At 40.3% G+C, this 134716-nt stretch overlaps 1 protein-coding gene across 2 annotated transcripts; it reads left to right on the top strand.

The window, feature by feature from the left end:
• Positions 1-46934: 46934 nt before the first annotated feature.
• Positions 46935-119996, top strand: SLC1A1 (solute carrier family 1 member 1). Of its 2 annotated transcripts, XM_008538280.2 has the most exons (12): positions 46935-48021; positions 80730-80870; positions 97815-97907; positions 99620-99734; positions 100957-100999; positions 102424-102522; positions 105201-105385; positions 106559-106666; positions 108573-108695; positions 109083-109277; positions 115394-115528; positions 117803-119996. In XM_008538280.2, exons 1-12 carry the CDS (start codon positions 47931-47933, stop codon positions 118047-118049), a joined length of 1575 nt encoding a protein of 524 aa, XP_008536502.1. In that variant the 5' UTR covers positions 46935-47930; the 3' UTR covers positions 118050-119996. The 2 variants fall into 2 exon arrangements, with proteins under 2 accessions (XP_008536502.1, XP_008536503.1); XM_008538281.2 differs by lacking the exon at positions 106559-106666 and having other exon boundaries at positions 47378-48021.
• Positions 119997-134716: the final 14720 nt, after the last annotated feature.

Here is a 134716-nt window from a genome sequence, read left to right on the forward strand (position 1 = left end):
TATAGGGCTATATAAATGTTGCTCTGATTATCATTGTCTTAATCTAAAATAAGCTTTCCTAGGGAAAGTTGCGCAGTTAACATGGACAGAGATTTATAGCCAACTCTTGAAATTCCTGGAAGGATATGCCATGATAAAATACAGATTCACTTTTTTGCCAGTTCATTTGGATACTAAGAAATGATTTGCATGAAGGTGGAACTATGAAGTTAGAAGTATATTTAGCTGGGCCTTCATTTCTAGACCCTGAAAAAGAACTTACCCCTAATTGATGTAAACTCATTGGGCTTTTTTGTCAAAACCCATCTATGTTGAAAGCATTGACTTTAGCCTCCTTCTGTGCAAGAATCCCTGCTTCCTCCTGCTCTTGGAGAAGTCTGTTCTGATATGCAAGTAAATTGCAACTGAGTGGAAAGCCTCAAAATTGAGAGGACCCAAGGCCAGTGCTTCATTCTGACATTTAATGTTAATAATCATTTATTTCATCTGTTCCACAAATATTTATGAATATCTGCTATGTGCCAGATACTGCACTGGTGCTAGAAATAGTAGAGATAGTCCGTGAGCGTCACACCTGAAACAAGTGTTTACACTACAATTATAATTTATTTTATATGGTTATGTCCAGGTCAATGTGGTACATAGGAAAAGAAGCATCTAAAACTGTCTATGAAGTCAGAAAAAGTTTTTTGAAGAGATAATATCTGAGCTAAGATGTTAAAGATAAATAGAAGCCTCAGAGAGAATGGGAGGACAGCATCTCAGGTAGAGAAATCAGCAAATATCAAAAAGCATTTGATTAAAGAGCATTGTGCATATTCAGTGAATATTTGCTAAGGAGATGGATAGATGGATGTATGGATGAATGGATGGATGGATACATGGATGTGAAGAAGACTTCCTACCCAGAGGTAAGACAGTCCTTCTTTACAGACCTCCAGAGTGGCTTGAAATTTTATTCCAACTCCACCTCTGGCTCCCCAGTAGACATTCTAGCTTTTCTCATTCTCTTAGGTTAAAAATTAGAAATCTTCACAATGAGGGGTTTTCATCCTAATACACAGTTTACACAAATGTGATGCTGAATGCAACAGTGTACCAACTGTGCTGAGTTGTATGTTGGGGTGAGATGCCCAAGGAGATGTGATCCAGGCCACCAATAAATTATAATCTCACTGGAGAATCAAGATTTATATTCAAGAAATAAATCAGAACAAAACCAGCAAGTACCAAATTGTATGATTTGAATTCAAAGTTATACAAGAATTTGGGTTATTCACAATTAATACGGCTGAAGTTCAGAGTTTTGTCTCCCACAGACAATTCTCTGAAACACTTTGTGGAGATAAGCTTCTTTGAGCTGGCTGAGAGGGTTCGAATGTGGCCAACCTGAAGAATTTCGCATTTCCTCCTTTCCGTGATGGTATGCCTGGCCTGGCAGACACTTTCCTTGTTTGCTTATTTCCTTCTTCCTCTTTTCCTGCCCCCTTGATTTTCCCTTCTTTCCACTATCTGTTTCATAGTGGAATTACAACTGACAGTGTAAATTGAATGAGATTATGAAACTCAGTGGCAGGAGACAGACGGAAGGGAGGCTGGATGAAATTCCAGAATGACAAATCAAAAGGTACAAGTTTTCAGGAGCTGACCAGATTCTCATTTCTTCACTTGGGAGTGAAGAAATACCTCAGACTGCCAGACAAATGTCCCTTTGCTTCTCTGGGTCTCCTGACCCTTGACAAGACCCTCAAAAGTCATCTCTTTCAAAAGTCCTTTGAAATTAATTTTATATGATCCTGGATCTGCCTAGTATTTAAAGATAGATTTACCGTGCCACTGAAAAGGTTCTTATATTTAAATCTCTGCAAAGAAAGCTGAGACAATATCCTGTAACAAAAATCCCCCCCCAAAACTTACTGTGGAGTGTTGTTATCTTAAGAATATTCGATGTAAAAGTGAATACTTGAAAAAAGTTCATTTGTGACTCACAACACTGGTGCTGAATTTTTTTTTACTATAAAAAAAGCCTTAGAGGGGCTGGCCCCGTGGCAGAGTGGTTAAGTTCGCACGCTCTGCTTCAGGTGGCCCAGTGTTTCGTTGGTTCGAATCCTGGGCGCGGACATGGCACTGCTCATCAAACCACGCTGAGGCAGCGTCCCACATGCCACAACTAAAAGGACCTACAACAAAGAATATACAACTATGTACTAGGGGGCTTTGGGGAGAAAAAGGAAAAAAATAAAATCTTTAAAAAAAAAAAAAAGCCTTAGATATTTTGTATATCCTTGACCCAACAATGCATCTTCTAAGAATTTAGGTATAAACATAGGTATAGCTATGAGGAGGCTCATCAAAGCTTTGTCAATAGTAATAAAAACTTGGAAACGACCACTGAAAAATGTTTAATCTATATAATGGTATACTATGCCAGGAAAATGGTGTTATAGAAAAATATTAAAGGCAGGGGAAATATTTATAATATATTAAGTTAAAAAGTTGGTTTCAAGTTAATATAAACAGTATGATCTAGTGTTAATAGGAAAATGATAAAAATTGTAACATCCTAATATTCACATTCTCCCTTCCTTTACCTCCGAAGCAAATTTAGTCTTCCTCCCAGGTTCCCAGTGCTGCTGCTGCCATGATCCCCAAACTACCTTTACCATCCCCATTAAGGACATTTTACCTTAAGAAGAGTTCTGTTTTTCTCAGACAAATTCTTTGAGTTTTGTGATGCGTAATCAGAATAATGGAGAGAGAAATGGAACTAAAGAGGAAGAAACAAAGAGAAAGACTTCCATCTAAAAGGCAGCTAAATCTACATAATAGTTTACTGCAATAGAGAAAAGGTGTCTTGAGCTAAGGAAGAGGTGGAGTTTTCTAGGGGATGTGGAATAGCATCAGGGTGGGAACAGCATCAAGGTATGAGGACATGGGATAGAAGAGGAAAGAGAGTAGAGAAAACTTACTGTAGAAATGTATTTGAACCCCTTTGTGGTTTTATAGAAGTGGCAATAAAAAACTTGAGTTCTTTAAATATTAATTTTGCTGGCTGGACCCAAAATTGCATGAGAGGGGCTTGGATTTATTAGGGTTATATTTATATCCATATTCACAAGGAAAAAAAGACTGCAGGTATAGCCACCAAGATATTAATATGATTTGGATGAGACTGTTTTATTCTTTTTAAATATCCCTATTTTCCAAATTTTCTAGCTCTCTGTGTGTGTATATATAATTTTTTTCATTTAATCCTAAACATATCCATGAAGTAGTCACCATGATGACACCTAGATTACAGATGAGGAAACTGAGGCATGGAGAGAGAGGTTTGGAAACTTGCCCAAAGTCACACAGCCAGTAGTGGAGGAGTTAGGAAATGACCCGAAGGAATCTGACCCCAGAACCAGTGCCCCAAACACTGACGCTACCCATGGCTTCTTATACTTTTTTATTTTATAAATTTATTTTCAAATGAAATATTTCCATTCTACAACAAAGTGTAATAATGAGACTGAAATGACAAATGCTCAGATACCCATCATGCTACCCTAATAAATCTGAACATTTTGCCATATTTTCTTTAGATACATAATGTTTAAAGAAAAAAAATTATAGATGCAGCTAAAATGTTTGTTTTAGTAATGAGGACTATATTAATTAAAAGCAATGAAAAGCTAGATAACACTCAGTATTTGTCCATGTCCCAGTGAAGTCCTCCCTCCCCATAATCAACAACAGGAAGCTCTGAGGGTATAGAGACCAACACTCATATTCCTAAGGAAGATGGAATGAGCCAAAGACATTGTGAGATGGTGGCAGTGTGAAGTATTTTTTTCTTTTAAAGATTTTATTTTACCTTTTTCTCCCAAAGCCCCTGGTACATAGTTGTATAGTTTTAGTTGCGGGTCCCTCCAGCCGTGGCATGTGGGACACTGCCCCAGCATGGCCTCATGAGCAGTGCCATGTCCGCGCCCAGGACTCGAACCCGGCAAAACCCTGGGCCCATGAAGCAGAGTACGCAAACTTAACCACTCAGCCATGGGGCCAGCCCAAGTATTTTTGACCCTGATCCCTGTCCTACTTGAGAAGCAACAGCTTATCTGGAATTCGGTGTTTATCATTCCCCTGCATGTTTTATATAATCCTAATACATATGTAGATTTTCATTAAATATAGCATTGTCTGGCCTGCTTTTAAGAATTATATACATGGGGTCATAATATGCAGTCAAAATGTATGCAGTGGTCAGTGTCAGTCCCTCTCAACCTCAATCTGTTATCTCTTCAACATGCTTTAGTTTTTTTATCCTTTTGTTTCTCTGTGTGGCATTCTGAGTGAATTCTTCAGTACCACCTTCCAATTAATTAATTCTCCCTGTAAGTATGAAATTTTGTATTTCAAAGACTATAATTTTTTATATTTCCCAAGATTTCTAATTCATCCTTTTTCATTTTAGATTTCATTTCTGTTAGTTTTGTTCTACAGTTTCTTATTTTCGAAGAATTTTATGCTGTCTTTTTTCTCCTTGAATACTGTAAAATATATAGTTTAAAGTCTTTGTCAGATAAATTAGTAAAACTAAATTAATTAATAAATTATTCTCATCTATAATGAATTTGGGTCTTTCTTACCATTAGATTCCTTTATATGTTTATAGTTATTAATTTGGAGGTTTATTTTAAGTTGAATGGATCTTGTTTTCATTTTATCTTTCTTTTTGTTTCTCTTTTTTTTTTGCTGAGGAAGATTCACCCTGAGCTAACATCTGTTGCCAATCTTCCTCTTTTTGTATGTGGGCCACTGCCACAGCATGGCCACTGACAGACAAGTGGTGTAGGTATGCACCCAGGAACCAAACCCAGGCCACCAAAGCTGAGCACCCCAAACTTAACCACTAGGCCACCAGGGCTGGCCCTCATTTTCTTTCTTCCTCTTTGCTGTCCTCATTCCAGGAGTTTTGAGGCTGCCTCCATCTGGTGCCCCAGACCCCAATCCAGAACACAACTTCATAAGGACAGTTTAGAGATGCCCTGGGGTGATAATTGGGATAATGCCAATCAAGTCAACAGGCAGTTTGGTTCAGTTGCTGGGCAAACTGTTGAGCTTGTGTCCACCTTCCTCCCAAATCATGCATTTACTAGAATGCAGAGGCTGCAAATACTCGTTGATAGCAGTTCCCCCCGCCCCCATCTTCTTTTATGAGACATTGAGTCCCATTCAAGTACCTGGCTTCAAGTAGCAATCTTGTGTCCAGTCCCTCAATTCCCATGCAACATTTTCAAGTCCCTGTTACCCAAAAGAGCCAAGCTCCTGACTATGACTGCCTACTTCCAGATCCAGAGCCCAGCAAGCCTGTAACTCAAAACCCTCTCACCACTTACATTGTTTGTTCATTCCTGATATACAGGATGTTTATCTTATGTTTTTAGTCCATTTATATTTTAAGGTGAACCATATAAAATTTCTAAAATTTGACAATTTTAACCTATGAGAACTGCAATCACAGAAGGTTCTATTTAATGTCTTTTTGTTTTCTTTTTTCATATTTTATCCATCATATCTGAATTTTGGAGCAGGGAGGGTATAACAAAATATGAATTCACTTTTCCAATTTGGCTTTTTTTTTTTTTTTTTGGAAGATTAGCCCTGAGCTAACATCCACCACCAATCCTCCTCTTTTTGCTGAGGAAGATTGGCCCTGACCTAACATCTGTGCCCATCTTTCTCTATTTTATATGTGGGACGCCTGCCACAGCAGGATTGATAAGCAGTGCATAGGTCTGCTCCCAGGATCCAAACCTGCAAACCCCAGGCCACCAAAGCAGAGCACGCAAACTTAACTCCTATGCCACCAGGCCAGCCCCTACTTTTCTAATTTGACCAGAAGCCTCTTCTCTCCCATGAAAGGAAATTTTTATTTATAGTGAGTTGGAAGTGAGTTAGCAGAAAAACAATGAAGATACAGCGTTCTTAAGGTCAGAGATAAGGATCAAAGGAAAGAAGTGTCATCCAATTAAAGAGACTGAAATGGGAGGGAGCAATTATAGAGAAGGAAATAACCAGTGCCAAAAAGGGGGTAGATTGGGATTAAAGGAATCACTTTAATGTGATTCCTAAGTGTTTCCAGAACATAACCTCATAAGGACTGACAAATAAAAATGGCAAGTAATAGGCTATATTGGAGTATATGAGGAAGCCATTTTGTGTAAACCTAATTTGGCCTGACCTTGTCTTTCCAAAAGGGCCTGACGGAGGCCCTGTTGAGCATGCATTGTATATCTGCTTTAGATATTCCCTATGGCAAGAGCAAAGGCCCTTGAGATAAAGGTGCAACTTCCCTCCCCCTCCCAACGTTGGCATTCCCTTAAGGATTAAGCATCTTTCCTTAGGCTAGGAACTGATTGCTGGGCTCACCTGTGACCACCCAGCTTGAGACAATAGGCTTGCCTCCTGCTATGCCCTCTGAGATAGCAGACCCACTACCTGCTGTATCCATCAAGCGCTGTGCCGCTGTGCCAACAGGGCAATCTTGTGACTATTGTGGGAGGGACATTTCAATCATATGTGAAACGTCCTGTATGGGGGTATATAACCACTCTGTATACCTCACTTCTGGGGTGCCCTTTCTTCCTTCGGGAAGAAAGGCCCCGGGCCATGGTCCTCAGATTTCAGCTCAGAATAAACTCTCCCAAATTTTCATTTATAGATTGGTTACGGATTATTTTCGTCGACAGGACACTTGTGAAATAAACTTGTGTTTAGAGAAAACACTTGTGAAATATGTTTCTAGAGGCCAGTTCAAGAAGTGAGTGTGAAGTCCAGGAAAAGGAATACAAAGCTTATATGTCAAGTGATTGCAAAGAAAGCAGTTTTGACCTAAACTCTATAGATTGCCCGGGGAACTCATCAGAAAGGTCCTTGTTTTTCCCAAGTGCAACAGGAAATAGCTTAGGGCCTAGGTTCAAAGAAACCCAAACTATGTTCATCTGTCTCAGGTTGACACTCTATAATTCTGCTATGTGTGTCCCTGTCGTCTGTTGGTAGAGAGGTTTTATCCCAAGCTTCTCTACAATAGAATCAAGGACTCTTGACTCTCTAAAGCTGTGTGAGGTGCTGGTGATTAACCACAGAGGAGGAGCTCTAGAAAGGATTAAGGGGTGGGACCATGGTCAAAAGAAGAGAAATCTCTTGTTCAGTGGTTGATCATTGGAATGATGACCAGGAGAATGTGATGGGAGCTGATTGAAATGTGATCCTGGGTGTTTTCATTCAGTCCAGGATGCCCTTCTACCAATCAGCATCTCAAACATACAAAGGCTGTTTTGCAAAATAATATATACCACTTATGTTAATCTACAAGAGCATCATAATAATTACTCTGCTTCATATAGATAACAATAAAGATAGCTAAGCAACGCCCTTTTCTTCCCCCATCAGGGGTGGTATGTAATCACATGCTAAGCTTTCCTTTAGCCTTATTATTATCTTAATTATCTTCCAGTTCACACACTTTTCTTGAATGAAAAGGAATGATGAGCTCTTGGCTCTGGTCTGTGTGTCATATGTGAATCATTAAGTCAGACTCCTGTAATTCCATTGTATATCAGTCTCTTCTTTCCAGCAACCTCAAATTCACCTGTATGAAGCAAAACATCTGGTTGCTGGACATGACCTTACAAGTCTGGCATTCTCATTACCTTGTTGGTTATCATGAAGAAAGCAAGCCATTCCATCATTGGAAGTCTGGCTTCCTCTCCCTTCAGATGAACACATAAGAAGAGCCAAAGCCCCTGCTGTATATGGAACCGGTGACGTTTGCATTCCCTGCAGACATACTCTCTCACTCTAATCCAGGCTTTACTGCATGGATTGAAAAATTGTTTTCAGACTTCATTACAAAATTGCTTCAAAGATGTTATGCTTGGATAAGTTGTCTGAAAAGAACTGAGTGAAAATTTTATGGGTTCAGTTTTAGCTCCTTCTTCTCCAAGATGCCAAAACATCTTATAAGAATGAGGGTTAAAGTATATATGTAAGCCTGTTTTTTGTGTATCATATAGAATCTGTCCCATTACCTTGGAGTTTCATCTCATGCATTTTATCTCATACATGCTAGTTGGTAGCATTTTGTTATTTTAATCATTATTTACCAACCCTGGGAAATACTGGAAAGAGGGAAATTCAAGCACAGCATTACAGTTTAGTGTGGTGTGGGAGAAAGGGCACAAGATTTGTTTCTTAGCCTCTCTGGACCTTACTTTACTCCTGTGTTCAATCAGGAATGTAGTATTTATTTCAAAGGAGCCGTGACAAAAGTAAATAAAATCTTTGAGCTGTAAAGTACCAGAGCATTTTTCATCACTGTTTTAATTATAATAGAAACATAGAGTGATGGATCAGGAAGGGACCTTGGAAATAAACTAGTCAGGATTTAAAAGATAAGGAAACTGAGGACCAGAGGGACTAAATGACCTCTATGGATATACAGCATGTTGCGAGCAACTCAAACTGAATGCAGGTATCTGAATCCTTCTCAGGCACTCTCCCTACTACAAGGGCCGTGCAGATAAAAAGACAGAGAGAGGCTGGCTGCCACTTGAGGAATCAGTGGAGAGTACGGGGGACTGTGGGGAACTGGAAAATGCATGTGCCCCATCCACAGAGGACAGCTAATATTTGTTTCTAGTTAACTTTTATCATATCAACATGTAGGCCAAGGATTGCCAGATCTTCTAATTTTTTCTAGAAAGAACAGAAATCTAGATTTTTTGATATGTGAAACCTCCTAATTTTTAAATGTTGTTTCAATTTTTAAAATCATGTTGTATAGGCCAAACAAAATATCTGAAGGTCAAAAATTAGTCCATGGTTTACCAATTTGTAATCTCTGATCTGCAGGGAAATGGCCACATTCTTTCTCATGGTATCAAAGGCCTTTCATGATCTGGTCCCTGCTTCCTTCTCCAGCTCACTTCCTTCCTGTCCTTGCCTTGTGCTTAGGCTCCAGTTGCACTGAATAGCTTGTGATTTGACAAACACACCCACTGATTCTCGCAAACATGCCCGCTGATGTCACTCTCCTGGCCTTGCTCCTTGCTCATGTTGTACCTTATGCCTGCAATGAACCTCTCTCCCATAACTCCTATATTTCTTTTAAGATGGCTCATATCTTCTTTCCATGAGGAAATTGTCCCTCAACAGTCTGCTCCACCACCACCACACCACCCAATGTGTTCACTATTATATTCTTACAATATCTTGCACACATTATTGCATTTTACTGCATAGTACTGCAAGTACTTGTTTAATATCTGTTATTCCAACCAGAATCTCAGCTAATATTGAACTGATATTAAACTCTTCATTCGTATTCAAATGTCATCATTGGTCTCCCTTCCTGAACCTCACTCTGCTTCTAGACTGGTCTTCGACTTTAAGTGCTGCTGATCTACTGGAAGAGATGCTGAAATTTTCTCTCCAATGGATGACTTCATGGAGGACACTCTCCTCAGGGACCCAGGTGACTTTACCTCTTCTTTTGATGGGAAGTTGTGGAAAGTAGTCAACCTTCTGAGCACAGCCCTCTGTTCAGCACCTGAGACCAGTCTATTCCGTATTCAGGTCCTCCTTTTCCTGGCTCCCTTTTATATTACTTTTCACTGTTTGTTTCTGTCCTATTTGTTCTCCAAAGGAACTAAGCTTTCCCTAACTGGTACTGGTCACTAAAGCCAACTCCTTAGAGCTCTCATCTGATTCAGTCCAGTTTGGGATCTTGTACAGATATATGATCCCTCACTGTGACAATGAGGGGTAAATGGAGGCGGGATGTGGAGGGCAAATCAACTGTACCTGAATCATATAGATTAATGGGGGATGACTGATTGACCAAAGGAAAATCATGGTGCTGTTAACTGAAGAAGGATAAATGAATACCAGACAGAAGCACAGGTGAGCATTGCATGATATCTCTTAATTCCCAGTCCAAAATTTCTTCCACAACTCCCTATCACCCCAATCAGAGAGGCTGCCTGAGTCCCTGCCTTCAGAATCTTGATGTTTAACCAGAATAAACTCTAATTTAGAGTTATTTAACATAATAAAGCCTTTGAAGTACAGCTATAAAAATTTCACTGTAAATTGGCAGAACCATGGACAGCGCCCAAGTGTGTGTCATAAATTCTCTTTTGAAGCAGGAAGAAGTCTCTTGGAGCATATTAAAGTCCTCTAATTTTACAGATGAGAAAACTAAGCCCCAAAAAGTTTATACATGATTTGTCCAAGATTATAGAGAGCTGATGGTCAAATCTAAGTCTTAAAATTCAATTCCTTGGGGCCAGCCCCATGGCCTAATAGTTAAGTTTAGTGTGCTTCACTTTGGCAGCCTGAGTTTGGTTCCTGGGCATGTACCTACACCACTTGTCAGTGGCCATGCTGTGCCAGCAACCCACATACAAAATAGAGGAAGATTGACACAGATGTTAGCTCAGGGTGAATCTTCCTCAGCAAAATAATAAAAAAATAAATTAAATTCCAGGTCCCCTTGCCCTATATACTCTGCTGTTTCCCAGCACATTATGATAACATGGGGGAAAAGGCAAAGGGACAAGTTTAGGGGACAGTAGTGGACACTTGTTATTTCTCCCTTTGGTGTACTACATCTCTTATTTTGGTAAATATATCTCCATTTCTATTTTGGTGAACTACTCTTCCCCTATTGTGGGAAATATACCTTGCTCTCCTGTGGTCAGTGGGTATGATGTGTCCTAGACTGGGCCAATTAGGTTCTTGCTTCCATGATTTCAATGTGAGTGGGGTTGCACAAGAAAAAACATATAGTTGGAGGTGATACATTCTACATTCCTTTGCTGGCGTCCTGAAGTGGATCTTCCAAATTTGAAGAAACTTTGATTCCACACAACCTATAATTGTGCATGTGTGAAGATTTGTATCTTTTATTACCCTCAATATTTGTTATAGCTCTTCCTTATTCTTACACCATTCACCTCTCCAAAACTATCAAGAATTAAGAAGTGTTTAGTGTTTTTCCACTTTACTAAGTAATTTGTACCTTTTTCCAGAGTCCTGAATAGTTAGTGCAAAGTAGAATTTAGCTGCAAGATAATAATAAATTTCTCATTCTAAAATAGACATATAAAAAAGTCTGCTCATAATGAGCCTTAAACTTGCCTTTCTGACATATTCTAAAGTTGTTATTCGTTCACCTGGATGAACCCATAAATTGCTGAGTTTGGATTGATTTATATTTCATTCACAGCTTGTGTGAGACTGCCTTCCATCTTACAGTCTTCAGTTACCCTGAGTTCATTTAAAATGTGTCACCACACTCTTTGTAGACAACTAAATAGCATTATCCACAATGTATTGATGGAGAGATTATTAATAGAGTTTACATAGCTGTATGTAATCTTAGAGAACAGAATGGGAGTGAAAGGACAAGGAAGAAAGGAAGAATGAGGCATCTTATGCAGTAAAAAGAGCATGAGTTGAGGGTCAAACAGACTTGGGATACTAGGATTCTAGTTCTAGCTCTGTCACTAACCAGGTTATCTTGGGTTGATCATATCATTTTCCCCGGTGAATGAAGTTGCCTCTAACATTTCTTCCAACTTAACATTGTAGGATTTCTCCAGTCATGTATGCAATTAATTTTATTTAAAAGTCTATAGTTAATATCATCATAAAGTGATCAATAATGGGGCACTCAAAGGTGATGTGTTGCTTGTTCCTTTCCAGATCCTGAAAATATATATTTAGAAGGAAATTGATTGTACCCTTTGGTCGGAGGAAAGCAGATATTTAGCAAGTTTAACAGGACATAATTCACCTTTGACACCCTTGGTGGCCTTGTTTCAAGTAGATTTGGGCACATACATCTTTGAGTCCTATAATCACATAAGGGCTTTGAACTACAGAAACAACTGGTATGATTTTGGATTAAAAATCCAAGACCTGGGTTCTGGCCCTGACTATAGCTCCTTCTGTACATATGACTTTGGTGTACCTGATAGACGCAGAAACCCAACTCAAGGCCACTTAAACACAAAGGTCCATGGACTCCATGGAAGGATCAAACCACCAAGCTGCAGGAGATCAGAAATGCACCTGAGCACTAGGAACAATCAAGCGCTCAAGCTCAACCAGGACTCATTTTTTACCTGGTGTCTGCTCCTCCCAGCTTGCCGGTTTGTTCTCTTTTATTTCAGACTGCCTTTCTCTACTTGCTAGGAAGCACGGCCTCCCACAGCTCTAGACTATATATTTATTTATTCACTCAACCAGCTGTTGCTTTTGAGCCTGACTACATGGCAGGCATTTTTCTAGGCACTAGGGACATAACAGTGACAAGGAAAATGTCTGCCCTCAGGGAGCTCATGTTCTCATGGAATGGAGAGTGTCACACGATAAGCAAATGTACAAATAATATACCAGGTAGTGGTAACTGCTGTGGAGAAAAATAACCAGCATAAGGGGTTGAGTGCTGAGTGGTGGTAGCAGTGGTGTTGGTGTTTGTTATTCTATAAAAGTGGCCAGGGAAAGTCTTCTAATATTTGGTGATATTTGAACAAAGAAGTTAGGGAGAAAGTAATAAGAATATTTGGTGAAACAGCAAATACAAAGATTCCTAAGTGGGAACATACTCTTGACATGTTCAAAGACAAGCAAGGGACCAGTGTGCTAGAGTAGAATTTGGGGAGGGGAAGAATGCTAAGACACAAGATCAGAAAGCTAGCAATGACAGACCATATAGATCCAAGATAATTGTAATAATGTGGACATTTACTCTGGGAAGGAAAGTCATTGAAAATATTGAGCTGAGAAATGACAGGATCTGATTTATGTTTTAGTAGAACCACTCTGGCTGTTCCATGGAGATTAAACTGTAGGAGGGCAAAGTGGAGACAGGGAGACTATTTAGGAGGCTATTCCAGTAATCTAGGTGAGAGATTATGTGGTAAAGTGAGAAGTGGTCATATACTGAATATATTTTGAAGATAGTCAACATAATATGCTGAAGTATTGGATATGAAGATAAAAGAGAAGGAGAGAACCAAAAATAGCCCAAAGTAGAGAACAGAAGAAGTCTGAAGACTGAGCACTAGAGCTTTCCAGCCTTTAGAGATTAGGAGCTGGGAACAAAGAAGGCTGAGAAAGAATAGCCAGCAAGGTAGGAGGAGAAGGAAAGGAGAGTGGTACCCCAGAAGCCATCTGGAGAAAATGGAGGAGGAAGAAGTGATTAACCATGCTAAATGCTGCTGAGTGGTGGAGAGAGATGAAGCTTGAGAACTGACTGCTGGATATGACCACAGGGAGGTCATAAGTGATCTTGACAAGAGCTGTTTTCAGTGGAATGATGGAGATAAACACTCTAAAAGCTTGTGCCACTGAAGAGATATTGAAGTCTCAGTTCCAGTTTTTAAAATCCTAAAGATAGACCCCAATTAACCTGGTTCAGATCAAGTACTCTTCTTTAGACGAATAAACTATGACCACAAGGAAAGGTAATTTGATGGATCAATGGTGGACTGATCAACAGCGGGGTACCGTGACATATACGTGTGGATGGAGAAAGGAGGCAGGAAAGAGGAGGAGGCAGAAAAGAGAAAGACTTTGAGGAGAAGGTCACCATGGATCTCCCCACCATTGGGTCTGTAACTTAAGTCTTCAATTATAAAATGAGGTTGAAAGTCCCAGTTTCATAGAACTGCTGTCAAAATCAGATCAAATAAGAGAATGTGGTAAATGAACTCTGCATATACTGTAACTTCTATACAAGTATGATGGGTTACCATCATGTTGCCAAAATGGACGTGCACACCCAGGTGGTGCTTCTTCAGCCATCACTGCTTAGCCACACTGTGCCCCATGAAGAAGCTGTAGGCATATATATTTAAAACCAGTGTAGCTGGATATTCTGGGTAGAACAACACAATTCTTTTTCCCAAGTTTAAACATTGGGAGCCCTTGGGAAAACGTACTTTTTTTTTTTTTGTAAGGAAGTTTGGCCCTGAGCTAACATCTGTTGTCAATCTTTCTTTCCTTTTTTTTTTTTGTCCCTCCCCAGATTCTCAGTACATAGTTGTATATCCTACTTGTAAGTCATTCGGGTTCTTCCATGTGGGATGCCATCCCAGCATGGCTTGATGAGTGGTGTGTTTGTCCCCGCTCAGGATCCAAACCTGGTGAACCCTGGGCTGCTGAAGCTGAGCACACGAACTTAACCATTTGACCATGGGGCCGGCCCAGAAAATGTGCTCTTACTACCTCTGAAAACAGGAAGTAGAAAAAGCCATCTCAAGACATGCTTAAAGGAGCAGAATAAGGCTCAAGAGAAAAATAAATCATTGGCAAGGAGGGAAAGGAAAGAGGCAGATAAAGAAGTTTCCTTTTTTTGTTCCTCTACATATCTGCATGCAGTGGGGATTTGTCCTTGGTCGTTCTTTCTAGTTCTCACAAGGCTTTTCAAGTATGAAGTGTTTTAAAAATAAAAGAGATCCTGAAGAGCCCTAACCCCAAATGAGCCCACTTACTCCTCTGCTATATGTTAGGTGCTTAAGGAGCCTTATTAGTTCTTTGATATGAAATGAGCCCTATCTGAAGAAAGGTTTGAGGAAATTGTTCCTATCCTCAGAGAATTAAGAATTTTTAAGAACTGCTAAGATCAAGATAAAAGACATTGGAGTTTTGAAACTTCAGACATGAGTTAGTATCAGATTGGGCTTTATTCCTTTCTGTGTTTACTTTATAATCATGCTTATTGATATGTCTTTCTTACATACTTCAGAGAGATGGATAAATTCCCATGATGTTTCTCTTTTTAGTATAAGTCATCTATAATTCTTCATAGGGGATACATTTCCATTTATGACACTTAAAGAACTAATCTCACAGAGCCCTTAAGACAGAATAAAATGAAGAATTAATATTGTTAAACTATCCATGCTATCCAAAGCCATCTGTAGATTTAATGCAATCTCTATCAAAATTCCAGTGGCAATTTTTACAGAAATATAAAAAAAAATCCTAAAATTCATATGGAACCACAAAAGACCCTGAATAGTCAAAGCAATCCTGAGGAAGAACATAGCTGGAGGCATCACACTTCCCAATTTCAAAATATATTACAAAACTATAGTAATCAAAACAGTATTAACATAAAACAGGCACATAGATCAATGGATCAGAATCGAGAGCCCAGAAATAAACCCAGACACATATATATGTTTGACAAGGGAGTCAAGAAAACTCAATGGAGAAAAGAGTCTCTTCAATAAATGTGTTGGGAAAACTGGATATTCACATGCAAAGAATCAAAGTGGACCCCTATCTTATACTACTCACAAAAATTAATTCTAAATGGATTAAAGATTTAAATATAAGACCTGAAACCATAAAACTTCTAGAAGAAAACATAGGAGAAAAGCTCCTTAACATTGGTCTTGGCAATGATTTTTTGGATATGACATCAAAGCAACAAAAGCAAAAATAAGCAAGTGGGACTACATCAAACTAAAAATCTTCTGCACAGCAAAAGAAACAATCAACAAAATGAAAAGGCAGCCTACAGAATGGGAGAAAATATTTGTAAACCACATATCTGATAAGGGGTTAATATCTAAAATAAGGAACTCATACAACTCAATAGCAAAAAAAAATCTGATTTAAAATGGGCAAAGGCCCTGAATAGACATTTTTCCAAAGATATTTAAATGTCCGAACAGGTACATGAAAAGGTACTCAACATTTCCTGACGATTATCAACATAATCGTCAGGAAAACGCAAATCAAAACCACAATGACATATCACTTCACACTTGCTAGAATATCTATTATCCAAAAGACAATAGATAACAAATGCTGGTGAGGACGTGAGAAAAGGGAACACTTGTGCACTATTGGTGGGAATGTAAATTGGTGCAGCCACTATGGAAAACAGTATGGAGGTTCCTCAAAAAATTAAAAATAGAACTACCATATGATCCAGCGGTCCCACTTTTGGCTATATATCTGAAGGAAATGAAATCACTATCTGGAAGAGATATGTGTGCCCCCAGGTTTGTTGCAGCATTATTTACAACAGCCAAAACATGGAAACAATCTAAATGTCCACTGATGGATGAATAGATAAAGAAAATGTTTTGTGGGCCGGCCCCGTAGCCGAGTGGTTAAGTTTGCACGCTCTGCTTCAGCAGCCCAGGGTTTTGCTGGTTCGGATCCTGGGCATGGACATGGCACTCACTGCTCATCAGGCCATGCTGAAGTAGCGTCCCACATAGCACAACCAGAGGCACTCACAACTAGAATATATGACTAGGTACTGGGGGGCTTTGCGGGAGAGAAGGAAAAAAAAAAAAAGATTGGTAACAGTTGTTAGCTCAGGTGCCAATCTTAAAAAAAAAAGAAAATGTGTAATATATATATTACACACACACACACACAATGGGATATTATTCAGCCATAAGAAAGAAGGAAATCCTGCCATTTGTGACAACGTGGATGAACCTTGAGGGCATTATGCTAAGGGAAATAAGTCAGAGCAAGACATGTACTGTATGATCTCACTTATATGTGAAATCTAAAAAACCCTGAATTCATAGAAACAGAGAGTAGATTGGTGGTTGCCAGGGGTGTTGGGGTTGGGGGGAAAACAGCGAAGGTGGTCAAACTTCCAGTTTTAAGATGAATAAGTTCCAGGGATGTAATGTACAGCATGGTGACTATAGTTAACAATACTATACTGTATATTTGAAAGTTGCATAGAGAACATATCTTAAAAGTTCTCACCACACATACAAAAAATTATAACTATGTGAGGCAATGGATGTGTTAACTAATCTTATTGTAGTAGTCATTTTGCAGTATATACATATATCAAATCATTACATTGTACACCTTAAACTTACACAATGTTATATGTCAATTATATCTCAATAAAGCCGGAAAAAAATGACAAAGTAAAATGTTCTCAAATTGGTATTGAAATTAGTAAAAGTAATTTTATCTTTCTTAGCTATGGAATAGATTCCTCACACTTTGAAATGCCTCTCTACTCTTTCCCCAACTCTCACTCAGATTTTAACAGTGAGTGTCATAGGTGTTATTAGTATTTGAATTCTTTGCTGCCCCTCCTTCCAGACCCCTTCCTCTGGGAGGTTATACATCCCTGACTCATTGACTTCAGACTTGGTCATGTGACTTGCTATGGCCATTGAAATATGGGAGAAAGTAACGTGTACACTTTTGGGTAGAGCTTTAAGAGCCATCACATGGCCTCCATCTTCTCTTTTCCCTGACCACAAGACCAGCAGTGTCCCAACTAGAACTCCTCTCTCAGCATGGGTCTTAAAATGAAGATAAAGGTGGTGAGCTGAAACAGACCCATGATGGACATAAAACTTGAACAATAGATAAATATTTCTCATATAAAGCTCTGAGATTTCACGGATCATTTGTTACTTCAGCATAACTTAACCTGACAAAGTGCTTTCTAAATTATTTTACATATTATTTTTATATAATATAAATATTATAATAATTGGTTAAAAAATTATAATAAGATCTCCAGATTTTCTGGGGTCTCAATTTTCTGGTAGAGTTCAAAAGAATGAGAATAACAGCAAGAATATGCCAAGTGAGTTGGAAAATTCATGTTACAAACCAATAATTCTCAGGTTATTTTTGTCCCTAAACCACCCTGTTAGATTACACTTATTTTAAGTCAATAAAAGGACTCCCCAGGGCTGGAGGGATCTTGTCATTTTATAAGAGGAACTCTCAGAGCACACCAACTAGACCAGTCTACTCAAAGTGTGGTCTGTGAACTACGTTTTACCAGTCTGCAATGAGATAAGCCCAGAAATTAGGATTATGTGTTTAGAAGCTCTTAACAGCGATTTGACATTGCCAGAACATCTAAGCTCAAGACTGATTGAATTGTCTTGTTGAGTAAGATAACTGAACAGTGTGTGTTTTTAGCCTAGCATGGTGAGTCACATGTGGCACAATCTACATACTAGGATTGGTCTGCCACAGACCAGAGGAAAAAAAAAATCTGGGTCTTCTCTACAGATAGTTTGAAAAACACTGACCTAAAACCTGCTTGGAAGTCATCAGAAGAACCATTATACTTAGTGTGATGGGAAACCTAATACGGGACCTAAAACACACAGGAACACTATCTGTAAAATTGAACTGCTCTCGGAAAACTCCATGTCCATACTAACAATCTTCCTGACACTTTCTGTCCCACTGGAGATTTACAAAGGCAGATGGAAGTAATAACATTTCTTAATTACCCGTTCTGTGTGGAGTACGGTACAGTTTTCAGGTTACGAAATACTGTGTCACAGAACACAGAATACATTTTCTCTTAGAAGCCATTTTACTATTGAGAGAATCGTAGGCTATAAAAGTTGACTTAATCTAAGAAGTAGCTGAACTGTATAATTCTCTATACTAAACTGACTTTTGGGTCTCTAAAGCAAAAATTAAGGTGATAGAGTGAGGAAGGGAGAGAGAGAAAATGTTAAACTATGCTAAACTTTTCTTTGAGACTCTGTTACTTTCGTTTATTTCTGTCCTACCTCTCCATGCCTTCTCAGCGAACCCTCTTGCCTGTTATGCTCCTCTAGTCTCCCAAAATACACCACACATCAAAATTATTTCATTCCCTTTCCTTCAATGTAGGTAATCTCAGGTATTAAGGAAATAAACTGGATTAATTTATTCTAAGGTATAGATGTAATGATCTCTTAATACTCCTAGGGACATTTGTCTTTTTTGCAGAATATGCTTATGTTAACTCAAATAAACCTCAAAGGGGAAGTGCAAGGAAGTTAAAAGAAAATGTTTGGGAAAATGGATGAAATTGTTCTAGATCAAGGAGGTGGGATGACTTTTGTCTGATTACGTTCTCCCAATCACTCCCTGCTTTTCAGTTTCTCCCCTCTTTCTATTTCTTACATAAAATTCCCAATTTTTTTCATAGTGACTCTCAGCACTAAAAGTGGAGGTGGTTATTGGTTAAAAGGAATCATTCAGACATGAGGTATAAGTCAGGGATGGTTTGCATGAGTGAGAACTGAGGGAGGAAATACACAAATACTTGGAAGAGAAAATATCTGAAACACCATAGATGTTGAAAGCTGAAAGAGACTTTGGAGATGATCTAACCCAGTGTATCCCACAGTATAGTACCTGAAATGCCTTTAGGTAGTATACTGGCAAATCATTAAATAAAATGGAATCACATAGTGAAGAAATCACTCCTCCTTCAATTCTTTTTGAGGTTTTTTTTTTTTTTTTTTTTTTTATTATATCAAGGATAACAACTCAGCTTATGTAGGCTTTAACATCTCTCTAACGGTTGTTTATTTTAATAAAGAGAGGAGGCCTGGGGCTCAGAGCCTCCAATAGGCAATAGTTTTTTTGTAGTATTTAATAAACTTTGGTTTGTTCACTATTTTTTATTTTTGCCATGATCTTGGAAAGTGATACTAATTTTCAATTTGTGATAGTGATATTAAGATTCTTTTAAAGTACATTCATTTAGGAAAAAGAAAACGAGCTCAAAGAAAATCTTAGGTAAATAAATAAGTGATACATAAATAACTGGTAAAGAATTATGAAGGTGGTATGCAGAATATTGAAGCTGGGGAAACACTGATCTAGCCTGAATGAATTTCACCCTTGAATTGAAAACTGATGAGAGAGAGATGCATGCACGTGGGGGAAAAAAAACCAGAAATGGTGTTAAGGTAAAACACAAATCTGTTACCTGTAGGTAGTGTGGTTAGTTCCTCTAAACAGACCCATTTGCACAAACTGTAAAGGGATGTGGCCACAAGGTTAGGCCACAAGCTTCAGTCACACACCTCTTAGGAACCTTTGTTTATATTTGCATATTCAACCTACAGCATTACCAGAATCAGGGCATTTTTCTACCTTTTTCTCCTATGAGACAATCTTTAGAGATTTCCCACCATTGGAGATTTCCCACCATGATCTTTCAGCACATTTTTCTGTTTGTGACCAGAAAGAGGATATTCCTATAAGAATAGTACAGGAAATTTACATATAGTATTGTATACATTTTTAGTCTAATTAATAATAATAACATGATCTGGATTAATTCAGATGTTATCAATAACTATGGGCATACAGTATGCCTTTACTCTGAGTGACTATGTGAAAACTTTAACCATTAATGTAAAATAGCTTTGGTTGAGCTCAACAAATATTTATTAAACATCAAAATATGTTCCAGGAATTGTGCTAGGAGTTGAGGAATCATGATCAAAAAGACTCAGTCCCTGCCTTCAAGGCATCCACAGCTGTACAAATTAAATATGGGCCATGCTATTTATGAAATTTGTTAGAGTTCATAAAACAGTTTCATGTTTAATTACTTAATACTTACAGAAACACTGTGATATAAGACACTGTTGTTTTCCCCATTTTACAGACAAAGGAACTAAAACTTAGTCAAGTTGACTTGCCCAAGTTATTATTAAATAGCAGTAGTGTTAGTAAGCAACAGGGAAAAGTCTTGAATCCAGGAATCCTGCCTCCAAATAGGTGCTCTTCCTGCAATGCCAGCCACCCAAAGTTGTTCCTTACAGATTTCTGCATCTGGCTGTAATGAACTAACTGTGCTCCTGATGAGAACAACTTGAAAAACCAGAAAAAATACAAAAATGAAATCTATTTGAAGGCATTAAATCTATTTGATCTCATTAGAAACTTGCCTTAGCAGCCTAGGATTTTATAGTACAAGATCACAGAGATGAGGGAAGCTAAAAAATGTGGCCTACCAAACAGAAAAACAATGCAAAAAATCAATGAACCCAAAAGCTTGTTCTATGGGGGAAAAAACATTTGATAAAATACACAAGCTCCTACCCAGATTAATCAAGACAAATGTGAAGAGAAGACACAAATTACCAATATCAGGAGTGAAAAGAGGACATCACTACAGATCTAAAAGACATTAAGGATATAAGGGTATATTATGAACAATTTTATGCTAATAAATTTGACAACTTAGATGAAATGGACACATTCATTGAAAGACACAAGTTACCAAAAATTGACCCAAGAAGAAACAGACATCTTGAACAGCACAATATCAATTAAAGAAATTGAATTTATAGTTAACAACTTCCACAAAGAAACTCCAGGCCCAGGTGACTTCACTGGTGATTTCTATCCAATGTTTAAGGAAGAAATAATACCAATTCTACCCACACTTTTTCAGAAAATAGAGAAAGAGGAAACACCAAATCATTTGATGAGGCCAGTATTACCCTGATTCCAAAACCAGACAAAGACACTAAAAGAAAATAGAAATACAGAACATTATCCCTCACAACATAGATGTAAAACTTAAAATATTAGCAAATTTAATCCAATAATATACATCTAATATATTGGATAATACATATCCAATAAGGATAATGAATCATGGCCAATGGGGTATATCCTGGGGATGCAGTTTGGCATATCATTCAGGGCAAAATAGAAATCACACAGTAATTTAAACAGGGAAAGTTTGAAATAAAGAATTCCTAATTCCAACAGGGAGTAACTATAAAGATATAAAGAAAATGCTGAAGAATACAGTAGCCCTGAGGAAAGTACCCAAGGATGCACAAACTTAGAAGAGGGCCCTCTCCCCAAGGCTGGGATACAGACCTAATTGGAGAAGATGTGGTTATAACCCACTGGATGATGAAAAAGTTATCTGGGTTGCCCAGGCAAGAACTGGTCCACAGTTACCAGGCAAACAAGGAACACCCTCCCAAGGGTCAGGTGGGCCAAAGCTGATGTGTGGGCATGAAAAGGGAGTCAGGCATCAGAAGCCCAGGCACTAGTAGGGCAGCATAAGGCCTGCATACCTGAAGTGTCTACTCTGGGCCAGAGCAGGGGTTAAGACAAGAACAAACTCATTCTTTGAAAGTGAAAGTGAAATAAAGACATTTCCAGACAAAGACAAAGATAATTCATTGCCATGAGACCAACACTATAAGAACCAGGAAAGGGAACTCTTCAGAAAGAAAGAAAAAAAAAATCCCAGGCAGAAATACAGAATGTAGGAATGAATTAAGAACACCAGAAAAGGTAAATATATGAGTACACCTAAATGAATATTGACTATATGAGAAAATCACTAATATTACTACTACTAATTTTTTCTTGTAGGGTTTTATATTTATGTAAAATTAAAATGTATGACAACATAAACATCAAAGGTAAATAGAGTTCATATCCTATCATTATGTGGAAGGTACTAATTTATAATAGACACTGATTACTCAAGAATGAATGTAGTAATCTCCAGTTGAAATGTCCATACTTCCTAAAGCAATCTACAGATTCAATGCAATTTCTATCAAAGTCCTCATAACATTTTTCACAGAAATAGGACAAATAGTCCTAAAATTTATATGGAATAACAAAGACCCCAAATAGCCAAAGCAATTCTGAGAAAAAAGAACAAACTGGAGGTTTCAACACTCCCTGACTTCAAAATATACTACAAAGGTATAGTAATCAAAACAGCATGGTACTGGCACCAAAACAGATACATAGATCAATGGAACACAAGCAAGAACCCAGAAATAAACCCACACATCTATGGACAGCTGATTTTTGACAAGGGAGCCAAGAACATACAATGGAGAATGGTGTTGGGAAAACTGGACAGCCACGTGCAAAAGAATGAAAGTAGACCATTATCTTACACCATACACAAAAAGCAACTCAAAATGGATTGAATTTAAGACTGAAACCGTAAAACTCCTAGAAGAAAACAGGCAGTATGCTCTTTGATCTTTGATATTGGTCTTAGCAGTATCTTTTTGAAGACCATGTCTCCTCAGGCAAAGGTAACAAAACAAAAAATAAAGTCTGACTACGTCAAACTAAAAAGCTTCTGCATGGCAAAGGAAACCAACAAAACGAAAAGACAGTGTACCAAATGGGAGAAGGTATTTGCAAATCATATATCCAATAAGGGGTTAATATCCAAAATATGTAAAGAACTCATACAGTTTGACAACAAAAAAACAAAGAACCCAATTAAAAAATGGGCAGAGGATCTGAACAGATGCTTTCCCAGCGAAAATATACAGATGGCCAACAAGCACATGAAAAGGTGTTCAAAATCACTAATTATTAGGGAAATGCTAATCAAAACCACAGTGAGGGACCAGCCCCACGGTGTAGGGATTAAGTTCATGCGCTCTGCTTTGGTGGCCCAAGGTTTTGCCAGTTTGGATCCTGGGTGAGGACCTAGCACCGCTCATCAAGCCATGCTAAGGTGGCATCCCCCATAGCAGAACTAGAAGGACTTAGAACTATAATATACAGCTATGTACTGGGGGGCTTTGGGGAGAAGAAAAAAAAAAGATTGGCAACAGATGTTAGCTCAGGGTCAATCTTTAAAAATAAATAAATAAAAAGCCACAATGAGATATTACCTCACACCTGCCAGAATGGCTATTATTAAAAAGACAAGAAATAGCAAGTGTTGGAGAAGACATAGAGAAAGGGGAACCTTCATACACTGCTGGTAGGAATGTAAATTAGTGCAGCCACTATGGAAAAGAGTGTGGAGATTTCTCAAAAAATTAAAAATAAAACTACCATATGATCCAGCTATTCCACTTCTATTTAAGCAAAGGAAGGAAAACACTTAATTCTAAAAGAAGTATGCACCAAAAGATATATATATATATACATATATATATATGTTTATTGCAGTGTTATTCACAATAGCCAAGACTTGGAAACAACTTAAATGCCCATCAACAGATAAATAGATGAAGAAGATGTGGTATGTATCTATATATATATATATATATGTATGTATACAATGTAATACTATATATATATATATATATATATACAATGTAATACTCAGCCATAAAAAAAGATTAAATCTTGCCATTTGTGACAACATAGATGGATCTTGAAGGTATTATGCCAAGCAAAATAAGTCAGATGGAAAAGGCCACATACTGTATGATTTCACTTATATGTGGAAGATAAAATAACAACAACAAACAAACACATAGATACAGAGAATAGACTGGTGGTTACCAGAGGGGAAGGGGAGATGGGGATGGGCGGAAAGGGTAAAAGGGCACATTTATATGGTAACGGATGGCAACTAGACTTTTGGTGGCGAACATGATGTAGTCTATACAGAAGTCGAAATATAATGGTGTACACCTGAAATTTATATAATGTTATAAACCGATGTTACCACAATAAAAAATTAATTAAAAATAAATAATATAGAGATCTTGTCAAGATGGCGGTGTGAGCAGACGTTGAACTCATCTCCTCCCACGAACATAACCAGGTTACAAAAATTTTTGGAAGAATTACCCTGGATTGAAAACTGAAAACTGGATAAGAAGAACCCCCATGACAAAGGACAGTCCTGATGAAGGCAGAAGAGGCAGTAATTCCTGCTGGAGAGGAAAAAAGCCACCTTTGGGAGCAGCGGAGCTTCTCAGCTGGCCAGGTGGGAGCCACCCTAAGGTATGCAGCCATCCCTGGAGGAGTGAGGTCCGGAGCAGGGGCAATACTGCTATAAGCATCCTTTGGACTCAGCCTAGCTGAGATGGGGGTCTTACTGTCTGGCTTTGCTGGCTATTGACTGCAGTGGGGACAACCCCAGAAAAGCTATTGGTCGAAAGCCGAAAAGACGTGGGTCTTAAAGGGCCCATGCACAGACTCACTCATTGCAGCAACCTAAAATCACCAGAGAGAAGGCTGACAGTCCTTTGGTGAAATGAGACTCACCTGGTGGGCTCTGGGGGCATCTTGGTGAGAGGAGGGAGCTCTCTGGAGACTGAGACATTGGTGGGGGCCATTGTTCTGCGCTGGTCCAGGCATGCTGACACCGGTGGGGGCCGCTGAGGTTCATCCCTTGGGCTGTTAGCCCAGGGTCCTGCCACGTCCACTAAAGCACAGATTTAATCCAGTTCAGCCGGGGCAGGCAACCCACCCTAGGGAGTGGCCCCACCCAACAGCAAGCCCTCAGGCTACTTTTCAGCCTGCATTGACTGGGTGCCTTGATCCTCTACAGGCAGACAAGGGTGTCTGCCTCTGTGAGGCAGGGCCTGTGTGAGGACCAGGTGAACTGTGGGGGGCATTGGTGGAGAGGTGGGGGCCTCTGCAGTGTGGTGTCGGGGTATGCTTCAGGGGGTTGAGAAGGGTGCATGGACCAGAACTGTGTTGACAGTGTATGTGGTCCTGTGGTGGGGTGAGGCTTATCAGCAGCAGAAGACTTGTGTTTCACAAATAGCCATAAAAAGGATCATCCCCACCTTCCAAAGCCTGAAACAACTGAGTGCACCCATGCCAAGGGCTAGTCCCACTCAGCTGCACTCCTAAGAGAACTGACAACAGCCTTGTTGGCCTGAGGCCTATCACAACTGTATGCCCCTGAGCCTAGCAACCAGCTACACTGGGTACCAACCCAATTAAGAGGAAAACTGCAATAAGAGAGTGCTGATAGACTTTGTAGCCAACAGTGCTGAGGCTCCCCAAACCAGACTTACAAACAGCTGGCCAGGGAAGGAAAGATTAGACTTCCTGTGTACCTGCAGTGGGAGCAACCCTGCCACAGCAGAAGGACACAAGTAGCCCACAAAATGGTCACTCCTGGTTCTTATGGACTGGTGACGAGAGGAAAGCACACTGCTGGGCCTCATAAGGCATCACCTACATAAGGCCACTTCTCCAGATCAGTACATTTAGTCAATTCACCTACTACAAAGAAAATAGCACAGAGAAAGAGGCATAATGAGGAGGCAAAAGAAAACTTTCCAAGCAAGGGAACAGTACAAAACCCCAGAAAAGGACTAAGTGAAACAGAAACTAGCAACCTACTCGACAAAGAGTTCAAACAAAATATCATGAGGATGCTCACAGATAGGTGGAGAAGAATGGATGAACACAGTGAGCACATCAGCAAAGAACTGGAAGATGTAAAAAAAAAAAAATCAGAAATGAAGAATACAGTACTTGAAATGAGAAATTCACTAGAGGGACTCAATAGCAGAGTAGAGGAAGCAGAAGAACGGATCAGCAAGCTAGGTAAAAGACTAGAGGAAATCACCCAAGCAGAACAGAAAAGAGAAAAAAGAATTAGACAGAATGAGAACAGTCTAAGGGAACTCTGGGACAATATCAAGCATGCTAACATTTGGATTATAGGGGTCCCAGAAGGGGAAGAGAGAGACAAAGGGACAGAAAATTTATTTGTCGAAATAATAGAGGAAAATTTTCCTAACCTGAGGAAGGAAACAGACATCCAAGTTCAGGAAGCACAGAGAGCTCCAAACAAGATAAGCCCAAAGAGGCCCACACCAAGACATATTATAATCAAAATGTCCAAAATTAAAGACAAAGAGAGAATCCTAAAAGCAGCAAGAGAAAGGCCACAAGTGACATATACAGGGAAGCCCATCGGGCTATCAGCAGACTTCTCAGCCGAGACCCTACAGGTGAGAAGAGAATGGCACGACATATTTAAAGTGCTAAAAGGAAAAAACCTATAGCCAAGAATACTCTATCCATCAAGGTTGTCATTCAGAATGGAAGGAGAGATAAAGAGCTTCTCAGACAAGCAAAAATTAAAGGAGTTTATCACCAAGAAACTAGTTCTGCAAGAAATGCTGAAGGGACTTATTTAAGTTGGAAAGCAATAACCACAAATAGAGATTAAAAAACATTATCAAAAAAACCCAAAACAACAACAAAAAAAACAGGCAATAGAATCACTTGTAAGGTAAAAATATAGTAAAGGCAGCAGATCAACTACCTGTGAAGATAATATGAAGGTTAAAAGACAAATGTACTAAAATCACCTATTTCAATGATAAGAGGGTAATGAGTAGACACACACTAAACAAGAGACTATATATGATGTGAAAAACACATAATGTGGGAGGAGGGGAGTGAAAAAGTAGAGCTTTTAGAAATAGGTCAAGCTAAAGAGTCTATCTACTCAATATAGACTGTTATAGGCATAGTATATTAAAAAGGATCCTCATGGTGATCACAAATCAGAAACCTATAACAAGCAGGAAAAAAAGTAAGACACAAGAAATCAGACATATTACTAAAGATAGCCATCAAACCACAAGGGAAGAAAGAAAAAGAAAAGAACAGAGAAGAACTAGTAAAACACCCAGAAAAAAAAAGTGACAAAATGGCAATAGATACATATTTATCAATAGCTACTTTAAATGTCAATGGACTAAATGCTCCAATCAAATGCCATAGGGTGGCCAATTGGATAAAAAAAACAAGACCCATGTATATGCTGCATACAAGAGACACACTTCAGACCTACAGACATTTATAACTGAAAGTGAAAGGATAGAAAAAGATATTCCATGCAAATGGCAACGAAAAGAAAGCAGGGGTAGCAATACTTATATCAGACAAAATAGACCTTAAAACAAAAATTGTAATAAGAGACAAAGATGGGCACTACATAATATAAAGGGAACAATCCAACAAGAAAATATAACACTTGTAAATATCTATGCACCCAACATAGGAGCACCTAAATATATAAAGCAATTATTGACAGACATAAGAGGACAAATAGACAGTAACACAATAAGAGTAGGGGACTTTAACACTCCACTTACACCAATAGATAGATCATCCAAACAGAAGATCAATAAGGAAACACTGGCCTTAAAGGACACATTAGACCAGATGGACTTAGTAGATATATACAGAACATTCCATCCAAAAACCACAGACTATACATTCTTTTCAAATGCCCCTGGAACATTCTCCAGGATTGATCACATATTGGGCCACAAAACAAGTCTCAATAAATTTAAGAAGACTGAAATAATACCATGCATCTTTTCTGACCACAAAGGTATGAAACTGGAAATCAACTACAAAAGAAAACCAGAAAAGCCACAAAAATGTGGAGATTGAACAAAATGCTACTGAACAACAATTGGGTCAATGAAGAAATCAAAGAAGAAATAAAAAAATTCCTGGAGACAAATGAAAATGAAAACACGACATGCCAAAATCTGTGGGATACAGCAAAAGTGGTTCTAGGAGGGAAGTGTATAGCAATTCAGGCCTACCTCAACAAAGAAGAAAAATCCCAAATAGACAATCTAAAAGTTCACCTAAAGATACTGGAAAAAGAACAACAAACAAAGCCAAAATCAGCAGAAGGAAGGAAATAATAAAAATCGGAGCAGAAATAAATGAAATAGAGACTAAAAAAAAATAGAAAAAATTAATGAAACCAAGAGCTGGTTCTTCCAAAAGATAAACAACATTGATAAACGCTTAGCTAGACTCATCAAGAAAAAAAGAGAGAAGGCTCAAATAAATAAAATCAGAAATGAAAGAGGAGAGATTACAACAGACACCTCAGAAATACAAAAAATAAGAGAATACTATGAAAAGCTATACGCCAACAAATTGGATAATCTAGAAGAAATGGATAAATTTCTTAGAAACATACAACCTTCCAAAACTGGACCAAGAAGATGTAGAAAATTTGAATAGACTGATCACCAGTAAGGAGACTGAAACAGCAATCAAAAACCTCCCAAAAAATAAAAGTCCAGGACCAGATGCCTTCCCTGGTGAATTCTACCAAACATTCAAAGAAGACAATAACTATCCTTCTCAAACTCTTCCAAAAAATTGAAGAGGAGGGGAGGCTTCCTAATTCCTTCTATGAAGCCAGCATCATCCTGATACCAAAACAAGATAAGGACAACACAAAAAAAGAAAATTACAGGCCAATATCACTGATGAACATTGATGGAAAAATCCTCAACAAAATACTAGCAAATCGAATACAACAATACATTAAAAAAATCATACATCATGATCAAGTGAGTTTCCTTCCAGGGATGCAGGGATGGTTCAACATCCACAAATCTATCAACGTGATACACCATATTAACAAAATGAAGAATAAAAATCACATGATCATCTCAATAGATGCAGAGAAAGCATTTGACAAAATACAGCATCCATTTATGATAAAAACTCCAAATAAAATGGGTAGAGAAGGAAAATACCTCAACATAATAAAGGCCATATATGACAAACCCACAGCAAATATCATTCTCAATGGAGAAAAACTGAAAGCTATCCCTCTAAGAACAGGAACCAGACAAGGATGCCCACTGTCATCACTCTTATTTAACATAGCATTGGAAGTCCTAGCGAGAGCAATCAGGCAAGAAAAAGAAATAAAAGGGATCCACATTGGAAAAGAAGAAGTGAAACTGTCACTCTTTGCAGACAACATGATTTTATATCTAGAAAACCCTAAAGATTCCACTAGAAAACTTTTAGAAATAATAAAGGAATACAGTCAAGTCGCAGAATACAAAATCAATGTACAAAAATCAGTTGCGTTTCTATACGCTAACAACGAAGTAGCAGAAAGAGAAATTAAGAATACAATCCCATTTACAATTGCAACAAAAAGAATAAAATACCTAGGAATAAACTTAACCAAAGAGGTGAAAGATCTGTACACCGAAAACTATAAAACATTGTTGAAAGAAATGAAAGAAGGCACAAAGAAATGGAAAGATATTCCATGCTCTTGGATTGGAAGAATTAACATTGTTAAAATGTCCATACTTCCTAAAGCAATCTATAGATTCAACGCAATCCCTATCAAAGTTCCAACAACATTTTTTACAGAAATAGACCAACGAATCCTAAAATTTATATGGAACAACAAAAGACCCCGAGTAGCCAAAGGATTCCTGAGAAAAAAGAGCAAAGCTGGAGGTATCACACTCCCTGATTTCAAATTATACTACAAAGCCATAGTAACCAAAACAGCATGGTACTGGCACAAAAACAGACACACAGATCAATGAAACAGAATTGAAAGCCCAGAAGTAAACCCACACGTTTATGGACAGCTAATATTCGACAAGGAAGCCAAGAGCATACAATGGAGAAAGGAGAGTCTCCTCAATAAATGGTGTTGGGAAAACTGGACAGCCACATGCAAAAGAATGAAAGTAGACCATTCCTTTATACCATGCACAAAAATAAACTGAAAATAGATTAAAGACTTGAATGTAAGACCCAAAACCATGAGACTTCTAGAAGAAAACATAGGCAGTACGCTCTGCTGGGTATCTATCCAAAGAACTTGAAAACACAAAGGCATAAAGATACTTGCACCCCTATGTTCATTGCAGTATTATACACAATAGCCAAGACATAGAAGCAACCTAGGTGCCCATCAAGGGATGAATGGATAAAGAAGATTTGGTATTTATTTATTTATTTATTTTTGTTGTTGTTGTTGTTGTTAAAGATTTTATTTTTTTCCTTTTTCTCCCCAAAGCCCCCTGGTACATAGTTGCATATTCTTCGTTGTGGGTCCTTCTAGTTGTGGCATGTGGGACGCTGCCTCAGCGTGGTTTGATGAGCAGTGCCATGTCCGCGCCCAGGATTCGAACCAACGAAACACTGGGCCGACTACAGTGGAGCGCGTGAACTTAACCATTCGGCCACGGGGGCCAGCCCCGAAGATGTGGTATTTATATATGATGGACTACTACTCAGCCATAAGAAATGACAAAATCCGGCCATTTGTGACAACATGGATGGACCTTGAGGGTATCATGCTGAGTGAAATGTCAGAGGGAGAAAGTCAGACACCATATGATCTCAATCATAAGTAGAAGATAAAAACAATGACCAAAAAAACCACATAGCATTGGAGATTGGATTGGTGGTTACCACAGGGGAAGGGGGTAGGGGGGAGGACAAAAGGTTTGATTAGGCTCACATGTGAGGGGATGGACTATAATTAGTTTTCGGGTGGTGAACATGATGTAATGTACACAGAATTCAAAATATGATGTACCTCTAAAAATAATAAAAAATAAATAAATAAAAATAAAAGACCTGAACTGCAAGAAAAGCTAAAAAAAAAAAACCAGAGGTCTTAAGGCAAAAGGAAAATATTATAAGATGAAAACTTGTATCCACAAAAAAGGAGTAAAAAGTATTATAAATGGTAAAAATAAATAAATAATATAAATTTTAAAAAACAAGTGGAGTAACCACTACATTCCACTGTAACCACTAAAGGAATAAAGAATAGATACCCAAGAAGTCAGGTGGAATGATAAAAAGTACTTGATTAAGCCAAAAGGAAGAAGTAATAAGAGAAAAAAAGGAGCATATAACAGGTAGGACAAATACTAGTTTGATAAAACCCAAATATATTAGTAATTGCATTAAGCATAAATGAATTAAATACTCAACGTAAATACTAAGATTTTCAGGCTGAAAATAAAATCAAAGCCAACTGTTTCCTGCTTTCAAGAGACACACTTTAAATAATAAGGACACAGAAATTTTTAAAAGTATGAAAAATTACATATCATGAAAACAGTAATTAAAATAAAGATAGTATAACTGTACTAATATTAGAAAATAAAACCTTTAGATAGGAAGCATTACTAAGGATTAAGAGTGATGTTTCATAAAAATAAAAGTATCCTCTTTACCTCTCTGTAAGAGTACATAAGGCTGAGTGTATTTAATAACTCTTTCTCTAGTCTGGCATTCTCTAAAGATGTCTCAATCTCTGCATACTCCTTTTTAACAGTGCTTAACCTCTCAACTAATTATTCCTAAATCTGTGCAGCCAGTTTTTCTGTAAGCTGCTTTGCATGTCTTACATAGAGGCACCTTCTAACAGATTGAACAAGTCCAAATGTAAATAAAAAACTCACCAGTAATCAGATGACAGGTGGACACACCACTGTCTTCCACTGGAGGCTGTGGAAATTGAGTTGTGGATTCAGGTCATTGGGCAGCAGCTCCACCACCACGTCACCCAGCGTCCCAAGGATCAGCACAAAGCCAAGCTCCACAGAGGACCATTGCCCCTCCATGGTACTAATCTACCACAGAGCTCTGCCTAGTAACCATGGATCTACCAGAACCCCAGGGAACACCTCAACATTCTGCCTGGAACCCAACCAGCAATAGGCAGTCTGAATTGGTCAGTTATATTGTTTGGGGGCGGGGGTGTGATTTGTAAATAAAACGTGCTTTTCTCCAAAAAAAAAGTATAGAAAATCATATATCATGAAAACTGTAATTAAAATAAAGGACGTATAGCTATACTCGTATTAGAAAAGAAGACTTTTAGATAGGAAGCATTACTAAAGAATAAGTGTAGGGGCCAGCTTTTTGGCTGAGTGGTTAAGTTCACGTGCTCCACTTCGGGTTTCACCAGTTCAGTTCCTGGGTGCGGACATGGCACCACTCATTAGGCCACGCTGAGGCGGCATCCCACATGCCACAACTAGAAGGAGCCACAGCTAAACTATACAACTATGTACTGGGAGGATTTGGGGATAAAAAGCAGAAAAAAAAAAAAAGAGTAGCAACAGTTGTTAGCTCAGGTGCCAGTCTTTCAAAAAGAAAAAAAAAGAATAAGTGTAATATTTCATAAAAATAAAAGTGTCAATATATCACAAAATTATCTATTCTAAAGTTGTATACACCTAACACTACACCTTTCAAATTCATATAGCAAAAATTAACAGCACTAAAAGAAGAAACAGACAAATGCATAGTTAACAAAAGGAGATTTTAACTGATATCTCTTAGTAAATTAAAGAAAGAACAAGGAAAAAGATCAGTAAATATATAGATCTGGATAACCTGATTAACAAACTTGATATAATTAACATATATAAAACACAGAATTAAACAATCGCAGAATACTATTTTCAAGGAATAAGGAACATTTACCAAAATTGACTATGTGGTAGGCCATAAAACAAGTATCAACAAATTTCAAATACTACAATCATTCAGAATATATTTTATGAATCCAGCAGAACTTAACTAGAAAATAACAAAATAGATATTCCAAACATTTAAGGGGGGAAAAAAAGAACAACAAATTCTTCCAGAGAGAAAAAAAGAATACATACTTCTTAGCCAAGTCCTGAAGCCTACAAAACCTTTATACCAAAATCTGACAAGGCATTACAAGAGAGAAAAGAATATGCTAGTATGGCCCGTGAACATATAGAAACAGAATTTATTTCTAAAATTAGAAAATTTAATCCAGAAAAACACATAAAAATGGTAATACACCATGACCAAGTTGGGCTTATACCAGGAATGCAAGAGTTTACATTCAGAATCCAATTACCATAATTTAGCGCATTGACAGAAAAAGAGAAAAATCATATAATTATCTCTATAGATGCAAAAACAAAAAACATTTGATATAATTCAACACCTATTAAGAAAACTCTTAGCTAACTAGAAGGAACTCTCATAAGCTGATTAAAGAATAGCTCCACATCTTATTTAAGGTGAAATATTGAAATTTTCCTCCTAATATTGGAAGAAGACATAGATGTCTGTTATCAACGTATCTATTCAATATTCTACCCAGGACAAGAAAGGGAGGAGAAGGAATGGGAAGGAAAGGACTAAAATTGTCATTATTTACAGATAATATGTTTGTATATATAGAAAATAAAAAATAATATACAATTATTAGAATTAATGAATTTAGCAAGACTTCTGAAAAGACTAATATAACAAAAATCCATTGTATTTTTAGATATAAATATAGATATATTTATATAATAGATATATTTATATATAATATATAAATCATAGGGGCCGGCCCGGTGGCACAGCAGTTAAGTTCAAACGTTCCACTTATCAGCGGCCCGGGGTTTGCTGGTTTGGATCCCGGGTGCGGACATGGCACTGGTGGGCATGCCATGCTGTGGTAGGTGTCCCACATATAAAATAGAGGAAGATGGGCATGAATGTTAGCTCATGGCCATGCTTCCTCAGCAAAAAAGAGGAGGACTGGCAGTAGTTAGCTCAGGCCTAATCTTCCTCAAAAAAAAAAAAAAAAATATATATATATATATATATATATAAATAATAAAAATTTTTTAAAGATGTCATTTACAATAGTATAAAACTAGTGAAAGATGCACAAGACCTCTACACAGAAACCTATAAAATATTATTTAGAAAACTAAGGAAGATCTAAATAAATGAAGGAATATACCAGGTTCATGTATTAAAAGATTCAAAATCCATGAACCTGATATGTTGTAAAGATGCCACTTCTCCCCACAATTGATCTATAGACAAACAAAATCCCAGAAAATGTTTCTCTTTACTCTCACAAACTGTCTAAACTTTATATGGAAATCCCAAGGATCATTAATAGGCAAAACAGCCTTAAAGAAGAAAGTTAAGGGACTTAGAATATCAAACATCCGAGCTCATTATAAAGCTACAATAATTAAAACAGAGTGGAGATTGGTGGAAAGATAGACAAACAGATCAATGGAACAAAATAGAGAGTCCAGAAGCAGATCCACACATATACATACACAAAAGTGACACTGCAGTGCAGTGGAGAAAGGATGATGTTTTCAATAAATGCTGTTGGATTAATTGGATATCCACATACAGGAAAATGGATCTTGACATCTACCCTACACCATTCAAAGTAATGATTTCCAGTTGGATTTTAGATCAAATGAGAGAAGTAAAACAATAAAGCTTCAAGAATAAACTATATCTTCATGCCCTTGGGGTATGCAAGTATTTCTTAAACAAAACCCTAAATGCACCAAACTTAACAGAAAATTTTGATAAAATTAGACTATGTTAAAATCCTAAAATTCAGGAAATCAGAAGAAATCATCAAGAGAGTAAAAAGGCAAGCCATAGTGAGAAAAGATACTTGAAATGCATCTATCCAGCAAAGGGCTCATATCGAGAAAAGAATAAGATGGAAAACATAGAAAAGTGAGCAAAGACTTGAACGACACTTCACAAAAGAGGAGATATCCACATACTCATTAAATGTATGAAAAGGTGCTCATTCTCGTTAGTCATTTGGGAAACAGAAATTAAAGCCATATTGAAATACTGTTACACGCCCACCAGATTGGCCAAAACTAATTTTTTAAAAATCTGACAGTACTATCATAGGTCAGGTTCCCGCTGAAATATACTATGGTACTTTCAAATTTGCATGCAGGAGGTTTGCTAGGGCATGTTCTTGAAAACATCTGTGAAGTGTGAGGGAAGCAGGATTGGGTAGAGGGGAAAATCCTGCAATAAGGCCCTCAGTTATTCTTGCAAGGAACTTTCAAACTGGGATGGCCCTTGGAAATTGCCTCTACCTCACCGTTACCTCCATTACTAACTGCACCATCAGCACCACACAGATAAGTCACTGTATTTGGCTAGTCCCAGGGGAAGACACGTGACCTTGGATGTGAAATCACTCTTTGCCTGAGGGAAATTCCCAGAGAGGGCTTCAGTAAAGAGCTGTCATCTACCAACACTACCAGCAGCTAAGTGAGTGAGCACTTTGGTCCCAAAGAAGGGTCTAGGTAAAGCATCACAGAATACCCTACAAATATCAATTATTGGTAAGGATGGAGAACAACTGAACTCTCATACACTGCTAATGGGAGTGTAGTTTGGTACAGCCACCTTGGAAAACTATCTGGAAGTATCTAATAAAGCTGAACATATGCATACCGTATGACTCAGCATTTCCATACCTTGATATACACCCAACACATATATATGTGTACCAAAAGACAGGTACAAGAACATTCATAGCAGGACTATTGTCATGAATCGCTTAACAATGGGATATGATCTGAGAAATGCATTGTTATGCAATTCTCTTGTTGTGCGAACATCATAGTGTACTCACACTAACCTAGATGATATAGCTTACTATACACTTAGACTATATGGTACTTATTGTATGGGACCACCATCATATACACTGTTCATCATTGACCAAAACATCATTATGCAGCATATGACTATATTTATAACAGTCAAAAACTAGAAACAGCCCAAATGTCTGTCCACAGTATAATGGATAAATAATTGTGGCATAGTCACACAACGAAAACTATTGCTGTACAAAACAGCATGGATGAATTTCTAAATGTAATGCAGAGTGAAAGAAGCCAGACCCAATAAAGTTTGGTGTCTGATTTTATATTTACAAAGTTCAAAGACAGGGCAAATTAATATATGCTAACAATAGGTAGGATAATAAGTGTGTATTTAAAGAATCACTCTTGTGATATGCCCAGAAGAAATCTGACCCAATATAGGTCAACATCTCCAACTCAAGCTCCTGAAAACTACCAGTAATTTATACATGGCATTCCCCCAGCTAAGATAAAATATGTACATACCGTCTTCCCTAGGTTCCCCTTTACATTCAACTGGAGGAAGGAAGAAATGGAAGGGAGGGACATGCATATAACGCTCTGGTTTTTGTTTGTTTGTTTTTTGCTGAGGAAGATTTGCCCTGACCTAACATCTGTGCCAGTCTTCCTCTATTTTGTACGTGGGTCGTCACCACAGCATAGCCAATGAGTGGTGTAGGGCCACACCCCAAATCTGAACCCGCAAACCTGGGCCACTGAAGCGGAGCACAATAAACTTAACCACTAGGCCATGGGGCTGGCCCCAACACTCTGTATCTTTTAATCTTTCATATGTACTGTTTCTTTGCTTCTTCCAATAAAACTATAGATATTACTAACTTCATTTTACACCTTAAAAATCTTTATTAAGCTGTAAGAGAAACAAAAAAAAAATGTAAAATACAGACTTTGCCCATATGAACTTATAATTGTATATGAGTGTAAGTGGATTAGTAAGTGGGACCCTGACATACACATAAAACACCAAAATAATGGTATAAGAAAGCATGTGATATTGTACCCAAAATGATCACTGGAGCATAAAGTGTGGAGTTTAGAGAAGAGACAGAGAGAGGATGTAGTTAGAGGCCGCTTTTTGGAGAGGATGAGCTTGAAAGATTTAGTTAGACAGAGAGGGTACAGACTGCTAGTTGCCTACCTTATATTCACTTTCCATTTCTTACTTAGTAAGTTTAAATAAAAACAACCTGATTTTTTTTGAGGCAGCCATCTGCATGGTTGTCTCCATTTTCCAGCTTCTTTTACAGCTAGGTGTGACCAGGTAGCTAAGTGATGTATGGCAAATCGTAAGCAGAAGTGCTATATGGGACCTCCAGGAGATATCCTAAAAGTTAACTGGCTCAACTGAGCAGTGACCATTCTGTCTTTCTACACTTCCTGATTCCTGCTCACTGGTGTATAAACATGATACCTGGCACTCCATCAGCCCCCTTGGACCGTGAGGCTGTTCACTAAGATAGCAGAGTAGAGAGGAAGGAGCCTGGGACGCTGATGACCATAGAGCTTCCACACAAACACCAGGCTGCCTACCGTTGAACTGTCTTCCTGAGAGAAAAATAGATCCCATGCCTATCATAATATGTAGGTGATCCTAGTGCTAGCTAGCTTATGCAGATAGAACTTTCTACTCGTGTATTAAAAACAAGGTGTAGATTCAATGGTGTGCTGGCTGGTACTGGCTCAGAAGAGCTGATTGTTTAATTTTCAGAAATATCTGTGAGCTGGTTATTAAACACTTCCATTTAAAAAAAATAAAATTATATAAATGTAAAACTAAATAAATAACATCAAAAACAAAGGTAATAAATACCCCAAAATTCACTATTTCCTAATTATTTTTATAGTCTTTTACTGTTATCTATGCCCTTGAGGTTATTTACATCTGTTCTATCTGTATGGTAGACATACTTCATGATAGTGTGTTACTATACATCTCTTTCTAATTCCACATTCCGTGATTTCACGTTGGTAGTGTGAAATTGGCCATGGAATTCAGCAAATATTAAAAGTCAGGGCTTTCTTTTCTTCTGGAGAGCTTATTGGTAAACATTTATCAGCATGCTGTTGATTGAGGTTAATGCTGTCTCTTGTGGTGTTATTTGTAACAGCAAAATATTGTTTTTTGTTTTTTAATTTTTCTTTTCTTTTTTTTTTTGAGGAAGATTAGCCCTGAGCTAACTACTGCCAGTCCTCCTCTTTTTTGCTGAGGAAGCCTGGCCCTGAGCTAACATCCGTGCCCATCTTCCTCTACTTTATACGTGGGACGCCTACCACAGCATGGTGTGCCCAGCCGTGCCATGTCTGCACCCGAGATCCGAGCCAGTGAACCCCGGGCTGCCGAGAGGCAGAACGTGCGAACTTAACCGCTGCACCACCGGGCCAGCCCCTATAACAGGAAAATATTGTTAACAAACCAAATGTCCGTCAGGAGGGAGCTTGTTAAATAGACTATGGGCATATCCACACAGTGTAGTATTCTGTAGCACTTCAAAGGAATGAAGAAGATTTCTTTATAATTATAGCTACACAAGGAGTATTGAACAGAGAAAGGAATGAGGAAGATCTCTGTATCATGATACTGCGTGAGCACCAGGATAAAGGAAAGAAGTGAGGCACAGAAGAGGGCTTATAAAATGTTACCTTTGTGTAATAATGGGGGGGAAATATGAATACGAATATTTGTTTATATTTTCTTTAAAAAAAAGCAGCTGAAGGATAAAACAAACACTAATAGATATCTACTAATTGTTATGTATCGTGAGAGGAAGGGGAGTAAAGGAAGAGGAGATGGAAACTAAAATGAGAATCCTCTGATTGTTCTGTTTTATAGTTTTGACTGAACTATGTAAATGCTTACATACTTTAAAAATTATTAAATTTTTAAAAACCAGTTTCTAAAATTTGAAAACCTATGACCCTAACTGTATATATCAAATTGATGGAATAACCACACAGGGAAAAGGATTATTTCAAGTGACTTTTAAACACAGTAATTTGACTCTATATCCCTCATGGGATGTATTCTGGGGACAAAAGAACCACAAAGAAATCTTAAGCTGCATTTAGTGGTCTTCTTATTAGAAGTAATATTGGTATTGGTTTTTTTAAACTATTATATATACATTATAGGATTAGGAAATAAATACTTGAATTAATTTTTTTTTTTTTTTTTTTTTTGGAAAATTAGCCCTGAGCTAACATCTGCTGACAATCCTCCTCTTTTTGCTGAGGAAGACTGGCCCTGAGCTGACATCCGTGCCCATCTTCCTCTACTTTATATGTGGGATGCCTACCACAGCATGGCTTGCCAACCAGTGCCATGTCCACACCAGCGAACTCCAGGTGGATGAAGCGGAACACGTGCACTTAACCACTGCGCCACCGGGCCGGCCCCAAAGTAATACCTTTAAGAACCAAGATTTTCAAAGTAAAGAGAAAAGCAAAATAAGAATAAAATCAAACTAGTTTAAGGAAAACTCTGTCATCTTAAATTGGAATTGGGGAGCTGGCCCGGTGGCCGAGGGGTTAAGTTCGCGCGCTCCGCTTTGGCGGCCCAGGGTTTTGCTGGTTTGAATCCTGGGTATGGACCGGCACTGCTCATCAAGCCATGCTGGGGCACCATCCCACATGCCACAACTAGAAGGACCCACAACTAAAAATACACAACTATGTTCCCCGGGGGCTTTGGGGAGAAAAAGGAAAAATAACATCTTTAAAAAAAAAATTGGAATTGGTTCACACCCATTAGGATGGCTACTATTAAAACAAAGAGAAAATAACAAGTGTTGGTGAGGATGTGGAAAAATTGGAACCCTTGTGCATTGCTGGTGAGAATGTAAAATGGTGCAGCCGATGTGGAAAATGATATGGCAGTTCCTCAAAATCTCAAACATAGAATTACCATATGATCCAGCAATTCCTCTTCTGGGTATATAAACTAAAGAATTGAAAACAGGGACTTGAACAGATATTTATACACTCATTTTCATACCAACATTATTCCAAATAGCCAAAAGTTGGAAACAATCCAAGTGTTCATCAATGCATGAATGGATAAACAAAATGTAGTATATACATACAATGGAATATTATTCAGCTTTAAAAAGGAAGGAATTCTGACACATGCCACAACATGGATGACCTTTGAGGACATTATGCTAAGCAAAATAAACCACAGTCACAAAAGGACAGATATTTATAAATATGGACAGTAGAATGGTGGTTGCCAGGAGCTGGAGGAAAAAGGGAGTGGGGAGTTATTGTTTAATGGGTACAGAGTTTCAGGTTAGGAAGATGAAAAAGTCCTGGAAATGGATGGTGGTGATGATGGTTGCACAAGAGTGTGAATGTACTTAATGCCACAAAACTGTACACAGAAAAATTATTAAAATGGTAAATTTTATTATATTTTAGCATAACAAAAAATTTTGAATAGGGAGCATCAGTATGAACTCATTATTTATTTGTCTCTTACTGTGAAATATATATTCCTGAGTGCTGTCCACTAAAAAGGCCTAGAAACATTGACAACTTAGTCACAACAAGCCCTCCTATGATCAAGATTGTAGTTTCTAAATACTATTCTCCACAGACCCTTTGGAGAAATGGCTGGTTCCAATTCCAGGGCAAGAAATATACGAGATGGTCTGGGGACATCTTGCTGAGCCAGAAAATAAGGACAACAGTGAAGACAACTGGTCCTGTCAAAAGGACAGAGGAGACAAATGAAGGGCCTCCCATTGGCCAGAGATAGGACAATTTGAGCAAGGAAAAGAATTATGATTGTAACTGATTGAAACACATAAATCCATCCAAAACATATATAAATCCACGTGTTCATAATAATACTAGTAAAAAACAAGAAAACAAAGCCTCATCAGTCACCATTGGAGTTGCTAGTCCACCAATTCATTATTGAGAAAACCAGTAAAGGGGAAAAATTAAGCATGGATCCTGCCTTTTCTATACAAACTCTATTTCACGGTAACCAAAAAGTTAATGAGGTAAGAATTCTTTTTATAGAAGAATTCCAGCAAATGTGTTCAGAAGGAATGATAGAATTAGAATGAATTAAGTAAAATGGTCTTAAGCACCTATCACTAACAGATGCCAAAACCATATTCAAAAGGTTTATGGTGTATTTGTTATGGATGACTCAGGCTGACAACATCAGAATCCACTGTTAAATCTTAGCATTGCTAAATATCAAACCTCTAGCTCTCACCACCAGCTTAGAGAAAACAGTGAGGGTAGAGAAAGAAATTAATTGCCACCATGAAGAAGCAATCAACCAAATCCAGAATGTAGGGAATTTTGTAGGACAAATGATGTAGTGCCTTCAACAAACAAATGAGATGAGGGGGATCTGTTGTAGAATAAAAGAGACTTTTGAAAATTAACAACCCACTGTAATGTGTGGACTCATTTGGATCCTGATGTCCAGATCCAAATCCTCTTTGTGTCCTGATCTGTGTCCACACAGATCCTCTATGTCCCTTCTTGCAACTTGCCCTGTGAGCCTTTATGGTTGAAATCTGCAGCTGTGAAGATGTATTTTGTCCTTTCTTTCGGCTTCATCAGAGACAAGAGGCATTTATCCACAGCCTCAGTCTCACCTCAGCTACTGCTAGTAACAAATAAGTGAGTGCATCGGGCCAGTTCACATGGGTTCCCCCCAGACTCTAAGGAGGGTCACTTCATCCTGCCATGACCATCCCATGGCTCTCAGCTCAGCATCCCTGCCACCAGGAACCGAGGGTGGTTGGGAAGTGAAATCTCAGAGCCTCTCTCTGCCTGACAACACTGCCCTGCCTGCCACATTTGTGTTGATGTGGTAAGGGGCAACCTGGGAGGCAGCTTCCTAATGGGGAGTAGGGCACAGAGCTGCCACCTTCTTTTCTCTAACATACTCGCCCTTCCTGGATGAAGCCTGGAGAGAGAAAACAGGACCAACTTCTTTCCTCCTCTCCCTTTCTTCTTCCCACCATTCCCTTGACCAGAAAGTGGTGAGTTTTTCTTCTAATTCCTCTATGTCTTAACCTCCTGCTGCAACAGAGTGATAGCTGCTGTAATAGAGGGGTGTCTTTCCTAGACTGCAGAAGAATTCTGTGAGATGAGTCTTCCATGCTGGGATTTTGATATTCTAACGGAGACATGAAGGAATATGGAACATTCTTTCTCACAGTAATAGTCTTTCCTGCTACATAATCCTATATATCATGCAGAAGTAGAAATGTTAGTATATTTTTTTTCTTTAAATTCCTTCTGTAACAAATCCTAATCTCCCAAGCACGTGAACACCTTGGCCTAGTAGGGCAAAGAACATGTGCTCAGAAAGACAAAGGAAAAAAGCACATTAATAACTTGCGTATTACTACCCTTATACACATGCACACACACAGACTTAACTGGAATTATAATATGCATATTTTAAGTTTTACATTTTTAGGTATACAAATAATAAATGACTATGTCCTCATTGTATAAAACAACCCATTCACTGTCTTATAACTTAATTTTGCCATTTCAGAACACAGTTGTGTGTATGTTTACCATTTTCCCATCTAATTCAAGATTCTGCTAAAATAGAATAGCTTTTCAATCCCTGAACAGTGTTCCATTGTCCAGTGCATTTTTATACAACCAATGTTTAGCCAATCCACTTTACTAGACAATTAAGTTGTTTCCAACTGAGCTTGGATGAACCAGCCCTTTGGTGTTTTTTTGGTATAAATTTCTAGAGGCATATTGGTTGAGTTAAAGAATACAAACACTTTTGAAGGAAGATATTACAAATTGCCTAATTATCCTCAGAAAGTCATAGCATTTTCTAGGTCCACCAGCAGTGTGTGACACTGCTCATTTCTCCATACCTTCTCTAAGTTTACAATTTATAATGTTAAAATTATAAATTTTAAAATTGTAAATTTTAAAATATTTTGTTTAAATATCTTTGTTCAACTGGTAAACAAATATTGATTTAAAATTTAATTTCCTGGAGTACTAGTGAGATTGACTCAAAAATTTTTCATGTTTCAAATATGTATTGACCATTTTTATTTATTACTTGAAATGGTATCATCAAAAAAGGAAACTGAGGTTCAGAGAAGTTAAATGACTTGTTCAAGGACACACAGCTTCTATGAGGCAGACAACTTTTTTTTTTCATAAGAAAATGGAAATGAAATGGAATTGTTCTTCAGTTTGTCAGAGTGAGCAAGAAAGCCCATGGGTCAAAGTTCTGTTGAAACCAAGAGTTCAAGGACATCTAAACTAATTGATAAGTCTCTTCAGGCCAAATCATCCTTATAAAATATTACTTGGAGAATTATTGTGAAGATTTAATGAAATACGGTTCTTTTACTCTTTAATTTATAATTCTGAGATAAATTAAATCCAGATCAAGATTGGAAAATGAAGAGACTGCTAAAAAGGGTGTCTGAATATGCTGACAGCATCCTTCTTACCCTCCATCAGTCATGAATGGCTGCACAGCTATAGAAGCTGGAGGAGACCCTGGTACCCTGTGACGTTCTTCTCCCCATTACCACAGCATAAGGACAAAGCAACCAACTACATATGTTTTCAGATGGTAAAATGCAACCAGCATACTATTTCTAGAGATGCTCAGAAGCTGATGCCTTACTTTTTGTTTCTGAATGCCTTTTTTCATTTCTATCCCAATTAATGTATAAGGCTAGGCTGTTACCTGCTGGTTTAACCTGTGTGTCAAAGTCAAAGTGTCTTTTCTTTAATAACTAACAAGAGAGTCCATGAGTCAACAATTAAAAAAAAAGAAACAATAACAATAAAGGAAACACCAGTGTGACTGAAATGTTAAACACACACGCACACACACACACACACACTGGCAAAATATAATCTAGCAAGAATTGGCCAAAGGTTTATTTCAGCAGAATGAAGGCATTTGACAGGGCTCCTGAGAAAAGGGAAATGTTAACATCTATTGGAGGGGAAAAAATCCTAGCAACTCCTTCTACTGCCTTTAAGGTCTTATCCCAGGAGAGCAAAGTTTTTGTTCCAGAAACTGAGTGGTCAAGTTCCTGTCAGGTAGAGCTTACAAGGGAAATGCCTCTTAACTCTTGTCCAATTTGAGATCATTTGTGTCCACCACTCTAACAGGCCAAGAAGGCAAAAAAGAATAGAACTGAAGCACTAGTGGTCTCCAGTCTCCCCTCTCCCCAAAGTGAAGCTTCCTATACCATTTCTTGTCTTATGCAGTGAAATCACATAGAATAGGTGCCAGTAGCAGCAATGGGGAGAGAATTTGAGAGTTCCATCACTGCCCCATAAAACGTATACAGTTTCCACTTGAGCACAGCACTTTAGGACATAAGAGTTTCCTGGGTGTGGATGGATGGATTCTTGAAGATCTGGCATGAAGTAAAATTCACATAACTCAAGAGTAATTTCCCCATAACAATTCTGTATTTGTTCCCCATATATGAGGTGGTGGTTTGTGAATTTAGCTTGAGCACTAGGTTCAGTCCTTGAACCTCCTCTTACTAACTGAGGGAACTTAAGCCAGTTACTTAACCTCTTTTTGCCTCAGATTCCTCAGCCGTAAAAGGAAGATGATAACAACACACAATAACACTGACAAATAGAAATGGCAAGCAATAGGATATATTGGAGTATATGAGGAAGCCACTTGTGTAAACCTAATTCTGCCTGACCTTGTTTTTCCAAAAGGGCCTGACTGTGGCCGTTGAGCATGCATTGTATATCTGCTTTAGACATTCCCTATGGCAAGAACAAAGGCCCTTGAGATAAAGGTGCAACTTCCCTCCCCCTCCCAATGTTGGCATGCATTTCCTTAAAGATTAAGCATCTTTCCTTAGGCTAGGAACTGATTGCTACGCTCACCTGTGACCACCCAGCTTGAGACAAGAGACTTGCTTCCTGCTGCGCCTGCCGAGATAGCAGACCTATCTGCTGTTTCCGTCAATCATTGTACCCAATCATTGTGCCGACAGAGCAGTCTCAGCAGTCTCTCGACCATTGTAAAAGGGACATTTCAGTCCTTTGTAAAACATCCTGTTTGAGGGTATATAACCACTCTGTACACCTCACTTCTTTGGTGCCCTTTCTTCCTTCAGGAAGAAAGGCCCTGGGCCATCATCCTCACATTTTAGGTCAGAATAAACTCACCCAGATTTTCATTTATAGATTGATTATGCATTATTTTCGTCGACAACGCATTTGATTCTTCCAACCGCCCCATGAGGTAACAGTAGTCCCTGCCTCATTAAGTTGTTGTGAGGACCAAAGGAGTTAATCTGTGTAAAGCGGTTAGAAAGGTTCGTCACACATGCACTTATTTTTTACTACCAGCTAAAGTGGAACTGCCATGTAGTAATAGCATAAACACAGTTTATAATTTACTTGGCCCACCTACTTTGAGCTTTTGAGATTCCTGACTTTTATTTTTAATTTAGGAGATTTTCCTATTTCAAAATGAGTGTATATATTTGGACTTTATTCATCTTTTTATATATTGCACTATTTAGAACTTGTGTAATTAAGCATAAAATGAGTATGCACTATATGGGCTTTAGGTGAGAAAGTGCAATAGATTTAGGGTCCATTGCAATTCTAAAGGGCAGTTACTATTGATCAATATGCAAGGGCTCTTGTGGGTCTGAAGTGGTTTAGGGTGTGTTCATAACAGGCAGGCAACAAGCAAGAGGGCGTTAGAAGATGCCTGCCCAGGCTGACTTCAAGTAAAACTAGTGATGACACTTGCTGTGTGCCAGGCACTGTTCTAAGTCTTTAGACTCTGTATTCAATTCTTACAATACCTCCATGAGATAAATACTGTTAATGCCCCCATTTTACAGATGTAGAAACTGAGACACAAAAAATTTAAGCAACTTGCCCAAGGTCACCCAGGTGTTAAGTGGCAGGGCTAGAATTTAAACCTAAATATCTTGCCCCCAAAACCCAGGTGTAATTGTCTTACTACACCTCAAAAAGTTGTGATGTACAAAGTTCATCTTAGGTTCTTCCACTTTTTTCTCTCTTCACGGCCTGTTTATTTCTTAAATATGGCCCTATCTGCCACTGTAATGGGCATGGGTATGCTTATGCTAAACACTTTGGAAAATACAGAAAGATGGAAAGCAAAAAGATTCAAACATGATATTATCACCCAAAGATGACTATTGTTAAAATTTTGGTGTACTTCCTTCTAGACTTTTTTCTAAGCACATGGTTTTGTTTTAAATGTTTGTTTTACATAATTGTGATCAAATGTGTATACAATTTTAATTTTTCTTTTTTCCCTCATATTATTATAACACGCGCTATCCCATTCTATTAGAAATTTCGCAATCTTCCTTTATATAGGGTGCATAATGTGCTATTGCATGGCAGTTCCATAAAATAGTTACCATTTCTTTCATGTTAGACATCTGAGTATTCCTGGCTCTTTTACTGTGAGATGAATATCTTGGTCCCCTCTTTCTTAATAGTTTATCTTCTTCTGACATTTCTTCAGATCTTCCTCAGGCACACAATGACCTTGATATCCCTCTATCCTTCCTTCTCTCAAAATTTACTTTCTGGAAAGGAGCTGATAAACGCATTCATACTAAAGTGTACATGATTCATAAAGCTTAATTTTTTTTATCTCTTCAAGGATACTTGTAAAATTTAACCCAAAGGAATGAAGCTCTAATTTTGGGGGTTGAGTCATCAGAAAATCTAGTTGGGGAGATCCCCCACCCTTCCCAATCAGAGTAGACTCCACAATAGCAAAACGATTCAGGGCTCATTTAATGTTAGGAAAGCTGATGAGACGGCAGCCTAGAGCTGCGGAGGTGGTGATGCGGTAAGGGAGGGAAAGAGTTTGTATAAGCGAGGGTGAAAAAACTGGGTAGAATGGAAGAGAATTAGAAAATTCACTTAGCAGCGCAGAGTATTTTTGGCACCACTTACCTGGTGTCTCCAACTCTCCTGTGTTTGCCTTTCCAATGCATTTGGCCTTAGGGATGGGCCCGCCCACCTTCCCCTCAGAGCAGCTTGGTCGGGTTCTCAGTCCTAATTACTCTGTTAAGTCTCACAGTTTTGGGGCCTTCAGCGGAGCTAGTCGCAAGAAGCGTGAGAAAAGTTCTAAGAGGGCCCATTCCAAGCCCTTTGTCCACAGACACCCCTGCAGCAGCTTCAGCTCCCGCGTCTCAAAGCGGAGAGTTAATAGGACCTGTGTGGGATTTTGACTTGGGGGGTGGGATTAGAGGCCTGGTGTGAAAGTTCACAAAGTACCGTTCTGTCCCCCAGCACTCTTTCTTTCCCTCCTCCTAGAGGCTTCAGGCTTTCTAGGCTGCTGGCAAATCCGAGGCTGCGTGGGGCAGCAAAGGGAACCCGAGAGAACTCAATTTCCCCCAACTCTTCCCACTGGAAAGGGGACGCGTTCTCCGAAGCTGCACTGGGAATGGCTGGTGTGGAGAAAAGGGAAGGGATGGGGTGTGGAGGATGAAGTCCCAGCCAAAGGGGCTAGTGGCTCCGCCTCCTTTGGATTAGGGAAAGGAGGAAACCCTAAATCCGAAAACCTAGCCTGACCAAAGGAAAAAAAGCGAGAGACTCCAGCTGAAGGCTGGGGCGGGGCGCACGGTTCTCGCAGGAGCTGCCCCAGCTCCAGCAGCAGCGCTGGGCGCCCTCCCATACCTGCCCCACGGGGACCCTGGGGTCACCACACACGCACCCACCCGTCTTTCTCGACCCGCTGCTCCTCCCTCCTTTCTCGCTGGTTGGCCCCAGCGCCGCAGAGCGCGGCGGCAGCAGGAGGAGCCGGGCGCGCCCGCCACGCACAGCCATCGAGCTGGCACGGGTGGCGGGCGCGGCGCGCGATCTTAGGTGGCGGCAGCGGTGACAGCGGCAGCAGCAGTGACAGCGGCGGCTGCCGCAGCAAGCGCACACCGTTTCCGTGGCGTGCCCGCATCCCGCCTCCGCGCCAGGGAGCCGCCGGCTGTCTCCAGGTCCCTCGACCCGGCGCGCACAGCAGAGCTCCGCGGACAATAGCGGCCGCTGCGGCGGCGGCTCCGAACTCGGGCGCCCGCCATGGGGAAGCCGGCGAGGAAGGGATACGACTGCAAGCGCCTTCTGAAGAATAACTGGCTGCTGCTCTCCACCGTGGCCGCGGTGGTGCTAGGTGAGCGGCGTCGTGGGTGGGCGACGCGCGCACCCTCACGCGTTCCCAGCGCCCAGGCCGCGTGCGGGGCGGGCGCGTGCAAGGGTGGACAAGACGCTGGCGCACCTGGTGGCTGGGTCCCTCGCCGCACCCTCGTCCTCGGACCCTACGCGAGGGTTTCCCCCCGAGGGTGTTGATTTCTGCGTGCGAAGAATAAAGCTCCTCGGGGACTCCCATTTGGGTGATCCAGGACCTGCAGGTTCCTGCTTTACCCAAAATGATGAAAGGAGGAAAGGGAAGCAAGCAGCTCTAGGTTCTTCCCGTTTGGAAGTAAACATGGTTTAATTGTTTTTTTTTAATCCTGTCTGCTCCCCCTCGCCCCTTTTTTTTCCTGAACCACGCTGCCCGGATAGAGATTGAGTATGGATTACGGTTCTCGGAGGGACTGGAAGAGGCACCTTAGCTTCAGGGAGAGCCGAGCCCGGGGAGGAGAGAGGGTGGAGGTATTGCCGTCACTCACCCTGGGCAAGCCTGGAAAGGTGCCTTCGCTCGGGGCGAGCGCCGACTGCCCGCGCTCCGGCTCTGAAAACGGCCAGATTCATGCCCGAATTCAGGGGTGTGTAATTATGGCCCGCGGAGGTCACGGGGGAAGAGAGCAGACAGAACTCAGATTTCTCCTTTCCCACCCCGCTCATCCGCCGAGATAGCCTCCCTCAGCTTCTTTGTCTCCATTGTTTTTCTATTGAAAATAATTTTTAAGTCATGTTTGTTTGTTTTTAAACAAGGGTGTATTTAATGGATTAACTCCTGACAGATCGCTGGACTAGGTAGATGTCTGAGCCATTGCTTAGAAGTATGGGTTGTTCCTATTTAGATTCTGAATTTCTGTCAGGTTGTCTGTTTTACAACTTGGCCTCCGGGATGCTCTTCTTTGGGGTTGGAACCATGTCTCTCTCCTCTCCTCTATGAGCTTGCAAGGGTGGGGACACCCAGCAGGTGAGGCTCCTTGGCAGTCCCCACCTTCTGTTTGGAAACAGGAGCTGGGTTTGCTGGAAAGGGAAGGAGGGCGGCTTGTCCCTCTCCCCAACCTCCTGCACCTTCCTCTCCAGCTGCTGCTTCTGAATCTCAGAATATTTGGTGTTGCTTGCTTCCCCCTCTTGAGGCACCCCCCCCCCCCAGTCAAAAGAAGCCTGTGGAAGTTGATGGGATCCTCAGGGTCAGGTTTGCTCCTCCAGAACCTTGTGCAAAGTAAGTCAAGTTTCTAGTAAATAAATAACATCCTGGAATTGCCTTAACAGAGGCCATTTGTGGGAGGAAAGAAGTAGAGAAGCAGGTATTGACTGCTTAACTATATTTCCCCCAAGAAGGGCCAGTTGGCTTAGGGCATTTTTCAAGGAAGGTTTATCCTGCCCCAGCACATTTAAATAGCAGATACTGCAAAGAGAGTGATTTGATTTCTCTGCAGCCAAATGATGAGATGGCCTTGTTTGTTTTCCTAGTGATAAGAGTTAATTATTAATTATTTAAATTAATTATTAAATCCCTCTTTTAAGGAGAGTTTCAGAGGTAACCCTAGGCTGGCATTTCCCTCCCAATTCCCCATGGAAGTGGAATAATCCTGCCTGATTCAGCCATGGGATTCTCTAGAGACACTCACCTATTAACCAAGTGTTGCACACCAGTGTCGAGTGTACCAATTCACTGGAGGCTGATTTGGAAAGGATTTTGAGCAGTTGTTCACTAGCCTTTGGAACATGTTTCATAAGTACATCTTCAGGATCAAGAGGAATTACATACTCGTTTTGCAGATGTGGCCTTTGGTGTCAGATAGGCACTTTCCTCCAGTTTTAATGTGGTGAGCCCCAGGAGCTTGATTTATATACTTTTTTTGAGGAAGGAAAACCATATAAAAATTGTAAGTGCCCTGCTGAAGTCTTCCTGGATATTTGCTCCTCCAGGGCAACCCCCCAGTGTTTCAGCTCTTGGTCTGAGAAGTGTCAAGCCTAGGACACCCGCAGTGTGCCCATACAGGCGCTTGTCAGGATCCTCCTCTTTTTCTCTTTCTCCGGAGCCCTGGGCCTGAGTGGAAATCATACATTTGTTGTGTAGTCTGCGCTAGCTCATTTGTTTAACCAAAAGTGAAATTCCAGCCAACTTTTAACAGTAATGCTAAGTCCATCGATAAGCCCTTGCTAGGTCATGATAGTAAGTTTATTTTTATAATGGTCTTAATTGATACAGAAAGTCACAAGTGCTTTCTCGCAGGTTCCTTTCTATACCTTTCAGCATGTGGATCTGAAAGAAGAAAAACTGTTAAATTTATTAACTACCCTGACAGAATGTCATCTTCTGATTACAGCCATCGAAATGTTTGGTCCTTGGTATAATTCAGCAACCCTGACACTTGAAAATATTTTTATTATGGAAATGAGGAGCAAAGGTTTTTATGAGCCAGCTTAAAGCTTCTGATATTTCAATACATAGCGTGTGAGAAGAAATGCAATTAAAAGTCATGGTTATTAGGTTAAAAGTTAATTCTTTTCATGGACAAGGAGATGCTAAGAGCTAAACATTTTCTCAAATTCTTATTCCCAAGGTAAAGGGATTGAATTGTTAAGTGACCATCTTCGTTCATTTTTGTGAAACCCAACAAGGTCATGGAAATAATATCTTGGATTTTCAGATGAGAAACTCTTACTAAAATATCAGGAACAATTTTCATTGCTTTCATTACAATTTTTAGAGGCTTTTTCCCTGCTTATGTAGGACAGTAAGAATGAACACAGAGCTTGGAGTCAGAAATCCTGGATTTAAATTTTAGCACTACCAGGCTCTACCATTTAGACAAATCTCTTGTTCTCCAGGATCCTCAGTTTCCTCATCTGAAAAATAAGTATATTAGTCATTACCTCATTTGTTATTAAGGTTGCTTAAGATAGTGTGAAAATACTCAGTTGTGTGGCTGGCATATAATAAGCAATTAATGTTATTTTAAGGTAAATCTGAATAATTTGATTCTAAGGAAAATAATATTTGCTCATGAAATAAGGTCTCTCATAGTCCTTCTCTGTTCTGCTTAGTGTAGGGCCTATAATTTAGAGTCCAAGGTGATTCAAGTGTTTTGATGACATGCTCTGTGTAGGTGAACACCAGCCTCCAAGCATTATTCATTTTAAAAAAAGGATATGGGAAGGATATTGTTTTGTGCCCCTTAGCCTGATTCTCAATTCAGTTAACAGACAGAAATTCTGGAGGAAGAATTTTTGCGCTCCAAGTGGGAATTCTGTCCAAGCAGAATCACTGTGTGTGAGAATTCTGTGTCACAGCATTCTGATTCAAGTCACCTAACAATGATCATATTGTATATAACGTCAGTAAAGCACTCGTGGAATCCTCACCCTGTTCGCAATGTAAAGCTTAATCTTGCTGTCCAGACAGGTTGTGCTTTATTTCAGTCATTTGAAAAATCTGATTTCCAGTTTATGGATTTTCAGGAAAGGAAATAGATGTTATTTACATGACAGAGCTGGCAAGCTTATTCATTCTGAATAATCTTCTTCAGAGCGCCGAGGAAGCAATCACTTATAGATTCAGATTCCATTGTCTAAAATCAAGAACAATTCCTTCACATTCTTAGTAATACCTTTGCCCCAGCTTCGCATCTCCTGTGCTGGAGCTCTCCTAGCGTATATCTGGCAGTGCTAATTTAAGTTGTGGTTTATGCTTTCTTGCCTGTCTGTTTTTATGTGTCTGTGAAACCCCTGAGGACTGGGGGTCGGCCACAGCTCAGGCTGGTTCCAGGCCCAGCGCCTCACCTGCACAGAGCTTTGTGCATGGCAGTGTTCAGAATGTATTTCGTTATCAGTGAAGCTCATTTGCTCTGGCAAGTCCCAGGCCTGGTCCTAATCAGCTCAACTTTGGAATATACCTGCAGTAACCAACACTTAGGTGATTCATTCATTCAACAAATATATATTGGGCACCTACTGTGTGCCAGGGACTGTTCTAGAACCAGGGTGCACAGCAGTGAACAAAACAATAAAAACCCCTGTCCTCGTGGAACTTACATTCAAGTGGAGAGAGGTAGACAGTAAACAGAATAAATAGGTAAAACACAGTATAGAGCATGTTAGATGGTGAGACCGCTCTAGAGTAACATAAAGCAGGGAGGGAGAGGGCTGGCCCGGTGGCACAGCGGTTAAGTTCACACGGTCTGCTTCTCTGCCGCCCAGAGTTTGCTGGTTCGGATCCCGGGTGTGGACATGGCCCCACTTGGCAAAAGCCAAGCTATGGTAGGCGTCCCACATATAAAGTAGAGGAAGATGGGCACGGATGTTAGCTCAGGGCCAGTCTTCCTCAGCAAAAAGAGGAGGATTGGCAGTAGTTAGCTCAGGGCTAATCTTCCTCAAAAAAAAACAGGGAGAGAGTTGGGGGGTGACAATTTTAAATAGGGCGATAGGGAAGGCCCTGCTGAGAAGGTGACAATTAATCATAACAGGAGGTTAGGAGGGGGACAGAGCAATAGGATGGTGGAAGCTCTTAGAAGGACTTTGACTTTTGCTGGGAAATGGGAAACCATTAAAAGGGTTTGAGCAGAGCAGTGACATGGTCTGGTTGTGTTTTAATCAGCTCTCCTGGCTGCTGTTTTGACCACAGACTGTGGAGGAAAGGGTGGAAGCAGAGAGACCAGTTTAGGAGGCTAGTGCAGTTAATCTGCTGTGTATTTTACTTACTCTACTTTTCTAATCTCATTTGCATCATGGCTAGTGAAATCTTAGGAAATGCTTATGAAAAATCAATGAAATTTTGTTTTCAACTATAAAGTAGGCATTGTTATTTTACCATTGTATGGATGAGGAAACTGAGACTCAGAACAATGGAGGACTTGCACAGGATCACTCAGATGATAACTGGCAACACCACACCTTCCATTCCTTTCCTTCTCCTCCTTCGGGCTGCTTCTCCTCCTCTGTCTTGCTCCCATCGCTCTGTCATATGTGGTCCTTGCTGACCCTTCTGGGAACCTTGGTAGTTTGGTTGTGTGCCATGCTGGAGTGGGGAATGAGGATTCTATACCAAGCACTTGGGTCTGTAGTTGCCCCTTTCTCCCCTGAGACTGAGAAGGAGCAGAAATGTGCCTCCACAGGACTCTTGGAATTACAGTGTGTGCCATTGGAGTGCCAAATCCCACTGCTTCAGTGGGATTTGCCAGATTGATCAGCCAGGCTGGTCTCTACTCTGGGCTCAGACCCATCCTACACCTCTGTGCAGGAGGCTGCCCTGCTATTCTTTCAACCTTCGAAGTCTGCCCTGCCTACCTTCTAACAGAGTGGATGGGCATGACTAGAACAGAGGGTGTGATTGAGAGGACATGGAAAAACAAAAAAAGCAAGGCTGCTGAGGAGGCCAGGGCCACATCCTAGAGGGCCTGGAATGACACGCTGATGCGTTCAGACATGGCCCTGAGAATTAAGTTGGGTAATGATGCAGTCAGAGCTGTGCTTAGAAAAGATCATTGAGATGGACGGATGTGGAAAATGGATCCGAGGAGGGTGATCTTGCAGGTGTGCAGGCCACAAAGGGGATTACTGTCAGGGACCAGGCAGGGAGAGATAGAGGCCTCGGCTGGGCAGCAGGAGTGGGAGTGGAAAGGAAAAAGAAGTTGCAAGGTGCTCAGCAGGTTAACCTGACGGGGCTTGGCTGTATTTTGTCAAGGGGGAAGGATGTGGCAATCTCCCACAGGACAGGGAGTCCTGGAAGGGGCACCAGCTTGGAAAAGAACTATTATGCTCTTCCTGTGTACAGAACCGGTAGCTATGTGCTATTTATTACTCTGTAGGTAGAGTATATTCTAACTTTTCTGCCTCTCCCACCAACCCATGAGCTCTTGAGGAATGGAATTCTGTGCTGCCCCTCTCTCTATACCCACAGCACCTGTCACAAAGCCTGGTAGGCTCCATACATTTCTTTTTTTAAAAAAAAAAGATTGGCACCTGAGCTAACATCTGTTACTAGTCTTTTTTTTTCTCTCTTCTTCTCACCAAAGTCCCCCAGTACATAGTTGTATGTTCTAGTGGTAGGTCCTTCTATTTCTGTTATGTGGGACACCAACTCAGCATGGCTTGCTGAGCAGTACTGGGTCTTCACCCAGGATCCAAACTGGGGAAGCCCTGGGCCATCGGAACAGTGCGCCCGAACTTAACCACTCAGCCACTGGGCCAGCCCCTCAATACATTTCTTGATTCATTGAGTCAGTGACTCAGAGAGTTAGTAAGACATTGTCCTTGTTTATTGAGTGAATAAATGAACCCAAAGCTTAGCTCAAATTCCATTTCCTCTACCTACTTCAGCTTCCTCTGATCTGCATTAGTAGCACAGATTAACAGTCTATATATATATATCTCTCTCTCTCTCAAGCATGTTAATCTTTTATAGACCCTGAAATTGATCACTGATGTCTGCCAGTGGCTCAGGATCAGGAAGTTGTGGCATGCGTGCTGCATACTTGTTGACTCTGGGTTAGAAATTCTCTGAGCTTCCTTGTACCTTTCAGATTCTTTAACTCTATCATTGTATAGTCATTCCTCAGGTCATTGCTAGTAGCAGAGGAGCTCTTCCATAGGGAACTAAGGGAGGGTTAAAGGTCGTTACAGGAGGATGATCCAGCCTTGACGTTGGATTAATTGTTCTACCTTTGAACTGCTGGTGAGTGACTTGGGTATAATAATGTAAATTGTGTATGAGGCTATTACCAGGGTAATGTTCTATGACAGTATTAGATTGTTAATTACATCAGTAATATGAGGTCTAATAAATTTATGTTGTTTCTATATATGTATATATGTTTTGCACATATCTGCTTAATTAAATACCTTAGAGAAGAGGTCCTTTAGCTGGCTTGACCCAAGTTCCTCATATTGAAGAATTAGGAAAAGAATTTTGGGCTTTGAATGTCTAGGCCTGGTGCTTTCATTTTAGAAACCAAATCAGGACCCACCAGATTTGGACAATCACTGAAAAGATTCTGATTTTTGGTTCTTCTATGCATGGTATATACCTCAAGTCTATCAAACCAAAACCCCATACAAAGTTATCTAAACACACAATTATAAGATGAATCTTAAAAGAAGATTTTAATTGTTAGAATCTGTACATCAGGGTCGATATACACATTCTTAAGGCCATCTATTGGGAGGACTTCAAATGTAAATTGCTGAAGTATGGAGAAGAGGAAAGAGGGGTGTGTGTGTGTGCGTGTGTGTGTGTGTGTGTCTATTCAGTGTTAATATTCAAAACAGAGACAATGGTTGACAGATGCTCAATATCTTGTTGGATGTTGCTTAATCTGAGATTTTTTTTTAGTACCATTTACTTACTACTGTTTTATTTAGTAAATAAAACTATAAAATCAAACTTACCTATCAAAAATTTGAGCAGCAGGCATAAGAAGTAGAGGAAGACACTTCAAATGAAGACATGCAATGTAGAAAATTGTGTGCTAAGTAAGAATGTAGTAGAGCTCATATAGTAGCTTAGATAGGTAAAAACCCTGGGTTAGTCAGACAAGGTGTAAATAAACGGGATTAGGAATTAGCTATTAGAGAGCATATGCGTTGCTCATGTGAGCACTTACTTGTAAAGAGAGAAAGCTTTCCACATTAATTACTTGTGAGAAATTGTGATTACCTTTAACAGAGCTGAGACTGAAAATAACTGTCCTATGGGGAGTAAGTGACACGCTGGCCTGGTGCCAGGAAAGCTGCAAAGCTCCCCAGTGTCGGTGTGCTGGAGATCTGGGGTCACGTATGCTGTGGGGACTCAAGCACTCTCGAAGAAAATGACCTCATTTTAGATGACATCTAGTGGCCCATTTAAACTCACCTGTAGCAGCCTCTGTTAAAGTTGCACGTGTTTTCAATGCCCCTTTCCTATTTTAAATGTTAAACATACATCTAATAGAAGACAATATTGGAAACAGTTACTATTAAGCCAATAATTCACTTCGGAGCTATAGTTTAGCTCTGCAGATAGATTTAGAAGGAGCTAAATCTGAGGAATGCTGAGGAAACAGCCCCAAATTGCAACAAAGAGTGCTCTGTTGTAATTACTAAGCTCCACAGTAACACCTCTGTTAATGGAAAGGAAGTGTTTTGGTGACTCACTCATTGCCAGAAATGTTACTACCCTGTGTTTGAAAAATATCTGCCAACTGCCTGTTCCGTTACCAGAGGCAGAATATGTCCTTTCTAGCAAATGCTCCGGCACTTTCCAGGATGGACGGACCTTGTCCCGGCTCATAGACACTTCATGCTGTGTGTCCTGGGTGGTTCCTCTCCCAGGCCCAGCCCCACCTGTTTGAGCTCTGGGCAGGGGTCCCCACTCAGCCAGGATGGGAAGGCACTGTGCCTCGTTCTCCACCAGAAGACGAGCACTGAGGAGATAAGACCCTCCCACCAATCCCTCCACACTCGGGCCGAGGTCTGTGATCCGTGATCCCAGGGCCCTTCTTGGTCACAGAGTCCCTAACTGTGTCCACAGATTGGACAGTTGTCACAGCAGATCTTCATATGTCCAGGAAGGGTCCTGATACAAGCACCGTGGGCTGTGCTAGGTCTCTATGTTGAAGCAAAGTGAGGGCCTTTGGGACTGGAACTTTGATTCAGAAACACCCTCAAGAGGGTCTGCACTGTGTCTTACGCCTGAGCTGAGACAACTGTTTGGGTTCAGTGCGCTCAGGTGGTTAAAACTACATTTACTTACTCAACTAAGGAGGAAACTCTTAGAGGAAAGAGCTTAAGTGAGACTGTATAATTGAATTATTTTTCTGCCACTCTTCTGTTGCTTGAGAGTTATCTGGTTAATAGTTATAATTCAGTAAGGAATTAAGTCAACAAAAAAAAGGCACCATCACCAGAAAGCCTAATCTCCAAGCCTCTTCCCTTTACTGGAAAATAAACTGAGTTTGCCCAATTTCTGTATTTCATATTCTTAATTGTTTTCTGAGCCCCTTAATCACTTTACAGGTTTCATAGAAGAACCCCCAAATTATGAGACAACGAAGGAGACATATTTTCTCCTTTGAAAAGTTCTTTCTCTTGTAGTTAACCAAGCCTAATAGCTAATATTTATTGAGGGCTTACTATGAGTTCTGTGCAAATTTATTTCCCATTTGACCCTCAGCACAATGAGGTGGGAAGTTTACCCATTTTACAGATGAGGACACTGAAACTTAAGAAGGCTTAAATCACATGGCTGAGGTCACAGTCAGAGCTGGGATTGGTATCTAGGACTGTCTGACTGCAAAACTGAAGTTACCAACCAATAAGCAAGACTACTTCCTTCCTAGCAAACCTTGATACACCTGACAGTTCAAATCATTGTTGCAGTCTTGTATAGTAGCTAAATAAAGCCTGTGGAGCCCTATAGGCTCTATAAATAGAGCTTCCCACTTGCTGCATCCCTGGCCTTCTTTATCCTGTCCCATAACTTGGGGCATTCCACAGTGTTTAGTCCTTTCCCCCATTATTCTAGATAAACCTTCTATTTGCATTCTAGTTGAGCTTGTCTAATATTTGCTTTCCCAGGATGTGTTGTGCTTTCCTGCCCTAATGCTTTTGCTCATGTATTTCACCCAGTATTATCCTACCCATTGTGGAAGATGGATCTAATTCCCACTTTTATCGCATAGACATATATATATAGACAGTGAAAGTGAATCTCCCTTCTCTGTGCTCTTATAACTCTTAATTTACATTCCAAATTATACTGCATTTGCACCACCACTCTCAATCCTGCCCTGTGGCAGACATCACTAATTGATTGCAGCACTCTTTACCATGGAGCTTTGGCCTCAGAATCCCTGAAACTGTTCTCCAGGCAACCACTGTTAATCAAAGGGAATTGGCTTATAAGACAAAAAGTATTCTCTGTTGCTGGGAAAATCTATTCATTTAGCGATCAACTAGAAACTCAACTTAAATTGAACAAGTATTGATGTTACTGGTGAGAGATGCAAAGTTGAAGTCTGTGTTTTGTCTTAGTCTGTCAGAGGCAATACATGCGCAAATATCACTCACATGAGTCTAAATATGGTAAATGCTGCAAGGAAGCTACAACATGCTTTGGGCCTTCAAAGAACAGAGGTGGAATTGGGAAGGAGTTCCTAGAAGAGGCCAGGAATGGCCTTGAGAACGTGTGATAGGATTCCTGGGCTTCAAGATTGAAAAATATTTTCAATATTTACAAGCCCAGGTAGGGATAATAATGAGTACAGAAGCTTTTACCCTATCTTATGTCCAATTTCAGTATTGTATGAAACTACTATTTAATATATATATTGTTATGTTTTCACAACTTCTCTTTCTTACTTCAGTTTCCTGAGAATAGAAAAGACTGTCTTTTGTGAGTCTATCACACTCATAGCATCTAGCATTTCAGCTACTTCATAGGACATGCCCCAAAATATTTTTTTTTAAAGATTTTATTTATTTTTCCTTTTTCTCCCTAAAGCCCCCCGGTACATAGTTGTATATTCTTTGTTGTGGGTTTTTCTAGTTGTGGCATGTGGAACGCTGCCTCAGCATGGTTTGATGAACAGTGCCATGTCCGTGCCCAGGATTCAAACCAACGAAACACTGGGCTGCCTGCAGTGGAGTGCGCGAACTTAACCACTCGGCCCCGGGGCCAGCCCCCCAAAATATTTTTGACTGATTAAAAAACCTTCTTCATTGAAGAAGAGATAAATGATGAACCTAAATAAATGATTGATCCCCTAGTTATTCACTCAATTCTATGAGTTTTTAAGTGAAGGCCTTGGGAAACTCTTACCCAAGCCCAAGTCTTCCCAAATATACTTTACTCCTAGTTTGGAGGTCCCAGAAGAAGAGCAAGCCTTGTCTCTAACAGTTCTGAAGCCATTTTATTGTGAGCTCAGTATGGCCCTGAAGCTCCCAGACTGGAGGGTGTCTCTCTACCCTGAGGAAGATCTGACCTTCTCATAAAACCAGCACCAGAGCCAGCCTGATCTCCAGAGAATTCTTTGGACTAATTAGAGAGAATGGAAGATCAATCTGGTTTTCCAAAGTTGGGCCATAGTCTGGAGCTGGGTCAGCCTTGGATGGTAGAGCCTTTTTGAATATGGTGTTTAGCAACGCCAATGTCTTTTTTTGTTTTATGGGTTTTTTTTTTAAAGATTGGCCCTGAGCTAATCTGTCACCAATCTTCTTTTTTTGTTGTTTTTCTTTTTCTTCTTTCCCCGAAAGCCCCCCAGTACATAGCTGTGTATTCTAGCTGTAGATCCTTCTAGTTCTGCTATGTGGACTGCCACCTTCGCATGGCTTGATGAGTGGTACCATGTCCCTGCCCAGGATCTGAACTGGTGAAACCCTGGACCACTGAAGCAGAGTGTGCGAACTCAACCACTTGGTCATGGGGCTGGCCCCTCCAATGTCTTTTAATGAATTTATTTCTAGGTTTTCCCCCTCTGTGCATCTTTTCACATCCTTGTCCAAGTTCTGCCCATTTCTCTCCCTGTCTGGAGATTATTTCTATGATAAGAAATTAATTAACCTGTCTGTGCTGCCTGTTCCAGTAGACCTTGAGCTTGAACTGCTTGGATAAACACTAGACTTGGTCACTAAATACTCTGAAGATGGGTTTTACTTTTTTATTAACAAAAGTTAATTGTCAACCAGGAGACGTTACAGGTTTGCTCCATTTCTAGTTCCTCTTCATTGATTCCTTTCTTACACCTAGAGAATTCTCTGAGGTTTCATAACATGGAGGAGATTCTGAGTTCCCCAGAGTAATGGAAATTGAGATCTTGTTGCCAGTTCAGAAGCCACAGACCCTGAGAAACATGCCCAGGTCTTCTCTGTAATTAATTTGCTACCCGCACTGAATAGAAGTTTTTCCAATAATCTCCAACTAGCATGTTTATTTTTTTTTTAATTTTTAGAAGTTTACATCTACTACTGTTTAAGTAGAAATGATTGAGTAAGATTTGGTTGCTTTTTTAACCTCAAGCGAGTAACCGTAGAAGACAACTTATTGAATCTAAAGTCTAGAACCCTGAAGTTACCCAAAGTGGTGCTCATCACTGGGCTTTTATAGGCTTTGTGAATCCTGCTCAGTGCTCTGTGCTCCAGGGAGAAAGCTTGGGCAAATCACAGGGGATGGGCTTTGCAGCTGTGACTTTTTGCGTAGAATCTCTTTCTCCCCTTTTACAGCCTCCTGGCATACCCCAGGGAATATCTGTTGTCCATGAGGGCAATACTGAGAAAGGGGGCTGAAGATGCTCACAAACAAAACATTCTGAGATTCCAAGAGTAAACAAAATCCTCAAGTGTTACTGTGAAAAGATTTTGCTCACCATGTTTGATGTTTTTGGTCTCTGGTGGTCGTCTTAAATGCATTTATAGTCATTTCTAAACCTTTAGTCTAATCCGTTGTTGTTCTCAAACAAGCCAATACATGTAGAGGTACTTTTTTAAAAATTGTAGAGTGCCTTATAAATGTTTGTTATTGTTTCCCAGAACCAAAAATGAGGGGATGTAAATAGTAAAACTTGGTATAATGTTACTGAAGACACTAGTATACGATGGCATCTTTGTGTATTTTCTAGGGCCTTACTCTCATGATGTGTGAAAAGGCATCTGGGCCACTTTCAGTGGCTATATGGCATGTTTAACATTCCATACATGAGTGTCCTTTCTTTCACAAATAATAATCATACAAACTCGTCCGTCTTGGCCTTTTTTCTTCCAGTGAGGATAAAGAGAAGCATCTGAGGTATTTACAGACAGAGATTCCTGATCCAACCTTTCAACACTAGGGACCACTTTCATTTTAATTTAAGAACTGTCATAAAATTCTTCAAATACATCTTAACTCACTTGAAGATAAAAGTAAAATTTATACATTCCTTCTGGGAGTGGGAAGAAGAGGTCACACTTACAGCTCCACAGAAGTTAGGAGAGAAGAGTAAACAGTTGGTAGTCAGGCAGCTTGGTTAGGAATCATGGAGAATTCAAGGTGAGACAAATTTTTGAAGCAGAGGAGAGGAATGGGTAGAGGAAAATAAGGGAGTCTCAGTTACTTAGACTTAGATTCTGGGCGCAGAGTTCATCAAACTGGGAATTCCAGGCTTGTGACAGGTCTAGAAAATCCAGGATGACTGGCTGTCTTCTTTCTACCAGAGGTCGGATCTCTTTGCTCTCAGATTGCTCCTGACTAAAACCCACTGTGAGAGAGACGGTCTGATTTTGTTTACACCTGGGAAGAAGCCTTCCTAAGATTGTGTAATGAACCAAGAAGGTGTTTAAGGGAGTTGTAAAACTGGTTATTATAAAGAGGTGTTGTTTCCAGACTTCTGGTTTTAAACCTGAGGAAAAGGTGTGTCCTTCAAGCAAAGGATTCCAAGGCATCTCCAAACTGTACAAGTCTTAGTGAGAGGACTTGTAATTCATTCAGTGGCTTGGAGGACAAATATTTGCCCAGGTGTCAAGGAGGGGAGAGAGTAGAGTGTGACCACAAGATAGATAAAGATCTTTCACAGGATTGCATAAAACAAGCTGATAGGTAGAATTATCTGTGAGATTATCAGATATGAACCATTTTAAGAGGGAAAAAAGAAGTAGAATAAAGAGAATTGACCACAGAAAAATGGGAGATTTTAGAACCTATGAGCCAAGTCATAGATATGTATCTCAGGAAATAACCCAACCACACATGTGTGGGACTGACACACCTTTCGGGGAGGGGGAGAATCTGGTTGTTCTTAGGTTGAAAGGCTCACTCACAAGCTGGGCCTTTAAGCCAATTGGAGGCTTGCTCTGGATCCTGTGGGCTCCTCATATAACCAATGCAGGGGAGGAAGACATTTCCTCTACCCACTCTAGGTCCTTCTGGCTGGACTACAAATTAAATTCACACAAGACAGAATAACAGGAGAAAATTAAACAAAGCTTTATAACATGTATACATGGGAGAGACTCATGAAAATTGAACAACTCACCAAAATGGAGGAAGCTCTTACCTTAAATACCATCGTCAGCTAAAGACAAAGGAGGGTGTTGGGGATGAGAGGGAGCCAGTTATGGGAGATTACCAGAAAAGCACAGTAAGCAAGGGTAAGCTTATTATGCAGATTTAAGTCCTTGCCTTCTGCATTGATGAGAGTTTCTAGAAATAAGGTCATCTCCCTTCTTCCTGGTACAGAGAGGGAGACACCTTTACAGATGGAGATTTCCTTTACAAATGTAAATGTCTCTTAACAAGGGTAGCTTCTACTTTTCAGAGTTTCTCTCATGTCTGCAGTTTTTAAAAGTAACCAGCCCAAAATAACCCTCATGCCAAAGAGGCAGATCTTGGGGTAGCCAATTCCAATCCCCCACACCAACCTTATCCTCATTTGAACCTAAGGAGCTGTTTTGACTCCAGGGGCCCCAGAAGCCTGGGAAAAATCCTAAGGTATAGGAACCAAGCACCCAACTTTTCATGGGTGCATTACCATGGCCTTTATCAAAGCTAGACAATCCCTTGAGTCAGGAGTTACTGGAGAGGCCGTATTTATGATGCCCCTCTGGGTTTGATGGCCCTGAGACAATTTGGCAGAATTCATACACACATTCCTGTAGCCCAGTTTTCACACTCTGCTACTGGCATCGTCTCTCAGCTATTTTCTCCTGCCTTTTGTAATTAGGTTTGATGAGTAAAGAGTAGAAAATGCAAGGGCTTCCTGGGCACATGCATTTAATAGCAATTATAACGCATTCCTGGTTCAGTTCAATGCAGCAGGTATTGATCAAACACTGGAATGTCAGGCTTGGAGCCTGGGTCAATGGAGGGTACAGAAGTGAGCATACCATGTTTGTGCCTCAGGAGCTTGAGATGTTGGGGAGGGGCGGAGACAGAGGTCTATTAGAGGGGATAATAGATGCCGGTGAAGCTCAGCAAGGCCCAGAGAAGAGGCTTGTTCCATCTGGGGAAAGAGCCTGGGAAAGGCTTTCTGGAGGAGGTGACGTTTTGACGAGGTTCCAGGGGTGAGTAGGAGGAGTTCACTAGGCACAGATAGTGACAGGGTTTTCCTCAGAGGGGGATCTGTGTGAACAGGGGCACATAAACAAGGAGCATCTTTAAGAAATAGCAAGGATTTCGTTGTGACTGGATATGATGAGACTGAGGGTGGTGAGGATATGCAGGCCTCTGTCAGTTAGGGACCTGGCAGGAAACAGATAATCCACTTGCTCAAAAGTGTTTACTGAACAGAATTTAATCACAGGACTATTTTCAGAGTTAGGCAGGGTTAAGGGAACCAACAAGGGATGGTGAGGCACCCAGGGCTAATAACTGTGGGAAGCTGTTAGCTCTCCTATGCCTGAATGGGCAAAGGGAGGGGGACAGTGTTAACTACAGTCCAGGGAGGGCTGGGGCTGTGGCAGAGGGGCCACATGACAGGACCTGTCTGGGCACAGGAACACAGCCACTGCCAGAACCATGGCGAGGCAGTGGAGGAGTGAGGGCAACAAATACCCCAACCTCTCTATTTCCATCTTTAAGATCTACAGGTGCCTCTCCTTGGCTAAACCCAGTCCAAGCCCCGAGGGCAAGGAACCCCAGGTTACACACTTTGTAGAGATCAGCCTCCTGGGACGCAAAGCAGGGCAAAGAAGGACAGAGGTAAATCTGAAGGAGCAAGTGGAGAAAACCATCACAGAGCCATATGGCACTGAGTGCCAGGCTAAACGGTTTTCTTGGAAAACAATTATCCAAAAGAAGTGTTGAAAAGATACAAGGCCTTTGAATGATGGCAGAGAAGTTTGTGTGATGATGTCTGGTGATACTGGTGGCTGCTGTTTATGGGCATTATGGGAAATAAGCAGTATAGTAGCTCCCGCAACCTCTGTAACTACATACCAGCATGACCATTCTCCTGCCTTGCCCTGTCCCACAAGCCCATCCCCTTGGCTTCTATGTCTAGAGTGCCTTGCCCCCACATAAGCCAGCCTTTTTTCCGTGCAAAGAGGGCAAGTGTGGTTGATGGAGGAGGCACCTAGAATACCAATGATTCTCTCTCCCTACTTATAATTTAGGACTCTTCTAATTGGAAGTGACAGAAAATCCAGGTCAAAAAGGCATAAGCCAGAAAGGTGAGAGGTGAGGCATAGAATTTATGGCTCAGATAGCTTAAAGGCTCAGAAATCATAACTGGCTTCAGGTATGGCTGGATTCAGGGGTTCAAACAATATCATCTTGACATATAGTCTCTGCAATCCTGTGTTGTTTTCACTCTCAGATGAAACTCCTGTTGGTGGCAAGATAGCTGCCAGCAGAGCTCAAGGTTTCCATTTTCCTGTTCCACACCCAGGAGAAAAGAGACAGGTTCAAACAAGACTCCTTGTCCCTAGCCTGAGCCTCACTCAGCCCTAATTGGGTCATATGCCCCTTCCTCCATCACTCTTAGAACTAAGGGAATGTGATTATCTGATGGGCCAGACTAAAGTCACTCCCTCATCCCACCCTGTTCCTCAACTTCTGAACTAGTTACAGGTTCAGCTTCACCTGAGACAGATTGGGAGTTGAGAGATGTGCTGTTAACAGCAGAGTCAAGGGATATTTGGTGGCAGCTACAGCAAATGGCCTGCCTGTTGTCTCCTGTGTTCCTAGCTATTTCCAGAATGCAATCAGTAAATACTCATAGGTTAAGTTTTATTGAATTCATAGTGTTACAGATACATTTGAAGTTGTTTAGATATTCACTATATACTTTGAAATTGAATAAATTTAGACAGAAAACACTTTAAAACCTTAGAGAGGGGAAGAAAAATTAAGCTAGGACCACAATTAAGTTTTTGCTTTAAACTCTTAAGAATCAAAAAAAGAAAAAAACCTACAGCTAACATCATATTTAATGGTGAAAGTCTAAATGCTTCCCCCTAAAATCAGGAATAAGGCAAGGGTGTCCGCTTTCACCAATTCTTTTCAATATCTCACTGGACACTGAGCCAGTGCAATAAGGCAAGAGAAAGAAAGAAAGCATAGATTGGAAAAAAAGAATTAAAACTGTTCTGGTTTACCGATGACATGATTTTCTACCTAAGAAATCCTGAGGAATCTACAAAATAACTCCTAAAACTAATAAGTGACTTGGCAAGGTTGCAAGATGCAAGGTTAACATACTAAAATCGTTTGTTATTTCTGTATGCTAACAATGTGCAATTAGAAATGTAAATTTTAAAATATTATTTATATAGCTCCAAAAAGTAAAAGATTAGGTATATATCTAGCAAAATATATATAGAAGGCTGTAGGCTGAAAATTATAAAAACTGATGAAAGAAATTATAGACCTAAATAAATGGAGAGACATACCTGTTCATGGATTGGAAGATTCATCATAGTTATGATGTCACTTCTCCCCAAATTGATATATAGATTTAATGCAATTCTGATCAAAATCCCAGCAGTATTCTTTGTAGATACATCAGACAAGGTGGTTCTAAAATTTTTATGCAAAGGAAAATGCACTAGAATAACTAAATCAATTTTGAAAAAGAAGAAGAAAGTTGAAGGAATCACACTATCTTATTTTAAGACAGTAATCAAGACATTCTAGTATTGGTGAAGGGATAGACACATAGATCAATGAAACAGAGTAGAGATTCCAGAAATAGACCCACACAAATATTCTCAATTGATTTTTGGCAAAGGTGCAAAAGCTATTCAAAGAAGAAAGAATAGTCTTTTTAGCAAATGATATTGAAACAACTGGACATCCATATGCGAAAAAAAATGAACCTACACCTAGACGTCACATTTTATACAAAAATTAACCCAAAATGGATATTAGATCTAAAAGAAAAAAGTAAAATATAAAACTTTTAGAAGAAAACATGAGAAAAAAATCTTCATGACTTAGAATTAGGCAAAGAATTCTTAGACCTTACACCAAAGCATAATTCATAAAAGAAAAAAATTGATAAGTTGGACTTTGTGAAAAACAAAAACTCTTGCTCTATGAAACACATTGTTAAGAGAATGAATACAGGTCAAATCATTAATTGTACATCTCAAATATATGCAATTTTTAGTTGTTGATTATACCTCAATAAAGCTGGAAAATAAAAAATAATGAACAATCTACAGACTAGGAGAAAATAATTGCAGATCATACATCCAACATATCTGGACTTGTATCTGGAATACCTAAAGAACTTTCAAAAGTTAAAATAGTAAGAAAACAATCCAACTTTAAAAATGGGCAAAAGACTTGAACAGACACTTCACCAAAGAGGATATACCAATGGCGGATAAACATGCAAAAAGAAGTTCAGCATTATCAGCCATTAGAGAAATGCAAATTAAAACTATGATGAGGGGCCGGCCTGGTGGCACAGTGGTTAAGTTTGCACGCACCTTCCGCTTCTTGGCGGCCCAGGGATTGCCGGTTCAGATCCCAGGTGCAGACATGGCACTGCTTGGCACACCATGCTGTGGTAGGTGTCCCACATATAAAGTAGAGGAAGATGGGCACGGATGTTAGCTCAGGGCCAGTCTTCCTCAGCAAAAAAGAGGAGGATTGACAGCAGTTAGCTCAGGGCTAATCTTCCTCAAAAAACCCACGATGAGATGCCACTATGTACCTATTAAAATGGCTAAAATAAAAAATACAATACCAAGTACTGATGAGGATATGGAGCAGCTGGTACTCTTCTACATTGCTGGTGGGAATGTAAAATGGTACAGCACTCTGAAAAACAGTTTGGTGGTTTCTTATAAAGTTAGCCATACCCTTATGGTAGAACCCAGCAATCCCATTCCTGAGTATATACCCTAGAAAAAGAAAAACTTACACAAAACTTGTACACAATATTTATAGCAACTCTAATCATAATCACCCCAAACAGAAAGCAACTCAAATATCCTTCAATGAGTGAATGAATAAACAAACTACAGTCTATCCATAAAATGTGGTCCATTCAGCAAGAAAAAGGAACATAGGAACATACTATTGATATGCACGAAAGTTGGAAGAATATCAAAGGCATTATGCTTAATGAAAGAAGCCAGTTTCAAAAGGCTACATAAGTATGATTCTATTTACTTGATGTTCTCAGAAAGACAAAACCGTAATGATGGAGAACAAATTAGTGGTTGCCAGAGGTTAGGGGCAGGGGTGGGTGAGTGTGGGTGTATGCATGTGCGTGTGTATGTGACTATAAAGGTATAGCAGGAGGGAGTTGTTTGGCGTGATGGAACTGCTCTATATCCATATCCTAACTTTGATAGTGATTGTAAGCATTTTAACACGTGTTAAAAATCATAGGACTATAAACTAAAAAAGTCAGTTTTACTTTATGATAAATACACTTACACACACACCTACTTTAAGAGTCAGATTGGTGCAGACAAGTCCCGTGTTTGCAGGAGGAGGTTTATGTTTAGTGGTGAGGAATTCCTGCCTCCTAGTGTGTTCTCATTCCTGTGAAGAGCAGAACCTCCAGGGGCCTGATGCTGCCCTAATTCCCACTGAGGATATCTGAGCTAATTATTTTGGGTACTGTTGGGTGTGGAAAGTAAGAGAATTTCTTAACTCCCCATCTCCAGGGCCAGCCAGGGCCTGTCTAGTGTTTTGGCCCAGGGACACACATGTCACATGGATCATGGAGGAGGTTGAGAGAGCTTTCCAAACACCCTAGAGCTGTGTTTTGAAGTTGCTGAGATGGTAAACACATAAAATGAGAAAGCAGAGGCAGCAATGTGCAAAGGCTCAGAGACTTGGGCACTGGGCAGAATTGAAACAGTAGATTGGGTTGGGGCGGGCCTGGACCAAGGAGCCTGGATGCCACTCTGTGATGGGAAACCATTGAAGGGCTTTAAGCAGGAGAATAACTCAGCCAGGTTTGCATCTTGGAAAGATTGCTCTGGCTTTGGTTTGGAGAATGGATTGGAGGAGACAAGATCGGAAGCAGGGACAGTGTTAGAAAGTTGATGAAATAGTCTTGGTGAGAAACGAGGTGGACCTGAACCAGAGCAGTGGCAGTGAGGATGGAAAAGAGAGAGACAGATTCCAGAGTTGTTTAGCCAATAAAATCAGGAGAACTTGGTGACTGTTCAATGTTTTGGGCCTGGGACAGGGCATGAAGTCTTCTAGAATGTCTCCAAAGTGTACCAGTTTGGACCCAGACTGCTTTGGTATCTCGGCTGTATCACTTATTTCCTGTGGGGCCTTAGGCAAGTTACTTAACTTCCTTATACCTCTGTTTCTCCCTTGAAAATGAAGTTACCTCACAGAGTTGTTGTGAAGATCAGTTAGAGTTAATTAGGCTTAAACCACTACCTGATTATAGCCTACACAGCCCTCAAAAAATGTTTGCATTGCTGGGGCCGGCCTCTGATGTAGCGGTTAGGTTTGTGCTCCGGCAGCCTGAGGTTCACCGGTTCGGATCCCGGGTGCAGACATACACACTGCTTATCAAGCCATGCTGTGGCAGGTGTCCTACATATAAACTAGAGGAAGATGGGCACAGATGTTAGCTCAGAGCCAGCAAAAAGAGGAGGATCGGCAGTGGATTTTAGCCCAGGGCTAATCTTCTTCAAAGAAAAAAGATGTTTGCATTGACAACACAATTTAGGGAATAGAGAACTCTTCCAGGTATCTATTTCTACGTAACTGATCACTCTCAAACTTAGTGGCTTTAAAATAACAATTGTATTACGGCCCCTCATGGTTCTGAGAGTTGACTGGGCTCAGCTAAGCAATTCTCACTTGAGATCTCTTTTGTGATTGCATGGAGATAGTGGCTGGGGCTGAAATCAACTAAAGGCCGGTCACTCCGTCTGCTGCCTGGAAGAACCAAACAGCTGGGCCTCTCTCTCTCTCCCTCTCTCTCTCCAACGCGGTCTCTCCAACATGAAGCTTCAGGGTAGTTGGACTTCTTAAATGGTGCCTCAGGGCTTCAATGTGAGTGTCCCAAGAAGAGAAACCATCAGAAGCTGGCCCTTTCTAACCTAGAGTCTGACTCCACACAGCCTCACTTTTGCTGCATTCTCTTTTATCAAGGATCACAAAGGCCTACCCAGGTTCAAGGGAAGGAGACAGAGGCTCCATCTCCTGATGGGAGGAGTGTCGAATAATTTGTGGACCAATTTTAAAACCACCAGGGTAACCCAGGAGAAAAGTCAGAGGTCTTCTGGTAGAAAGAAGGATAAGTTTATTTTTCTCATGTTGGATACCATGTTGAGGTATATATCCAGGTAGAGATTCCCTGAAGGCAACTGTGTATTAAGTGTGGCACTTGGGAGACAGAATGAGGCAGGAGATAGAGCTAGAAATTGAAGCTATGAGACCAGATAGGATTACCCTGGGCAAGTGTGCAGCCCAAGAAGAGGGTGGAAGACAAACTCCTTGGGAAACACCAACACCAATATAGGGGGAAATGTCCCGAGGTGGGGAGATGGAGAGCTTACATTCAGCCTGGCTGGGTTCCCCAAGACGTCCATCTGGTTTTACCCCTAGGATGTTGCAGTCTGAGAATTCTTTTCTCTGGGTTCCGGCATCTTCTGGACAAAAGAGTTATTTTTCCAGCCAGTCTGGACCCTTGGTTGCCCATATCAAGCATCCTCTCCCGCCATGCTACTGATTCTTACAATCCCCTGCCCTCCCCACAAGGCCAGGCATTCCATGAAGGGAGTACAGGGTTCTGACTGCTTCTGTCCTGTATGTTTCCAGTATGGGACAAGATATTAGATCCTCCACCCTCCTCCCAATCAGGTGTTTTCCCTGAAGTAAAAGAGTACTTGAACAAGTTGTTAGGAAAGTTCCTTCTCTCCAACCACCTCAAAATATCCTTCTCAATTCAAGCCTTGTCCCTGTACTTGGCCTTCAGTTCCAGATCCTTTTAGGCAACCACATCACTGTAACGGCTAACCTGGTTCCTCTTTTGTGAGTTGCCACAAGGAAAGAAAAAATGACCTGCAATTCTATGAAAGAGCCAGGTTCCAAATCAAGTGTGTCTGACTTCAGAGCTGAGCCCTTCACACCAAGCATCCCTCCAGAAGACACCAGTAGAAACCTACCCTGAATGGCCTGACTATTTGAACAATTGAATACAATGCACACCAGCTGGTTCCTGACAGATTGAGCTCAAGTCTGGTGGATTTAGTTTGTGTGAGCAGGTGAAGCAATAAGACTGGCCTCACCGTGGGGACATGGCAGAGTCAGAATGGCTTTACTTGACCTCCTCTTTTCTCTGAGAAATGGATGAATCAACAAACTGGTTCATATTCCTCTCAACCCAACCTCTGAAATGAGCCACCTTTATCATCTTGCCAAACCTTTCCCCAACCCAAATCATGGATCTGGGATTCTCATTCTTTTCCTGCCTTCATTCTCACCCACTCTTTGATGAAACTCCTTTTCCATCTTCCAGTCCTGTGTGGCTTCACTTCCCTGCTGGTGAACAGCCTCCTGACTGCTTTGTCTCCAGTTCTAATCCATCCTGTACACCTCAGCTGGGTTTATCTCCTTTATGCAAATATGTTCAGTGGCTATTCATTATCTCTACAAATAGCCAATCTTTGTATGTATCGCTTTACTGTGTACATGGTTTATCTAGTTTAATCCTCACAATTACCCAGTTTTACTGAAGGGACCTAAGGGTCAGAGAAGTATAAATTCCCCTCCCTGGCATTCTAGGCCTTTCATAGAATGTCCTGATTTTTGTTTCTGGTCTGCATTCTCAAAACCACCCCTCAAGCACCAGCCAGAATCTTGACTGAACACATTCTTGTTTCCTCTTCATGAGGAGCAGCACTTTGGAGTCAGATTGACCTGGGTCTTAAGGCTGGCCATGTGACCTTGGGCAAGTTTCCTAGCCTTTCTTGTATTACTTTATTTATCTGTAAATTAAAGGCTTGTTAGATTAGACAATTGAATAAATTAATAGATTATGAAAGTGCTTAGGACAGAGGCACAAAATGAATGTTAGTTTCTTCTTCCCCCGACCCATTTGTTTTAGGGTGTTTCCCCCACTCTCCTTCCTCCTCAGTAGTCCCTGCCTGTTGAATTCCTATTCTCACATCAAAGGCACATCTGAACTTCTGCCTTGCTTAATCCAGCCTAACGGGAATTTCAAGGGAGCCGTGAACTCCTGCAACTTTGGGGTGGCCTCTCCTGTAGACTAGCAAGTTCTCTTGCCTATTATCATTGTATATGTCACATCCTGCCTACTAGAATGTAAGTTCTTAATGTCAGGAGCAACGTCGTCTCTTTGGCCTCACCCTGTAGCACTCAGATAACACTTGTAGGATTCACTGGAGACCACAGGAAGCTTCATGAGGTCATCATGATCATTTACTGATTGCTGTGATATTTGCTTTCCTCTGAACGTGGCGGCTTTCCCTCTTCTGATTTATCATGTTCCTGTATCATCTTCAGTGGGAAAATCAAAATGAAAGATGACAGCTTAAGAAGACATTGGCTTGCAAAGGTATTTGGTGTGACCTCACAGAGTTTAACAATTGTTTTTAAGTTTAATATGTAAAAATTGAGTGGTTTCACATAAAGACCTAATTCTTAGTTTCTCTTTAAAGAATGCACAAGAAGGCCACCCTGGACCCTCATTTCCATGTGACAGCACTTGGCTGGAGCTGTCAGGACCACCACAGACCAAACAGGCCTGATTCTGTCACTACTGTCCTAAGCCCCTAGACTTGGACATTTACAGTCTTTGATGTAAACTGTGAAAAATCATCAAAATGTATTTAAGCTCTATGTTTGGGAACAGAGTGGTTCCTCATTTTGATTTTAGGACAAGTGACCAAGTTGCTGTTATTTCCCAGAGTGGTGAAAAGGTTATTCTTCTGTTATATATGTTTTTTTAAATGTGTATGTGCTCTCCATCTGCAGACACATTTCATTTGTTTAGAATCTATGGTGATGGAGGCCCCCAAGTCTTGTTCCAACTCCAGCTGCCTGTCTGTGGCTTTTTTGAGATGCAGGAACCATTCTTTCCATCAGGGAAGAGTGAAAATGTCAGATCACTCTGCTTCCACAGTCGCCTTTCAACACTGGTCCCTCTGCTCCCCAGGGAGAAAGGCAGAAGCCACAGGGAAGGCCCACCCCCCCCGAAGAGAAAAGGAGGAACAAGAGAATTTTCTCACTTTACCCTTACTCCCATTTAATCCTTACCCAAAGTCTCTGAGACAGGTACCCTTCCTTCTTGACTGGTGACAAAACAAAGGCACCAAGAGGCTATTGTTTACCCTCTGTCCCAGACCTAGGAAATAAATGGTGAGCAGAGTTTGGGCCCAGTTGTAACTAACTTATGTCATATTCTCCCTGTTCTGTCCACCTTGGGATGTTCACTTCCTTCCCACCATGTTTCTAAATCTAGTGTTTGTGTAAGTGTATGTTAGTTTGAAGACAATTAAGAGCTGAGCTGAAATAAACGAAACTTGAGCTTCTGCCTGCTCTAAATAGAAGTTTCTATTCAGCCCTCCACTGGGAGTGTGTCTTTAGCTCTCCAAATTTTCTTCTATAAATATCCATAATTTGAATAGTCTTTAAGGAAATAGGAACAAATAAGAATAGTAAGATAAAGACATTATAAAATAATAATACATGACGTTAGTTTGGATCAAAGTGCTTCCTATATACATTTTTTCATTTGGTTCTCACAACATTCCTGAGGTACCTTCGTTGAAGTTTTTAGATGAAGAAAGCAAAGAACAAAGGCATTAAATGACTGCTAAGTATGTGGTAGAAGTGGAATCAGAATCCAGATTCCTGACTCCTCGTTCCATTGTATGATCCTGCTTGGTTTTTACTTATACCAAGGTACAAGTCAATTTTGAAAGCTCTGTTCTCTCCACTTTTGCTGCTGCCATCATCTGTTATTTAGTCATAGCCAACACTTACTGAGCCTTCCTACAGGTCAGGGACGGGGCTAAATCCTCTGCATTCACTATTTCACTCAAGACACACAGCAGCTGTGTGATGCAGCTACTGTTGTTATCCTCTTTGAGGAGGATACTGTACCTTAACAGGGTTAAGTGGTTTACTTAGGGTCACACAGGCAGTAACTGTTGGAACAGACTCAATTCCAGATCTGGGTGACACATGGAAATTTCTGATGGCTTGTATCTTTACCTAGACTGTAAACCACATGAGGACCAGGATGACGAGTGTATCTTCTACAGAGCTTATCAAAATGATTGTATGCAGCAGGGACACAAGTCATTAATTAATGATAGCTGATTTTTTTCTAGGCCATTAGTTTGGTTTTTTTCTTTTCCTGCAAGGATTTCCAGGTCATATTGTTCTCAGAATAATCCTGCTTTTTTGTTAGTTGTTTTGACTGATTTTTATACCCTATAATTGATAATTAAGCTCTCAAATATTTCCTTTGAGGACTATGAACTACAATCTGTAATCACAACTTTTCTTTAAATTGATCATCTTCTTTTTTAGCTGTTAATAACATTTCTGGCTTCACTTGGGTTTTCAAGTTGTTATTTCCAGATGGTGAGGCCTTCAGATCTGATAAGTTCATACGTATCCTACTAAGTGGAAGCTTGAACAAAATGCCACATCTTTGGCAATCTTTATACTATTAGTATGATAATTAATTGAAATAAAGAAGTTTCCCTGTGTTTTTGTCTTCACTCCTACCCCATGAAAAAGGCTTCAAATTGTTAACCAACCAAAATGGAAATGAATCACACTTAATATTATTCTTATCTGCCTTTCTTTTTTTCTGTTTGTAAATCAATTTAGTCTATTTGAGAGTATATGTACACTTTTTTAATTGAGATATAATTCACATAACATAAAATTTGCCATTTTAAGGTGCATAATTTAGTGGGTTTGCGTATATTCACTGTGTTGTTCAACCATCACTACTATCTAATTTCAGAAGATTTCCAATCACACTCCAAAAAGAAACCCTATAGCTATTAGCAGTCAGTCCCAATCTCTAACTCCCGCTCTATGGCAACCACTTTCTGTCTCTATGAATTTGCCTATTGTGGATATCCATATAAATAGAATCATTTAACATGTGGCCTTTTTGTGTCTGTCTTCTTTAACTGAGCATAAAGTTTTCAAGGTTCACCCGTGCTGTAGCACGTATCAGTACTTCTTTCTTGTAGCTGAATAATGTTCTCTTATATGGATATGTCACATTTTGTTTATCCAATAAGTTGATAGACATTTATTTTTTTCACTTTTTGGCTATTATGAATAATGTTGCTATGAACATTTCATGTACAAGTTTTTATCTGAAGATACGTTTTCACTTCCCTTGAGCATATACCTAGGAATGGAATTGTTGGATCATATGATAATTCTGTGTTTAACCTTGAGAGCTGACAAACAGTTTTCCATGGGGACTGCACCATTTTGCATTCCCACCAACAATGTAGAAGGTTTCCAATTTCTCCACATCCTCGCCAACATGTATTATTTTCTGACTTTTTTTTTTTTGAATAGTAATCCTAATAGTGTGAAGTGGTATCTCTTTGTGGTTTTGATTTACATTTCCTTAATGATTAATGATGTTGAACATTTTTTCATGTGTTTATCATCCATTTGTATATCTTTAGAGAAATGTCTATTCAAGTCCTTTGCCCAATTTTAAAAATTTAGTTGTTTGTCCTTTTATTGTTGAGTTGTAAGAGTTCTTTTTACATTCTGGGTACAAGACCCTTATCAGATGTATGATTTACATATATGCCTTTCTTGAGTGGATTGCAAAGCAAAGTTTTTCAAGAAAATTTATATTTTGCTGCCATATTGTGAAGATTGGTGGTCTCTACCAGGCCTTATGTCATATTTACCTATTAGTATTTGGAAGGTCACCAGAATTTACACTCAAAAATGAGGATTGGGGCAAGAAGGAAGCACTTTGTTTGCCAAGGGTTTTGCTTTGAGGTTATGCATTAATCCTCCCGCACCTTGAGGAAAGCCAGGGTCACCGTCTACTGTAGTAGAAGGTGCTTTGGAGGCTGAGGATACATGTGGTGGCAGAAGCTTGAGAGTTTATGGCATTTTTATCCATAGTGGGATGGAAACATTGTTTTTGCTTGGGAATTAGGTTGTCTTTTGCTCATAAAGGAAAATTCTGGAGCAGATGAGCCCCACCGCGTACCCCCCATCATCCTTCATTACAGCCTATTTCTTCTAGTCAAGATGAGTTTGCCTGTTTGAGGTGGCTTGGTTAGAAGCTTTATAATGGCTGCCTGAAGTCTCGTTTTTCCTCATTCAGGCTCAACTGTGACTTTATCACTGCACACCTTGTAGAAGTCCTGGAACCCCAAAACCAAGGCAGAATAGGGACGGGGGAACCGCAGTTGAAGAAGGTGGCTAAGGGAGAGACTAAGATTTGGCAAGGACAGTTATGTGTTCAGGGCCTTTACAAAGGGAGCAGCTCCACTTGCTTACGTGTTGACTGAGGCATTCCTCACTGTGCTGGGGCTTGGGTCTGGCAGCGGGGTCTTTCTGCTCTTCGAGGTGGACACCACCATTACTGGTGCAGTCTTATGGATGCCCTTGCTAAGTTCATTTACCTCTTTGCTACTCAAAGTGTGGTCCCACTCACTGAATCTGCCTTTTAACAAAATTGCCAGGTGATCTGTATGCACATCAAATCATATACTCACACGGTTTCAGTCTTTATCTGTCTGAACAATCTTCGTCTTTTCACGGTTTCTCTGGGTTTGGCCTGATGTGATGTTGATGCCTTCCTACTTCTGGCTGCAGCTTCCTTTCATTGCTGGATGAAGAGAAACAACTGGCATTTCCTTGAAGAGCTATCAGGCTTGTAAACAATTTCATGAAATCCTGAAATAGTTATAAATTTGTGTTTACACTTGAGTCTTCCTCAGCCTTCTCCCCTTCCATCTCCACCTCACTATCTTCCCACAGCTCCCACTTTCACCTTTCATTGTTAGTCCTTACCCCACTCAGACCCCCGACTATGCTGGGTCGCCTCTGTGATTAGCCCTCATTAGACTAGATGCTTCCTGAGGGAAGGGGTCTTATACTATCCATTTTTATATCTCTATTCCCACTGCTGGACCTAATATCCCTTGGACAGTAAATATTTGCAGAATTTACTTAGGTTATTGAATCATGTGAAAATTATTTCAGAAGACACCAAAAAAATTTTAAAATGCCTTTTCTTCTGGTGCCACCCAAGATCCTGAGACTTTTATTTCAGTGATATCAAGTGGTATAGAGATGAACAAACTAACATTACATTCAGTGCATTTTGTGGGTCCTTTATGTATCACATTTTAATCCTGAATTTTTTTCATTTATAGAATAAAAGGATGGGTCCAGCCTGGTGGCCTAGTGGTTAAGTTTGGCATGCTCTGCTTCAGTGACCCAGGTTCGCAGGTTTGGATCCTGGGCATGGACCTACATCACTTCTCAGCCATGGCATGGTGGCAACCCATATACAAAATAGAGGACAATTGGCACAGATGTTAGCTCAGGGTAAATCTTCCTCAAGCAAAAAAGAAAGAGGAAGATTGCCAACAGATGTTAGCTCAGGGTGAATCTTCCTCAGCAAAGGAAAAAAAAAGTTAACTTGTCGTTATGTGAATTTTATCTCAATGCAAATTTGCAAAAAACTCTATAGTGATACAGCCATTAAAAATTACAAGAGGTAATATACAAGAGATAATTCATTTGAAGTGTTTCGCATGGAGCCTGACATATAGTATGTACTCAGTAACTGTTAACCATTGTATTAACTTCAATAGAATATGGAAAAATGAAGACAATTTCACTTTGCATATATTTGAATTGGTGAGATTGTGGATGAATTTTCGCACTTACTATTTCCAGTAGAGCTGTGATAATATTGCTTGTGCAGTAAATACATTTTTTAAGGGTTTAAAAATAAAAGCTTTACAGATTCAGAGGCATCTGTTTTTGAGCCAAAGTTCATGTAAAGAGCTTGCATTGCTGTAGGTACTCAGCTGTAAAGAAAAAGATAACAAAAGAGGACAGATATATTTCAGTGGAAGGATAGGATAGAGAAACCATCCTCCCATCTATTCAGTGTATGCACACAGTCATTTGTTAATAACTCTGTTCATTCTATGCTTTTTGTTTTCTGGTTATCGACATTCATCTTAAATTTGCTCCTGAAGAGCAAAAAGGCATATTGTTAATTTGCTTAATCTAGTGCCCAGCACGACGGCATGGCTAGATAACTATTTCAGTGATAATTAAAGATATTTTTCTTTGCCAATAATTCTTATTTAATCAAGCCAAAATCAATGTGTGTACCAGAGAACTATTCTGGGGCTTTGATTAAAAACCACAGAAGATTTTAATCTCTTCTCTACAAATACCCTAAAACAGAAACAATGCTGTTTTCATAAATCTGAATCAAATCCAATTCAACTATCTCCGGATTAATTTTTATAACTATAAAAAATATGTGCATAAGAACAAAGACTGGATGGGACCTGGAAAATGGGGGACAAAAGAGTGGATATATTGGTGTAAATCATTGTATGTTGACTTTGTCCTTTTATTTGGATTTCCAGAATTATTTCTTGAACAATAATTTTTTATAAACTTAGTGGGGGAAAAATCACCCCGTTTCCTCCAAGATAGGGCTGCTGAACTGGCAGCTGTTGTATGAGACAACATAGGCATGAAGAGATGACATTCTGTGCATCTCCTCTTTTAAGCTTAAATTTTTTAACATGAACTAGAAGAAGAAATCTCTAGCTGAGGTCTTAATTGGTTTCCTCCCTAGTTTCTCCTTTCCCTGTTTTACCAGTGTACTTAGATTTAGCACAAAAACTGGAGAAAGCACAGCCAGCTGTCTAGAAATTGATGAGCTGATCATATGATCCAATTTTTAAAGTTGAGGACACTAAGGCTCAGAGATGTTCATAGCGTCTTGGGCATTAGAAGGGACCTTTGAAGGCATCTGATCCAACCCTCTTACCCCATACCTCTGATCCCACCACTTGACAATGGGAGAGATTTAAGTTATGACCCAAGTTACACACCTTGCAAATGGTAGAGCCAGAACTCAAGCCTGCTCTTCTAACACCATGTTCTTCCCAAGTTGCCTCAGAACTTTCTTGAGATCTTCTAGCCTGTGTGAAGGAAGGCAGCCCAACAATGAGTTCCTGGTAATTTCTGGGGCTACAGAAGTCTAAGTAACAATTTTACCTTTGGGCTTCCTTTTTGGCCCTCCCAAAGCCTCCGTAGAGCTATTCCATTCAGGGAGGTTTTTGATCTTCATCTTCCCTGACTCTGGGAGTGGCCCTACCAGATGGGTCTGACCTGTGTACCCCTGGGTGGGCACTTATTACCAGCAGCCTTTGGCTTTAGAGACCTCTCCACTCTCCTTAATCCAGTCCAAGGTTCTGACTCTGGAAAAAGGTACAGGAGGATTGTGCCCTGTGAAATCCTGACTTCATCTTGGAACCTGGAGAATCTTGCAGTGATTTTTCTTGTCCCGCATCTAATTTTTCCAAACTCACTTGAGACCAAGATAAAGCACACCCATTTACAAGGTGGGTCTCCTGGCTGATGTCTTTCACCAGCCACTTCTTGTACTTGAGGGTCCTGGAATGACGTCTCTGGCCCAGGGTAAATTGCCCAACTGCTTTTCCAGATCTTGGTTGGTATTTATATTCTTCTTCTTTTCAGACCAAAAAGAAATATTGGAGTACAATTTGTGATACTCTGAGAACAAGCTTGATAGAAAGTTTTCATTACTAAATACAGTAAACTATTCATGGTGCTTGTCACCTTTGATTGCTTTTAAGACCTCTTTTGGTGACTCTTTTATCTCTCCCATAAAAAAGCATATCTGGCTAAAGGCTGAAAAATAGCAAGTACATTTCTTTCTAACCACCCTGCATTCATTTGGGGTGGAGATGTTTAGAGGCACAATTAGTCGCTAGCAATATAAACCCTAAGATCGGAACACATGGGGTTCTTTTGCTCCTCAACAGAGTGCTTTTGTAGCTGGTTTTTGAGCACAGACACATCTTTATTTTTACATACAGAGCTTTCTTTGACATACAAGCCAAAAATTTACTTGAACCAACCTAAACAGTATGAGAGAGAATGTCTGTTTTTTAAACACTGAGCATTACAGAGTATCCTTACAGCATAATGTAGGTATGTTCCGTATAGAACAGCTGAACATAGGCAAATTATTAAGCAGGAAGTGAGCACAACTTGCTTGTTAAATTCATGTACAATATTTTGAATCCTTGGTGTTCTTAACCATCCAAGAGTCTCCAAAACTAGCTTTCGACATATAGCTAAATAGGTTGATAATAGAGTTTTCTTTTGTCTTAGCTGCAATTTGAGAAATATTTATGTATATATATTTGTTCCAAAAATAATTTAAAATGGCTGATCAGACACACATTCAATAATGTATGTGTAAAATAAAGAATCAAGGCAAAGATAGAATATGTAAGAAAATAAAATTAAGCTAACGATAAGGTTACTACACAAATGTATCTTGTGAGGTTCATCTGCTTGGTCTACTAGTGGGCATGGGAAGTATACATGAAGTTAAATGAAAACTCTGGTATTGATTATAATTCTCATCTCTTTTTATTGCCCTAGAGTTCTTAACTGTGCCCAAACAACACTAACTTTTCACAAACTAATTATCTGAGTTTATGAATTAGCATATCCAGTGATATCTTCCTTAGATCTTCCTGCCCTTTAGTCATTTTGCTTCCAATTAGCATGTCATCCATCAGAGGTTGATGAAGGAAAAAAAATGTGTGAATCATCCTAGCTCATTTTATTTCTTGGTTTAAAAAAAAGGGGACTGGGAAGGGGGGTGTGTGTGGGGCATGGAGAAGGGCAGTTAGATGTTACTAGAACCATTTGCAAGAGAATAAAGAAGAAATATTTAAAGTTTGTGATTTCTAATTATCAAAATGAACACAATGAAGGAATTCATGTAGACATCTCGTTAAGGCAAGCTTTTAGAGAATGTCTAACATTTCTTGTTATTGAAGATTCCATACACTCACAAAATTATAAGCCTCAATGTCCAAGCTACTCAGGATCAGGAACTTCATAAAAAACCTCTTAATCAGACAAACTTGAACACATCATCATCTAGAAATAAATGAAAAGAGTGCAAAGCATTAAAGAACACAGTTGTTCAACAATAGGTCAAATATATCAAACCAATAGAATCTTCTGTTGCTAATAAATTATAAAAGGTTCATAAACAGAGAAGAGTATTTATCATAAAAAATTATCATAAACAGAATATTTATGATAAAAATATAAGAAAAATGAAAACTGGTATGTAAACTATAAAATATATAAAATATCTAAGGTAGACAAAGAATATAGGTAGTGTATAAAAACATTATAGTTATATTGGGTTGACTAAGATGATGAACTTATTTTCTTTCTCACAGAATTTTTTGGTGTTTTGTCATTATAAATATAATTGAGGAGAAGAAAAGAAATGAAAACAAAGCTTTCACATGAAGAATATTTCTTTACAGATTTACCAAATAGTTTTTATTTTCTGCTTATTAAAATCTGATTTGTTTTTTAAGTCTAAAGTTTACAGACTCATGGCAGATCATCTAAACTGTTCTCCTTTCCATTAAAATGTGCATTTGGGGGATATTTTTCCACAGAAATGATTACAGGCAACTCAATAATGTTCCTCTTTTCTTTATTCCAATTCCTGTTTTTCTTAGGGATTGCCATGGGAGTCTTGATTCGAGAATACAGCAAGTTCTCTAATCTGGAGAAATTCTACTTTGCTTTTCCTGGAGAAATTCTAATGAGGATGCTGAAACTCATCGTTTTGCCATTAATTATATCCAGCATGATTACAGGTACCTTGAGAAAACTGATGTTCTCTGTGATTATTTAAGGAGCCATCACTTAAGTCATTTTCTTCTAATTATGGAAAAAATTAAAATGCGTTTGATGCATCACACACATATGCACTCTCTCCTCACTTGGAAGGTATATATTTGCTTGAGTAGAAATATTTCATTATTCACAAAATGGCATTGTTTTGTGGCATTGCCCTGCTTTTGGCACTGTCCACCACAGCTCAAATCTTCATTTGACCAGCCATATGATGTCTCATGAGGAAGGCACCATTTTCAAATGTATTATAAATAAAGCTCTATCCGGGACACAGAACGGGGGAAAACAAGGTGTAGTTGGTCGCTGAAATGTCAGCCAGTGTTCTCAGGCGAAGTGTGGTTGTCAGTTTGGATCATGTTTTCAGTAGTTCATTCATTTGTTTCCTAACTGCAGCCGTCCTGCCCACTACCCTCTCAGCAGCTCCTTCAGGGTCCCTCTGCCCCGTTGCCTCACCCCTTTCCACTCCTCCACGGAACTCAGAACGTGCTACACACCAGCCCTGGAAATTTGCCCAGGGGACCAAGAGTCACATACTGTGGGAAAGGTTTAATTATAGATTTGCTCCATATTTTAAATGCCTAGTATCTTTAAATCTGAACTTGTGACAGTTATATTTGGAAGTGATTTTTCCCTTATTGATCATTATATTGCTGGGTCCCTTTAAAGAGCAAGCTCCCTTCTGTAGATAGAGATTAATTTGGTTTACAAAACTGTCATTTTTCTGGGTATGGTAAGCTGCTCTGTGCACTCCATAGTTTCCTGTAGTTATCTTAATTCTGGCAATAGGTAAAATGTGGCACATCAGTCACTAGTGTTGTCAGCTTGAAAATCAGGGTTTTATGTAACTGTGTAATTAGGAGTCTTGACTTGTCCTCTTCTAGAGCATTTTTCTCCACTGCCACTGAGGAGACCTGGGACTGATCTCTGTAGACTACTGGACATTGGCTGGGTGACTGGAGGGTGGGTGTCAGGATCTGCTGAATTCAGCGACTGCATTGCTTGAAGAGCCATAGATTCGGCTGTTGAACTTTTCAAGTGCCGAACTCCAACTAGACTAGAATTCCTTGGGAGCCTTGTTCTTCAAAGGTCTTGGTGTTCTTGACTTACTAGAAACCTAAAGAGAGCATTTAATTACTTTTATTTATGTATTTAATTATGTTTTGAAATGCCCAGCTTCTTTTAGGCTCTGCAGCCTGAGGGCCAAATCAGCAGACCAGTTGTTTATTACAGTATATTGTTTGTTTGTTTGTTTTTGTTTTTGGTTTGTTCCAAAGATTGGCACCTGAGCTAACGTCTGTTGCCAATCTTTTTTTCTTCTTCTTCTTCTCCCTAAAGCCCCCCAGTACATAGTTATATATTCTAGGTATAGATCCTTCTGGTTGTGCTGTGTGGGACGCCGCCTCAGCATGGCCTGATGAACGGCGCCATGTCTGCGTCCAGGATCCAAACCGGCAAAACCCTGGCTAAAGCAAAACATGCAAACTTAACCACTTGGCCATGGGGCTGGCCCCTATTTATTTGTTTAACTTTAAATTACTGTAAGCATTTAAAATATGGAAGATTATATGTAAGCATCCAGATTTCTAGCTTCCTCTGGAAAAAATTAAGATCAGGAAACACTGGACCCATGTGCCCACACACCAACAGTGGTCTGGAGCTGAGAGACAGCTAATCTGTTTAGTTGGAGCAAATGCATTTGAGGATGCCACGGTCCTCACCATTCCCTATTGCCTAATACCTCATCTGCTGGACTCATTTACATTACCTGCTGGCCTCTGTAGGCATTGCCATTACAACCTCTTAGGATTTTCTCAAAATCAAAGATTCTTAATCTTTTCTTACACTCCTTTGAGAATGTGGTGAAAGTTTTGGGCCCTCTCCCAAGAAAAATATTCACAGTTGTACCTGTATACTGTATCTTGCATGCAGTTGCACAAAGTTTGTAAACCATTTGATGAGCAATACTGTTTAAATCTTTGTCTGTGGAGGAAGGTATGGATAGTTGATGCAAATTAGGTGGCAAACCCAGAACTCGTGCAGTAAACCAGGTTTTAGAAGGTAAAAGTACATGTATGAATATACTAGTTGTATAATATTGGATGTTTGAAAATATATACTGCTCTCGGCAGCCAATTACTAGTGAGGTTTTTGCAGTCTGGCTGTTTTAGGCGCTAGCTCAGCCTTGCAAATCATCTAGAAAAATAATTTGCAGCCCTCACCATTCCACTCACATAGCCCAGCTGCTTTTTGAAGCTGTAGCACAGGTCTGGAAATTTCTACATTTTTCCTTTACCAAACCACCAGCAGTTAAACAGGAGTTAGAGCAGAACTACTATCCATTCTTTTGACATGGAGTGATAAAATGGTCAAAGATTCAAGGGATATGAACAAAGCAGGATGGGAACAATGATGCTGTATTCGTGTTTTAAATTGGCAGATTAAAAGGAAAAGAGTAGGGGCTGGCCCAGTGGCGTAGCTGTTAAGTTTGCACGCTCTGCTTCAGCAGTGTGGGGTTCCCAGATTTGGATCCTGGGTGTGAACCTAGGCACTGCTTATCAAGCCATGCTGTGGCAGGCATCCCAGATATAAAATAGAGGAAGATGAGCACAGATGTTAGCTCAGGGCTAATCTTCCTCAAAAAAAAGAGGAAAAATGTAATAATACTGGTGTTGGCAAAGTTAGAGGAAAATGGGCTCATTCATACATTTTGGTTACTGTATTAATTGGAACAAACTTTATGGGGGGGCAGTTTGGAACATATCCTGATGTTTCCACTTCGTAGTTCTACTTCTCCAAATTTATCATAAAGAAATAGTCAGAAATGTGTTCAAAGATTTAGGTACAAGGACATTCATGATAGTATTTTTTTTTTAATGATTTTTTTAGTTTTTCCTTTTTCTCCCCAAAGCCCCCCAGTATATAGTTGTACATTCTTAGTTGTGGGTCCTTCTAGTTGTTGCATGTGGGACGCCGCCTCAGCGTGGCTTGATGAGCAGTGCCATGTCCGCGCCCAGGATTCGAACCGACGAAACACTGGGCCGCCTACAGCGGAGCGTGCGAACTTAACCACTCGGCCACGGGGCCAGCCCCATGATGATAGTATTTTTTTATAATGGTGATAAATTATAGACAATCTAAATGTATGTCATAAGCATAAGTTAGAGTTCTATGCAACTATTAAAAACCTTGGTTTGGAAACATATATAATGACAAGTGGAATGTTCCTAATACAGTGTAAAGTAGGAGGATAAAAGAAATTACACAACAGGATATTGCGTACAACCCACATTTTATTAAAATTTATGTACATTTTTAAAAGTTGGGATCAAAATCAAATGGTTAACAGTGGTTAGATCTGGATAGTAAGAAGATGTGATTCATTGCACTTTCTTTACCTTTACAAGGTAAACACGTTATTTTTGTTTGTTTTGTTTTTTCTTCTCTTTTTTAAGAGTGGATTTTAATTTTTTTTCCTTAAAGATTGGCACCTGAGCTAAGAACTGTTGCCAATCTTCTTCCTTTTTTTTTTCTGCTTTTTCTCCCCAAATCCCCCAAGTACATAGTTGTATATTTTAGTTGTGGATCCTTCTAGTTGTGGTATATGGGACACCGCCTCAGCATGGCCTAATGAGCAGTGCCATGTCTGCGCCCAGGATCCCAACCAGCGAAACCTTGGGCCGCCGAAACGGAGCACGCGAACTTGACCACTCGGCCACGGGGCCGGCCCCAAGAATGGATTTTAATTTTAAAGGATGGATTCTGCCCTGTGCTCCTCCGACCTCGCCTCTGGTAGTTTCCCTGCTCCCCTCCTCCCCACCTCTCCTCCCTGTCTCTGCAGCCTTCAGCCTGCTGTGCATTCCTTCCCCCAAGCCCTGCAGTGGTCCTCAGCCTCCCAACCCAGCACAGGCCGGGAGGGGAAAGAGGAAGAAGACCACGGAAAATACACAGGAAGAACAGTTTTAACATTTCAAAAGCCTTAATAATCCAGCATATCAGTAGTTTATTTTATACATGTATTAGGCCAAAGGATAACGCGTATTAGAAGCTGGGAAAAGTTGAATGAGTCCCCTAAGGAAACATAAATTAGAGGTAGAGACACAGCGAAAATTGAGACATAAGGCTAATAATCTGTGCTTCTGCATGAAGGAAACTCTCTTGCCAAATTAACAGGTAGGAAAAAAAGAAACCTCTGCCTTCAAAGCCTCTGCTGGCATAGAAATACTTACTTTTTAGTTGTTTTTTTAAAAAATAGGAAGACTCCCCCTTCATGTGATGATGAAGTTAAGACGTGTTTGTCAGGGAAATTTGAATATAGACTGGCCATTAGATGGTATCCAGAAATTGTTGATAATTTTTTAGAAGTGATAATGACATATATAAGAAAATATCCTTATTTTTAAAAAGTGCGTATGGAATTATATAGGAGTGAAATGACATAATGTCTGGAATTTGCTTTAAAACAGAAACAAAAAGAGAAGGCATGGCAGATATAATCTCAAGGCATTTCCAGAGACAGGCGGTTTAGGCGCTAACAGACAGAATCCTACCCATAATTTATATCCTGAGGGACACACTCGCGCTGTGCCGCAGAATATCTGTGCTCCGGCCCTGTTAACATTTAGGTTTGTTAAGCTGCATTTATATCAGACCACCAGGGAACTAGCAGGGGAAATGACTTACGAACATGCCTGAGAATTGTGGCTCTGGAAAATCCTGGTCCAGGTCTCACCAGTCAGTGAGTTTAGATTTGGGTCACATTTTCTTTAATACCCAAATTAAGATGGCTTGAGCCTCCTATGACCAGCACAGGAATGGAACATCACCTTGACTGCTACTCCTAGAGGTTCCCTAAGCATCTTTTGAGGGTGCTGTCTTAGTTGTGCTCAGGAAGAGGTCCCCATCTCTTCCACTCCAGCCTCTCTGCCACGACTGCCTGGGCCAGAAGTGCTCCACCGGGTATACCTGCCTCCCCTGGTGTCTCCTGTGGCTGCCAACACCCCTCTGATCCTGAGGAACTCCCCACTTTGCTGCTCCATCCTAAAATAGGAGCAAGAACTTAAGTTCTCCATTGCACAGCTGAGACCAGGCTGCCAGGTAGGACAAAGCTTTATAAAAGGTCGGGGGATGAGAGCAGGTGAAACCAACAGTGACATCCAGCTGCTCCCCATAGGAGTTCTTCCAAGAGCCTCAGGGTCCCTTAAGAAGGCTGCACCTCTGCTTAGCTGGCAGCCTGCCTCCAGGAGGCTACGGTCAGCTAATGCCTCCGTGGAAGATGTTCCAAGCATTGTCACATCCTAGATGCCACCACCCAACACTAGGTTCTAAATAGGAAAAGTTTCACCATCACGCAGGTCTTCCTGGCCTGGCCCAGAAGCAACCTGGTTCTGGGATGATCACCATTGTGGAACATCCGCTTCAGAGGAAACACCCCTCACAGCCACAAGGGGATGGTTTTGCCTTGTGGGCCCCATCAGGAGACCCACGGTAGAAGGGATACCATTACGCTAGTACCTGCTGGATTGTGGCATACCTGCCAAACTTGTGGGACTTAGTCTGTCTAGGTTGGTCTGTGCCACATCCATGCCAGTTCTTGCGCACAGTTCTTTCTCCAGAGCAAGACCTACCCATTTCTGCAGCATCTTATTCTGGATTTCTTATAAATACTGGCTCCTCAAGAAGCACTACCAGTTTACAGCTCAGCACATTCCAAGTTTATAACAAGCCAAGAAAACTCCCACCTTTCCCCCCACCCCAAGCCACTGAGTCCCTGGGTCCTAGTACTGATTCCACCTCCTCGAAAACTCGTGTTACTAAACATACGATTTCACTAGAAAACACGTATATTCTGTTTATCAATGTCTTTCCAGTTTCCACAAAGCACAGATTGGGTATTGGATTTACATTTGTGGGAAGCTTCTCCAAAGATAAATTTAAGACTTCATCCTTGGAAGATTACAAAAAAATTGCTCTGGACTTTTAAATGGTTGTCACTCTAGCTTCTACATCAAGATTTCAAAATTTTCAGGCCTTGGTCTCAACTCTAATGGCAGAGGTCCACTGCTTTTTAACCAAGAAAAAAAATTTAAGGCCTTATAAAGGTTTAGCTACAAACAGTATTTGTTAAACAACAGCCAAATGTATGACACATATGTGAGTCAGTTTCTTTTCAAGCAGGGCTCTGCAAGCTATTCTTATAAAGGGCCAAATAGTGAATATGTTAGGCTTTTTGAGCCACACAGTCTCCGTCCATCTACCCAACTGGTTGTCACAGAAGTGCAGCCATAGACAATATGTAAATGATTAGGCGTGGCTGTGTGTCAATAAAACATTTATTTACAAAAATCAGGAGGCCTACCAGCAGCTGACCTCTGCCAAAATGAAATACAAGACTAGATTCTAACTTTCAAGATACAATCTAATTGAGATGGAATCTCTATGACCAAATAAACCAACACACCAAGCAACTACTACTCACAGCAAGCAATGAATATAAATGCCCTGAAGAAACACTGAAGAATGGAGGATGGAGCAGGATAAGTGAAGTCAGTCAAGGTTTTTGGAGACCCCTATTGTTAAATTCAGGCTTTGGAGGGATGACACACTTGGATCGTTTGGGCTAGGGAAGGCATTTTTTTGAGGCTATGTATTCATTTACTCATAAGCAGCTGTGTACCTGGATACCATCCCACATCCTCCAGTAGAAAGAACTGTGCTGTGGGCCTCCCTAAGACAGGGTTCAGTTTCATTCAAGAGATATTTGTTAATCCCACCGGTATGAAAACAGACTAACAGAAAACCACCTATGAGAGGGTGAGGTTCCTGCCACCCACCCGGTCATGGACCCCGGGTCTTCTGCTAGCCGGATCCATGAGTCCTCGTGTTTGCAAGAAGGTAGAAGAGTCGAAGATGAACATATCACTTGGTTGTACAGCTTGCTATTAGGTCACTAAGAGCATTTAATGTCAACTTCAGCTATGGGGTAAAGTATGCATGCTTTTCTTGAAACATTGATGGTTTTTACATAGTTCCATCTCTATGAAAATTGCCATTTCAAGTAGGCTTATAAACTTAAAACTCCACGCTGGGAAAGGCACATTTGTAGCCTAAGACTATACACACTGAGAATAAACTGCTTGCCTCATTTGCAACATCTGGAACCACCGGGCTCTGCCTGCATTTTAAGTGCCTCCATTCCATCTCCCAGCCTTATTGGGGAACTGAGAAAATAAGATATCCTAAGCAGGTTTGCACACATGAATTAAACATTTCCCAAAGATCATCAGGAAATTTTGTGTTGAGTTAGAACACAGCTATTGCAGCCAGAGGACTTATTATATTAATTTGATGTCTGCAATGTTTTTCTCCTAAGAAGAAAGGGACACATAGTGTATAAGGAATGAAGTTTCCACAGTGAATGTGCCACTTGCCACAGTAATAAGATGAAAAGTGGCAAGAGATAAATATGCCTGCTTCCATCTCTCTGAAGCCCAGAGGATCAACCACGAATGAGCTTTCCTTCTGCCTACACCAGTACTAGACTTTGTCACAGCTCTGTTCAACTGTAAGTTAACCTGATTTTGTTTCTAAAAAAAGGAGTGAGAAACCATGCAGGGATTCTAAGGAACCTTCTATGTGTTGAATGCATGGCCCTGGGAGACCATTCATTCATTCATTCCATTTTTGATGTCCCAGGCTCTGCGCTAGGCACACAAGGTATAAAGATGAGTTCTATTCCAGCAAGAAAGAGAGAGTACATTACAATGCTGTGTGATAAGTGCTTTGTGGGAATAAGGATAGTGGAGACGACATTGGGATGGAGTTTTGAAGAAAAGATAAGAATCAGATGAAGGGGGGCAGAAGAAAATATCAGATGGCATGGCATTTTTTGAGGACAGTGGGACTTTGGAGTGCTGGAAACATGGGGAGAAGGGGTGGGAATGGAAAGATGAGCATGTGACTTCATGGGTTTGTGTGCCTTCCTAAGGGGTCTGGACTTGAGCCTGTAGGCATGGGAAAGCAAGTTACAGCAGTGACTCCCACCTGTGCCATTCTCTACACAAGGACACCCTGCACAAGCTTCAAGTGGGGAAGTATTGTTAAAGAAAAAAAATTCAATGATAGTGATAAAGACAGTAAGGCAGACTTTCTTCAGGACTGTCACATAGGTGTAGGGACCACTACAACGGGATTTTGCAGTGGGGAGAGAGATTGGGCTCAACTCTGAACAAATACAGCACGAGCAAGTGGGAACTGATAGCCAAGGAGAAAGGTAGGGGGGATCAGCAGATGGAAGATGATGAAGAGAAAACTTCAGGGGGAAGGGGGATTCTAGCTAAACCGACCTAACAAGATTCTTGCTGAAGAGAGGCCAGAGTGGTCACATATCACCTGGGGGACGGTGGAGGATGAGGAACCTGATTAGATATCAAGAATAGTGGGATATCAAAGCTTGGGGGTTCCAGTTAAACTGACTTAGCAGAGTTCTTGCTAAAACTAGATTTTACAAGGAAGTGCACAGCTGGCCTAGAAGAAGGTTCAGGAGCCTGACTAAAGTGTGGTCAAGCAAACAATCTTTGTCAGTATTGATTATAGTGGGGCGGGAGAGTCTAGTAGTTAAGTGTGCAGACTAAGGAGCCAGAGTGCCTGGGTTTGAATCCTGGCTCTGCCATTTACTAGCTGTGAAACCTTGAACAAGTTACTTAAGTTGTCCTCAGCTGTAAAATAGGGAAGTATTAGTACTCTGTCATGGTGCATTTAAAGTGCTATATAATTTTTTTATTTACTCTTTTTTTGTCTGATACTGTTAGAAGTTTCTAGAATATCCCTGCATTGGCATCAGAAACTACAGGGCCAGTATTAGAATTGAGCCATACATATGCACGTGCACACCATGCATTCATTCTGGAAATTAAAACAATATAAAAAGACTTGCCCTGCCACTAGTTTATAAAGTTCACCAGCATACAAGTAGCCCTACCCAGAAGCATAAGCTTCTAATTTTACAGGCTAAGGAGAAGCAAAGACAGAGCTCAATAATAATTAGGTCTTGGTAGAAAACCAGAGAAGTTTCACTGAGCTGTTAGCTATCCTGATGTCAAAGCATGGACTTTGAAGAGAGTAAAGGAGTTTCTCAGGTTCTCTGAGGTGTGTTTAATGCTCTTATTGAACAATAAGCCTCCTATAAAAGCCCGTGGCATCTTCTGAAAAATTGGCCCAAACTACGAATACCACCATGCTCTGTGGTATAAAAAACAAAGTTGAAACAGCTCCCAGACTGCTGAAGAACCAGGAGACCAGCCCGCTGCTTCTTGACACATGTTTTGGACATCAAATGCAGACTGGCTGACAGAGGCTACAAAGAGAGACCCTTCTGTTGGTTCTGTCTGAGGACTGGTTTATTTTGTTAACTTCACAGAATAGTCTGGGGGATGATATAATCTATTTTAAGGGAATTCTTTGTATTAAGATCTCTAAGAAAAAGAGATGTCATAGGTGAAGTGTGCACAGAAATATATTTTGCATGCTCCCTCTGCCTTTTCTGTTCCCTTTGAATATGCCGGGGGTATTTATCCAGGCTGCAGAGATTTCCCTGTGCCCTGGATTAACAAAGTGAGATCCTGTCCAGCCTTGTTTTCCTGGGGAATGAACTTGTTTATTTAATCTTCATAGCAACCCAATGAAGTTGTAAAGTGGGTGGGACCTTATCTTCATCTTTAGAGATGAGAAAACAGGAGGTTGAAGAGAGATTAGCTGCTTTTCCGAGATCGCACAGATCATAAGGGCAGCACCTGGACTGACACAGAGTCTGGAGTTCCATTCTGGAACATTCTACTGCCTAGGGACCGGAGCCTGGGAAGAGGGGTCTCAAGCAGGCAGCCATACATAAATAAGTAGGTTGTTCATTCAGTCAACATGTGTTTATCAAGCTCCTACTACGCGCTTGGCACTGGGTATATTTTGGTGAACAGGCAGATATGTAGGTCTCCTGCCCTTGAGGAGCTTACAATCTAGAGAGAAAGAGGCATTAAATGCTGAACCCATTGATAAAAATTGTGAAGCCTGATATGAATAGGATGCCAAGCGAGGAAACCAGGGGAGCCTGCTTCAGCCTGGAAACTCAAGGAAGGACTCTGACGAAAGGACTTAACAGTAGCCAAATGAAGGGTTGGAAAAAGCAGTCCAGCAGACGCAAGAGCCTGTGCAAAGCCCTTGAAGTGGAAGTTCAGTCTGCTCTAGAAGAGGCTGGAAGAGGGCAACACGATGGGGAGGTGGCACTGCTGGGGCTGGAAGGCAGGCAGGCGTCCTTCTCACAGGGTCTCCTTAGCCGGGGAAGACAGTTTTATCCTCACTGTTTTATACCCTCGTGTGAAATGACCTGATTTAAGTTTTTAAAAGATCTCTTTAGTGACCATGTGACAAAGGAATACAGATAATGGAAGAAGGAGTGAGGGAATGAATGAGTTAACTCTTGTTCAGTCTCTTCCATTTGCTCAGTGACACATTTCCTATTGATCATTTCATTCAATAATAATGAAGGCTATAGTACACATTAAGTTCTAGCCACCGTACTAGGCGTGTTATTGATATTATTTCTGATCCTTACAACAACCGTGCAAAATGGTGTTGTTCACTTTGCTCCTGACAATTACCCTTTATAAGGTAGAGACATTTAAAACCTCCATTTGGGGTCAACCCTGGTGGCCTAGTGGTTAAGTTTGGCATGCTCTGCTCTGGTGGCCTGTGTTTGGTTCCTGGGCATGGACCCACACTACTCCTCTGTCAGTGACCATGCTGTGGTGGCGGCCCACATAAAAAGAAAAAAAAAGAGGGGCTGGCCCCATGGCCAAGTGGTTAAGTTCGCACGCTCTGCTGCAGGCGGCCCAGTGTTTCGTTGGTTCGAGTCCTGGGTGCAGACATGGCACTGCTCATCAAACCACGCTGAGGCAGCGTCCCACATGCCACAACTAGAAGGACCCACAACGAAGAACATACAACTATGTACCAGGGGGCTTTGGGGAGAAAAAGGAAAAAATAAAATCTTGAAAAAAAAAAGAAGAGGAATCTTGGCAACAGATGTTAGCTCAGGGCGAATCTTCCTCAGGAAAAAAAAAAGGCCATTTGATAGATGGGGAAACTGAGTCTGGGAGGAGAAGGCTGGGATTTGAGCCCAGTGTGTCCCCCCAAAGGCCATGTTTGTTTCTCCCCATGCCAGTGGAGATACAGGAGTCATCCAGGTAAGAGAGTTTTAACTCCTATGCAACAGTGAGTTTCATGGAAGTTGTGTCCATTCACAGTTGTGAAGCACCATCAGATGCCAGACCAAATTACTTCCAATAATGGAGTTAATTCTGACACCTTAACGGCAAGGTGGAGAGAGATTGTCACGAAAACTTTGTTCTCCAGTGGGTGGTAGCTTAATCAGAGAGCTCTCGGAGGAGTCTTTTGCCTTCCAGTGTTTATTTTTAAAACATGCTATTGTTTAGCCCATGGCAACTGCTTCCTTTGTAGTGTTTTTATAAAAAGTTCTAATAGATTATTACTGTTTTAGCCAGGAGCCAGTACCCCAGCTCATCAGAGCCTCCTCCCAAGGTGAACAAGCAAGCGTAGTTTCTTAAAATAAAGAGCTATCAGGTGCCCCTAACTTCCAAGGAAAACCTTGAATTGTATTCTTGTTTCTAGGCCACAGCCCAGCCTCAAGATGGTCCCTGGTTTTAAAGGACAATCCTGGGCTCACTGGTAACTGGACTTGCAAAAGAAAAACAAAATCAATGGCAGTGGTAAAAGATGGTAAAGCAGACTTTATTCAGGATCGTCGAGATAGGTGTAGGGACCACTGCAGTGGGATTTTGCAGTAGAGAAGAGAGATCAGGCTCCACTCTGAATACAGCATGGGTGAGTGGCAGTTGATAGCCAAGGAGCAGGATGGGGGTCAGTGGATGGAAAATTACTAAGAGGAAACATTATGGGGAAGGGGGATTCTAGCTAAACCGAACTAACAGGATTCTTGCTGAAGAGAAGCCAGGGTGGTTACATATCACCTGGGGGATGATGGAGGATGAGGAATCTGGTCAGATATCTAGGGTGATCAGATATTGAGGGTAGGGGGTTCTGGTTAAACTCACTTATCAGAGTTCTTGCTAAAACTGGATTTTGCAGGAAGGGCACAGATGGGCCTAGGAGAAGGTTCAGGAGCCTGACTAAAGTGTGATCAAATTAAGAATCTTTGTGAGAATCCTGCTCATATTGTTCTGGCCAATTCAGGTGCTACCTCCTGCCAGTTGCTTCTGGTCACCTCAGCCTGGTGACAACTCTGGCTCCTCTGAAAGTACATGGTACCTATCCTCTGCACCAGTGCTTTGCAAAGCATTCAGTTTTTAAACTGGATGGGAAAGATCCAGTTTTTAAAATTTCCAATCTGTCACAGATCAGTAATCTTTGTAAACTAAAATAAAAATGAATTACTAGAAAAAGGTATAAAAAACAAAGGCATACAAAATGCTAGCCCTATTTTTTGTTATTACGTTTAACAGACATAAAATTACTGTCCAATTGCTATAAAAGTTTTAAACAGTTACCTTTGATTTCTATGCAGATCACATTGCACCTGCTTTATATTGTATTAGTGCACAATCCCCTGTCATTTGTCAGTTCCCAGAGAGCAGGTATCAGCTCCCAGAAGAAATGAGTTCTGGAGTGGACTGTAAAGAAAGGCACTCCTCTGGACCTTGCCAGGCACGAGGCACGGCATGAAAGCAAGGAATCCAGGTGGCTTTTGAGAATAAAACCCCAGTAAAAGCAAGATGATGTTTCACTGGTTTGGGACTAAGCAGGGCATGCTGTCTGACCTGCCCCCAGTAAGTGATGGGGGCCATATTCTTAACCACTGTGTCATACTGCCTCTATCGGTGTGCTACAAAATCCTAGACCAGCACTGCCCAATAGAACTTCCTGTGATGTTGGAAATTTTCCCTGTGCTGTTCGTTGCGGTAGCCACAAGCCACATGTGGCTATGTATGCCAGCTCCACCACTCTCCAGCTTAGGACCTTGGCATATAACTTTGCCTTTCTGAGCTACAGCTTTCTCCTCTGTAAAATGGGGATAATAATGCCTACCTCATAGGGCTATAGTGAGAATTCAGGGAGATGATGCACTTAACATGCAGTCATTGCTAAATACACAGTGTCTATTGTCATCATAATTTTTATTGTAAGTATCATCATCATCATTATTGGCAGGTGGGTGTTTAGACCATCCAGACAGGCATTTTATATTCATGTTAAGTTGGGTAAAGTTCCTATTACAGAGGTTTTCAAAGATTAGGCTGTTTCTCTGCACAAGATCCCTCCCTCTACAGTGGTCCCCTCCCCTATCCTCAATGACACATTATAAATCGTCCCAAGAGCCTGGATTTGGGGACCAGCCCTGCCCCCATCAGTGATGACTAGAAGGTAGAGGGGTAACTCTGGAGATGCAGAGATTCAAATCAACAATTGTTGAATAATTTCGGATATATCCAGAATTGTAGGACTGAGGTAGATTTGAGGAATGGGGAAAAAAAGCTCTTTCTACAAGTACAGTAATTCCCCCGTTATCTGTGGTTTCCCTCTCTGCAGTTTCAGTTACCTGAGGTCCAGAAATGTTAAACAGAAAATTCCAGAAATAAACAATTTATGAGTTTTAAACTGCATGCCATTCTGAGTAGTGTGATGAGATCTTGCACCATCCCACCCAGAACATGACTCATCCCTTTGTCCAACATATCCACACTGTGTACCTTACCCCCTCCCATTAGTCACTTAGTAGCCATCTTGGTTATCAGATCGACTGTCATGGTGTCGCAGTGCTTGTGTTCAAGTCATCCTTATTTTACTTAATAATGGCCCCCATAGCACAAGAGTAGTGATGCTGCAATTCGGATATATCAAAGAGAAGCTGTCAAGTGCTTCCTTTAAAGTGAAAATGTGGAAGTTCATGATAATAAGGAAGGAAAAAAATTGTATGCTGAGGTTGCTAAGATCTACAGTAACTTTTTTACAATGTATTATTATAATTGTTCTATTTTATTATTATTGTTCTATCTTTTACTGTGCCTAATTTATAAATTAAACTTTATTCTATGTATGTATGTAGAGAAAAAAACATAGTTTATATAGGGTTTGTTACTATCCACGGTCTCAGGCATCCACTGGGGGTCTTGGAAGGTGTTTCGTCAGGATAAGGGGGGCAACGGTAACTAGAATATAGTTGCTGGACTCCAGGAGAGAGGAGCTGGCTGACTGCTCTGGGAATGTATTTGTTTAAGATATTGCCACCAAGAATCTTATTATTATGAAGCCTTTTATTGCCAGCTGGGTCCTGGAATAGAAGCAGAGGCACCAGCCCATGGCCAAATCATTAAGACAAATTAAGACATATTAACATATGCTGGAAACAATTTCCCACATAGATTTAATTTGTTTCACTGCTGGAAGAAAATCCTGAGAGGGCATAAAACACGTACCCAAGAACAGTTCTGCAGCTACCCTGTGAACCTGTCACTTGTCAGCACCTTAGGGGCTGGGAGCTGCTTAAACTGAACATAGACCAAAGAACAATATATCCACAAATGCATCCTCTATTAAGGCAGAGTTACAGGTGCTTATACGGGTTACTTGGAGTTCTGTTAAATTGGTGATTTTCTTGGTTCTTTTTTTTTAACCTACAACTATTGTTATAAATAGTTATTTTAATTGTTTATCACAATAATGTACAGAGCTCTAAAATGGAATAGGCACATTTTATAATCATATAATATACTTAGCAAACTTACATATTTGCATTGCTGTTTGCTCTTTTTTTTAAGAGACTGAACTAAATATGACATAGTTCATTCGTTTCTGATTTGTGGCCCTCAGTGTCTTTTGATTTTGTTATCACTGTTTCTTGCAGAATTGTTATTTTTAATTGTCTTACCATCAGGAAAAGAAAATCTTCTCAGGACACCAAAATACATTTTTCTCAGAGAAAGAGAATAGACTCTATCATCAAAGTTATTCTAAGGTGTGACTGTTGCAGTATGTCCACCATATGGTAATTGCACAATCTTGCCCGCGAGGTTAGTGAATGGGCCCTTAACAACATCCTGGGGTGGCTGCTAAAGAGGCCAGAGCCCCTTCTCTCAAAATGTTAACCTGCACAGGAGCAATCAACAGTTGGAGGGATGATGTGCTTAGAGTGAGAAATGATTGGTTCTGTCATCATAATGATGACAGCTTCCTTACGGACTTTTCCTGTACATCAAATATGTATGATTATATTTGAGAAGCATAATCCCCCAGTCACTTACAAAAAGGGATAAGCCATTTACTGTGTGAGGAGTGAATATAAAACTACTTGCAGATGCTGATAGCCTACAGGTTTACTACCTTTTCCTTGGAGTTGCCTCGTGGTGACCTCTTTATTTTCCCTGCTACCCTGTATGTTAGGCTTTGCCAATGGGACACGTGTTGAAGACTCAAAAAGTCGTTTTCTATTACGGTTATTTGACTCAAAATGTGATTCTCATTTTGGAAACTGGGCATGGTAGTCTGAAACCTCCTAATGATGGCTTGTTGAAAATGTTTTCGTTGCTTCTCAGCTTGCCCTATGTCCCACATAGAAACATTCCAGTTAGAGAGCTGCATCATTTGACTCCATTTATACAAGCATCTTTGATGGAGGGCGAAGGTTTCTAGCAAGGAGGGACGTATGACTTCCACCTCTATACCTATCCTTGGCATTCTAGGCAACCCTTTCATGTCTAGGCAACATTCAGCAGCCAAAGACCATTTGAAACTAGATCTAACAATGCAACCATAAGTCTCCTAAATTGGAAATTTTATTTATATCCTACCTAAAATGAAAAATTTAAGGTGCCTCACAATCAAAACCATACACAATAAGGTTGTTAATGTAGAAGCAATTGAAAAATCATGAAAAGAAGAAGGAAATATGCTAGCCAGGATGGATAATGAAATTACTGTGATTTATTATTGAATTTGGCCCTGAGATTATCCAAAGATTCAGCAATAAGTAGATGATTAAATACATTGTGGTACAGCCGCATGACAGAAGATTATGTAGCCATTAAAATTATCCTCAGGGTGAATTTGTAACAATAAGAAAAAAATGCTTATAATATAGTATTAAGAAGAGAGGAAATTAGAAACTATAAAATTGTCTCAGCTATGTTTACAAAAAAAAAATCAAGAAAAAAATATTGGAAGAAAATTCACCAGAATATTAACTATGGCTGATGATATGAAGTGATTTTTGTTTTCATCTTCATATTTTTTCTCTTTATTTCAGGCAAGTATAATGAACATATATAACTTTTATAATCACACATAAAAGTTATCTTTTTAGTTGAGACTGAGCTTCCTGCCAGAAAAGGCAGAAAGGGAAACAATCGTAAGTTATACAATTTTCATTATGTGATGAAAGAACTCTCTCAGTTCTTCAAAATAAACTTTTCCTTGACGCTGAATTCCAAAAGGAGTTTATCATAAAGGCTGTTGAGGGATGTAACATACAAATCTTGATAAAGTTTTTAGAGCAAAGGCAGAAGAAGAACTCCTCCTGAGTGTGTCTCATGACCACTCCCAAGGAGAGCCAAAGGCACGGCACTCACTATGGGCTGAGGCCATCCAGGTTAGCCGGGAGGGGAACTCGCACCTCACTAGGCTTCCATCTCTTAATTCTGTGTTTGGAATTTTGAATTGCTTCTTTTGTCCATTGCATCTTATCCATACAAAATGTGGGAGATGGGCCTAGCAGATGCAGAGAACCGCTCTCGGCTCTTTATTTCACATCTTGAGAACTGAATCATCACCAGTCCTGGAAGTTGATCCTTTAAAAATAATGTAATTTGACTTCTCCCTTTCAGGTGTTGCTGCACTGGACACCAACGTATCTGGAAAAATTGGTCTGCGTGCCATCGTATATTATTTCTGTACCACTGTCCTTGCTGCAATTCTAGGTAAAATTTATGAATTCTTATTCCTATGTTTAATTGTGACTTTTCTTTTAAAAGTAGCTGTGCTTTTTCAAATGCACATTTTTTTAAAATCAGAAAGCAGTATTGTCAAACTACCATGAAGCTTTTTGACTTGAAGTCTACACAGCACCTTTTATATGAAGAAAATATTGTACTGCCTGAGTTTCAGGCATGGTACAACTTATTAATGTCTCCAGTATGAAACCGAAAGAGAGTGACAGTTCTAAGCCTTATCAGGATCATTGGATAGAAGGAAATGAAGCCAAGAGTTTATATGATCCTTAAACTGAATAATTAGTCCATAATAGTGGAGTCAAGTATAATTATAAAGTATTTCCAGAAAGAAAGCATTTCAGTGCATTTCAAATTTCATATAGTACCAGGAGCTAACAGCAAATAGAGTCTTGCCAAGTGTTAATCCCATTTGAAAAAGGGAGAAAGTTCTAATCAGGGAATATAGCTGCTCTCGTAACTCTGGCATTCTTTTGTGAAGAAAGTGTGGTCCATCATTCGTGACCTAGCCTGACATTTTAAGAAGGACTCCCAGAGTAGAAAGAGAAGAAGAATGTACTCAGATGTTGCAGCCAGCCTGACCCTTGCAGCTCTGCTTTAATGAACTGATAAGAAGTGGTGAGGCTATGGTGAGGTTTTAGTGGTATTAGGCCGGGGGATCTAGGAGGGCCTGAACCCTGCCTTAAACCAAAGCCTCATCGCCTCATGAGGTTCCTGAGGGAGGCAGACATAAAGAAAAAAGCTGGGCATGTGTCTCTTCTGCAACCCTGAGTGGGAAGAGTGGACCACGCCCACTCATGGCCCTTGTGTTTCCTGGTGACTCCTTCCACTAGCAAAACTGGCCCATTCATCATCCTGAAGTCCTGCTCCCCCAACCCCCGCCCTGTGGATTGGCATTTCACCTTTGGAGGAGCCATAAAAGGCATTTTTTCTTCTTCACTCCCCTCCAGTCAAACAACCTCCCATGCCTTGGTCTCTTCTACAACTTCCCACCTCTGCCTGGACACCTCAAGGGACAGGAACCCATTACCTCCAGAGGCCAGAATGGCACTTTCAGATACTCTTCGTTTAGACAGCTCTTCCTTACGGCAAGAGAAACTATCTCCCCGTAACTCCTGTCTATTTGTCCTCATTCCATCCTCTCAGAGTCACACGGAACAACACTTTTCCCAACCCTAACCCTTTTTAGGGTTACACAACAGCTTTCCAGATATTTGAAGGCTTACGGTGTGGAAGGAAGATAAGGCTTATTCTCTTTGACCTCAGGAAAGTAACTAGCACCTGTAGGTAAAAATTACAGAAAGACATTGAACAAGTGCCCTGAGTTAGAAAATGAATCACCCTCACCCCAACCCCTGCCTAGGCTGATCTCATAAGCTAAAGAAAAGAAAAAAGAATATTCTTATCAGCAAGTGTTTCCAGAAGCAATTCTTGAATCCAGCCCCTTCATTTAAAAAAAAAAAAAAAACACGGGAAGAGTTCCTTCTGCTTCATTTAAATAGAAAAGTAATTAAAGCCACTGCTGAGATCCAAGCTGAGGCTCAGCATTTTGGTTGGACCTTGGGGTCCCCTCCCAATATGCCTGGAACCACCATGCCTGCCAGTTCTAAGAAGGATATACTAGGGGTGCTGATTGCCCTGGAAGGTTCTTAATGCTCTCTGGGTGCTATTGTTGGCTACAGGTATTGTGCTAGTGGTGAGCATCAAGCCTGGTGTCACCCAGAACATGGATGAAATTGACAGGACAGGCAGCAGCTCTGAAGTCACTACAGTAGATACCATGTTAGACCTGATCAGGTGAGTGTCTTGCCAGCAGGGGGGTTCATAGGCGTGTGACCAGGGTGGTCTCACAGGGTGTCATGCTTAGTTTAATGCTCTCTCGTCACCGTCTTGAAATTTTCAATAATTTTTTAAATTATTGTACATTTTCCTTTTGCCCTGGACCCCACGAATTACATAGCCAGTCCTGCTTGCTAGGTCATGGTTCCAAGAGGGAATGGAAAGACCAGTCTCCCCTGTCAGCATTTAGGATAGACAGAGATGCAAAAAGTATTCTCGTTGCATTAAGATTCTGGGCTGGGTTGGGTAGTCAGTTCTGAAGCACACTTGAAGAAATACATGTTTTAATTGTACAGGAGAAACCCTCTTATCTGAAGCAGTCAGGGCCAGAAGTTGATCAGTTAATAAAAAATAACGATTCAAGTGGAGAATCATAAAAAATGATACAGATAAGCAGTCCATATTTTGTTTACACTTAAAACTTAAATGCATTTATTTGCCAGTGTTTTGATGTAGGGCCAAGATCTTTTATTGGAGTGTGTCAGTTCATTTTAATTTCATATCATTTGTTGCATATGCTGCCCTTATAAATGCATCATCTACAATTTCTAGATTCAGTTTCCATGAAGTGGAGCAACAAAACCCTTAGAAATTACAAAGAAAGCTGAGTGCTGAATCCTTCCAGTTTTTATTTCAATTATCTTCCCATACCTATTTTAACCACAAAAATTTTAGTCACTTGCCTTGATTGAATTTCCAGGCATTCAGCTTAGTTTTTATAGGAACCACACCTTCCTTCTCACACTCATATTTCATTGATTTGTATAATTGTAATTCAGTAGTTACAGTGATATTTGCAATTGGCTTAAAGAATTTGGGAACAAATGCAGTGGACTCTTGGTAGGTATACATTCTTATAATGAAAACAGAAATGTGCAGAATATTAAAGCCTCTTATCTGTGAGTGTCCACATCCCTGTGTGGTTTCACCAAGGACAGCGCATATATCAGTTACTCAGTGATTCAGTTAAGTGACAATTGATTAGGAGAGCTTTCTATACTTGGTTGAAGCTCAGCAGGGAAAAATAAATCTTGATATAAAGAAGTACTATGGGAAGGAGAGGCCAGAAGAGAAACCAGAGTACTAATTTCTGTATTATCCTCATCCACTAATGTTTTGTGTATAACCAAAAAACAACACTTTTGCCTTAACATAATACTGCTTTTCATGTCTCCGACAGGAACATGTTCCCCGAGAACCTTGTCCAAGCCTGTTTTCAGCAGGTAATAATAATGACTTTTGCCGTCAAGTTGCTCCCTTCTCCCCGTTACCAATTAAGATTTTTTTTCCTGCTGAGACCCAAGAAATGGAATTAGCCCATCAAAAATGGCAGGAAAGGTGCCTGTGAATGGAGGACTTTCGGGTGACTCCTCTGTTTCCTGTCTTTCTGGCCACTGTGAAATGTGTGTCTTAACTTACACTGCTTTTGCCATTATGCCTTTTTTCGCTGCAAAAGGGCTCAAATAGAGCAAGTCAGGAACTTATCAAACAATGAGTGTTTTAAAATGTGGCCTCCAGTATCTATTTTTGGAGAACCACATTATATTTGTGAAGAAACTGAGACTGCCTGCAGCTGCAATGCAGTGAAAAAAGTAGCGCTCGGTTTCCTCTTGCCTTTTCCTCTCATGCTGGGAAATCAGTGTCTAACCCACGTGGGTGGTTAGTGCTCCTTATATTTGGGCTTTTCCTTAATCATTACGTCCCCATTGCTAGCACTCTAGAAAGCAATGTAACAAAGCCATGATTTTTTCTCTAGGAAAGTTTAACAATCTCTTCACTCCATTTCCTTCAAGCGTTTTTCTCTTGTTTATCTATGTACTTTAAGACAGCTGAGTCTATCACAAACTGCTGAATTCATTTGCATAAATTACATGAACAGAGACCTCTGTGTATACCAATAAAAATGGCAATTAAATTGCTCCCTGCCAATCTCCAAGAGGCACAGAACCACCTCTATTTTAGGGGTGCCTTTGTGGCTCAGCCACAGTGATCATTTGTAAGGTTCCTGGTGTTGGCAGAGCCTTGTTGGAGTGACAGTTATGCCTGGCGTAATGGTGTACTAGCTCTTTCTTAAACCTCTCTGCTGAAGCTCTGCAGAACCAAACAGGGCTGAAGGAAGGACATTCAACAGAAATCTCACTCATGGAAATAGCCCTAAAAGGACTGTTGATTTTGGAACAACCATATAGTTCTTGATGTTTATTAAAGTTATGGTGACTACGTTTATCAAAGTAATGAGATGTTTCTTCCAGATTAAAAATAATAAGTGAATAAATAAATAAACAGAAACAAAAATGATTGATAGGGATCCCTATAGAGTCTGTCCATTAAGTTGCCTACAAATAAAACCTATACTTTCACAACTGCTCTGTTAATTTGTCCCTTTTTATTGAAAGTGGGAGAACATTTTGACATCATTGAATGGTGGCTGTGGGAGTCAGGGGTTTGGATTTCTTGATCCCACTTTTGGTTCCAAAGCCTCATGGGAGGTGCTGTCCAACCCTGGAGCCAACAGAGGTGTCATAGGTAGAACCCGTCAGTGGCACTTGTTTGGCGAAAGTAACGTACTCCTGTGATTTAGCCTCAGATGCTTAAAAAACTTTTTCCTTTGTTTGTTTCTTTGTCCTTTCTATCTTCCAACGTGCAGTATAAAACTAAGCGTGAAGAAGTGAATCCTTCCATTGAGCCAGAGATGAACACGACGGAAGCATCTGTCACAGTCGTCACGACAACTGCTATTTCCAAGGTATCGTATCCTTCCTTGTTGCCTGCGCCCCTTCCCAGTACGCAGAGGCTGAGTCGTGAATGAGCAGGAGATGGAAATAGAGTTGATCCTTGTTATTCACTCATCCTGCATTTGTGAATTCACCTACTCGCCAAAATGTATTTGTAACCCCCAAATCAACATTCATGACACGTTCATGTCATTTGCAGACACACAAAGAGTGGTGAAAAATTTAAGTCACCTAATAATACATACATTCCCAGCTGAAAATGAATAAAGCTGTGCTTTGCCTTCTTGTTTCAGCTCTCATGTTGTAAACAAGTGTCCTTTTTGAAGTGTGTCTACGCCACATTTTTCACATTTTTCTTCTTTTTCGTGGTGATTTCACTGTTTAAAATGTCTCCCGAGCATAGTGCTAAAGTGCTGTCTACTGCTCTTAAATGCAAGAAGGCTATAATGTGCCTTGAGGAGAATATACGTGTGTTGGATAAGCTTTGTTCAGGCATGAGTTATATTGTGTTAGTTGTGAGTTCAACATTAATGATTCAAGAATGTATATTAAATAAGGTGTCTTTGAACAGAAACGCACATAAAGCAAAGTTACATATCGACTATTTGACAAAAATGTTGTGACCATTGGTTCCCAGGAACTTAATCCTGTATTTCCCCCAAGAACAGTGATTAAATATTCACTAATTCAGTGTTGGCGGCCACTTTATAGAACATAACTACCGAGAATAACGAGAATCAACTGTACCATGTAGAGAAACGAATGAGCCCTGTTGCCTCTACATCTCTGTCATTCCTTGGAGTTGAGTTGGGCACCTCTGGGAACTGCTTTAGATTTGCAAGACTATGTAAACACAGAATTCAGGCCCACAAGTACTTATCCAAAATTCTCTGCCAGGATATGATTCAGAATCCAGAGTTCTTCAGACTTTAGAAGGTATATATACTGTATGTTATGCTACGTCCTTAAATGGTATTGGCAACAACACTCTAGAATCAAGCTCATCAATATTTCATGAATAAACTAATAAATATTCTGCCAAGGAAGAGAAATAGACTTTAAGTAGCCTCATCTCAGTTCAGGATAGGTTTTGCCACCAAGAGTTTGCCATAAACTTATCAATAAAACCAATGGGCTTTGAGAGCTCTGGGGATTTCAGCATTGGAGATTAGAAAGTGTGGGCCTGAAGTAGTATATTTGTCATCCTGTAGTAGATTTCTCCTGAATGTTCTCTGCCTTCACATGGAAGGAAAGATTTAAGGAAAAAAAGAAATATTTAGTAGACTTAAGAATTGAAATTAAATAGACCACAGGTGGCTCCCTGCTTCCTACACAGAAAGCCTTAACTCCTTTGATGAGTTCAGTAGCCCTCCAAGACCTGGCTCCTCCCCAGTTTCCTAGCTTACTTCCCACTCGGCCCCTCTATTCTATCCAGATCAGCCTCCTCAGTTCCTCCTCATTGTTGCCTTTCAGTGTGGTTCCACAAAGATTTTCTGTGCACCCTCTATGTGCCAGGCCCTGCTGGGCATTGGGATTACAATAGTGAAAAAACATGGCATCTACCCTCATGTGAAGAGTGATAAATATCACCATAGGGAAGAATAGGATCCTCTGGGGCATTCGACAAGGACGTTTAAATTAGTTTGGGGGCCACAAAGGATGAGTAGGAATTATCCAAGCAGGGAACAGAGGCCCAGTGCATGATGGCTTTTGCCTTTGCTTACCATTTTTCTGCAGTATGCTTTCATCTCCTGGCTGCCTACTGCTCAGGCCTAGATTTAACCTCACAGTCCTCATTCCTGTCCAGAGTCTCCATAGGATGCCTGTAACTCATAGCCTGACTGTGTAGTTAATTACACACCGTCTTTCTGTCATTGGCTCGTGTTTTTCGTGGTTAGTCTTATCTCTCTAGCTGCATTTTAAGACCTTATGTTGTATGCGATGCTGTTAGCACATTCTAGCTGCTTGATGAATATGTATTTGATCATATCAGATCATAAGTAAGAAATGACTGGTACCCCAGTGGCTTATCAACATAATTCTTTATAAATATGGTTTGCACCACTCAGATTACATTATCTCCCTATGAAATCTCTCAGTAAATCTCATGCTGTTCTTACCCAGGATAAAATGAAGAAATGGTTCATAGTAGTAGGTATCTGGTTAACTGTTATATCTCTAAAATTCTGTTGGTCATCCAAAATTAGAGGCAATAAAGAATGTTCCTGTGCTTCATTATCAGGATAAAACAGATAGTAAAATCTCTTTAAAAATGTTCACACTGGTAAATACTTTGTGCTTCTTACATTATTAATTCTCATCTTGTTTATGCAGGCTGGTAGTTAAAATAACCCTGCAAAGTGCCTTGATTCTAGTTCTTATTAAAAATGTAAAACACGCCAGAATAGGAAATCATCAAAAGAAATATTCAAATATGGATTTATTGAGAGAGAGAAAGAGAAAAAAAAAAAGCACTTTAAACTTTAATGGCACTGGATAGGGGCAATAAAAGTTGATACATACATAGGTGTTTTTGGTTTTTTTTTAATTATATTTCCCAGAGTATTGTTGACTGATTGGTAGATCACTAGTTTATTATGTTTGGCTAGTGTATCTTCTCATTTCAGGGCCTATAATTCTAACAAGATTATAATCATGCATCAATGTATTTTCTTGATTTGATCCACAGAACGAAACAAAGGAATACAAAGTCGTAGGCATGTATTCAGACAGCACAAATATCCTGGGCCTGATTGTCTTTTGCCTCGTCTTTGGACTTGTCATTGGAAAAATGGGAGAAAAGGGACAGATTCTGGTGGATTTCTTCAATGCTCTGAGTGAGGCAACCATGAAAATCGTTCAGATCATTATGTGGTGAGCGGACACCAGTTAACACCATCTTGCTTCCTCTGATGACTGTCCCCTCAAAATTAGAATGAATAGGCTTATGTTTCTCAGCTGACCTCATCCGAGAGAGGGTGAACACTGAATCAAGACACTAGAGTGTTAAATAATTCCACATCTTATGTAGGAGTTAGTTCACTAACAAAAGTCTAGACATCAGCTACTGTCTTTTCTACCAAAGCCCATGATCATCTTGAACTCACCAAGCATTCTTGTAAGAAGTAACTCTTAAAGGAGTGATTTGAAGGAGTTCCTTGAACATCAAAAGATGAAGGGCTTTCCTTATTAGGCCTCATGCAGAAATGATTTCAAAATATTTACAACTGGTACAGCATGGGCACTAACCTATCCAAATGAAAGCCGCCATTGGGTGAACATACCAGTGGCACCACTTGAGTATCTGCCCTGTCCCTGAGATGCCAAAAAGTCCACCTTTCCTAGGAGACCTCTGCCCCTGTTTATCTCATATTGAGCTGGTTCAACATTATTTACTCCGAAGTGTAGACATGACAGTGACATAAAGGGTTCAGTTATTTCAGTCACTTAATCCCACTGAACCTCAGCTTCATCATCTGTAAAACAAGGATAATAAAGTCTCCCCCTAGGGTTGGGAGAAGGACATTAAGTGAAATGATGCATGTAGAATGCTTAACCCAATGCAAGCCATGTAATGAGAGCTGTAAACAGAGCTATTACAGCCACTTCCACTGCTAACTCTATTGCTCTACTGCTAATACCACTACCTGGTAAACAAGATGACCATGGCTAGAATGAGCCAAGTGGCTCTATTCGGAAGTTCAAGCTAAAGTGAGATCTGTAGATGTGACAATCAGCAGGATGTAAGGATACTAGGAGCAAGGCGTGGGATTTACACCAGTTTAACCACACGTTCTTGCCAAGTTTGTTCCATTTTGGTAGCTCAGGTAGGTAGAATTTAAGGTGCACACAGGTGCTGAAATCTGGAGTCAGTGTGGTGTACCAGGGCCTGAACCTGAGACCTTAGCTTCATTGTGTACTCTCTTCCTTCCAGCTGAGTGCATGTGCCAAGCCAAGGTGCATGCCCCAGCTGTGTCTTCCCCAAGAATCCCACCCTGAGAAAACACCTGCTGACGGAAGCACTTCTTTGCTGTGCTTCCTTTCTAGTTACATGCCTCTCGGTATTTTGTTCCTGATTGCCGGGAAAATCATAGAAGTTGAAGACTGGGAATTATTCCGCAAGCTGGGCCTTTACATGGTCACTGTCCTGAGTGGGTATGTCAGACTCAAGAGAAGAAAAGAAACCTCATTTTGAGCCAATGGATTGCTGTTGAGAGGCTGAGTTTCAGTTGGTTAAATTCTGCTTCTCTCCCACATTCAGGGAAAGATGGGGTTCAGAGAAAGGAGAGCGGGGGGAGGAGGGCTGCCCTTTAACAGCTGCACTGGAGGTGGATCACACTGTGCTAATTGCCACATCTTGGCAGAACAGCCTAGACCAGGCTTTGTCACTGCCTTTATTAGTTGTTTTAAAATAATTTTTTTAAATGAGAGCAAAACCTACTGGTAGCCTCTCTTGGCTCTCTCCTGGCCTTCACTTCCTCGAGGATATTAACTAACCAAGCAAGTGAGATTAGCCCCCATGTACCCCAAGACTGAAAGAAATTAGGCAGGGCCTGAATGAAATCAGACTTGAGCATGTAGGAGCTGGTTGGTTCCAACCTTATTGGTGGGGCTGGTAACCATTATCATACCCTGCATTGTCAGAATGTCGGAGGGTTCTGGGAAAATCTTCAGACTGGTAGGAATTGTGTAAAGCAGGAAGGCAGTAGGGGACAAATCATTTGCATATTTATTACAGCTCAGTTATTGGTTCCTTGAGGGGACATGTGGTGGCATAGGTTATGGATGGTGCCACCAGATATCTACCTGGGGGCAGGATACATCACATGTTCTAAGAACTATGGACTAAGGGAATGAGTAAATATGATCAGTTTGACTCCCACAGGTCAATGCCCCAAACACCCAACTTGAATAGTCAGCTCACCTATTGGAAGTTGATTGCACTGGGGAGTTTCCACTGCACAGCATTTGGTTCTTAATCTGTGTTTACCAAAAGCACAGCACTGACAGCCAACGGGGAAGTCTGGCTCCTGCAGTGTGAGGCCAGAGTCAAATCCCAGGGCCCCACTGGTAAGGGAGGCGAGACCATCTACCTTACTAGAGGCCAGGAGCTGTGTCCAGGCAGTGATGTAGCTAAGGTTTATTGTGCTGAGCCATTTCATAATGGGGTTCTGTTGGTTTCTATTCTCTTGCCCTATCTAGGTTTCTAAAAGGAAACAAAGTCTGTTCCTCATAGTTCTTAGCCACAACCTCCCTACTCTCTAGAAGACCCTCTTTCTAGACCTTCAGGATCTGTATTTTCAGTGACCATTTCTTATTACTTCAGCTCCACATAACTGATCTATAAACTCTAGGTTGCCACTTATATGGCATCTGCTGAATTGGTCTCATTACTTAAGCCCTCTGTTTTGTATAATCTGTATATTTCCATGTGAAATAAGGAATAGTTTTGGAAAGCATGAGTAACAAAGAAAAGAGGGTCAGTCCTGAAGTATGACTATGGAAGAGCAGAGACTTCTTCCTCCTTACTGCAACCTGACTCACCTCTTAGACAGTGGGTACCATCCAGCAAGACAGCAGCATGGTCCAAGGAACAGAGGGGCTGAGTATTGTGAGAAGGGCTATGATAGAGGTTTGCATGGGGCCACAGAGTCACCAAGGAAGGAAGGGTCAGCTCGAACTAGGAAGGTGAGGGAAGGCTTCCCAAAGGAAGGGGGAATTTTGCTGAGTCTGAGAGGAGGAGTATGAATTCAGCAGCAGAAGGAAGGAAAAGCATTTTAGCACGTATAGCAGGAATAGCATGTACAGGGCTTGGCAGCATGACACAACTGTTCTGTGAGCTCTGAAATGTGGATTCAGCTACTGGCTTTGCCATTAACTTTGACAAGATACTTCATTCACTGAGTCTCCTAATCCTCATATGTGGAATGAGACATATTCCTGCTCTGCTTCTCATTTTCTCATTGGGCTGAATGATATACCATGGAAAAAAAAGCTGTTTGAAAAAATGATTAATATGAAGAAGTGGTATCAATTATGAACCTATTTCTCTTGTTTACAGGCTTGCAATCCACTCCCTTATAGTTCTCCCACTGATATATTTCATAATCGTACGAAAGAACCCCTTCCGATTCATCATGGGAATGGCCCAGGCTCTCCTGACAGCTCTCATGATCTCTTCCAGGTAAATACAAGAGGGGTGTCTGGAAGAAGTCTCTGGGCCAGGCCTTATCAACTCTCACCTCACTTGGAAGCACTGCCTATAGCTTGTGGTTTTTGTAGCTTCCTTTAATTGGAGAAATGACCTCCATATTCTTTGCTCATGTCCTTGAACACTTTTATTTATCCTATTGGATATTCCCTGCCTTCTTGGCATGGCCTGCAGCCCAGGAAGGGGCTGTGGGTATAACTTGGAGCAGTGGTAAGCACAGTACCTCTGATTCCTGGACCTGCCAAAAGTGCCAGCATGCTTTGGGCTCTGGACTTAGTTTTTGGAACCGAGGTGTCTCTCCAGGCAAAGATTGAGGACCAGCATTCCTAGACCATGAGTTCCTTTCTTTTTATCACACAGTTCGGCAACACTGCCTATCACTCTCCAGTGTGCTGAAGAAAAGAACCACATAGACAAGAGGATCACTAGATTTATGTTACCCATTGGGGCTACAATCAACATGGATGGGGGCGCAGTCTACGAAGCAGTGGCAGCTGTGTTTATTGCACAGTTGAATAACTTGGACTTGGACATTGGGCAGATCATCACTATCAGGTGGGGCATCGTGTTACATTCATCTTCATCTCTATTACTAGAATTGCCTCAAGTAAAAATCTTCATTGAAGGGAGATCAAGAATGGTCCAATCATGGATTCATTTTCTTGGTCTATAAAGTCCCTTCCCAAGATTACCACTATTACAAGTAGTGGGATCATGGTATGCAAGATTTCTGCTTCAGGGCCTGGATAGCCAAAGGCGTTACTCTTTTCTCAGTTCAGTGCACCAACATGTGCTAGGCACAGAGTGGATACCAGGGACTCAAGGATGAATAAGGGCCAATTCCTGCTTTCAAGGGGTTCCCAGTAGGTAGGGGATACGAGGGCTATAATAGAGATTTCAATGGGGGGCACAGAGGGCACCAAAGAAGGAAGGGTTGGCTCTACCTGGAAGGTGAGGAAAGGCTTCCTGGAGGAGGAGAAAGTTTAGTTAAGTCTTAGAAGAGGAATAAGAATTTAGTAGGAGAAGAAGGAAGCTAAGAGCATTTTGGATTAAAGGAATAGTATGTACAGGGACTTGTGATGTAATCATGGCCTAGTTACAAAGTACAGATTTTTTGGTATGGCTGTCATAAAGAGTACAATGTGGAGGACATAAAGAAATGAGGAGGCAGGGGTCATTATCATGAAAGGCTTTGTGTGAGGAGTTCCTGAAAGGGTCTGAGACAGTCTTTCATATGATGGACAGATTTGCATTTTAGAAAGGTAATTGGCAATATGGTGGATGGACTGGACAGGAGCAGGAACCAAAAGCTAGAAGACCAAGTAAGAGTACTAGGCAAAGCAATATCCTATAAATGTTTATTTGTATCCTTTTTTTTTCTTTTGCAAATGTTCCAATAAAACTTTATATTGCTAATGACAATATAAACTGATTCAACCCTTTTGGAAATTAATTTGGAAACTTATTAAAAGTGACTCACAATTTTCCAATGCAGTGATCCTTGCTCTGGGAATTTACACTTCAAATTTATCCTAAATAAGAAAAATGCTTTATGTAAAAACATCCTCAATATAGTGCTAAATATAATGTTGAAAAAATTTAAACAATTTGTATGTTATCAACCAAGAACTTATTGATTAAAATCTAGGATATTCAATCACTTCAATATTTTATAGACCATTTAAAAGATATGTATGAAGGTCTTAAATCAAAATAGAGGATATATTTTGTTTAGTTCTGGTTTTATTTATCCTCGTAGCACCTTTAAGAGTGTATTGTGCTTTGTCGTACTGTTTTTATTAGAAAAATACAGAAAATGCCAAATAAGGAAGCAAATATAACCCATAATCCACTGATTTATAAAATTATCATATAAAGTATAAAGTAAATTGTGATGTGCTTCCTGATGTTAGGAAAGATCACATGACATATGTTGGTTGAAATCATCAAGGTACAAAATTGCATATCTTCCAAATACATGACTATAGATAAAGCTTTATGTGTGTAGATATAGGCGTGTTTTAAAAATGAGTAAAATATCTGCAATGAGTACTGAGATTATGTTGATTTCCAAACTTTCTTCAATGTGATTATAATGACTGTATGAAATTGAATATCATACAATGAAACAGCTATCTCCAGTAGACAGCTAAAGACTAATGTAAGAAGTAAACAATATTAGTCAACTAAAAATTTAAAAAGCTAGAAGACCAGTTAGGAGACTCCTGCAGAAGTCCAGGTAAGGTATGAAAAGGCCTACATCAAGGTACTGACAGAAGAGATGGGGAAGAGGTAATGAATTCAACAGGCATCAGTTGGATTAGGAGTGCTTGACAGGGGAAGGCTAGGGTAACCCCCAGGATTGGTGGATGGTTCTGGATTAGTGAATGGTGCTTACCAGAACAGAGACTAGTGTAACAGAAGCAAGTATAGGTGGGAAGATAAAGAGTTTACACTTTTTGACACACTGAATTTAAGATATCCATGTGGAAATAGGCAGTGAGAAATGTAGATAAAGTACTCAGGATCATTAGCTTGATGGTGGCCAACAAGCACATGGGTCATGAGTCAATTATCCGTGTTTGAATCTGAGCTTCACCATGATTAGCTGTGGTCTCAGCCAGGTTACTTGAATTCTCTAAGCTTCTGTTTTCTCATCTGTAAAATGACAATAATATGCTACCTACATTTTATGCAAGTAGTGGATAATTAAGTCAGATGATGTATATAAAATGCTTAGAACATACTGACACATAACTGAATGCCTGCATACTAAGCAATCAGTGAATGTTGGCAATGGATGACATTACGTAGGGAGAGTTTATAGAGAAGAGGAAATGACTAAGGACTGAGCCCTAAAAAGTCCTAATACTAGAGGCAGGCAGAGAGGGGGAAACCCAAGAGAAAAATGAGAAGGAACAGAAAGGTGAGAAGAGAGCCGTGAAACCATGGTGTCACGGAAACCCAAAGAAGAGAGATTTTCAAGGATGAAATGGTCATTGGAGACAAATACTACAGGGAATTCTAGTCGAATGAATACTGAAATTGTCTGCTCAAGTATATGGTAAAAATATCATTAGTGAATTTTGCCACAGTTGTTTATCTGGAATAGCACTGTTGAGTATGGTAGCCATTAGCCATGTGTGATATCTGCCAAATTGGACAGAGCAGACAGAAGGTGCTATCATTGTAGAAATAGGTTCTGTCATTGCAGAAACTTCTACTGGGCAGCATTGTGAAATGATGGATTGGGATTGTGAGTTAACCTGGAGACTTTAGTTCAGTTTAGAGTGGAAGCTTAAGACTAAACTGGGTCCCTAGGCCTGTACAAGGTTGAATCTGAACCTTTCAGAGTTGATTCACTCTTGCATCCCCAGCACTTGGCATAGGCATAAATCCAGGCATAAAGTAAGTTCATTAACTGAAAGTGTTCTAATGCAGTACATTTTTAAATCTTCCTCAACCCTAAATTGTAAAGTATTTATTGCAGTTTGCTTGAAATTAACTGAAGACAAGTACAAACCAGATCATTTGGCACATCAGCTGGGAAACTGTACCGATACTGCATGATCTGTGAAGTGTCAGTGGCTGAGGAAGCCCTTGCAAACAGAGCTTGAGTAAAGTCCTGTAGTTTGAACAGCAGCAAGTATGTCAAAATTGAAACCTTGAATCCTACCTGAGAAAGTTCCACAACCACCCCTGGTTCAGAAGTTGTTACTTTTATACTTCCAAGTGCCTTTTCCCACCTCCCTCACCCAACTCTGTGAACCCAGTCTGCACTGAACTGACTTCCAAGGAGTCTTTACCATTATGTGAGGAATTCCCTCCCTCTGCCTCAGTCCTAACTAAGTTTCATAGATCCTTCTAACCTTTAAAAAAAAGAAAACCCTAACTGCTAGAGGAATAAACTTTGGGCCTAGAGGCTAAATAATCAATTCACATAAAAACCTCTCTTCTGGGGCCAGCCCAGTAGTGTAGTGGTTAAGGTCACGTGGTCCGCTTCAGTAGCCCAGGGTTCACCAGTTCAGATCCCAGGCACGGACCTATGCACTGCTTATCAAGCCATGATGTGGCAGGCATCCCACATATAAAGTAGAGGAAGATGGGCATGGATATTAGCTCAGGGCCAATCTTCCTCAGCAAACAAGAGGAGGATTGGTGGCAGATGTTAGCTCAGGGCTAATCTTCCTCAAAAAACAAACAAAAAACCTCTCTCTCTGCTCTAGTGTATTCTTAAATCAGACTTGCTGATAACTGCTTGCCCAGAGCCAATAACAGCAACTGTGAGGCCCAGAGTAATCAATGACTTAAAATTAAAAAAATCCTCTCTGGCTCTAACTGGGAGAGAATAAAATAATAATTATAATTTTTAACTGTACAAGGTACAGTTGTGGTTCATGTGGTTCATGGTTAAAGAGATATTTGAACCCATAGTATATCTCTTCCTGTGGTCTTTTTCAACTAGACATCAAGGAAACAGGCACCATCCACCCAGAACAGACCCTTTTGTGGTTTTATTATACTTTCACTTATCAAAGGTTACAAATGATTGAAAATGGGATAAATTTTCTTAAAACAAAAGATAATTACAAGGTTTGGGGCCTAGAAAGAGCTTAGAGGAAAAAAGTAGCAGTAATAGCAATAGACGTTGTTTTTGTAGAGTAATACTAGCGACAGTCGCAGTAGAAGTAGTAGTAGTAGCAGCTGCTGAAATAGCAGAAATGGCATCAGATTTTAAGCATCTGCTATATCCAGGTGGTATACTGGATGCCTCACATATATTACCTCATTTAATCTTCCCAGCAGCCCTGCACAGTAGGCATACTATCCCCATCTCATGGGTGAGAAACTGAGAGTCACAGCAGTAACTTGCATAAGGACACACTGTTAGTAACCCAGCAGAGCCGGGTCTGTCTGACTCGAAAACCTGTGCTCACTCTGGTTCACAACCCAGTCCCCAACCTGTGTTAGTGAGCTGAGTTAAACCAGATCTCAATGCTAGGAAAGAACTTTCTACCAATGATTATTGTGTTTTCTTCTGTGAAAACACTCTAAAGTCAAAGCAGAAGGAATAGATTTTTATTTTTTTCCCCCTATCTGAAGATTTATAGTTTCAGACCAAAGCCAGTCAGATGGCTGAAGTTTAGTAAGCATGGTCAAGGGTCAAGGACAGAGTTTTCTTTGACTAAATGGATTTTGAGTTTCCAGCCCAGCCACAGGCTATGTTAACCATGATCTGGTGGGGTTTTCAAGCGGGATCAGTGGGTATGGGCACAAATTATTTCTGACAAAGAAAACCCATTGATGCATTCATTTTAAATTTTTTCAACCAGCATTGAAATAAGCTTAGCTTTTCCAAAGAGTACTTGTCAAAACAGATCTAAAGGATTATGGAAGCTTGAAGCTTTTAGAGGAATTGGGACAGCACAGAAATCTCTAATTTACTATAAATTGGTGGCCACAACCACTGAAGGAAAACACACTTGTTAAAGAACTCTGGCCTGTGTTTGACCATCCCCTCAAATGCCATCTGTGACACATCACTAGACAGATAAATGAGTAGTAGCATCAGCTTAGTAAGAATTCTGAGGCTTTTCGAACTCACAAGAATATGGATTTGTGGATAGAATCAGGGATTCTTCTAGTTTAAATTGACAGTTTCTACATCTTCATCTTTCAACCCAATGGCATCCTTGGCCCAAGGATAAAAAAACACATGTCCAAAAAGTGTAGTGGGTGTCCCCTCAAGTTCATTCAAATACAGGGACTTTTGTGGGCATATTAAACCTTTGTTTCCTCCAAAATGGCCAGATTTAAATAAGGAAGATGTTGCTGATGAAAAACTGCACATTCCAAACAGAAAAATACCTCGTGTCGCATTTTCTCTGCCCAAGAGGGATCTTTTAAATACATAGTAATGAAGTTCATTTGGCTGCCTCTACTGGATTCCAGATCTCTCTTCCTTTTACACAAAGTGCATCCACTGGCAAAAAAAAAGAAGTCAGGAATGAATGCTTGTACCTTGGACAGGAGTCATAGCTATTTCTCAATTCAATGCCCTAAAGGGCAGATCCCCAAGTGGTTGAGTCTTGTCATGTCAAGAAAGTGTATAAAACCTGCTTGACCATTGCCTCATTCCTATGCCTTCACCTGAAATACCCTTGCCCATCCGCCCCTCCCACTATCCCTCTACCGTCCTTCAAGGCAATGTAAATTCCTGGCACTTATTAGATGCTCAATAAATGATTGGCTGGGTGAGTAGATGGAAGAAGGGAGGAAGGAAGCAGGGGGAGAGGTACCTAGCACTTGTTTAGGATGGCTGAATGCATAGATAGGTAGATAAAGCCTTCCATAAATACCCCAGTTGATAGACTCTTGCCTTCTTCTTGAATATCTCTTGCTTGTTTTTTTGTTTACCTCTCATGCAGTTCTTCTCCACTTCCTTGCATTAGAGTGACTGGCCATATCTCCCCCTAGAAGAAGATCATACTCCCTCAGGCTCCCACTGCTCTCTAATGAGGCAGAGCTGGTGCTCAGCAGATAACAGATTCTGATTGGCCAACTTGGGGACACAGGAGTAACAGCCATCGGGACTAACCGTTTTGGGCCAGGGGCCTTGAAGAGAGAAATGGATGTCTAACTCCTTTCGTGCTGGTGTGTTTTGGCTACAGTATCATGGCCACAGCCGCCAGCATTGGAGCTGCTGGTGTGCCCCAGGCCGGCCTGGTGACCATGGTGATGGTGCTGAGTGCCGTGGGCCTGCCCGCTGAGGATGTCACCCTGGTCATCGCCGTCGACTGGTTCCTGTGAGTTGGAATAAATGCGCGTCCACGGCCGGATGGGAGGGCGGGCTTCCCAGCCAGGCAGAATCTGCTGTCTGTCATCATTCTCTCCTCGGATTGCCTAACGAGCCATCTGTTGCTGCTTTAATTTCCCTCTGACCAGGCCATCTGATAACGTGCTTAAAAATTAACTCCTCATAACTTTGAGCAGTGATTTTTAAAAGCCAGTTATCTCAATTAGCTCATTATACCTGGTAATGCTCAAGGTTAGGAGCTGGGTGTGGGACAAGATAAACATAAAATAATAAGGTGAAGAAGCTAGGCAAGGTCCCAGACATTCCAAACCCCAGAGGCCACCCTAGCCTGTCCCAGCCCTGGGTCACCATCATAGGTTCAGAACCACCTGGTTCAAAATCAGCCCATCTTCCCAAGATCTTCATTACCATGAGGGGTAGTGGCACAAGCAAAGGCCTTGGGGTAAGACTAACTTGGGTTTGAATCCCCATTCAGTGTCTTACTGGCTGCTTGACCTTCAGCAAATTCCTTAACCTCTCTGAGGCCCAGTTGCATTATCTGTGAGATGAGAAAGATTCTGTCTACTTCATTGGGTTGGTGTAAGGACTGAGTGAGCTCATGTGAGAGGAGTATCTAGAACAGTGTCTGGCAGGCAGTATGTGCTCAATAGATGACAAGTTTTATTGTTATGATTAGAATGAGTTGGACCATTTAGGCCTCGACCAACAACTCTCTCTTTCTCTCTCTCTCCCTCACTCTCTCTCTCACACACACACACACACACAAGTACGCACAGCTAAAGAACACACGTGACATCTAGGTAAGAACATGCCTTTTGTGACCCTCAAGGTTAAAGTTAGAATAAGCCTGGTTCCCAGCTTTATCCTTGATGTCCATTTTGTGTGTTGGTCTTCCTGCATCTAGGTCTGGCTCTGTCCTCTGTCCGTCAGGGGTAAGTGTAACTCCATATTTAGGCTTCACTCAGAACCTGCCGGGCTTACTGGGGAGTACAGTGCTGTGTAGTTTGCAAGCAGCAGCTGAGATGGTAGAAAGGGTAGCAGAAACACTCCATGTGGGTTTGAAGATACAGTCACATCCCACAAGACAAAAGCTCCTGCACCTGGGAAGCTGTGCCATGTGAGACCTCCTCAGTAGGTGGCTGGTCCTACAAGGCCCAGCTGAGGTGGCACCTTTCTTGTCAAGGTACCCCACCATGGAGGCAAGAGTTTTGACTTTTCTTTCTAGTGGAGATGGTGGGTTTGCACTTCTCTCCGTTCCCTGGTTCTTCCTGGAACCAATAACCTTCACTTCCAAGGTACCAGAGAAGTCAAAGGTCCATTCTGATCCATGGGAAAGAAAGACACTAGCTGGTCCATACCAGGGTCTAGTTCAGTCCTTAGCCTTGTCCTAAATAACAGAAGGGCATCCAGGATGGACATGTATAAGCACTATAGGCCTTTTCTGCCCTGTAGGTGTGTGTTTCACAAGAATATTCATAGACACAGTTCCTACCAATAATGCTCCAGTATCAAAAAGGATACTCTCCTCCCCAGTATGCCTTCTCTACACATCTTCCTGCTGCCAGCCTCTTCTCCAGGCTGTCTGGGAGTTAAGACTGGCTGAGGGTGCCTCAAGGAGAATGCCACGCCCAGGCTAACTTGTGTTTTCTGACCCCCTGCTCTGTGGTGTCCCTGCTAGCTTATTCATTGAGTGGCCAGGTGTGGTAAAGAAACAAGGACACCAGGGACACACACATGCAACACTTGGGCATGCATGCACACGCCTACACACACACTCTTTCTCTCTCCCTCCCTCTCTCTCTCTTCCCCCGCCAACTGGCACATGCTCTACCCACAAAACATCCAAGTTCTCTTACCTTAGCCAAAAGAGAGCCCAGAGATGCCCACAAGACAGGTTGTGGGTGAAAGACTTACTGAATTCTGACCCGCCCTTAGCTCCTCAAAATATCTGTGAAGACTCTACTCACATTTCTTTGGGAGGAGAGGAAAGGATTTAGAGAGATTGGTGCTGGCTTTAGGGAAGTCATTGTGACTTATTAGCAGCATAGACCCAGAGGAGCCTGCTTGCTCATTCTGTACCTTTATAAACAACCTTCTGCCTCAGGCCTATGAGGAGAGGAGCCTCTGGTCAGCTGGCCATGAGGAGAGCACTTTCTGCCTTTGCTTAATTTGTAACTGAATGCTTCGGGTCCTTTGCTCTCTCCAGTGATGAAGAAGAATGAAATCTAGGCCTCCTGTCTGGCTTACCCTTTCTCTTCCCCAGGGACCGGTTCAGGACGGTGGTAAATGTCCTCGGTGATGCATTCGGGACAGGCATCGTGGAGAAGCTCTCTAAGAAGGAGCTGGAGCAGATGGATGTTTCATCTGAAGTCAACATCATGAACCCCTTTGCCTTGGAATCTACAATACTTGACAATGAAGACTTAGACACCAAAAAGTCCTATGTCAATGGAGGCTTTGCCGTGGACAAGTCTGACACCATCTCGTTCACCCAGACCTCACAGTTCTAGAGCCCCTGGCTTCAGATGTCTGGGAGTGAGGAAGGACATCTCCATGAGAGTCATCTCTTAGCAAATTCAAACATTAAATAAGGAAAAGAAAAACACTAATGGCCACTGATTTGATATACAGACCTCCAGATTATTTCTATATTTGGATTCACAGCTTTTGCTCTCCAGGTTCTGGTATTTGGGGATTGGATAAAATGAAAAAATTGATTCAAAGGAAAGCTGTTTTATCTGGAATTTTTAAATTCTATGAGAGACAAAGTTTGGAAGTATATAAAGTAGTAACTCTTGGAATTAGGTAATGGATGTGGAAGAGAATTATTGCTTTCTCATGCACAGACCAGTGTTTTGGGTTTTTAAAAAAATATTCTATCAGTCATTACAAATTTTTACTCAGGCTTTCTATTGGCATGGATTTCCGTTGAGCTCTCACATTTTTAGAGATTATAATGCATCTAAACAACCGCCCCCCCACCAGTTAATGTGCCAAATTGTCCAGTTTGAACTCATCTCCATCCAATTTCAAAGAAACTGCTTTGAAAGAAAACAGACCAGCACAGTTCTGCAATAACAGTTTTAAGATGAGTGTGAGGTTCTGGAGGAAGGGAGAAGGGTTCTTTTTTCAATGTACTGTATAGGGACACTGGCAACTATTAACCCAGTGTTCAGTATAGAGCTAGATATAGATATATATGTATATATTTATTATTTTCATATAATTGTCCAGACAGATCAGAATTGAACTGTCGGTGTGAAATAAAGTACTCTCCTCATACTTGAATAATAACTGATTTTGATCCAGATCTACTTTGGGGCTTATCAGAACTCCTCTCTTAGGAGCACTCGAATGAGAAATCATGTTGTTCAATCTTTTCACATCTATGTATCAACCCCAAAGCAGAGACAGATTTTGGTGATACTCCGAGGTGGCATAGCCATTCATTTGCAACTTCCAGATTCTACTGCTGGGAAGGAATACGTATCAGCTCTATATAAGATTATGTACAAAGGTGTCACTCACATAAGGCTGGATGTGTTTTTATCCAACTGGAAGGGTTCATTCTTCCAAGCTTATTTATACTCACTTAAAAATGACAGTACTTTGCCCTTTTGTACCCATCAGGGCCCAAACAACAGTGGCAAGCTACTAGCTAAGTTGTATTTTAATATGGGTTTGATGGGTTGAACAAGCCACATTGGCCAGAAAAGCACTGTCCCTACCCTGGACTCTAGCAGAGTAAATCTCACGACACGAGACATTGGTATCAGTGCTCCAGGGAAATTCTTCCATTGTATGAAACTTGTCTCCTCCTCTAGGAGGATTGTTCTAACTAACTAGTAGTCTAGTAATCTTGGCCCTACTCATTAAAATCCATTGCCTGTCATTCTGCTAATTTATGAAAAGAGCTTATTAAAGTCTATGCTTTCGCTCTCATCTTGTAAATAATGCTTGACATAAACTTGTATTTACACTGAGATCCAAAATAGTTGTGTTTCTGCAGTATTGAGTAGCCCATTTAAGCCTGTGCTTTTATATTTAAGAACCCAGAAATGTACCAAAGATCATGGAAAGGTAAATAAATGCTCAGTATTGACCACCTGCACCTGAAATCTACAAGAGAATCATACTGAATTGTCATGTAAACATCATAAATATGGACCAGTGATTCAGTGTGAGTTTTAAAATGCAAATATTGGTGGTGTTTATAGGAAGTAAATCTAAATATAAATGCAATTGATCAGTAATTTATCTTGGGCTGAATGGTTCTACCCCCTCAGCAGGTTGCTCTGATTTGAGGCACTAGAGCTGGCAGAGCTCTTTAGGAACTGCAGGTCACCCTTACTTTGGAGTGAGTTTGTAACCACCTGTTAACACACTGTGCTGTTAACTCATAAAAGAGAACAATGTTCCATTTCAGTCTCAATAAACATCTCCATCATTCTTTCTTCCCCGCCTTCTCCTTTATCTGTTCTTTTATCTCACTCAGATGGGTGTGGGAAGGTGGAAACGTGGTTAGTTGACTCAGATTGTACACAGATTATCATTTTCAAAACTGTGTTTATATGCAAGAATGAAAAAGCAGAGCTTGAGGAAAACTAATCTGATTCTTCATGTTAATCAGTGGGGATTATAAGGCTGAAATACAGTACCATTATGAACAGTTTGCCCATATTTTATGACTGAGATGAAAGAGAAGGTAGAATTTGGCTAGACGTTACTATAATGGGAGATAGTCTTATCTCAATATGATGGTGACTTGGTTTCACTGAAGGACCAGTCCTGCCCTCTGAAATGTGACTACAAACTTGAATGGCTCTATTCAGAAAGCTCTTTAAAGGGATGGCGCAGTCCTGCCTGGAACCAGAGTCATGGCAGGGTTCTGCTGGTGAACTCAAAGTCTGTGATAGACCACAAAGGAATGGACAGCTCCCCACTGAGAGGACAGTAGCTCATAAAAATGCTTATCACTACCTGCCCAAACCAGTTCAGGCTAGTTTCCTCTTTTGGCAACATGATAGAATACCCCACCTCACACCTCCTTAGAAAGAGATTTTTGGGGGCCAGCTCCATGGCTGAGTGGTTAGAGTTCCGCACACTCTGCTTTAGGAGCCTGGGGTTCACAGGTTTGGATCCTGGGTGCAGACCTACTCTATTTGTCAGCCATGCTGTGGAGGCATCCCACATATAAAGTAAAGGAAGACGGGCATGATGTTAGCTCAGGGCTAATCTTCCTCAAGCAAAAAAAGAGGAGGATTGGCTCAGGGCGAATCTTTCTCACAAATAAATAAAAAGAGAGAAAGATTTGTTTGGAAGAGTTAGTACACCTGAGTAGGGCCTCCGTACAATTTTGATCTTGCCCAAAGTATACTCATGCTCAGAGGAATCGTGTTTTCAGCTCTAGTGAATAACTTCGTTTTTCAACAAATCTTTGTGAGCCGACTGGGTACAAGGCCATTTATTAAAAACACATCCCATTCTTAGCCTGAGAAGACTGTGTTTGGCTTATAATCAGGCAGTGGGCCAGCAACAGTGTTGGCTTTGCAGGTGTTTAAGAATCTTCCTTCCTGGAACAGAAAGAAGAAATGGTCATGCAGAGCCTTGGCAGAATGCTAGAAAGTTCTATGTGACAGGATTGATAGTCTGTATTCTCTAATTCCCAGCGAGGGACCACAGAGCCTAGTGAGTGGGCACACATCTCTGATCTTTATCAGCTTTGTGACTCTTGCCAATAATCTAAGCCTTGGTTTTCTCTTCCATGAAATGGGGATAACAAATCTTGCCTCATGAAGCTGCCTTAAGTTTTAAGTGAGAAAATATATGTGATGCATTTAGCAGAGACCCTGCCACATAATATGTTTAGTAAATGCTAATGCATAATGAAAAAACTGGTCATGAAAACCGTACGAATAGCAGAGGAGCTTTGTCTGATACAGTGCCAGAAGGTGAGAGGATGGTGCAAAAAGACCAGGCAGGGTGTCGCTCTGCAGTACATACAGTCGCTGGGAGTTGGAATCCACTTGTTGGCACTGACAACAACAAAAAAATCTAAGTGTGTGAAATTAGTGACCGTGGTTGGAGATGACTGGGCACATTTCTCAATGGCCCAGGCTAAATAATGCCACAAAACCCCTAAGCAAGCAATAACATCTAACCACACAATTGATGTCCCATTTCTTCTCTCACTAGGGAAAACCAGTGCCATGTGTGATTTGGAAGATCAGTGTGATTTGGAAGATGTCTCTCTGGGATTACAGAGACACTTGAGGTGTCATCTACAAATCTCACCTCATCTGCCAATTTTAAGACATCACAAAGTTCAGAACAGTTATTAGTAAACCCTCAAAGCCAAGATAAAATCAATATCCTTGTTATTCTGGTTGGAGGAAAGGAGAAAGGAAAGCAGTGGCCTTGTCAAGGTAAGTTCTACTGATTTCTATGAGGCCTCGCCAGCTTGGAGCTGGGAAGCTCTGGCTTCATGAAAGCATATTATCTAGAGAGAAGGTTGCCCCACAGAAGTACCATTTATCAAAAGATGGAGGCAAAGAAAACCTGAAACTAAATGCAGAATCAACCAAACTCCTGAGCAGCAGTGTTTCGATCCCAACCCCACTCCCACTCCCACCCACCCAACCCCATTTTCCCTCCGAGAAAATGCCATTTCCTGACAGACTAGAGGCTCTGGTAGCTGTGGTTCCTCTATGACTCAGGAAAGCTTTCAGCAAGGTTATGATGATGTCACATTCTCTTTCCTCACTTCAGGGCATTTGAGGGAATGCAAAGCAGGGTTGCATCATCTGGGTATTTCAGAGTCAAAGGACGGGCTGCCACAGGAAGAAATGAGGAGTTTGGAGATCTGGCACTAGCCAGGGTCTGCTTTATCTTGTCCAGGCCCTGTAGAAAGGCCTGTTTCCCAGGGCGAAGATAAGACTGAAACGAATGGACTGGTCCCAGGAGGGTAGTCGCAGGAGAAAAGGCACCACCCCATCAGTGCACAGGTGCTTTCTTTTATGGACACACCTCCACAAAGTGGTGAAGGCATGCACATTTTAAAGATGACTTTGATCTTCTTCCAAGCACTCAAATGTAACTTTCATTTAAGGAGTCCCCATGTTGTGTTTCCAAGGTCATCATTTTAGTTTGGCAAGAATAATAAGAGGCCAACAGAAAGGTCTGTCTGAGCTGAGGACTTTGGAAAGAAAAAAAAGTTCTCCAAAATGAATCCGAGGATAATGAAATGTCCAGGTCTTTAGGAAAGTGGGTAGGTCTGACAAGTGTCAAAGAAGTGCTACTGTATAACTCATGTTATGAATAAAAGCAATACGGGTTAGCAACAGCAGGACCCTGGCTGATCCTTCCCCAGCAATTGCTCTCGTCTTCCCAGCATGCCAAACCGGCTTTAATTCCCAGGGCTTACAAACGAATCCTCCATTTCCTAATTTAGCAAGAAAGGTTAAGACAGACAAGAATGTGTTAACTTCACATTAAGCACAAACAAACTCAAGGCTCTTTGCTCAGGAGGGGCCAGTTAAGTTAGAAAAACATGCCACCTGCAGTTGATGAGAAAATTAAAAGTACAAACAATAAGGCAGACTTGGGCTGCAAGCACATTGAGTCTGCTTTTCTAGGACCAAGGAAAAGTTTGCTCCTATATCATTCCAGGCAGGCAGCCACCTACCCTAATCTTGGGCATCATCACCTTTAGTAGAGATGATGCTTTGAGTCAAATAAGGGTTCAGATTAGTTTAAGATGTTGACCTAACATCTAACTGCTGCAGGCACTGAGGAGTTTCCTCCCTGCCAGGATGAGTGCAGGAGAGGATGGGATGTCATGACTCCAGAAGAAAAACAACAACGACAGAGAGGAAACTCATTTTTATTTACTTGACAGATGTTTGCATATCAGATACTATGTGGCAAGCATCGCTCTTAGCACTTAACAAATATTATTAATCTCAACAACATCATGAAGTAGGTGCTATTATTATCCCTTTTCTACAGATGAGGAAACTGGTACAAAAGGTTAAGCCACTTGCCCAAGATCACACAACAGATAGGTGGCACAGCAATTTGGCTCCAGTGTCAACATTCTTTACCAGGTGTTGAAAGCCAGAGAAGGCCAGGAGTGCTAGAATATTCATTCTAACTCAAGTCTAGAGTGACCTCACATTTTCAAGACAAATAACAATCATTGTTAACACTTACCAAGTGTTAACTACATGCCTGGCACTGTACTAAATACATACTTAATCTCGTTTATTCTTCTCAACACTCCTATCAAGCAGATATTATTACCCTCCATTTCCAAGATGAGGAAACTGTGACTTAGAGAGGTTAAGTAACTTGTCCAAGTTCACAGAGTTGGGTCTCAAACCTGATTCCAAAGTCTGCGATCCTAACCATTCAGGTATGTGTTCAAAATGCCTAAAAATTCCACGTAAATGGGAACCAAAAGAAAGCAGGAGTAGGGGCCAGCCCCGTGGCCGAGTGGTTGGGCTCGCACCCTCCGCTTCTGGGGCCCAGGGTTTCACCGGTTTGGGTCCTGGGTGCGGACATGGCACCGTTCATCGGGCCATGCTGAGGCAGCATCCCGCATGCCACAGCTGGAAGGACCCACACCTAAAAATACACAATTATGTACTGGGGGGCTTTGGGGAGAAAAAGGAAGAATAAAATCTTTAAAAAAGAAGAAAAGAAGAAAGCAGGAGTAGTCAGAAATCTCCCAACAAAGAAAAGTCCAGGTCCAGATGGCTTTACTGGTGATTATACCAAACATTTAAAGAAGAATTAATACCAATCCTTCTCAAACTCTTCCAAAAAGTAGAAGAGGAGGAAACACTGTCAAAATCATTTTACAAGGCCAGCATTACCCTGAAATCAAAGCCAGATGAAGACATTATGAGAAAAGAAAATTACAAGCCAATATCCCTCATGAACATAGATGCAAAAATCCTCAACAGAATATTAGCAAACTGAATTCAACAGCACGTTAAAAGAATCATACCCTGTGATCAAGTGGGATTTACTTCTGGGATACAAGGATGGTTCAACATAGACAAATCAATAAATGTAATAGACCTTATTAACAAAATGAAGAGAAATATCATATGATCATTTCAAGAGAGGCAGAAAAAGCATTTGACAAAATTCAACATCCTTTCATGATTAAAAACTCCTAACAAATTGCATATAGAAGGAACATACCTCAACATAATAAAGATTATATATGATAAGCCCACAGCTAATATCATACTCAATGGTGAAAAGCTGAAGGCTTTTCCTCTAAGATTAGGAACAACAAAAGGATGCTCACTCTCACCGCTTTTATTCAATGTAGTACATAAGAAGTCCTAGTCAGAGCAATTAGGCAAGAAAAAGAAATAAAAAGCATTCAAATCAGAAAAGAAGTAAAATTGTCTTTGTTTGCAGAAGACAGGATATTGTCTATAGAAAACCCTAACAACTCCACCAAAAAACTGTTAGAACTAATAAACGAATTCAACAAAGTTGCAGGATACAAAATCAACATACAAAAATCAGTTGTGTTTCTATACACTAACAACAAATTATTGAAAAAAGAAATTAAGAAAACCAGCCCATTTACAATAGCATCAAAAAGAATAAAATACTTAGGAATAAGTTTAACCAAGCAGCTGAAAGATCTGTATACTGAAAATTATAAAACATTGATGAAAGAAAGTGAAGAAGACACAAATAAATGGAAAGATATCCCAAGTTCATGGATTGGAAGAATTAATATTGTTAAAATGTCCATACAACTGAAAACTATCTACATATTCAAAGCAATCCCTATCAAATTCCAATGGCATTTAAAAAATAGAAATAGAAATAACAATCCTAAAATTTGTATGAAAACACAAAAGACCCCACATAGTCAAAGCAATCTTGAAAAAGAAGCACAAAGCTAGAGGCATCACACTTTCTGATTTCAAACTGTATTACAAAACCATAGTAATCAAAACAGTATGGTTTTGGCATAAAAACAGACACATAAATCAATAGAACAGAATAAGGAGCCCAAAAATACATCCATGCATATTATGATCAATTAATTTTCAAGAAAGGAGCCTAGAAGATACAATGAGAAAAAGATAGTCTCTTCAATAAATGGTGTTGGTAAAACTAGACATCCACATGCAAAAGAATGAAAATGGATCCCTATCTTACACTATACACAAAAATCAACTCAAAATGGATTAGAGTCTTGAATATAGGACTTCAAACCATAAAACTCCTAGAAGAAAACAAAGGAAAAAAGCTCCTTGACATAGGTCTTGGCAATGATTTTCTTTGGATTTGACATCAAAAGCAAAGGCAAGAAAACCAAAAATAAACAAGTGGGACTACATCAAACTAAAAAGCTTCTGCTCAGCAAAGGAAACCATCAACAAAATGAAAAGGTAACCTATGGAATAGAGAAAATATTCACAAACCATCTATCTGTAAGGGGTTAATAAACAAAATATACGAGTAACTATATAACTCAATAGCAAAAAAACAAATAACCCAATTTAAAAATGGCCAAAGGACCTGAATAGACATTTTTTCCAAGAAGATATTCAAATGACCAACAGGCAGACGAAAAGATGCTCAGCATCACTAATCATCTGAGAAATTCAAATCAAAACCACAATGAGATATCACCTCACATCTGTTAGTATGTCTATTATCAAACAAACAAGAGATAAGAAATGCTGGTGAGGATGTGGAGAAAAGGGAACCCTTGTACACTGTTGGTAGGAACGTAAACTGGTAAACAACTATGGAAAACAGTATGGAGTTTCCTCAAGAAATTAAAAATAGAACTACCATATGATCTAGCAATCCCTCTTCTGGAAATATATCCAAAGGAAACAAAATCACTATCTTGAATAGATATCTGTACCCCTATGTTCATTGCAGCATTATTCACAATAGCCAAGATGTGGAAACAGCCTAAATGTCCATCAGTGGATGAATGGATGAAACAAATATGGTGTATACATACAATGGAATATGATTCAGTCTTAAAAAAAGGGAAAGAAATCCTGCCACTTGCAACAACATGGATGAACCTGGAGGACATTATGCTAACTGGAATAAGCCAGACAGAGAAAGACGACTACGGCATGGTATCACTTATATGTGGAATCTAAAAAAATGTCTAACTCATAGAAACAGAGAGGAGAATAGTGGTTGCCAGGGACTGAGGGGCAGGGGAAATAGGAAAAGGCTGGTAAAAGGGTAAAACTTCCATCTGTAAGATGAGTAAGTTCTGAGGATTTAATGTGAAACATGGTGACTATAGTTGATAACACTGTATTGTATAATTGAAAGTTGTTAAGAGAGTAGAATTTGAGTTCTTACGACACACACACAAAAAAGTGAATATGTGAGGTGGTGGATGTGTTAACTCAGTCAACAGTGGGAATCACTTCACAATGTATACATACACCAAATCATCATGTTGTACACTTTAAATATATCACTACTTTGTCAATTATACCTCAATAAAGCTGAAAAAAATGCCTAAAACATAAAAGCAATGCAAGATAGTATCCAGTCCACTCACACATCTAGTTGCCCAACCTCACCTCCTTTATAGTTGATAGAATATCATTGTATCCTTCCCTCATATCACTTTTGAATCTTTAATTCAAAACTTAATTCTTTCAAGAGGCTTTCTATTCCAAAACCAGGGATGGGAAGGTGTCAGAATAAAAATTGGAACCCTATTTCTCTTTTCCTTTCTTGCTAAATTTGGGGGGCTGATTATTGGTCTTCATGCTCTTCCTCCCTTTCCTCCCCATTCACTAACACCTTAATCCCCTGCATTCTGGCTTTTACCCCTCACAGCTCCCTGAGACACCAACATAAACCAATACCCTGCTTATAAAATCCAACAGGCATTTTCTCAGTTGTCAACTTTTACTCTTTCACAATATTTGTCACTGTTAGCTTGTTTCCACTAAGTTCTCTTTCCTTGGCTTCTAAGACATTGAGGGGTTCTGGCCCCATCCTCTTCCACCATTCTTCAGTGACCTTTGTAACTTGTTCCTCTTACTACTCCCTTCCTGTGGGCCTCATCTCTGCCCAATACTTAGCCTGTGCCAAATACACAGGGGCCCCTCAAATATTTGTGGAATGAGTGAACAAACTCCATTTCCTTCTTCTCCCTCTCTCTACACTCTCTCCACCAGAAATTCATCCATTATGATGGCTTCAAGTTCCACAACTATGCAGATGATTACCAAAAATATGTATCCACAAAATCTATAGTTGCTCTTGATTTTTCCTGCCCTGACTTCCCAACCAAACTTCACATACACGTTTCCAACTTCTATTAGACACTTCCCTTTGGCCTGTCCAGTATCTTTCTAAACTGAACTTATCCAAAATCCACCATGTAAATTTCTTCTGTATCCTCTCTTTCCTAAGTTGGGTATTGTGTTTTCAAAACCATTATTCCTACTGCAACCTAGGATCGTAACAATTTCTTCCCTCTTTGGCCCCAAAAGGTCTGAAGTTACAAGGCAGGTCTACAGAGGTTCATTCATTTATTCGAACCCCTCCACCTTGGTGGGAGTTTCAGGTGGGAGCCACTGAGTGACAGTGCTGCCTTTCTGTGAGTGGTGGCTCAAGACTTAGCCTCTGTTCAGACATGAATAACTGAACATGGTGCATCCCTGCATTTTCTCTTCCCATGTAATTCTTGAATAAACAACATGTATTTTGATAATTCTCTAAATTCTATTTACAAAAATGAGACCTTCACAATAGGAATAAGATTTAGAGGGAATGACCAGAAAAAAAAACCAACTAAATCCAAGCAAAGGCTCCCATTTCCTCTGAGCACCCACCCAATCTCACAGCACCCCACCCCCAGTAATTCTGAGTGTTCCCTACTCTGGCCCTACTGCCAAAAGAACACTATGAAAAAAAAAATCCTTCCCTACGAGCTGGAAATACAAGTGAAAGAAACCAACAGATCTCCTAACTATATCGATGTGAAAAGATCTTCTCCAAGGCATATGGTAGCAAAGCTGGAAAAAGTCAATGACAAGGCAGCAACGCAGAAGAAAATAACATACAAAGGAACCCCTATCAGGCTTTCAGTGGATTTCCCCACAGAAACCTTACAGGCTAGAAGAGAACAGAATGATATATTCAAAATTTGGAAAGACAAAAACATTCAGCCAAGAATACTCTATCCAAAGAAAATGTCCTTCAGATATGATGGAGAAACAAAAACTTTCCCAGATAAACAAAAGCTAAGGGAGTTCATCGCCACAAGACAGCCCCCACCCCAAAATAAATGCTCAAGAAAAAGGTCTTCCTACCTGAAAAAAAAAAAAAAAAGAAAAAAAGAAAGGGGTTACAAAGCCTTGAGCAAGGAAATAAATAAGTAGATAAAATCAGAAAATTGCAGCTCTCTATCAGAACAGGTTAGCAAACAATTATAACATTAAAGATAAAGGGAAGCAAAACACCAAAAATAAATATAATCTTGTCATTTTATCTACAAACTCACAAACAAGATGGAATAAGATGCGAAAATAACAAACTTAGAAGGGGAAGAGGAAAGGGATGGAATTGGTTTACTCTAAGGAAATAAGAGGCTATCAGAAAATGGACTATCTTATCTATGAGAATTTTTATACAAACCTCATGGTAACCACCAAACAAATAATTAGAACAGAGACACAAATGACAAATGAAGAGAAAACTGAGAAAATCATCATAGAAAACTACCTAACTGAATTGGTAGTTTGAAATACATGGGACAAGAAACAAAGGAAATGCAGAAGAACTGGAAAACAAGCAATAAAATAGCAGCATTAAGCCTTCATATATCAATAATCACTCTAAATATAAATGGATTGAATTCTCCAATTAAAAGACACAGAGTGGCAGGATGGATTAAAAAACAAGACCCAACAATATGCTGCCTCCAGGAAACATATCTCAGCTCCAATGACAAACACAGGCACAGAGTGAAGGAAGGGAAGACGATACTCCAAGCTAATGGCAAACAAAAGAAAGCAGGTGTTGCCATACTTATATCAGACAAAGTAGACTTCAAGATAAAACAGGTTATGAGAGACAAAGAGTGGCGGTATATAATGATAAAAGGGACACTCCACCAAGAAGACATAACACTTATAAATATATATGCACTCAACACAAGAGCACCAAAGTACATACAGAAACTATAAACAAACCTAAAAGGAGATATTAACAACAACACAATGATAGCAAAGGACCTCAACACTCCACTTTCATCAATGGAAATATCATCCAGACAGAAAGTCAACAAGGAAATAGTGAATTTAAATGAAAAACTAGACCACGTGGCCTGTATGGTTACATATAGAACACTCCATCCAAAAACAGCAGAAAACACATTCTTCTTCTCAAGTGCACATGGGACATTCTGAAGGATAAACCATATGTTAGGAAACAAGGCAAGCCTCAATAAATTTAAGAAGACTGAAATCCTATTAAGCATCTTTTCCGACCATAATGCTATGAAACTAGAAATCAACTACAAGAAAAAAGCTGGGAAAGGGACAAAGATGTTAAGACTAAACAACATGCTACTGAACAACCAATGGATCATTGAAGACATTAAGGGAGAAATCAAAAAAATATCTGGAGACAAATGAAAATGAAAAGACACCATACCAACTCATACTGGATGCAGCAAAAGCGGTCCTAAGAGGGAAATTCATAGCAATAAAGGCCCACCTCAATAAACAAGAAAAGTCTCAAATAAGCAATCTTAAACTACACCTAACAGAATTAGAAAAAGAAGAACAAACAAAGCCTAAAGTCAGCAGAAGAAGGGAAATAATAAAAATTAGAGCAGAAAAAATTGAAATTGAAACAAAAGAGACAGTAGAAAGAATCAATGAAACCAAGAGCTCGTTCTTTGAGAAGATAAACAAAATTGACAAACCCTTAGCCAGACTCACTAAGAAAAAGAGAGAAGCTTCAAATAAATAAAATTAGAAATGAAAGAGGAGAAATTACAATGGCTATGACAGAAATGCAAAGGATTATAAGAGAATACTATGAAAAACTATATGCCAACAAATTGGACAATCTAGAAGAAATGGATAAATTCTTAGACTCAAACAACTTCCCAAAACTGAATCAAGAAGAAATAGAGAATCTGAATAGACCAATCACAAGTAAAGAGATTGAAACAGTAATCAAAAGCACCCCAAAAAGTAAAAGTCCAGGACCAAATGGCTTCTCTGGAGAATTCTACCAAACGTTCAAAGATTTAATATCTATCTTTCTCAAACTATTCCAGAAAACTGAGGAAGATGGAACACTTCCTAACACTTTCTACAAGGCCAACATCACCCTGATACCAAAGCCAGACAAGGACAACACAAAGAAGGAAAATTACAGGCCAATATTGCTGGTGAACGTAGATGCAAAAATCCTCAACAAAACATTGGCAAACCGAATACAGCAATACATTGAAAAGATCGTACATCATCATCAAGTGGGATTTATAACAGGGACACAGGGATTGGTCAACATCCGCAAATCAATTGATGCGATACACCACATTAACAAGTGAGGAATAAAAACCACATGATCATCTCAATAGATGCAAAGAATGTATTTGACAAGATCCAACATCCATTTATGATAAAAACTTTCAATAAAATGGGTATAGAAGGAAATTACCTCAACATAATAAGGGCCATATATGACAAATCCACAGCCAACATCATACTCAATGAGGAAAAACTGAAAGCCGTCCTTCTGAGAACAGGAACAAGATAAGGGTGTCTACTCTTACCACTCTTATTCAACAGAGTACTGGTGGTTTTGGCCAAAGCAATTAGGCAAGAAAAAGAAATAAAAGGAATCCAAATAGGCAATGAAGAAGTGAAACTCTCACTGTTTGCAGATGACATGATTTTATATATAGAAAACCCTAAAGAATCCAACAGAAAACTATTAGAAGTATCAATAACTACAGCAAAGTTGCAGGGTACAAAATCAACTTACAAAAATCAGTTGCATTTCTATACTCTAAAAACAGAAGGAGAACTCAAGAATACAATCCCATTTACAACCACAATAAAAAGGATAAGATATCTAGGAATAAATTCAACCAAGGAGGTAAAAGACCTGTACACTGAAAACTATAAGACATTATTGAAAGAAATCGATGATGACATAAAGAAACGGAAATATTCCATGCACATTGATTGGAAGAATAAACATAGTTAAAATGTCCATACTACCTAAAGCAGTCTACAGATTCAATGCAATCTCAATCAGAATCCCAATGACATTCTTCACAGAAATAGAACAAAGAATCCTAAAATTTATATGGGGCAACAAAAGACCCCAAATCGCTAATGCAATCCTGAGAAAAAAGAACAAAGCTGGAGGCATCACGATCCCTGACTTCAGAATACACTGCAAAACTATAGTAATTAAAACAGTATAGTACTGGTACAAAAACAGGCACACAGATCAATGGAACAGAAGTGAAAGCCCAGAAATAAAACCACATGTCTACAGACAGCTAATCTTTGACAAAGAAGCTAAGAACATACAATGGAGAAAGGAAAGTCTCTTCAATAAATACTGTTGGGAAAACTGGACAGACACATGCAAAAGAATGAAAGTAGACCATTATCTTACACCATACACAAAATTTAACTCCAAATGGATCAAAGACTTGAAGGTAAGACCTGAAACCATCAAACTTCTGGAAGAAAATATAGGTAGTATACTCTTTGACATCAGCCTTAGAAGGATCTTTTTGAATACCATGTCTACTTAGACAAGGGAAACAAAAGAAAAAATAAACAAGTGGGACTTCATCAGACTAAAGAACTTTTGCAAGGCAAAGGAAACCAGGGACAAAACGAAAAGACAGCCCACCAACTGGGAGAAAATATTTGCAAGTCACATATCTGACAAGGGGTTAATCTCCATATCATATAAAGAACTCACACGACTGAACAACAGAAAAACCAAACAACCCACTCAAAACATGGGCAAAGGATACGAACAGACATTTTTCCAAAAAAGATATACAGATGGCCAATAGGCACATGAAAAGATGTTTAACATCACTGATCATCAGGGAAATGCAAATCAAAACTACACTAAGATATCACCTTACACCTGTTAGAATGGTTATAATCACCAAGACAAAAAATAACAAATGTTGGAGAGGTCGTGGAGAAAGGGGAACCCTCATACACTGCTGGTGGGAATGTAAACTGGTGCAGCCACTAAGGAAAACAATATGGAGATTTCTCAAAAAATTAAAAATAGAAATGCCATATGACCCAGCATCCTGCTACTGGGTATCTATCCAAAGAACTTGAAATCAACAATTCAAAGAGACTTATACACACCTATGTTCATTGCAGCATTATTCACAATAGCCAAGACGTGGAAGCAACCCAAGTGCCCATCAAATGATGATCGGATAAAGCAGATGTGGTGTATATATATATATACAATGGAATAGTACTCAGCCATAAATAAAGACAAAATTGTCTCATTTGCAACAACATGGATGGACCTTGAGGGTGCTTTGTTATAAGAAATAAGCCAGACAGAGAAAGACAAACACCGCGTGATTTCACACCTATGTGGAAAATAAACACAGACAAAGAGAACAGTTTAGTGGTTACCAGAGGAACAGAGTTTAGGGCCGGGCACAAGGGGTGAAGAGGTGCACCTATATGGTGACTGACAAATAACAATGTACAACTGAAATTTCACAATGTTATAAATGTTATAAACTATTAGGACATCATTTAAAAAAAATCCCTCCCTGAAAGGTTTCATTTGGCCTCCTATTTTGTTCTCTTAGTCCTGAGTTCATCTTGCCTCATGTCATGAAGAATGCAAATCTACAAAATGAAGGACACTGTGTCCTTAAATCTCTGGAGTAATTATTCCCTCAGTCAATAGTTCATTCCTGACGATTAAATAGTTCGCCTTCGCTTTGCAACTCAGCCCAGCCCAGCTGACTTAACTGTTTCTTCCTTAATGGAGCCAGACTCCTCCTCCCCGCACACACGCCATTAAAGCACCATTCAAATAAGTTGCCTGGTGATTGCATCCCACCCATGATATCTAATGAGCCCCTTTATCCTCTATGACCCTCTCACTCTGTCCAGGCTGTATTACCCTAATTTCCAGACTTCTTCAATGGCTTTGTCATAGTCTCCCTGCTGCCAGCCTCTACCCCCTCCCAAAGCACCCTGAACAAGATCATCAGATTAATAGTCTGCTTTCCCATCCCAAAACTCTAATGGCTTCTTATTGTCTACAGCACAAAGTCTAAAAGACCAACCTAATATGTAAGACACTTCAGAAGATATCCCTAGTGCGTATCCCCTTCTTCTCCATACACATATCCTTCATTAGACTCTAATTTCCTCACTTCTCCCAAACCTCTTCTCCACTTGGTCTTCCTATTCCTTAATGTCAAAACTCAATTCTTGGCCCTTAGCCCCAAGACTCCATATTTCTTACTTCGTGGAACCTAGAGAAGTAATAGCACCTTGGTGATTAATCAGATATTGCCTTATATTACTAAGTTAATCAACATGAGACTTGATTATAACATAATGAAATTGAGTTCCACAAAACTTCACTATCTTTATCAATATCAAATCAATATCATTTCATATGAATATCATTTCATACCATTAAATAAGAGCCCAAACTGGTGGCTATGAACAAGATCCAGCTTCAGCTTTATGTGGCCATAGAGACTTTTGTTGTTTTAGATTTGAATTTGAAGAATCTGAACATCTTGCGGAAGGCAAGGAGGAGGAATTACACTCTCCATTTCACCCCAGTGCCCATCACTCACCATTATTTCAAACCCCACTGCTTCTGACAGTCACCAATCCTGCCTGGTCCTGAGGGCATTTGAGTTTGCAACACGTTTTGATAGGCACGCTTGAAACATCTCATTGCCCTAGGAAGTCTGGAAACTCCAGGCACAGCTTGTAATCTTAGACTCCGTAGCATGACTTGTCCCCTACCAACAGGCCCCAGCACAATACTGAGCACAGAGTAGAAGCTTAAAAAAATACAAGTTGAGTGACTCCATGCAAGGCTGTGGAATCAATTTGGTTAATTGTGAGGGCTGAGAGACTGGATG

Source organism: Equus przewalskii, chromosome 22 (genome assembly GCF_037783145.1).
Source record: "Equus przewalskii isolate Varuska chromosome 22, EquPr2, whole genome shotgun sequence".
Classification (NCBI taxonomy): Eukaryota; Metazoa; Chordata; class Mammalia; order Perissodactyla; family Equidae; genus Equus; species Equus przewalskii.

Bases quoted from the DNA above. Each gene is read 5' to 3' on its own strand.
- SLC1A1 (XM_008538280.2), top strand. From the start codon at position 47,931: ATGGGGAAGCCGGCGAGGAAGGGATACGACTGCAAGCGCCTTCTGAAG. The intron at 99,735-100,956 runs GTGAGTGTCTTG...TGTCTCCGACAG, and splicing joins ACCATGTTAGACCTGATCAG to GAACATGTTCCCCGAGAACC. The intron at 108,696-109,082 runs GTAAATACAAGA...TTTATCACACAG, and splicing joins GCTCTCATGATCTCTTCCAG to TTCGGCAACACTGCCTATCA.